Here is a 110,896-nt window from a genome sequence, read left to right on the forward strand (position 1 = left end):
GGTTTTATATGGAAACCCATTCCTGTCACTAAAATAAAAAAAATCCAGCATGTATTTTTTTCCTTATTATTATGTAAATTGCATTATTATGCATTATTATGCAAATCTCAATTTTTTCAGATATTAAGTCCTTAGTTTTAATACTATTTAAAACTAGTATTAGTATTAGTATTAGTACTAAGTCATTATTTTAAGATGCCATCTCATAATTTTGAGTTACTAAATCATTAAGTCCTTATTTTGAGATGATATTTCATTATTTTGAAATGATATCTGCATATTTTTAGATACTATGTCATAATTTTGAAAGGCAATCTCATTCATTTAAGATATTACGTCCTTATTTTGCTTACTGTTATTATTTTGATAAACGAAGTCCTTATTTTGAGAGGATATCTCATTATTTTAAGAATTTTAAAAAATCTCAAAATTCTGTTTTAATATCTCAAAATCTTATCTCATCTTAGTATCTGAAAATAACGGGATAGTGTCTCAAACGAATGCATTAGTATCTCAAACTAACAACTTACTATCTCAAAATTACATCTTAGTATCTCAAAATCATGACTTAACATCTCAACATAACATTTTAGTATATCAAACTATTGAGATAGCATATAAAATAACAGCAGAATATCTCAGAATAATGTTTATCTGAAGAAATAATGACAGCGTCTTAAAAAATGTCTTACTATCGCAAAATATTGACTTAGTGTCTCAAAATAATGATTACTAACTCACAATTACGACTTCGTATTTTAAAATAAGGACTTAGTATCTCAAAATAATGACTTAGCATCTTAAAATACCATCTTAGTATTTTAAAAGAACGACTTAGTATCTCAAAATAACGGCTTAGTATGCTCATAATAAAGGCTTAGTATCTTAAAGTAATGTTTTACTATCTCAAAATAATTACTAACTATGTCAAAATAATGACTGAGCATCTCAAAATAATGAGAAGGGCCATTCCACCGAATAGGTGCCATTTCAGTCCCCAGGAAATTACATGTATAAATTTGCACACAAATTAACTGAAACATCTGGAACTTTCTATAAGTCACATCTACAACAGGAAGTTACATCAGCTGGTTCTTCTGAAGATCATGAGAAGACCAAAATGATGCTCATTTGTGTTTCTGTATATTTAATCTTAATGTAACTATGACTGAGGAGGTCCATCTCAACGCTCATTCCTGTTACCAAAATTATTTCTTAAATCTTATTTGTTTTTTTTTTTTTTGTTTTTTAAATACAAATTTTGGGGAAATCACTAGAAAGTGCTTAGTTTCCTCATGCTATTAGCATAGCCGCCATTGAGCCATTTTTCATGTTTTTGCTAATTCTATGCCAAAAACTCATTCCTGTTACATTAATTCCTGTGACTCAAAACATAAAAAGTAACAGAAATGAGTGCCAGTAACAGAAATGAGTTCCAGTAACAGGAATCAGTGCCATTTACAGGAATGTTTTTTGTCATAAATATCAATTATTTAAACATGCAGTCAACCATTTCTTTAAAATAAAAACTTTCTTGAGAGAAAATCAAAGGAATTAGTGGAACGTCTTTTAAACATGCTCATCACATGAGTTTTGTAACTATCTTCAGCTTAGAAATCTTGCAAAAAAAATAAGTAAAGTGGCCTGAGATTGACAAGTACATGTTATTAGATTTAGATTAAAAAACAAACAAAAAAAACACATTTAATTTTGAAGAGTGATAACGAGCAAATGGAACCCATTCAGTGGAATGGCCCAGAAGAATTTTATTTAATAATAAGAAAATTATTATTATGTGTTTAGTTGGTGAAAATGGTCTAATAATAAGAGAATATTATTATGTGTTTGGTTAGTGGGAATGGACTAATAATAAGAGAGTATTATTATGTATTTAATTGTAGGCAATGGGCTAATAATAAGAGAATATTATTATGTGTTTAGTTGGTGGGAATGGGCTAATATGTATTTAGCTGGAAGGAATGTGCTTCTATAGTTAGCGGTTATAGTCAGTATGAATGAAGTGCAGTAAGCAGGTAAAGTGGACTGTACCATGCTGTGTTCCCCCCGGTTCCCCCTGTGCTGAGCTGCAGTGGTCTGTTCCTCCCCTGTTTAGCGGCTGGGTTTGGTTCAGTCTGAATCAGAGCATCATGGCGATTGATGGTGAGTAGGCCGGTATCTACTCCTCTCTCTCCGCGGCTCTCTGCGCTGCTCTAGCCCGGACTCCGCCTCAGGCAGCCGGGGAGAGCCGGCGGATCCGCCGCTGTGCGGGTCTGAGGGACCTGTTTAAAGTTGGGCTGGTTTTAAGCTGTAAATCACTGTTCTCGCGCTGTTTTATCTCAGGGTGTTATCAATATTATAGCAGTATAGTATCAGTCTTATTACCGGGGATTACCTGCTTCTCTACCTGACAGTTATTTCTCCACACTAACTGACATTTCACATTCTGACCGTTAGTAAACGTTAATATCCGTTACTGACCGTTATTGTCTGAGGGAGGACTGAGAGTGGAGGAGAGTCTGAATTAAACCCGGTTTCTCTCCAGGTTTAGGAGAGTCTGGAAACCCCACCTGTCATTCATTCAGATACTGAATTTCTCTCTGATCTTTAATCTGAATTTCTCTCTGATCTTTAATCTGAATTTCTCTCTGATCTTTAAACTGAATTTCTCTTAGATCTTTAAACTGAATTTCTCTTAGATCTTTAAACTGGATTTCTCTCTGATCTTTAAACTGAATTTTCTTTCAGATCTTTAAACTGAATTTCTCTCAGATCTTTAAACTGAATTTCTCTCAGATATTTAAACTAAATTTCTCTCTGTATTTTTCAACTGAGTTAATCTGTATGTTCTCTTTAGTGAGATTTTGTTATTTACAGTCCAGTTCACTTTGTCTAAGATGTAAAGTATACTTTTATTTATTGATCTCAGGTTGCATGAGGTGTTGAATTTCTGCCTGACATAAAACATATCTTTACTGTTTTTTTTTTCTAAACTAAATACCTCAAATTTAGGAAGGCATTAAACTATGTTGATTCTGTTGATTTGTTGCAGACTTAAAGTGGATTGAATTTCTGTGACATTTGTTGCACATTAAGGTGAATTTTTGTAGAGTTGACTTTCAAAGTAAATGCAAAGTTGAACCAGCACAATATATAATGGGATTTCTGCTACATCTAAAGTGGAGTTGAATTTCTGCCACTTAAGTAGAGTTAAAGTTCTGTGACATTTCTTGCAGGGTTACATTTCTGTCAAAGATAGAAGTATTGATACATAGAATTCATGTGACATGTATTGCATTGTTGAATTTCTGCCACAGTTACTGCAAAGTTGAACTTTTATGTGTAGTGTAATTTTTAAAGTGACGTTCAAAGTGGAGTTGAATTTCTAACATTTATTTACATTGGATGTCTAGTTGAGTTTCCAACATTTTAACCAAGGTATAGTGATGCAGGTAAAGTAGAGCTGAATTTCTGACAGTTTTTGCAGAGGTAAATTTCTTTAATAGTAAAAGAAGTTACCACATTTATTTCATAGTATAATTTCTGTCACATTCATTTCAGAGTTGGATTTCTGTTGCAGATAGAGTGGAGTTTAATTTCAGTTACATTTATTACAGAGTTAAATGTCCGTTACATTTAATGTTAAGTTGAATTTTTAACATTTACAACAAAGAGATACAGTATTGCAGGTACTGTAAAGTTGAATTTGTGACATTCATTGTAGAGTTTAATTGTTGTCACAGTTAAAGTGGAGAATTTCTGTTTTGTTTACTGTGGAGTTGAATTTCTAACATTTATTGCTGAGTTGTTTACAGTTAAAGTGGAGTAATTTATTTCACAGTTGTTGCAGACTTAAGTTTCTGTTACATTTACTGCAGGGTAAAATTCAGCCACAAATAAAGTGGAGTTAAATCTCTGTCCCATGTAGTGTAGAGTCCCAATTCTATCAGGCCTTTAAATGGAGTTGAAGTTATTTATTGTTTAAATTAGACAGAGGTTTATTTTTGTCATAGTTAAAGTGGAGTTGAATTTCGGACATTTTAAGTGCAGAGGTGGATGACTGTCTATACTGGAGATGGATGCTCACAACAATTTCTCTTGAGATGTATTTCTGCACAGATTATTTTCTTTTATTTAAATGTGAGGTGAATTTCTCTGATTTAAAGTGTTTTGGATAGTTAGTACATTTCTGACACCTTTAATGCTTGGATAAGTTTCTCTCTTATATAAAGCAGAGTTAAATTAAATTTTCATTTGGAGCAGAGTGGTGATTCAGATTGGGACCAGAGATGTGTTTATCTCAGCTTTAGATCCGGAGTAAAATCTCTCTCTGTGGCAATTTAGCAGAATTACATCAGATTTAGAGTTGAGTATCTTTCTGATGTAGAGTTGGTATCTCTCAGACTCGGGCATGTTTTTCAGTGTATCATCCTTTCATTCCTGAACTGACCTACCGCACTTAAATTCCTTTTTTTTTTTTATCTGGTGCACCTTATGTATGAATTTTACCAGTCAGGTTGTAAGGAACAGTAAAGCCAATCTGCTGAAGTACAGCATTATAAGAGAGTTTTAGTAAAGTTTCTCCAGCACTGACTGCAGTTCTAATTCTTTCGTTGTTCAGAGGTGAGAAGTTTGCGCGTTTACTGCGTTAAAACAAGCTACATAGTACAAACCACTAGCTAATATCGCCCTGGCTTACCGGAACGCTCAGGGTTCCTTAGTTTTCCACTACTGAGTTTGAGTGTCATTTACTAGCGCTAACTGCCGCTGGCTAGCACTGCTAACTGCAGCTAGCATTCGCCCTTGAACAAAATACTGGAATTCTAAGCTTACTGTAAATAAACAGAAGTGCTTTACAGTTTTTAGAAGAAAAAATCTGTTTAGATTAACATCCAGCACTTGTTTGACTTTAAAAGAAAAGTTGTTTTATTTTTTTTTTAAGAATTACAGTTTTGTTTACTTAGGCACTTCCCCTAATGGCGAGACCTGCTGAATTAGAAGGGAAACATGGCGACACCCATGTTCACCTAGAGTAGGCATTTTTACTAGTGTCACTTAATGTGCCTTATAATCTATTGTGCCTTATGTATGAAAATAGACCAGAAAATAGACATTTATTCATGTCGCATTATAACCAGTGCACCATAGTCCAAAAAATACGGTACATTTCCTTCAGAACTGCAGTCCAGTCAGACCAGATTTACTCATTTAGGATTGAGGCTGCTTTATGACTGTGATGTATTGCTCTGAGATTTACAGCCCAGCTGAATTTCTCTCTCGAGGGCCATTTAATATAAACACTATAGGCTGCCTTTTAGAGCCCCCGGTCCCAAGGGTCCCTGCTCAGATGTTAATATACAGTACCAGTCAAAAGGTTGGATACACCTTCTGATTCAGTGTTTTTCTTTATTTCTTCATTTAATTTATTTTCTACATTGTAGATTAATATTAAAGACATGAAAACAATTAGGGGACACATTATTGTGAATTAAAGAAGCACACATCAGATCAGATACCAAAGCTGACTTGGCTGATTGGCTGATTGATTGATTGATTGGATCTGGCATCAGTGATTGATTTTGTTCACTTGTTTTTTCGACAGTCTGCCCTTTTATCCGCTAAGCTAGATTGTCAAGCTTGGCGTTAGCTTAATGAAAGTCGCGGGCGTTGCTGTTAGCCTGCGGGCTGCATGGCTGCTGCTCTCCCCCGCCTGTTTTACACCTGTTGCTCACCTGCCGTGGCGCCCCGGGCCGTGTTTAATTGATCGGTATTTAGGCTGTGTTCTCTAATAACCCGAGTGGGAGGTGTAAAAGCACTCTCTGGTGCGCGAGTGTGGGCGACAGGCAGGAAGAACAATTGGCGAGAGTCAGAAGCAATGAAATGTGCTGGTACTTGCCGCACGTCCGTCACTGCTGCTCGGCGTTACTGTGGCGGGTTGTCAGCGTTGGATAAAGCTCTCGCCGGGCACGGATTCCTCTTCAGCTCCCACACACTCGCCCACAGTCTGCCTACACTCACCACTGTAGACTGACACTCCAGCTGTTCGGAGGAGAGTCTCGCTGGATTACCAGCAGCTTTTTGTACTGTTTGATAGGCCTCGCCTGATTTATAATGTTATTGACTTGGACTCCACAATATTTAAAAACAATGACATTGCAATGATTTGTTGTCTTCTGATGTACAGCTCTGAAAAAAAAATTAAAAACCACTTAAAAAAGATGAGTTTCTTTGATTTTACCAAATTGAAAACCTCTACGATATAATCAAGAGGAAGATGGATGATCACAAGCCATCAAACCAAACTGAACTGCTTGAATATTTGCACCAGGAGTAAAGCAGTATAAAGTTATCCAAAAGCAGTGTGTAAGACTGGTGGAGGAGAACATGATGCCAAGATGCATGGAAACTGTTTTGAAATGTGGGAGAAATGTTGTCCGTAGTTTATAGAAGAAAACAACAATGTTACTCAAATATATACCAATAAATAGCAAAATCAGAGAAACTGATTCAGAAACTAAAATTTAAGTCATTTTATGATCTAACAGGGGGAACAGAAAGTGGTCAGACTCCATAAACATCTCTGGTGGGTTTTGGATCCGTGATTCTCTTTTTCTGTGCTCCCATTGGCTGTAGGTAGCCACTGCCCCTGACTCCCAGTCGCCGACTGAGTCAGATATTAAACATGTTGAGTATTTGCTGGGCCTCTGTGACGGCTCGGCGAGCATCTTTCTCTAGTTCACACTTTGCGAGTGGCGAGTGATCCTTGATTTCCCTCCGAGCAGAGTTTTTGTTGGTGATCAACGAAAAACTATTGGTGACTGAAAAAAAAAAAAAACTGGGCAAAAATCATGTAGTGTGAACCTGGCATCATATTTGTCTTGTGGACAGATTCTCCCATCTGAGTTGTGGATTTCTGCAGCTCCTCCAGAGTGACCATGGGCCACTCATGTTTTTTTTTTTTTTTTTTTTTTTTTTTGGACCAGTGCTCTCCTTGCTCGATCTGCCAGTTTGGCTGGACAGCCATGTCTTGTAGAATACTGTTTTTCATTTTTTTTGGGTGATTGATTGCGGAACAGTGCCTATTGGGATGCTCAAAGCTTGGGATGTATTGTTATAACCTATTCTGCTTTAAACTTCTCCACAACTTTATCTGTGACCTATCTGGTGAGTTCCTTGATCTTCATGATGCTGTGTGTTTGCTAGTGTTCTCTAACAAACCACTGAGGCCTTCACAGTAGAGGTGTGCCATATTGTATCGTACGCAATAATATCGTCAACATTTCTGAATATTGTGAACGATATTATACCCTGAAAATATCGTGCCATATCACCTACCCCTAATTATCACATCAGGGTACTACTTTTTTATGTTATTAGCACAAGAAAAAATAAACACTGTTCTCATTTCTCTTTATATTTTTATTGGAGACAGATTATATCTGTCTAGTATCATTAATTTTTATTTAATCCTGGATATATGGTGATATTTTGAAGTGCATTATTATTAGTATCATGGCTTCTGGATCATTGACTTCTGTTAAAAATCTGATAAAATTATTGTATATTTTTTTTATATCTCAGTTAGGGGTGATATATATATATATATCATATGCAATAACAAAATGCAATTTTCATTTTGTTGCACTAGTGTATTCTTGATTTATTTATTTTTTATTCAGTGTTTTGTCATATCGCCAAGAGTATCATTATCGTGAAAATACCATGAAATATTGTGATATTATTTTAGGGCCATATTGCCCACCCCTACTTCACAAAACAGGTGTATTTATACTGAGACTAAATTACACACGGCTGCTGAACTCTTAACCAATGAAGTGACATCTGAAGGCAATTGATTGCACTGGATTTTATTTAGGTCTTTCAGAGTAAAGGGGCCTGAATACTTTTATGAAAAATGTGCAAGAGGAATGAGGTACTTTCATACCATTTCATCAAATTGTCTGTAAGTCTTTTCCATCCAGCAGCAGCTGGTGGATGAGAATGAGTTTATGGGTGAAGAGAAAAGGTCGTTGACCTTCTGGAACGAGGCCTACAGGTCCTGATCATGTTTCGCTGCAACACCAAATCAGCTTAAGGCAATATGCTGCTGAATTGTTGCCAACATAAGAGGGGTTTTATCAGCTGTTTAATCTCCGGTTCCATCTCTCCTCCCACTCACACTCATAAAACAGCTGCATGAAATATTCATAAGCGCTCAGTCATGTTTTGCTTTGGATGGACCCAGAAAACTGGTCACGACAAAAGCTGAGAGCACTTCAACCACAGAGACCCACTTGTTTGTTTTTGTGTTGTTTGTTTTTGAGCAGAGGTTAAACCAGGTCAGCGGGAATGCTGAGTTGTTTTTTTTTTTTTTTTCTCTCCATCACTCCGGGGAAGAGCTGCTGCTTCATCCCACTGAACACCTCATCCTTTTCTCCTCGCTGTATCTGTTCACTGCTCAAATTTACAAATGAGCTTGGCTCGCTCAGCCAGCGAGGCGAGAGTAGAGTGGAGCGCTCTGTTTGGTTCAGCCGGAGCGTCGCGCTGTCAGCTCGGAATATTTTGTTGTAAAGAGTTTGCGGAATGCTATGTAGCTCTCGAACAGACGTCAGCCTTTATAAATGCTATAGAATACATTCTTTCAATAGTAAGTACTGTCATGATTGATAAAACAGATTAAAGTCTCTATTAAAGTGGACTTTTTTTCATAATTCTCCCCATAATTTCTAATTTCTCCCCAATTTACTAGGGGTGTCACGATTTCGATATTTTATCAAAATAGATCGAAATTATATCATGGTCTCGAGCCTCGAAGTAAAAAAAAAAAAAGGATCGCAAATGGCGCAGCACGGACATTGTGACTGCTCAAAGAGCAGCCCTTTCTCCAGAGAATGTGAACATTCTCATCTACTTAAAGAAAAACTTGAAAATATAAAAATAACAGTTGTTTTGTCTAGCCTCAAATATGTTAATAGTTTTAGTACATTTAAGGAGCATCTTTCTCTCAGATAAAGTTAATAACATATCTTTGTTAAAGAAAAAAACGTTTCATGTTTAACTGTTACAGTAGGATAGAGTTCAGTTTTTTTTTTTTTTTTTTTTTTTATAATTTTATTTCTAATTTTTCTCCCCAATTTACACGGCCAATTACCCAACCCACTCATTAGGACTCCCCCTATCACTAGTGATGCCCCAACACACCAGGAGGGTGAAGACTAACACATGCTTCCTCCGATACATGTGAAGCCAGCCACCGCTTCTTTTCGAGCTGCTGCTGATGCAGCATTGCCGAGCAGCCAGCGCGCTTGGAGGAAAGCACAGCGGCTCGGCTCCGGAACATCAGCTCACAGACGCCCTGTGCTGCAGACATCACCCTAGGAGTGATGTGGGGAGAGAGCGCCATCTACCCACCCGGAGGGAGCAGGGCCAATTTTGCTCCCTCTGACGCCGGCAGCTTGATGGCAAAGCTGCATGAGCTGGGGTTCGAACCTGCGACCTCCTGCTCATAGTGGCAGCGCCTTAGACCGCTGGACCACTCGGCGCCCCAGGATAGAGTTCAGTTTGTTAAGGCTCTAATTGTTCTATTATTTTGTACATGACTGTTCCTGTTTTTTCTTATTATTAATTTTAATAGTGCACACTGCTGCCACCAAAAAAAGCCACTAGATGGCATTACATATATATCTTAATTAATTAAATTATTTAAATTTGACCATTAGTGCCTAATGTGGTGTATTACAGATCACTTGTATCCCTTTGCATCACTTATATCAAGCCCACCTTTTGAAATAAGATATTGTAAATGTGATGTATCAAACTAATGACTGACCAAAGACTAATCTAAAACTGGCATAGGCCTCTCTGCTGTAAAAAAAAAAAAAAAAAAAAGAAAATCGAATCGAATTGAATTGTAACCCTAAAATCGGACAAAAAATCGAATCGAGGATTTAGAGAATCGTGACACCCCTACAATTTACACAGCCAATTACCCAACCCACTCATTAACACTCCCCCTATCACTAGTAATGCCCCAGACTAACACATGCTTCCTCCGATACATGTGAAGTCAGCCACCGCTTTTTTTCAAGCTGCTGCTGATGCAACATTGCCGAGCAGCCAGCACGCTCTGAGGAAAGCGCAGCGGCTCGGTTCTGATACATCAGCTCACAGACGCTCTGTGCTGTGGACATCACCCTAGGAGTGATGTGGGGAGAGAGCGCCATCAACCCACCCGGAGGGAGCAGGGCCAATTTTGCTCCCTCTGAGCACTGCAGTTCGAACCGGCGACCTCCCGCTTATAGTGGCAGCGCTTAAGAGCGCTGGACCACTCTGCGCCCACACCTCAAGTTTTTTTTTATTTTTTACACAAGTTAGAATATGTCTATGGGAGGGCTGCACAATGTATCGTTTAAACATCATCATCGCGATGTGTGTATGGGTAAGAGTCACATCGCAGGACATGCAATGTCACTTAAGGCAATTACATCAAACACGTCATGTTGCAATGGTTTGATTCTTGACACAAGAAGTAGATACACAGCACTGTCTCTGTGTCTGTGTGAGTGACGGGCTGCTGCTGCCTGAGAAGCACACGAGGGGGAGGATTGGGGTGCAGTAGTAAACACGAGGTAACTGTTTTGCAGTGCAGATATTTCCAGTTACAGCTGAATTCACGCTTTAAACCCAGAAAAACGCTCTTATTTACATAAAAAAAAAAAATTTAATGCCTGATTAAAGGTCTAATTACTGTTGTTGTGCTGTTTTCCTTGAGTTTTGAGTTGAGCTCGGCGCTGACTCGGCTCTTAATCGTTTCGGACACGAGACAGCACTCGGGTGGGGGCGGGGCTGGTGAAATCATGGTCCCGGCATTGTTTAATATTGCGATATATATCGCTGAAATATATTTGCAGTGTAATTTTTTCCAATATCGTGCAGGCCTATATCAAGGTGAAATTTGTGGTATCGTGACAGCCCTTTTTAGTATAGTGTGGCTCCTTTATTTTTCTCTGGCTTCCTCTCAAACTCTAGCACTCTCTCTCACTCTTTCTCAGTGCTGATTAGAGCTGTGTGAATCAGCTGAACTCCAGCCTGCTCTCGCGGAGGTGTGTGTGTGTGTGTGTGTGTGTGTTTTTGTGTGTGTGTGTGTGTGTTTTTGTGTATGTGTATTTGTGTGTGTGTGTGTGTGTCTCTGTGTTTGTGTGTTTGTGTGTGTTTTTGTGTGTGTTTTTGTGTGTGTGTGTGTGTGTGTGTGTGTGTGTGTGTTTGTGTGTGTGTGTGTGTGTGTGTGTGTGTGTGTGTGTGTGTGTGTGTGTGTGTGTGTGTGTTTCTGTGTGTGTGTGTGGCGAAGGAAATGAAGTCGGATTGAGTCCAGTATGATGTGTGGTGTGGGGAGAGTGCTGTATGTAATTGGCTGCAGTGAGAAGCTGATTGGCTGGCGTGTTAGTCTCGACTCGGGTGCTGAAATAGAAATGTGAAAAGTAATTCTACACATTATACCACCCTGCTGAGTCTCAGATACACGGCCTGCTGCTCAGATACCGCAAATCCCTGCAGGGTTTCCTGGGAAACTAGCTGTTCATCTACTATTTATGGTTTTATATGTTATCTGTGCTGAAACACTAATGTTTGTTGACTGCTCTATTTGTGCATGTATGGTCCCTTTGGTGCTTAAAAAAGCTGTATTATTAGTTAAGGCAATAGTATGTGCACACCTTCTCGTTTTTAAGTCTTCCAGAATATAAAGGAACACAAGGAATCATGTAGTAAACTTAAAAACTGTTAAACAAACCAAAATACTCTGTGACGCATTCACGAGCAGCTCATTTAAGGGAACAGGAATGTTATTTTAACTTTTAACTTTATTCTAAATTATTTTATTGTTAATGTAACCGCTGGATTTGCTCACTGCAGGGTGTTTATTTGTGTGTGTAAAATGTGACTTGCTCCTGCATGGCTAAGAAGTGATTGCTTGGCTGACTGTTGACTGTTGTCAGGGTTTTAATCAATCAGTAGTGCACCTGTATTTCCCACCGCAAAGATAGAAACACACCAGAAATTTGCCTTAATACACCTTTCTCCCAGACCAACTCGCCTATCCGTGTAGATTTATTCCTGAACTCTGACACTATTTTAACGACGCGAGCACAAGGTGTGAAAATTGACTGGTGACGGGGTGTAAGATCGCAACAAGCATCGCAATGTGCCTTTCGCAGGGTGTACAATAGGACCCCTCTCTGTCTTACCCCAACAGAGTGTAAAATTCTTTCCTCTATTAAAAGGCTTTTGCAAGCTACTTTTGTGTAGTGTATATTAGGGGTGGGCGATATGGCTCTAAAATAATATCACGATATTTCAGGGTATTTTCGCGATAACGATATACTTGGCGATACAGGAAAACAGAAAAATAACTAATTAATTTCAGGAATATAGCATAATAGTTTAACAGCATAATCATAATGTGGCAAAATAAATAATATAGCATAAACTAATATAATGCAGCAAAAAATATTGCAGAATATTTAGTGCATGCATATAAACTGCAAACTAAAACAGTTCTACAATAAATACGCTTAAAGCTTCACAGTAAATAACTACAAAAAAAGACTACTTTTAAGACAGAACATCTCTATCATGATATGGATTTTTAATATCACGATATTTCTGTATCACGATATATTGTATACAATATAATATTGCCCACCCCTAGTGTATATTTGCTTCTGCTGATCTGCCCCAGCGTTCAGTCCTACAATTCAGGCCAAAAATAAATGATGACTGAATAAGAGCATCGTAACAAAATAACTCCAGTCATTTGTTCCGCAGTGGTCAAACTTTCAGACGCTGAGGAGGAGAAGTCCTGCTAGGCCAAGGACACACTCTCAGACTCTCACAAGGGACCGGATCAGAATAAGAGCCGAGACGAGGAGGAGAACACTTAAAACAAAGTCCTGAAACTCTGAACAGCCTTCAACACCCTTCACTTCAGCAGGAACGCTGGAGGAAAAGATGCCTTTGGCCGATTTTACACAGCAGGACTGAACATCTGAAGGGTAGCCGTAGAGCTGGGCGATATGGCCCAAAAAATAAATCTTTGATTTAAAAAAAAAAAAAAATTAGATTTTCGATTTAAATCGATTTTTTTTTTTCCCTGCTAAAAATCCAAAATATAAAGAAATGGTTAAAAACTATTTTTTATTTATTTAGTTTTCACGTAAATATTCCCTTTGTGGTTAAAGTGCAACCAGAAACAAGCAAAAAAAAAAAAAAAAAATTGTAAACTGTAAGAACATCTAGTAACTTTTCGAAAGCTTTCTCCAACATAGTTTAGGTACTGACACAATGCACCCTCAAACTTAAAAAAAAACAAATAAATAAACACATCCTCAAAAAACAAATAGAAAGAAATAAAATGGTGCCCTTTTTGATAAAACTTACGAAATAGAAAACAAGTGTGCGCGGAAGAGAGGGGCGGGGCTAAGCTCAGTACAGGAGCCCACAGGGGAGCATCTGTGGTGAAAATTAAAACTCAGAGAAAATCGATTTTCATAAAAACACATCGTCCTTAACTGTAAATTCGAATTAATCGATAAAATCGATTAATCGCACAGCTCTAGGTAACCGTTCCAGTAGGCTAACAGCATGTTAGTAATGTTGACCAAAACTGATAGAGTTTAGATTGTCTACCAAACCTGAGGGCCGAGATTTCCCACCATTTTTCTTTTGGGAGCTGTTGGGTCAGGCTCAAGAAAATGATCTGTGACCGAGGCCTATGTTTTTCACGCTACTTTTTTTTGTATAAAGCATTATCACAATATTGCAATATAACAAAGCCTGCACAAGTTGTAATGTTATAATCACAAAGCACTGGCCTACACATTGCTCACACTTGTCCACATTACGCATTAGCTACACAACCTATTTTTTTTTTACGTTAAGGCCTTTGAATCATTGTATGCTTTGTGCGTGTTTTATCATTTATCATTTTATCATTTGGAGTTCCATCCTCCAGACGTTGGCGGATTGGTATTTTAATGGCGCAGTGCTTCTGCGCTTCTCAGCAGAGGAAACTGACCTTTTTTTCCACTGTGAAGGTGTGCATGCAGGTCATTTATGGGAACAGCAATGTTATTTCATTTTGGATTCTGTTCATTGTTCGGTTGACTGTTGTCTAGGTTGTTTTCAGTCAGTGGTGCACCTGTGTTGTCTGTTGCCAAGATAGCGATATGCCAGAAACTGAACACACTTGAACACACCTCACTTACAAACAACTCGGTCCTTTTGCGCAAATATATTCACAAGCACTGTTGCTGTTTAAACAATGCAAGTGGTTGGGGGGGCAGAGTGTAACATATCCATCGCCTTGCACAGGATATGAGATAGACCCCTTAATGATCTATTATTGTGGAAGATCCTCAGAGCTCCTATCACACAGAAATGTTTGCTACTTTTTTTTTTTTGTCTGTTTTGGAAGAACATTCAGTACCACCAAAAATAGTGTTTTTGATTTTACACTTTAAATAAAGGCCTGATCGTCTGACACACACACACACACACACACACACACACACACACACACACACACACACACACACACAAACCTGCATGTTAACATCCTTCTCCTTAGTAGCTTTAATCCTTATTTAAGCTCTTACATGGCCTCCATGAATAGCACAGGACCTGAATAGTCAGGACCTTAGACGGCTAACACACACACACACACACACACACACACACACACACACACACACACACACACACACTTCATGTTGCTGTATTTAACTCCGTGTACTGTTATTTTGTTTTAACCCCTTAAAATGCTTTGACCCATTTACAGGCTACAGGTGCAGGTGATACATTACTCTGCAGTAAAATAACTTATTTACATTCTGAAAATTTGAGGGTTTGTAATCTCCTACAGGACACTTACAGAAACTGCCTGTTTTCTCTCTACTCCACTTAATAATTCCAGGTCAGTAACAGGAATCAACCTGTCAAATTCTGCAGGTTTAAAAATAGACGTAAAACTAGACAAACATAACGAAACTAAAGGTTTGGAGGACATGAACTGTTTGATTTGTATTCAGGAAAATGTTTATTTTAAAATGAAGTTTAAAAAGAGTCAATTTTATGATTTTATTAATTAAATTTTGACATTAGCAGATTTATTTACATTTTTTGTAATATTTTTTTATTACAAATTCAATTATGATTTTCAGTAATGTTCCTTTTTAAACCTGAAAGCTTTTTATGTAATGCTTGAATGGAAAACCTCAGGATTTAGTGGTGTAAGAAAACTGACAAAAATTATGGCCTGTTATGGGGTTAACTATATTTTACTGTATATTCAATTCCAGCATGGTTTATAAGGTGCATTTTATGCGACACTAGTAAGGAACAGGGGTGTCGTCATGTTTTCCTTCTAAATTCAGCAGGTCTTTCCGCTGGGTGGCAAGACCTGTAAAGCTAAGCTAAGTAAACAAAAGTGTAATTCTTAAAAAAAAAAAAAAACATTTTCTTCTAAAGTCAAACAGTACTGGTTGTGAATCTACCCAGATTTCTCTCCTATAAACTGTTTATTTGGGTGAGTAAAGTGCTTCTATTTATTTACAATATATTTAGATTTACAGATTTCCACTAAAGCTGGACCATTAGCATTAGTGGCAGCGTTAGCGGCAGTTCGTCCCACGTAGCTTGTTTTAAACATGGTAAACTCACAGGCTACAGTCTGATATACTCTCCTCTGAACAGCAAATGAGCTAGCTCTGTGGTTAGCAGCTAATGCTAATGCTGGTCCAGGAGTGCTAGTATGGGTTAGCAGCAGGGTACAGGCTGATAATACTCCCCTATGAATGGTGAAAGAGCTAGCGCTGAGGTGCGGTTAGCAGCTAATGCTAATACTGCTTGGGAACTAAACTGAAACTCTTATCTAAAGCTTTTACTGCTCCTTACAATCTGACTGGTAAAATTCATACATAAGTTTTACTGGAATAAAAAGATGCAGTGACAGTTTTTGGGAGAATTAAAGGATTTTAAGTGCGCCTTATAGTGCAAAAAATACGGTAGTTTGTTATAGTGTATAGTAGGGGTGTGACGAGACTTTAATATCACGAGACGAGTCGAGACACGACACTGGGTTCACGAGAACGAGTCGAGATTTAAAAATAAAATTTTAAAGGAAACCTCAAAAATGAAAAATGGCTTGAAAACTAGAGTTTTATTCGACAAAATCATAAAACGCACAATTAACAGATGGGTTTCTCTCAAATATTGATTTTATAATAAATAGAAATAAGAATAAGAATAAAAAATAAAACTAAAACTTTTCTAGGTCTTATATAGTGCAAACAATAAGTGCAAACCACAACCAGTCATATTAAGACTATGGTTTGTGTTTTTTTTCTCCTAAATCTCTTAATTTAACTCCGTAATTTAACTCTGCATAACCATAACCAGTCATATTAAGACTATACTTGAAGTGCAAACAGAGACAGAACATTTTTTAAAAGACAGTAACTTACAGATGTAAGGGATTAGTACAACTGCCTATGAAACAGTCACGTGTAGGATTTACTTACAGTATTTACATATGGTTTGTTTCTTGTTGGTCACTGGGGCGCTGCACTAAAGGGGGCGCCAAATGAAAGCCCCAAATATTTTTTTTCTCAGAAGAAACAGCCAATCAGCTTGCTGGTTTTGCGAAGCGCGGTGGGCTAGTAATGACAGAACGTATCGGCTCCACCCCCTCCCGCATACACCACAAACAGAACGTAGTTGCACTCCTGCTGTGTTGCCAGATCCCGCTTAAAAAGTCCACACTAAACTATTTTTTCCCCCCCGCGAGACAGGTTAAAGCTTGACGAGAAATATTGTCACGTTTAATTTCGCGAGATCTCGTGCCACGAGATCTCATCTGTTGTATTCTTTTCTTGGTGCTTACTTCTGTCTTCTTAACCACACATTTAGATTTCTCTAAATGGGTCAGTGAAGCAGTGAAGAGAACACTAGATCTTCTTGACGTCTGCTGACGTCTGCTGTTCAACAACGTACCAGTTCTTGTAGATGTAGATTGCAGAAGAAAGGAGTCTCAGAGATCGTTATTGCAGGAAGATTGTAGCTTTATTCGGATAGTTGTTTAAAGCATGGACACTGAGACAAGCATGGTCCAGCCTTAGTACAGCCTTACGGCTGTCCAGCAGCTCTCCCAGCCAGCTCACCTCTATACCACCAACGCCGTCTCTCTCTCTAACTCATTCACACACATTGGCTAAATAGTGTTTAGACATGGGGGAGGTGTACCAGAAACAAAGGACCTTCAACCATCAGTCCCAAAAACAGATGTCTTGCTCTGTTAAGGAGTTTTGACCTTTGCCCCATGCTCCTAACCATAGGTTATTATTACCCAGCTTGACACCTGGCACCGCTATGTCTGGTCTAAAGATTGCTTACAGGGTAAACTGACATGCTTACACTGGTAAACTAACACAAGAACTAATTAACAATGATTAAAAAATTATATTCATTACATCACATCACACCCCTAAGTGTATAGTCAAAATAGGCTGGGGATCATCTGCTATAGGATGAATGGTATTGGCTGTTATTCATGTTCCTGTATTAAACTCCAGCGGCTGTGTGAAGTGAGAGCTGTGCTGGAGTTTTGTCCGGCTCCTGGGTGTCTCTCATGCTCTCTCTCTTTCTCTTTCTCTCTGGAGCTCTGTGGAGCTGGCGAGGGGTAGCACTGGTGTGTGGTAATTGGTGTCCCGTGTGGTCTGGTCTGTCAGGTGGAAACTGAGCTGCACCCTTTTAAACTGGGTTGAAATGCAGTAAACAAGATGCACTTCAGTTGACCAGCGTTTCTTCTTAAAGCGACAGTTCAGATCCCAGCTTTACTGCAGCCAATCAGTTGAGACATCATACACTAAGTCCAGTTTTATATTAAAATCATAGTTTGAAATAGGGCTGAAATTATACTGGGGAAAAAATATATTGCAATATTTTGTTGTGCAATATATATTCCAATATTAAGCAACACAGGAATATACACCTTTTTTTTCTAGAAGTCAGTGATCCAACATGTTTTAACATTTAAGAATGCAATCTTTGTATGAATGTGTATAAAGTAACCACTATAATCTATGTAATTTGGTAGATACTTTTATGTAAAATATGAACAGTTTTATGTTTTTTTTTTATTATGGAACTCTCCAATGGAGACAGTCTCTTTCTTTTTATTGGATCATTAACACTGACTTTAATTGAAGCAAGTGAGATCTGCAGTTCTTTTAAATGTTCTGGGTTCTGTTGTGACCTCCTGGATGAGTTGTCCATGCCCTCTTTTGAAGTAATTTTGGTCGACGGTCACTCCTGTGAAGGTTCACTAGTGTTCCATGTTTTCTCCTTTTTTTTTTTTTTTTTTCTAAATGTCTTTTTATTTTTGCTTAACGACATTAACTTCTATACTGTTACCTAAATCTTTTTAACCCCCACAATCATCCCCATTATATCCTAATTAATCTGTTCTACTAGTCTGTTTCACTAGTCTTAATTATTAATATGCAGTATCGTACTAATATGCCAGCATACATGATATCACTTTGCTGTGTGCGTGCGTGTTTATGTGTGTGTGTGGAAGAGTGAATCTGAGACTTCAGTAAGTAGAATCTCCCTTAGAGGACTAAACTGTTAATTGTGGTGTCATGTGTCGCACTGTTAATGATATGGCCGAAAGAGAGACTGACAGACAGACGACTGAAAGCTCCAGAGAGTCTCTCTGTCTCTCTCTCTGTCTGCTCGTCTCTGTCTGGATGTCAATCTAGGCCACAGTCAGTTTTTCTTTTTTCAGGCTTTTCTTAAACGTTTCTCAGCCTGTGCTCATCATCCCAGAAGAAAGAAAATTCAAATAGAAGATCTCCTTCATTTCTCTGTAGTTTCTTCTAGACAAGTATAAAATCAGATGGAAAGGCAAAGAAGACTTTAGCATACGTCTCCTGCTGCTCAAATGTGTCTCCTGAGATAAAGAGCTCAGTAATCTCACACCTGTCTCCTCCTGAGGTTTAGTATAGATCTCAATAACGTCTCACATTGTGCCCAGATTTGCTACAATAACACAATCCATTTACTAAAGACAGGAGTCTCAATATCAGCTCAACTATTTCTCATCCAGAAGACTTTTAGTTTGTCTGGATACTATATATTGAATTAAATATTTAATTTAGCTTTTTTTAATCAGGCGTGCGATTCAATTTACATTGTGCATTTACATTATTTCTGCAGTATGATTTTAATAATAAAATAAAAGGTGAAACTGATTGGATTGTATTAATATTTAAATACAGATTAAATATGGATACTCCCTACATTTTTTTTTCTATCTCTCTATCTCTCTCTCACTCACACACAGCAGCGTTTTTCCATTTTTTTTCTATTTAAACTGATATTTAGACTTTTATTATTATTATTATTATTATTATTATTATTATTTTAAATTATTTATTTCTAATTTTCTTATATTTATTTTCCCCAATTTACATGACTCAACCATCAAGTCAACCATTGCCTTATTTAAATTGCTGCTGATGCAGCACTGCCAAAATGCCAGCATGCTTGTAGGAAAGCGCTGCGACTCGGTTCTGATACATCAGCTCACAGATGCCTTGTGCTGATCTACATCACCCTAGGAGTGATGAGGGAAAAAAACGCCATCTACCCACCCAGAGAAAGCAAGGCCAATTGTGCTCTCTGGAGGCTCCAGCAGCCGCTGGCAAGCTACATGACCTGGATTCGAACCAGCGATCTCCCGACCATAGTGGCAGCGCTTTAGGTCGCTGGACCACTCAAGGCGCTTTTCCACCGGCATGGTGCCGGTGCTGGTGCCAGGTTCCCGAACGTTTCTTTGCGTTTCCACCGCAAAATCACAGGTTCTCGGCCAGAAAAGCTGGTTCCGTTCTGACCTCACAATCTTGCTGGTCTGGAACCAGTGAACCTGTGACGTGAGCGGCCAAAGGGCAGGGTTGTTCACAAACCTCACCTTCATTCACAGCTAAGAGCAGCAGAAGCAGCTAAATTAATGAAAATTAATCAACAGTGATCCACCGATGATAGCAGCAAAAGTTTCAAGTTGGTGGAAAAGAGGTATAAGTGCCCCGATTTGATTCTACTTGGACATAGTTCACATTTCTGGTGGTCCACTATGATCGGGAGATCGTTGGTTCGAGTCCTGGTCATGTAGCTTGCCATCAGCTACCAGAGGCCTGGTAGAGCACAATTTGCCTTGCTCTCACTGGTACCTCTTTTCCACCAAAAAAGGGCTGGTGCTGGAGCCGGTTCGGTGCCCTGGGTGGGTAGAAGGCACTCTCTCCCCACATCACTTCAAAGGGTGATGTCGATCAGCATGAGACATCTGTGAGCTGAGGTATCGGAACCGAGTTGCTGCTCCTTCCTCCGAATCACGCGCTGTGATTTGAATAGGCATTGCTGCATCAGCAGCAGTTCGAAAAGAGGTGGTGGCTGACTTCACATGTATAGGAGGAGGCATGGGCTAGTCTTCACCCTCCTTGTGTTGTGGCATCACTAGTGGGAGAAAATGGGATACAAAAATTTAAATGATTAAATTGTGATAGTCTTACATTAATCCTTATATTTTATGTAAGTTAAGAAAAAAAAAATACAATCCTCTACAGAACATAATACTGTGATACTCCAATATATCGATATTTTATCACACCCCTCTACAGAATCAGCTCCTGTTTGCCGCTGGCTCAGAGCTGCTGCAGTATCACCTGTTCATAATTGGAGCAGGCTGTAATTTGTTTTGAGCGCTGATGGCTGTAATTCTGTGGGACAGGCCGCTGGGCGCTATCTCTCCAGATTAACTAATGATTCTTTAATGAGACCACTATGAGCGGAGTGTGGCCTGCTTAATATTGAATTACTCTTCATCTGTCATCTCTCATTCGTTTCCTCTGTTCCTGCTCTTGTTATTTCTCCTGTACCATCACACATACATCAAATCTGTCCTCTAACATAATTATCCTGCCTGTCAAGTATAATATTTCACTCTTTTATTATAATTTTTATATAAATTGTGCTTTTAATCGCAAAGTAGTATTTTAAACTAAAGCCTATCTGTAATATTCTGGTGACTGCAGAGCATAAGACAAGCCAGTATGTGAGCTTTCTAAGCACACATAGTCTTTATTAATTATACAATTATTATTATTATTATTATTATTATTATTATTATTATTATTAACAGTTTATTGCATCTTGACAGAGAAGCAGAAAGTCTATAGTTGCACAGTATACATAACATCTCAGGAAATATCACGGTTATCACAGTAAAACTGAACAGAAACCGTGATTTACGTTATGTAACTAAAGCATGTTAATTTGCATATTTGCAACAAAAATGGAGGAAGTGTTCAGTGTCCTCCATTAAAAATGTTCTGTTAAATGGACCAGTCAGTTTTTGGGCCTTATTTCGATTGCCATATAGATGCCAGATAGACTTGGTACATAGAGTCTATGTTCACATTACCCTGGCTTCCCGGAGCACTCAGGGGGTTCCTCGGTGTAGTTCATTCGGAAGGCATTTACTAACGCTAACCGCACTTAGCCACTAATGCTAATGCTGCTGCACCAAGCCTTAGTGGAAATACTTAGTAAAGTTACTGTAAGCTAAACCTGCTGAATTAGACAGAAAACATGGCAACACCCCTGTTTCTTACTAGTGTCACATAATGTGCCTTATAATCTGGTGCGCCTTAAAGTGCGTAAAATACAGTAATATGTCCCCTTTAAGAGAGTTTGAGTCTCTGAGACTGAAAGACTGTGTGTTGTTCTGAGTTGTTGAGCTGAATAGAAGGTCAGGAGCTCCACAGGTGACCCGAGGTGTCTGAAGTGCAGCATCAAGTCCATTCAGGCATTCATTCCATTTAGAGTCTGCAAATATATGAGCGAGAGACTCACAGGCCCAAGGCCACCGCTCTCTCAGTGGGTTTACTTTATTTCCGGCTATTTCACCATCATTCATGATCGCACACTCCCTCCCTCTCTCATTCAACCTTCTGTGGAGGTAGAGAGAATTTCCCAAAACTGGGACGAATCTATAAATATTCTGTCTGATTGAGCGAGAGGGAACAGAATGGTGCATCTGCCCCGGAAAGCTCACCTTGACTTAGTTTACCAACACTCAGTGATTTTACATTCACAAATCCACCGTTAGCCTCAGGCTTGAACCTGAAGTTCATGGCTCATCAGTTTCTGGTACCTGGTAGGAATTTGCTGCATTTGCTATTTAGTTCTATTTAGAGCTGGGCGATTAATCGATTTTATCGATTAATCGATTTTATCGATTACTCGATTTTATCGATTAGTTCGAATTTACAGTTAAGGACTATGTGTTTTTATGAAAATTGATTTTCTCTGAGTTTTAATTTTCACCACAGACGCTCCCCTGAGCTTAGCCCCGCCCTTCTCTTCCGCGTGCAGCCCCACCCCTCTTTCTCTCCCTCCCTCCCGTATGAGGCTAACGCACCACTGGTGATGCTGGTCGAGGCTAGTACTTGATAGAAATGTTAATATCATAGTAGTAATGCTAAAAGCAAGGCCACAGACAATGTAAAGCAATGTCATCAGCCCAGTAGCCTTACTAATGGTGCGGTAGTAATGATGCTGGGCAAGGCTGGTGGCCTATAGAGGTTAAAGGTTTATGCCTTTTAAAGTAAAACAAAATTTTAAAAATTGATCTTAGATGTATTTGAGTCAGTTGATAAGAATTGAAAGGGATCTTCACACAAGTGTTTCTATCAGTGGATGGTACAGTGATATCTGAGAAGGTAAACAGAGAGCTGGAGGACCCGGACACGCCCCTTGTGATCCTTGTGAGCCCTAGTGAATGGATGGATCTCTGTCATCTGCTGACTTGCCACAGACAGCAGGTACAGATCCCTCCCTCAGACAAAGTCTGCTGGCTAATCCTGATGTGTACTGTCCCAGATTCTTAAGCAAAATGACAGAAATGCCATTTTTTTTAACTGTTTTAATGGGTGGAGCTCTGGGGGATGACAGATGAGGGGTGGTGCGAGAGTGGTTCTATGCACCAGTAATCCATCCAAACGACTAATAGAAGCATATGATTCCTGCCACTGAACTCTTTCAGCTGATTCACAGAAAACTGATGGATTTGTTTACTTATAGTGTTTATCGGGCAGTCGAGACCCCAAGTGAAAATACAAAAGCAATAAAAAAAAAAAATATTTAGTGTATCAACCTTCAAAACCTGCACTATTGGGATTGCTAAATCGTCTATACCTTATAGTATTTTTATAGTACTGTGTCGCACACAGTTGGGACACAGCCTAACACACATTATAATGTAGTCTGTAGTAGTCACATGACCCTAGAGGCCTTAATTACCCAGATCAGGTGTGTGAGATTAGGCAGGGAGGTAAACTCTGCAAGGTGTTAGATCTCCAGGATCAGGAATAAGCACTCTGAACTACACACCACAACATACCTTCACATTGAGTCTGTAAATGGGGCTTAAGCTTTAATAAATGTCCTTATTGTCTGCTTTTGCTCCTTTTTCCTTCATTTCCTTTTTTCTTTTATTTTCTCTATCACGTATGCTACCCTTCCAGATCTGTTCTAGAATATACTAGCTACCCTCTACAGATTTCTTTTGTTTTTTGCTTTTTTGTCATACTGATATTTTTCTGATTATGAAAGAGACTTTAACATCAGACAAACATAACCTGAGTAAATACAGTATAAATATAAACATTTTAAATGAAAATTTTTAGTTTTTTTAAAATATTAAACTTATCCAAACCAATCTAGCCCTGTGTGAAAAAATGATTTGCCCCCTAAATCTAATAACTTGGTTGTGCCACCCTTGGCTGCAACAACTGCAATCAAGCTTTACAGATAACTGGCAACAAGTCTTTGTGATGGAATTTTGGTCCACTCTTCTTTGCAGAATTGCAAAAGCTGTTTTAAGATCATCCACAGCATCTCAATCAGACTTTCACTAGGCCACTCCAAAACCTTCATTTAGTTTTTTCAAAGGCCACTCAGAGGTGGACTGGTTTGTGTGCTTTGGGTCATTGTCCTGCTGCAGAACCCAAGTACGCATAAGCTTGAGGTCATGAACAGATAGCCAAACATTCTCCTTCAGGATTGTCTGATAAACGGCAGAATTTTTGTTTCATCTGTTACAGCAACTTATCCAGGCCCTAAAGCAGCAAAGCAGCTCCAGACTATCACACTACCACCACCATGTTTTACGTTCAGTATGAGACTCTTTTCTGACATTATATGTTAGTTTTCCTTCTTATTATGGAATCATTAACACTGACCTTAACTGAGACTTAACTAAGTGAGACCTGTAGTTCTTTAAATGTTGCTCTGGGTTCTATAGTGACCTCCTGGATGAGTTGTCCATGCCCTTTTCGGGTAATTTTGGTCAGCCGGCCGCTCCTGAAAAAGTCTGCTAGTGTTCTGTGTTTTTTCCATTTGTGAGTAATAGTGAATCACTTTGGTCAGTCCCAAAACCTTCGAAATGACTGATAGATGATCAATGAATTTATTTTTGAATTTCTTCGGATTGGGACATAATGTGTTACTTTTTGGGATGTTTTAGCTGCTTCATGTTCTGGCAGTGCTCAGGCCTGGTTGCGGTTAGTAGTGAAATTACTACAAATCGATAATGCACATCTCTGAATGGGGAAATGGCGGTTAGTGGCTAATGCTACTCCAGCCCTGATGCTGGAGAAGTAAACTAAAACCCCTGAATAACACTGCAAGTTGCTTTACTGCCCCTTACAACCTGACTGGTAAAATTCATACATAAGGCACACTGACAATTTTTGGGAAAATTAAAGGATTTTAAGTCCGTCTTATAGTGGAAACAATATGGTAAGTATGACAAAAATGCAAAAACAAAAGAAATCTGTAAGCCATAATGATTGAAATTAGCTTGTCGTTAGCTAATTGTTTCTAGTTTTTAAGCATTTAAGCTTATTTAAGCTTATTTTAAGCTCATTTGTGATAGTCAGCATTTCTTTAATCGATGTTAAGTAGTGGAGTTATATCAGGCTGATGTTCCTCATTGTGTATGTGAGATGAGTCTCTTCTTCAGACGGATTGAGAAAAAGCCAGAAAGAGGAGAAGTGCGGCTGAAGGCCAAACAAGACATTGTGTTGATCTTCTGAGGGCTGGAGAGTCTGCTTCCTCTCCACGCTGATCTTCCTCTCTGCTCTTCTGATTCTAAAGCTTGTGTACAAGCCACAGATGAAAGCTGGACTGAGGAGCGTTTTTGTACACTTCTTTGTTACTAAACAACCAGAAACACTCTCTGTGAGTCAGTAGCAGCTGTGCTCTCTGAGGGAATTATTCCGGTTTATTCCGTCAGTAGCTGAAGAAGAAGCAGCAGCTGTTGAAGTGTTCTGGTGTTCTTGAATCCTGTGTTTTATTGACAGACCTTCAAAAACACTAGAAATTTCCTTTTTACGAATTAATGTGATTTTATTTTAGAACCTGACTGAAATACTAACAGCTGCTTGAACCCAAAGTCCATAATCCACACTCACAGAACACAATTTGAAACATCTATATATATCCCAGCAGACAAAGCAACAAAGCACTATACATTTACGTCAGTAGTGCTGTTCTAATCATGACTTTACATTAGTGCAGTTATAATCATAAATTTACCTCAGTAGTGCTCTTCTAATGGTGAAATTTCTTCAGTAGTGCAATTCTTAATGAGTTTACCTCAGCAGTGCTCTACCAATTGTGAAATTACCTCAGTAGTGCTATTCAGATAATGATTTCTTCAAATTTCTTCAGTAGTGCTATTCTAATTATTAGTTTACCTTAGTAGTGCTCTTTCAATTGTGAAATTACCTCAGTAGTGCTATTCAGATCTTCGTAGTGCTCTTCTAATCAGCGTAGCAACTGTACAAGAGAGAAAAAAACCTTCTAAACTTTCAATGGAAATCAGTGTAAAGAGGTTTGTCAGGCCATTTTTAGGTATTCTATTGGTAAGTTCATCAAGTGTAAGGAACAGTTTGTCTGTTCAAATGGTGTAATAAACTAAAAATCGACAAAAATGGAGATATTTGTTTTTCATTGGACAGCAACTTCATGAGATTACGTCAGTTGTGCTATTCTGACCGAGTTTACCTCAGTAGTGCTGTTTCCATTGTAAATTTACCACAGGACGACTATTCTAATCATCAGTTTATATCAGTAGTACTATTCTAATGACATTTACCTCAGTAGGGCTCTTCTGATAATCAGTTTACTTCTGTAGCGCTCTTCTAATTATGAATTTACCCCAGCAGTGCTCTTCTAATTGTGAATTTACCTCAGCAGTGCTATACCAACAGTGAATTCACCTTAGTAGTGCTATTCTGATCATGAGTTGACCTCTGTAGTGCTCCTCTAATCAGGAATTTACCTCAGCCGTGCTAATCTTATTGTGAATTTACCTCAGTAGGGCTATGCTAATCTTCAATTTACCTCATAAGTGCCATTTTACTTGCACGTTTAGCTAGCTAGCTCCCTGCCAGTAGCGGTGTAATTATAAATGTACTTTAGCAGTGCAGTGTAAGTCATAAATTTACTTTTCATTTAATCAGGCAGTGTATTCAGTTTACATTTCAGTCACTGGACTCTGGTTGGAATTATTTAGGCTCGTAACGTATTTATACATCTCACAGTAATCCAGGACTACAGAGGGCAGGGCTGCAGCTGATTTGAGGTATTTGAATCTGCAGCATTAAAATTCTGGTTGCATCCATCCAGGGCTGTCAAGGACCCTATTAGTGGGATTTGTGATGCTGCAGGCTGAGACAGAAGAGAGACTGAAGAGGTTTTATACTCGTTTCATTGAGAAGCTTCTTGACTCTGATTCAAACAGCAGTGTTTACCTCGAGTGTCCTACAGAGATGCGCACTGAAGGGTAAAGATATTGACTTCTGTAGTCCGGGCAGTTGATTTTAAGTCACTAGTTATTGGTTTAACCTTGATGCTAATTTGCATATACATTATATTTCCAAATGTTTGTGGACACCCCTTCAAATTAATGCATTGTGCTTATAGAAATTGCACCCATTGATTGCTGACACAGATTAGAGGTGTGAATCACAGGGGTCTTACGATACAATATTATTTTTATACATTGCCCGCGATAAGGGTGAAATTACGATACTGTGATTCTGTGATACTTAATATTAGGGGTGTTCCATATCGTATCGCATGGGATTATATCGCCAACATTTTTAATATATCGTGATCGATATTATACCTTGAAATATCGTGCCATATCACCCACCCCAATTTATCACATCAGGGTGCAACTTTTTTGCTGTTTTTAACAAAAGAAAAATTCACACTGTTCTCATTTCCCATTATATATCTACTAGAGACAGATTATATATGTCCAATATCATTTATTTTACTTTAATTCTGATATATGAAGATATTTGTAGTGCATTATTAGTATCATGACGTTCTGGATTCTTGACTTCTGTTACATATCTGATATTCTGATATTTTTTTAATATCTTAGTAAGGGTTGTGCCATATCATATCTTTTGTTGCAGTAGTGTATTCTTGAAATATATTTTTTTAATTAAGTGATTTGTTACATATTGCCAAGAGTATGGTTATCGTGAAAATGCAAAGAAATATTGTGATATTATTTTAGGGCCATATCGCCCACCCCTACTTAATATATCGCACGACAATCCTCTACTATGCTTCCCTTTTTCTGTGTTACTAAAGAGGAAAAAATACTCATAATTTCACAGAATTTCACAACCAGTATTCTTCACTTTACTGCATTTTACCCTATTCATTTGATCACTCGTTTCGCTAGCTTAAATTATATTTAATTAACAAATGTTACTATTCTAGTGTTGTATTTGTTGGCAGAAAAAAGCCAGTTTATGAAGTGGTATTAAACTGATACCACAGGCGATTATTAAGATTGAATTTTGTGTCAGTAGAGCGTAAAACTTAACTTAAAGGTTTTAAAATTAGAATAATTCTATTGGTTATACAAAACTAGTTCAGGAAGTTCTATACATAAAAATCACTCTCATAATGAGATCTCACCAACTCCATTTTTGCCAGTTTTGGTTCCTTTCAGAATAAGCCGTTTAAGAGCTCTGTCACTTTTATGCAAATAAGCTGTTGCTGACAGCGCCATGTATACGCTGAGTGTTTACTGCATGTTAGCAATGTTAGCTTGTGCAGATCCCTCCCTCAGACGAAGTCTGCCTGGCTAATCCTGTTGTGTACTGTCTGAGCTTTTCAACTGAATGATCAGTTTTTCAACTGACCTAATGAGTTCTAGGGGAGGTTGACGCATGTTGTGACATTCTTATTGTGACATCACAATACAGGAGCATCCAAACGGTTCATAGAAGCATATGATTTCTGACATCAAACTCTTGTCAGTTGATTCACAGAAAAACGGATGGATGGCATTTTTGTAATTGGAGTGTTTCTATAGGGCCAGTTGAGACTCAAGTGGAAATGAATAAAATAAAGAAAAAAGTGACTTTTGCATAATGTATGTTGCCTTTAACATTTGTCGGCTCTTTTCGCTGGCTCCCTTTCTCACTCCTTGCCCAATCTGTACACAGCAGCACTCGTTCACACATCACTACTGAGGGCTGTATTTATCTGTATGGTCTTACTACATCGTAAGTCCATACAGATACATACATATCTGTAAAAAATTAATAGACCACTTCAGTTTTTCTGATTTTGCTATTTATAGGTTTATGTTTGAGTAAAATGAACATAGGTGTTTTATTCTATAAACTACAGACAACATTTCTCCCAAATTGCAAACTAAAATTTTGTCATTTAGAGCATTTACTTGCTGAAAATGAGAAATGGCTGAAATAACAAAACAGATGCAGAGCTTTCAGACCTCAAATAATGCAAAGAAAACAAGTTCATATTCATAAAGTTTTAAGAGTTCAGAAATCAATATTTGGTGGAATAACCCTGTTTTTTAATCACAGCTTCATTCATCTTGGCATCATGTTCTCCTCCACCAGTCTTATACACTGCTTTTGGTTAACTTTATGCCTTCACTCCTGGTGCAAAAAATTCAAGCAGTTCAGTTTGGTGGTTTGATGGCTTGTGATCATCCATCTTCCTCTTGATTTATATTCCAGAGTTTTTTTAATTTGGTGAAATCAGAGAAACTCATCATTTGAAGTGGTCTCTTATTTTTTTGTTTGTTCCAGATCTGTTAATAGAGTGAATATGTTCCAGAGTAAATGCTGTGGCTCCAGTGGTGCTGTGATTTATGATGACCCGGGACAAATCGGCCTGGTTTCTGACCGCTGATACAGAAAGCTCTTCAGCAGACTGTGAGGAACTGAGTGACCCTGAGTTTAGTGTTTCTATGTGCTGTGTTTTAAGAGCACGTAGACTGCATTAAGAATGTATAAGCTGAGTTACTGACAGGTCCCATCACACTGGGAAAGTGACCTTACTCACAATCAACCTCTGCACAGTTGTGTAGAATTACTTTGGCTTTAAAAAAGATGCTGCTGCTCAACGTCAGGTACTGTGCTAAACGTGCCTTGCTACTGTTGCTACGACGCGAGGTAACACTACAAACCTTTTTCAGCATTTAAAAAAACACCACAAAGCCTCGTGTGGTATTTGCAAGGCTAAAATGCCAACGACCAGTGCTGCATCTTCAAATACAGAAAATAACGAGTTGGTTAAAGCAGATTCTCTTTATGTTTTTTGCACTTTAATTTTTCATGATGTTACTAGCTGGAGAGCAGTAAGTTAAATTTTGTATATCTATTGTTTTTTCTAATAAAAAAAATGGTGAAAAGGAAAAGCTATTTATCTATTTATTTTTCTATAAAAAAAACAAATGGTGAAAAGGAAAAGCATAGATTTTTTTTGCTTTATTGTTATCTGTGCTTTAAATAAATCTGACATTGTTTGTTTATTATTAAACAGATTGATTTATTGCTTCTGTTGTTGAAAAATACTTGAGAAGACAAAAAAAATCGCATTTTAAATCGCAATCGCAATTTATAGATAAAAAATTGCAATTAGATTATTTTCCAAAATCGTTCAGCCCTAGTATTTATTAGAATTAAGTACGGTCCAGTTAGAGAAATTTTGTCAGGCCAAGGTCCAGACCGTCTTCATTTTTAACTTGTGTTATGATTCAGTATTATATCCTGTATACTGAAGAAGCCTAGTAGTCCTGTCATTGTTTTCTGTCATCAACAACTGAAGAACTAAACAAATTACAAATACTATTCAGTATAGTTCAACAATATGTATTGTTTTAAATAGGACTGTCTCATTAATTACATTATCGACTTACAGGGGTTGGGCAATGAAACTGAAACACCTGTCATTTTAGTGTGGGAGGTTTCATGTCTAAATTAGACCAGCCTGGTGGCCAATCTTCATTAATTTCACATTAATAGCACCAGTAAGAGCAGTAAGAGTGTGAAGGTTCTCAGTTAGCAGGGTAAGAGCACAGTTTTGCTCAAAATATTGCAATGCACACAACATTACGGGTGAAAAACCAGAGTTCAAAAGAGGACAAATTGTTGGTGCACGTCTTGCTGGAGCATCTGTGACCAAGACAGCAAGTCTTTGTGATGATGTATCAAGAGCCACGGTATCCAGGGTGATGTCAGCATTAACCACCAAGAAGGACCAACCACATCCAACAGGATTAACTGTGGACGCTGTAAGAGGAAGCTGTCTGAAAGGGATGTTCGGGTGCTCAACCGGATTGTATCCAAAAAAATAGAAATCCAGCAGCTCCTCCAAACCTATGGGGAAAAGTTAGCAATTGTAGGAAAATCATATATCATATAATTTCATACAGCATATACTCAGAAAGAACGCAATACGTTTAATAGGCCTTTCAAATATGGTCTTCGTAAATTATACATGAGCATGTAAATTTCTCCCCGTTCGTTCTTAATGGGCAAAAAAGGACATTTAATAAAGTTTTTACGAAAACCGTGCGTCCAATCAAAAGCTGTATACAAGCACGTATCACACCATCAGATCACACAATGTGGAGTTGGAACGTAATAAAATCTCAAAAACTGCGGGACAAGAATCGTGGCGAATCGAAAGAAAGTGCAAATAATTATATTAATGCAGAATAACTGTATAACAGCTTCGCAGTGCACCACAACTCCAAAACCATAACTGTTAGGTACTTTATACATTTATTATAAATTAAACAATATCTTTTTAATCTTGATATTGAAGGCCTGCATTGTGAGGTCTTCAAAGTCAGTGAAGGTGTTTCTCCTCAGTCACGTGGAAGAGTCAGGTGTGTGTTTCCTGTTGTGTATGGTAGGGCTATCTTTTGATCTTGGTGGTGATCTTCAGGAGATGATCATGGCCTGCTCTTAGCCGGTACATAATGGAAACCTTGATCTGCTGCTTGTTAATGCATGAGGGTGTGTTACACTTTTGGAGATGTTTTGAGCTGCAGCCGGGGTTCTGAACATGCTCGCGGAAGGGTAAACCAAAACCTTGGCGTCTGACTTGGTGTGTGTGTATGCGAGTGTGTGTCTGTGTGTGTGTGTGTGTGTGTGTGTGTGTGTGTGTGTGTGTGTGTGTGTGTGTGTGTGTGTGTGTGTGTGTGTGTGTGTGTATGCGAGTGTGTGTTGTGACCTTTGTGTGAACACGCTGTCTGTTTGACTGTTTTCATTAATTATCTGGAAGCACGCTGTCTTGATTTTCAGTTGGGGTTGAGTTAGATGACAGAGGACACCTGAAGATTAGTAGGAGCTCTGATCGGTTGGGATTAGATAATTGGAGGAACTTTGTAATAATCAGGACAGTAATTAACGGTGGATTTTAATCTGCAGGTTTGGACTGATTTAAAGTATTTAAAAAGATTTTAAAGTCCAGTGCAATTGCTATATTTGCACATTTGAACGTTTGAAAATACTGAACACTATTTTGTTTAATTCATGTTTGTAAAGTGTGTAAAGTCCCTCACATGTGACACGAGTAGCACAACTGAGGTAAATTTGTGATTTAGAGTGTTTTTGCTGAGATATATTCATGGTTAAAATATCACTGCTGAGGTTAATCCATGATTAGAATTGCATTACTAAAGTAAGTTCTTGATTTGGAGTAGCACTGCTGAAGTAGATTCAATATTAGAATAGCACTGCTGAAATAAATTCAAGATTTTAGTGTCATTGCTGATGTAATTTCATGATTAGAACAACACTACTAAAGTAAATTCTAGATTAGAATAAACCTGCTGAGGTAAGTTCATGATTAGAATACCACTACTAAAGTAAAAATCAAGATTAGAGTGTCACTGCTGAGGTAAAGCCATGATTAGAATACCACTGCTGAAGTAAATTCTAAATCAGAATAAAACTGCTGAGGTAAATTCAAGAATAGAATACCAATGCTGAAGTAAATTTAAGATTATAGTGTCACTGCTGAGTGCAAATTCATGATTAGCATAGCATAACTGAAGTAAATTCAATACACAAAGTATATTGCTGAGGTAAATTCAAAATTGGAATAGGACTGCTTAGGTAAATTCATGATTAGAATAGCACCACTGAAGTAAATTCTAGATTAGGATAAAACTGCTGCGGTATCAGTATACAATTCAATATCAAGATTATAGTGTCACTGCTGTGGTAATTTCGTAATTAGAAAAGCCTTACAGATGTACAGTTGTGGTCAAAAGTTTACATACACTTGTAAAAAAACATAATGTTATGGCTGTCTTGAGTTTTCAATAAGTTCTACAACTCTTATTTTTCTGTGATAGAGTGATCGGAACACATACATGTTTGTCACAAAAAACAGTCATAAAATTTGGTTCTTTCATAAATTTATTATGGGTCTGCTGAAAATGTCACCAAATCTGCTGGGTCAAAAATATACATACAGCAACAAAATTTGTCAATTTTGGTGATGTAGCGAGTTGTGTCAATCAAATTAGCTTCATGTCATGGCCTCTTCACTTCTTGTAAGTGATTCTGATTGACTACAGCTGTTGACTTCTCATGAGCCCATTTAAATAGGGCTCATTTGACCCAGTGATTAGACTCAGCTACAAAAGCTACAATGGGAAAGTCAAAGGAACTCAGTGTGGATCTGAAAAAGTGAATTATTGACTTGAACAAGTCAGGGAAGTCACTTGGAGCCATTTCAAAGCAGCTACAGGTCCCAAGAGCAACTGTGCAGACAATTATACGCAAGTATAAAGTGCATGGAACAGTTGTGTCACTGCCACGATCAGGAAGAAAACGCAAGCTATCACATGCTGCCGAGAGGAGATTGGTCAGGATGGTCAAGAGTCAACCAAGAATCACCAAGAAGCAGGTCTGCAAGGATTTGGAAGCTGATGGAACACAGGTGTCAGTCTCCACAGTCAAGCGTGTTTTACATCGCCATGGACTGAGAGGCTGCCGTGCAAGAAAGAAGCCCTTGCTCCAGAAAAGGCACCTTAAGACTCGGCTGAAGTTTGCTGCTGATCACATGGACAAAGATAAAACCTTCTGGAGGAAAGTTCTCTGGTCAGACGAAACAAAAATTGAGCTGTTTGGCCACAACACCCAGCAATATGTTTGGAGGAGAAAAGGTGAGGCCTTTAATCCCAGGAACACCATGCCTACTGTCAAGCATGGTGGTGGTAGTATTATGCTCTGGGGATGTTTTGCTGCCAGTGGAACTGGTTCTTTGCAGAAAGTAAATGGGATAATGAAGAAGGAGGATTACCTCCAAATTCTGCAGGAAAACTTAAAACCATCAGCCCGAAGGTTGGGTCTTGGGCGCAGTTGGGTGTTCCAACAAGACAATGACCCAAAACACACATCAAAAGTGGTAAAGGAATGGCTAAACCAGGCTAGAATTAAGGTTTTAGAATGGCCTTCCCAAAGTCCTGACTTAAACCCCATTGAGAACATGTGGACAGTGCTAAAGAAACGGGTTCATGCAAGAAAACCATCACATTTAGCTGAACTGCACCAATTCTGTCAAGAAGAGTGGTCAAACATTCGACCTGAAGCTTGCCAGGAGCTTGTGGATGGCTACCAAAAGCGCCTAGTTGCCGTGAAAATGGCCAAGGGACATGTAACCAAATACTAATGTTGCTGTATGTATATTTTTGACCCAGCAGATTTGGTGACATTTTCAGCAGACCCATAATAAATTTATGAAAGAACCAAATTTTATGACTGTTTTTTGTGACAAACATGTATGTGTTCCGATCACTCTATCACAGAAAAATAAGAGTTGTAGAACTTATTGAAAACTCAAGACAGCCATAACATTATGTTTTTTTACAAGTGTATGTAAACTTTTGACCACAACTGTAGGTTCAACATTAGAAAAGCACTGCTGAAGTCAAATTAAGATTATAGTGTCACTGCTTAGGTACATTCATGATTAGAATAGCACTACTGAAGTAATTCCATTATAGTGTTACTGCTGGGACAATTTTTGATGATTAGAATAGCATTCCTAAAGTACATTCAGTCTGAGAACAGCACTGCTGAAATAAACTTATATGATTATAGTGTCATTGCTGAGGTGAATTCATGACTAAAGTAGCACTGCTGAAGTATATTTCTGATTACAATAAAACTGCTGAGGCAAATGTATTGTTATTTGTCTGCTTGCATATTAAACATTTTGAGCTTCAATTAAAAATCATTAATTGAATGGTTTTGCAATTGGCTTTTCTTTTAAAAGCAAGATAAACCTTCAATTTCAACAGAAAAAATGTATTTTGGGTCATTTTTTTTTTAGCAACTAAATACAATAGCAGCCACTTGGTAAAGACAGTTTCACCTTAGTGATCGTGTATTGGAATCCTGCAACCAGATAATATCTACATTGGACAGCTGTGTGTCGACACTAAAGCCTTTGTGCAGGACTTTACAGACAGCTGAGGTTTCAGCGCTGATCTGAGTGCGTCACTAATAACCCTGATAAAAGCGCCTCCTGATTTTATCAGCTCTGAGATCTGTGACATGTAGAGGGGTCAGCGTGATGGATTTGCGTCTATACCTAGTAAACAAAAACCATGTAACCCAATCAGGTGTAGTCTCTCGTATATCAATCCACGTCCACAGGGAGGCCTATATTTCATTGCATGCAAACACACACACACCCACACACACTTAAACACTAAATGTGTGACTAGAGTGTCTCTGCTGAGATAAATTCATGATTAGAATAGTATTACTGAAGTAAATGTATAATTTGGAATAGGACTGCTGAGATAAATTCATGATTAGAATAGTATTACTGAAGTAAATTTATAATTTGAAATAGCACAGCTGAAGTAGATTCAGGATTAGGATAGCACTGCTAAAATTAAAGATTTTAGTGTCATTGCTGAGGTAATTTCATGATTAGAATAACACTACTGAATTAAATTCTAGATTAGAATAAAACTGCTGAGGTGAATTCATGATTAATCTTGACGTTACTTCAGTAGTGCTATTCTAGAGTGTCACTGCTGAGGTAAATTCATTATTAGAATAGCATTACTGAAGTAATTTAATACTAGAATGGCACTGCTGAAGCAAATTCAAGAATATAGTGTCACTGCCTAGGTAAATTCATGATTAGAATAGCATTACTGAAGTAATTCAATATTAGAATAGCACTGCTGAAGCAAATTCAAGATTATAGTGTCACTGCTGAGTTAAATTCATGATTAGAATAATCGTTGCTGAGGTAACTTCATGATTAGAATAAGACTACTAAAGTAAATTCTAGATTAGAATTTAACTGCTGAGGTAAATTCATGATTAATCTTGACTTTACTTCAATAGTGCTATTCTAGAGTGTCACTGCTGAGGTAAATTCATGATTAGAATAGCATTACTGAGGTAAATTCATGATTAGAATAGCACTGCTGAAGCAAATTCAAGAATATAGTGTCACTACTGAGGTAAATTCATGATTAGAATAGTGTTACTGAAGTAATTCAATATTAGAATAGCACTGCTGAAGAAAATTCAAGATTATAGTGTCACTGCTGAGGTAAATTCATGATTAGAATGGATTAGAATGGCCTATATTTCATTGCATGCACACACACACACACACCCACACTCAAACACATGATGCAGATATGCCACCAGCACCTCCAGGTCTTCAGTTTGGGCTGTGGTTTGATGAGAGTGACTGGAGCTGGCCGGAGGTCAGCGACTGAGCTTCTGTCTCGCTGTAGAAGTGATTATCTGACAGACAGCTAATAGACTCGCTACCAAACACAATTTCACGCCTCATCAGCTGTCATTAGGTCAGTATTAGGGGGGCTCTGAGAATTGCAGTAAAAATCACAGGCTGAAAGATGGAGCTCAGGGCATGGGATGGGGGCACTGGCATAATCATCATTAACAGCAGCATCATTACCATCGGGGCTCTTCAGGTAAGCCCACAGTGAGGGAGGAGCTGTCAAAGGAGCATCACAAAGAGACGTATGACATCAGAATACGGAGAAAACAAAGTTTTGTCAATGCTAACATGTTAAACCTGTCATTTCGGTAGAGTTATATACATACATGCTGCACGTAAAACAAGGAGGTAGAAGACTAGCACATGCCTCCTTTGACACATGTGAAGTCAGCCACAGCCTCTTTTTAAACTGCTGCTAATGCAGCATTGCTGAGTAGCATCACAGCGCATTTGGAGGAAAGCGCAGCAACTCTGTTCCGATACATCAGCTCACAGACGCCTTGTGCTGATCGACATCACCCTAGGAGTAATAATGGAAAAAAAGCTCCAAGCAAGGCCAATTTTGCTCTCTCTGAGCTCTGGCTGCTGATGGCAAGCTGCATGAGTGGGATTCAAACCAATTCGAAACCATCTCCCAATCATAGTGGCAGCGCTTTAGACCGCTGGACCACTCTGCTACCCCCATTCTCTGCATTAGCCAATAAACGAAAACAAACAGAAAAAACTAGCGAATCAGGAAAAGCCCCCGAACTGATGTCAACATGAAAATTAGGATTCATGGCCTCGCCCACATTGGCTTGCGATCGCCCACTGCAGATCCATGGATGGAGTGTTGCGTCACAATGCTGTTAGCCAATCAGAGCAGAGACGTTTGCATATCATGAATATTCATGAGTAAGAGCCAAAATTCTGTTGGTCTTTCCCGTCCGCTCCTCCACTGAACTAAAGCAAACTTAAACAAGAGCTCAAAAAACTGGTGATGTATGGGTTTAGAGGCGGGGCAGGAGGGAGAGCTGATTGGGGGAGGTGCAGCAGCAGTGTGCCTCTGATAGCAGTGAGACGCAGATGGTTGGACGTCAGCAGGTGGGCGGTATTATCTATATATATCTATAGCACAGTTGAACCAGTGAGGGCACTGCAGAGGCAGAAATTAATAAAAAAAAAAATAAATAAAATACAATGATTTTTTAAAGGTTAGGAAATGGTTATAAAAAATTAAACAGGAATGGTATGATTCCTTACTTCGCTGGGTACACATTTAGTGCTTCTTTAACAAGAACTTTTTTCTTAACTAAAATTAATATTGTGACGTAGTTTACAGAGCCTACTGACATATAATCGTTTTTTTATTTTATTTTAAAGCTGAAGCTGTCTGACTGCCATTGAACTTGTAGTGGTTAAAGGCTGGTGCTCTATGCACACATCATGCATTTAGTTTAGAACATAGACTGTGTATAGCTGGACAGAGCATCGTCTCTCAAAAGTGAAGCCACCACAGGTCAGGCGCCCCCTGCTGTTCGGTTTCAGAAAGCTGTGTAACCCCACCCATCCCCATAGGTTTCAATGGCAAAACAGACAACTTTCAATCATGTTTTTTTTACAATATACTGTAATTATACCTTCATTATTTAAATGCAGCAGCTAGTGTAACCTCTGCTTATATAGTTTTTATTTCCCCACAGAGTTAGTTTTTATAACGTTATTCAGCTCTATTAAAAAATGTGTGGTTATTGTAAAAGGGCTGGGTTACCAATGACTGTATGGGTGGGACCATAGACTGTGTATAGCTCTGTGGAGGCAGCCCTCAGGGGCGGGGTTATTTAAATGAGTAGGCCATCTCTTCACAGTCTTTCTCCCTCCTCTGGCCTCTACTGCGCAGACTTGGGTTTCAGAATCGCCAACATGGCGGAAGATTTTGGCTTCATTTTCATTGAATGAATCGGAACAGTGACACGGCGTCCATCTGGTTTAGAACATTCTTAGGTCAGAGCTGGCTTATTGCTAATGTTGCTAATGCTAAGCTAGCAGTTAAAAAAAAGAAAAAAAAAAACACTCAAGCAAGAAGCTTTTTGCACTGTTAGAACCAAAATGAAGAGCAATGTTTTTGGTTTTTGGTTGCCCCTAGCCTCATTTTGACAATAAGAAAGACTTCTTCTGACTGATGGATCTTTATTCTTCTAGAGAGCTTCATGCTTCAGTAGAAACGCAATCTGAGGGCACTAACACAACACCTGCTTCCTCACTGATGGATCTTTTTGATGTGTGATCTGTCATGAAGGTGCAGCGAGCTGGAACAGTGTTTTTGTCCTTCACGTGCGACCTTCCAAACATCTGACCACGCGTTCCAGTGTTTGTTAGCGTCTGCATTCACTGCATTCATGATCAGTGTGAATTCATTTCCATTGAACGAGTCCACGACAAAGCATTTCATTAACACCCTGATATTATCTCTGTCTCTATCTGTGTACAGTGTTGCTTCACTTCCCCCACATCCCCATGCCTGCGTGTGCGTGTGTGTTCTCATTAAATGTCACATTGCTTTGTTCGCAGGTGGCGAGCGCAGCTGTGGAGTACATGAACTCATCTGCATCAGAAAAGGTAAGTGACCAGCGCACAAAACAAATGACTGGCACTCGACCCGTGCCGCAGCTCTGACCCCTAGGGTTTGGCGTTGGCTGCGGGCCTGAGATCTGGGTCAGGTTGCTTTTTGTGTGACTGTTGGGAGAAAGATCTGAAGAGGTATTTTACAACACGGTTTGCATCAGTACAACAATCAGTCATTACGTTACGTACTTAAGAACTCATCCTATATCGCCAAAAGTATTTGCTTGTCAGCTTTTGCACATCTGACATTGGCCTATGAAGTGAATTTTGTGCCAAACGTTTTCCGTAAAACAAGGGCTGTGAATCTTTGGTAATCCCACAATTCGATTCACAATCGATTATTGGGGTCATGATTCGATTTTTTTTTCAGATTCTTTCAAATCGGTTGGATTTCTTTTTCTTCATCCTCCATACTTTACCGTTGCAACAACAAACACCATAACACCACACTACACACCTCTCTGTAGCCTAATAGAGAGAGGCAGCAAGAGCAAAAACGTTCCCTGTCCTGTTGCTGCTGTCTCGTTACACTCAGCTACTGCTGCGCGGAGCTCTGCGGTACGGTTAAAAAGCTCCACGTAACAGAAGCCGTACCCGCAAAAACAAAGGATTTTTTAAAAATGAGAATCGATTCTGAATCGTTCCATGTTAGAAACATGGTTCGAGCTGGAACCGATTTTTTCTGCACCCCTACATAAAACATTTAAATCTGCAATCAAAATGTTATGAATCCAAAGGAAAAATTATTTGTTGCGAATTCAAAAAAGAAAAAATATATATGTTACGTTAATAGTTTTGGTACCTTAAGGAGCATCTTTCTCTCAGATAAAGTTAATAATATATCTTCATTAAAGAAAAAAACTTGTCATTCTCAGGGACCGAGTCTTATTTTTCATGTTTAACTGTTATAGTAGGATATAGTTCAGTTTGTTAAGGCTCTAATTGTTCTATTATTTTTTTATTTTTTTATTTTTTTTTGTTTTATTGTTTATTTTATGTTGCATATTGCAGTTTAAATAGTGCACACTGCTGCTTCCAAAAAAGCCACTAGATGGCATTACATATATATCTTAATTAAATTATTTAAATTTGACCATTAGTGCCTCTAGTGGCACTTATCTAGATCACTTGTATCACTTTGCATCACTTATATCAAGGCCACCTTTTGAAATAAGATATTGTAAATTTGATTAATCAAATCAATGACTGACCATAGACTAACCTAAAACTGGCATAGGCCTCTCTGCTGTAAAAAAAAAAAAAAAAAGCGAAAAGAAAATCAAGAATCGAATTGAATCGTGACCCTAAAATCGGACATAAAATCGAATCGAGGATTTAGAGAATCGTGACACCCCTAATACCCATCATATTAATTGATAGAGCTGTGCCATCAATCTGAAATCAAAAATCGGCTATTAATCAATCTTTTAAATTGGCTGCAGTGACGCAACTGTTTGACAACCGCTGCTTTTAGACTAACTTACATTCTGAATTCTTTGTAATTTATAGGTAAATAAAACTACTTCAAACTACAAGAAGTTGGGTTAGTTTTCTAAGAGATATACAGTATGAACAGCATATGTTATCACAGATTAGGCCCACCCAAGATGGCGGCGCGTTAACACGCAGCGGCCGCTCCGGGTCCGTTAAATGGTGCTTTTGTGTTGCTATTTGTCGTTTTTTCCTTTTATTTCCTGCAAATATGTGCATCGGAACCCCCGTGCACATGTTCTACCACCGCCAGACCCTGCTACAGTGGAGAAATCAGCCAGAAAACACGCTACCGGACGAGGTTCTGCAGACGCTACTTGAGCTTAGTCTGCTAAGAGACCCAGGCCGCCAGCCCGCGGTGTTTCCTGACGCCGGAGCCCAGCGGAAGTGCCATCGCAAGCGGTGCGAGCGTAAGCGGAAGCGCGGAAAGAGAGCCGGGATCCGCGCAAGGCTAAAGGCTAGTCCTAGCCGGCCGGCTATACCATCGCTCTTTCTGGCAAACGTCTGTTCCCTTGGCAATAAACTGGACTACATCCGACTCCAGCGAACAACCCAGCGTGAGTTCAGAGACTGCTGTGCTTTGGTTTTTGTGGAATCGTGGCTGAACGACAACATTCCGGACAGCGCCATTCAGCTAGCCGGGCTAACCACGTTCAGAGCGGATAGGAGCGCGGCTCTATCCGGGAAGACCCGCGGTGGAGGCGTGTGTGTTTACATCAACACGGAATGGTGTAACAATGCTGTGACTGTCGCCAAACACTGCTCTCCGCTGGTGGAGTTCCTGATAGTCAAGTGCAGACCTTTTTATTTAGTACGGGAGTTCTCCGCCGTGCTAATAGCTGCTGTCTACATCCCACCCAGCGCTAGCATTGGTGCTAATGCTAAAGAGGCTCTGTGTGAACTCTATCGGTCTATCAGCGATCTGCAGAACAAACACCCAGACGGACTGTTTATTATCACCGGAGATTTCAACCACGCAAGTGCTCCCTAAATTCCATCAACATGTGGACTTTGCAACGAGAGGAGCGAGCGCGCTGGATCTTGTTTACACAAACATCCCCAGCGTGTACCGGGCGGAGCCCCGCCCCCACCTCGCTTTCTCGGACCACATGTGTGTTTGGCTGACTCCAACATACACACCACTCATCAGACGCTCCAGACCAGTTCAGAAGCAGGTGAAAACCTGGCCGGCAGGCTCCATCTCTGCCCTTCAGGACTGTTTTGAGTGCACTGCATGGGACATGTTTAGGGAGGCTGCTACTGAAGGCGATTCTGTTGATTTGGAGGAGTATGCAGCATCAGTCACTGGCTACATCAGCAAGTGTATTGATGATGTCACTGTCTCCAAGACCATCACTACACGCCCAAACCAGAAGCCTTGAATGACTGCTAAGGTACGTGCGCTGCTGAGGACCCGCGACTCCGCCTTCAGAGTGGGTGACAAGGTGGCCCTGAGGAAAGCGAGAGCCGACCTGTCAAGAGCCATCAGAGAGGCAAAGCGCACACACGCCCAGAGAATCCACAGCCACTTCAAGGACACGGGTGACACACGGCGTATGTGGCAGGGCATCCAGGCAATCACCAACTACAGGACAATGCCACCGTCCTGTGAACGTGATGCCTCCCTCCCTGATGCCCTGAACAACTTTTATGCACGGTTTGAGGCACAGAACAACACGATGGTGAGAAAGACCATGCCCAAGCCGGACGAGCAGGTGTTGTGCCTGACTGCAGTGGATGTGAGGAACACTCTGCGCAGAGTCAACCCACGAAAAGCTGCAGGACCAGACAACATCCCCGGCAGAGTGCTCTGGGAGTGCGCAGACCAGCTGACAGATGTTCTCACGGACATCTTCAACATCTCCCTGTGCAGCGCCACTGTCCCAACGTGCCTCAAGTCCACCACCATCGTTCCCGTGCCGAAGAAGTCCACAGTGTCCTGCCTCAATGACTACCGTCCCGTTGCACTTACACCCATCATCATGAAGTGCTTCGAGAGGCTAGTCATGAGGAACATCAAGACACGACTGCCCTCTTCACTGGACCCCCTGCAGTTTGCGTATCGTCCCAATCGCTCCACGGACGATGCCATCACCACCACCCTTCATCTCTCCCTCACCCACCTGGAGAAGAAGGACACTTACATCAGAATGATTTTTATAGACTTCAGTTCAGCATTCAACACCATCATCCCACAGAACCTCATCAGGAAGCTAAGCTCGCTCGGCCTCAACACCCCCCTCTGCAACTGGATCCTGGACTTTCTGACGGGGAGACCCCAGTCAGTCCGGTTCGGGGGCAGCACCTCCAGCTCCATCACACTGAACACTGGGGCCCCCCAGGGCAGTGTCCTGAGTCCTCTGCTGTTCACCCTGCTGACTCATGACTGTGCTGCAAAACACAGTTCTAACAGCTTTATCAAGTTCGCCGATGATACAACCGTGCTGGGTCTCATCACCAAAGGCGACGAGTCAGCATACAGAGAGGAGGTGCAGCGGCTGACAGACTGGTGTACAGTCAACAACCTTCACCTGAAAGACAAAGGAAATGGTTGTTGACTTCAGGAGAGCACAACACACCCACTCTCCACTCAACATCGACGGGTCCTCTGTGGAGATTGTTAAGAGCACCAAGTTCCTTGGTGTCCACTTAGCAGATAACCTCACCTGGACCCTGAACACCAGCTCTACAGCCAAGAAAGCCCAGCAGCGTCTCTACTTCCTCCGGAAGCTGAGAAAGGCCCGTCTCCCTCCACCCATCCTCACACTCTTCCATAGAGGGACCATTGAGAGCATCCTGAGCAGCTGCATCATTGCCTGGTTTGGGACCTGCACCGTCTCTGACCGCAAGACCCTCCAGCGTATTGTGAGGACAGCTGAGAGGATCATTGGCGTCTCTCTCCCCTCCATCACGGACATCTACACCACCCGCAGCATCCGCAAAGCAACCAGCATTGTGAATGACCCCACCCATCCCTCACACGAACTGTTCTCCCTCCTGCCTTCGGGAAGAAGGTACCGCAGCATCCGGTCCAGCACGACCAGATTCTGCAACAGCTTCTACCCCCAAGCCATCAGACTCCTCAACTGCAGAGACTGAACTGATGTTTTTTCTGTACATGCACACACACTCTTACCCCACTTACCCCAGAAAATGAAAAGCACTAAAAACCCTACTACCTCACTGGACTCTATTGCACACTGTGTAATAGAGGTAATTACTACCTCACTGGTCTTTTTTGCACACTTTTTGCACACTGCATAATTTGCACACTGTCTTGTTATTTATTATTCTTTGTCTGTATTGTGTTGTATTGTCTGTCTGCACTTTTGTACTGTTGCACTATTGTTCTGTCTACACTGTGTTTATGTGCACCATGGTCCCTGGAGGAACGTTGTTTCGTTTCACTGTGTACTCTGTATGTAGCTGAAATGACAATAAAAACCACTTTGACTTTGAGATAATTTTCTTGATACAATCACAATATCACAGTATTGTGGTGGTATCATCATCATCATTACCGTGGGCAACATATCGTGATAATACCACATTGTGAAATTCCCTGTGATTCCTATCTCCATCACTAGGAACTCCCACATCCACGTTAGAGTTAGGGAGTGTCTATAAACGTTTAGACGTGAAGTTTTGTGAAATACCTCAGAAGCAGATCTATTTCTGCAGTTTCTGGTTGCTCCTGTTTTTATCGATCACCAGTGTCTTGTACTTCTGAAGTGTTCATTGTCTGTCTTGCCACCCCTGCATTCCTGTTTCATTGTCCTATTTCTCTCCCGCTTGTTTCTGTGTGTGTGTGTTTGTGTGTGATCTCTATCAGAAAGGCATTTACACACTGTTATCTGTTGTGATTTTCTCTCTGGTTGTGGGGTTCTTGTTGAGCTGTTTATAGATGTTCAGTCTGGAGCTGATATGTACCCACTTAAAATCCAACCTAACAAGGATGTGTTTCTTTTTTTTGTGTTAAATGAATTCTGTTAAATTTTTAAGGTCTGAATATTGTCTATATTGTTGTTCTGACAGACTGTAATACACCCAGCAATTATAGGGGGCGCTCTATTATGCTCTATAATGTTCATATCATCCACACATTAATTTTGACAAACTATAATGCACTATATAATGCTACATAATGCTCTATAATGTTTATATCATCCACACACTCATTCTGACAAACTGTAATGCACTACAGAAAGTATAGGGGGTGCTCTATAATGCTCTGTAATGTTAATTTGAGCCGCAAGCCCATTTAACAAATTGTAATGCACTACAGGAAGCATGGAGGGTGCTCTATAATGCTCTATAATGTTAATATGATCAACACACTCATTCTGACAAACTGTAATACATTACAGAAAGCATAGGGGGTGATCTCTAATGCTCTATACTGTTATTATGACCCACACATTTATTCTGACAAACTGTAATACACTACAGGAAGCATGTGGGGTGCTCTATAATCCTCAGTAATGTTAGTATGAGTCACAAAACCCATTCGACAAACTGTAATGCACTACAGGAAACATAGGGGGTGCTCTTTAATGCTCTATAATGTTAACATAATCCATGCACTCATTCTGAAAAACTGTAGTACACTACAAGTAGAGGGTGCTCTATAATGCTCTATAAGATTTACACACTCATTCTGACAAACTGTAATGCACTATAGGAAGCATAGGGGGTGCTCTATAATGCTCAATAATGTTTATATCATCCACACACTCATTCTGAGTGATCAATAATGCTTTATAATATTAATAGGATCCACACACTCATTCTGACAAACTGTAATACACTACAGAAAGCACTGGGGTGCTGTATAATGCTTTATAATGTTGATAAGATTGACACACTTATTCTGAGGGACTGTTATGCACTACAGGTAGCATAGGGGGTGCTCTATAATGCTCTATAATGTTAATATGAGCTGCAAACCCATTTGACAAATTGTAATGTACTACAGCAAGCATAGTGGGCGCTCTATAATGCTCTATAATGTTTATATCATCCACACATTCATTCTGACAAACTGTAATACACTACGAGAAGCGTAGGAGGCACTCTATAATGCTCTATAATGTTAATATGAGCTGCAAACCCATTTGACAAATTGTAATGTACTACAGCAAGCACAGTGGGCACTCTATAATGCCCTATAATGTTTATATCATCCACACATTCATTCTGATAAACTGTAATACACTACAGGAAGCGTAGGAGGCACTCTATAATGCTCTGTAATGTGTATATCATCAACACATTCATTCTGACAAACTGTAATACACTACGGGAAGCGTAGGAGGCACTCTATAATGCTCTGTAATGTGTATATCATCAACACATTCATTCTGACAAACTGTAATACACTACGGGAAGCGTAGGAGGCACTCTATAATGCTCTGTAATGTGTATATCATCAACACATTCATTCTAACAAACAGTAATACACTATAGCAAGCATAGGGGGTGCTATGTAATGCTCTATAATGTTAATATGATTCACACACTCATTCTGACGAAGTGTAATGCACTCTAGAAAGCATAGGGGGCACTCTATAATGCTTTGTAATGCAAATATAAACCATGTTCTCATGCATCAAGCATTTTTGCTGCTCTATACAGCTATGTAAAGCCTACACTACACTACACTACAGGAAGCACTGGGGGCCAATTTTAAGCTTTGCGTATTGCACACACGTACATACTGCAACACAAATCTAGCCATTTTATTTTCAATTAAAGCTCTCCAGTGAACCTGACAGAATTTTTATCAGTTTAGTGGGTATATACACACATACAGCACACACACCCTCACACACACTCTTTCTCTCTCTGGCTCGTAGCGATTGCAGTAAGAGCTTGGCCTTGAGGGCCGTATGAAAAATGTAATGATTCAGGTCAGCAGTGGAGGATCTCCCCATCTGCCACTGCTACACTTCACTCTCCACAGGCTTATATTTAAAGAAGATGAAGTAAATGAGACTGTGCTTTCCTCACCATTTCACACCTTATACACCTTCATACCTGACCCTGACTGTTGCAGTGGACTGAATTGGGGGAAGTCTCTGCTGTTGTGGGTCATTTTTATTTATTATATAAAACACAGGATTCTACATACTGTTTGTATTTACAGCTGACTGCTCCTTCTGTTGAAGTACCCTTTTAAAAATACAGATTTAGGTTTCTGATAGTGAAAATGTAAAGTACTGTATTTTTCAGACTTTTAGGCGCACTTAAAAATCTTTTAATTTTCCCAAAAATCAACAGTGTGCCTTATAATAGATAGATAGATAGATAGATAGATAGATAGATAGATAGATAGATAGATAGATACTTTATTGATCCCCGGGGGGAAATTCTTGGCATCCAGCAGCAGGTTACACAATACACAAAGTTAAAAAAGATAAAATATAAAATATAATAATCTGGTGCACCTTATGTATGAATTCTAGCAGTCAGGTAGTAAGGAGTAGTAAAGCCACTCCTATGAAGTACAGCACTATAAGGGTGAGTTTTCAGTGAAGTTTCTCCAGCACTAAGGCTGGATGCAGCAGCATTAGCATGAGACGCTAGCCACAGCACTAGCTCTTTCGCCGTTCAGAGGCGAGTATATTGCACTGTAGTCTGTGTGTTTGCCGTGTTAAAACATGCTACATGGGACAAACCTCTAGCTGATAGCACCCTGGGTTACCGGAACACTTATTGTTCCTCAGTTTAGTGCTATCAGAGGCATTTATATCTCGTTTGTGCTGTGGTTAGCGGCTAATGCTTATGCTGCTGCACCCAGCCTTAGTGCTGGAGGAACTTCATTGAAAACTCACCCTTGGACAGAATATTGAAAATCTAAGCTTACTGAGAGAAAACTGTGTAGATTAACATCCAGCGTTTGACTTCAAAAGAAAATGTTTTTTTTTTTTAAGAATTACAGTTTTGTTTACTTAGGTGCTTCCCTCAGCTTCCCCATTAGAGGAAAACATGGAGACAACCTTTCTCACTTCGATGTAGGCATCCTTACTAGTGTCACTTAATGCACCTTATAATCCTGAGCACCTTAAAGTCCAAAAAATATGGTAGATATTGTATACCCAATATGTCCAAATGTTTGTGTCCCCATAGGGGTATTAAGCCCCTTGGATTTGACCACTGGAATGATGGTGCTCTATACTATACCTTTGGAATGAGTTGTGGAGAAAGCTTTTGTCAATGAATTCAATCAAATCCTCACAGCAGTGTTAAGAATTAACTCCATTAAAAGTGGAATAAACTCTTTAAAAATCCTCTGACCTTAGTAGAAACAATGAGTCCTAGCAGATGTCATAATTCTTGTGTTCATATGGTGTGTTTAAAATTCACTGTATTAGCTGCAGATGATGGCTCTGTTCTGTGTGTGCTCATGTCTTTTCCCCTGAGGCGCACTCTGTCCACAGTCAGTCACACAGACTTGCTGACAGGAAGCTTCTCACTGGAGTTAATGTCAGTTTCTGTTGACTGAGAACAGCAGGAGAGTGTCGAGGGAGAGTGGATGGGAGGCAGGGAGGCAGGGTAAAGTGGAGAGAGAGAGAGAGATAGAGGAAGAGAAAGAGAGAAGAAGTCTTGGCTCTTGTATTCTTATTTTTTATCGTTATCATTATTTTACAATAAATACTTTAAGAGAGCTGCAAAAACACCGTAAATAACAGCAAACTCAAAGTGCATTACCTGCATGCAGCAACAGAGGGAGCACTTTAGACTACAGACTTCATTCACATGACATAACTAGGCTACAGTTCCAAATCAGCCTACAGTTCCAGCATCGGCCAACGGTTCCAGTATTGGCCCATTTTCCAGTATCAGGCTACTATTTCAGCATCGGCCCACATTTCCAGCATCGGCCCAGGTTTCCAGTATCAGGCTACAGTTCCAGTATTTGCCCACAGTTACAGCATTTGCCCACAGTTCCCAGCATCGGCCTACAGTTTGATCATCGGCCACATCACATTGATCATTTCCACATCAGCCCACAGTTCCAGTATTGGGCTACAGTTCCAGCATCAGCCCACATTTACAGTATCAGGCTACAGTCCCCGCATCGGCCCACAAAGTCCCCGCATCGGCCCACAAAGTCCCCGCATCGGCCCACAAAGTCCCCGCATCGGCCCACAAAGTCACCGCATCGGCCCACAAAGTCCCCGCATCGGCCCACAAAGTCCACGCATCAACCCACAGAACCCGAACCAACCCACAGTTCCCCGCGTCAACCCAAGCCATTACGTGGCGGGCCACAGAAAATAATCTGTTTTTGGAAAATGAAGTAGGTATACCCAGGAAGAAACAAAAAAAAACACACCCCTCCTCACGTGGGGGGTCATGGTCCAATACACTACCGCTGCCCTGATTAGTGAATTGGGACGCAACTGGGGGAAAAAAAAGGCCCTTATAAGGAGATAGGGAGCCCAGCGCGACAGAGAGAAAGGGGAGGATTGTAAACCAAAGTTCGCCAGAGAAGCATTTAAATTTTTTTATTTTTTTAATTATTGTTTTTTGCTGTACAACATTGATTATCTTGTGGGTTTCTAAAGTTCTAGCTTTGTCCCCCAATTAACAGCATTTGCCCCCAGTTCCTGCAGTTTAGGCTTTCATTGAAGCAGTCCATATATGGAAGTGTGCGTGTGTGTGTGTGTGTGTGGTCAGTATGAGTGGGTGTTTTTTAAATGTTGGCCCTGGAGAGCTCTTGTGTTCTGTCGTTACGTGGGTGTGTACAGTACTGTTGGTGTGTGTGTGGGGGAGTGCAGCGTATTTGCGCTTTCAGGCCAGTCTGAGTATTCTGACATGACTGTGCTGGTTTCCATGACAACAGCATCACCAAGGAACAGCATCCGGGAGTGAAATGCTGGGTCATATTTTTACTTAACAACACAAACATCCAGTGGTTCATTCTCTTTTATAGCACACGGCAGAGGACCACTTTCCTTCCTTTGTCATTTTTCAAATACCATTCTGACTTATTTGTACCAAACAACGTAAAGTAAATTTGAATTAAAGCCAAGTTATGTAGGATTTTAGCTTAAAATCAGAAGCTTCTACCGGAATCATGTTGATACTAAGGTAGACTAAGGTAGAGTAAGGCCGGCAGAGCGGGCAGACTAAGGTAGAGTAAGGCCGGCAGAGCGGGCAGACTAAGGTAGAGTAAGGCCGGCAGAGCGGGCAGACTAAGGTAGAGTAAGGCCGGCAGAGCGGGCAGACTAAGGTAGAGTAAGGCCGGCAGAGCGGGCAGACTAAGGTAGAGTAAGGCCGGCAGAGCGGGCAGACTAAGGTAGAGTAAGGCCGGCAGAGCGGGCAGACTAAGGTAGAGTAAGGCCGGCAGAGCGGGCAGACTAAGGTAGAGTAAGGCCGGCAGAGCGGGCAGACTAAGGTAGAGTAAGGCCGGCAAAGCGAGGCAGACTATGGTAGAGTAAGGCCGGCAAAGCGAGGCAGACTAAGGTAGAGTAACATAAAGTGAGGCAGAATTTAGTAGAGCAAGGTGGCTTTGAGGTAGAGCGTGACAGACTAAGAAAGAGAGAGGCAGGTAGAATCAGGCAGGGCAGGGTTAGCATGAGGTGGAAGGAGGTAGAGTGAGGTAAAGTGAGGTAGAATGCATAGGGTATAGTGTTAGGGTATAGTTGGTCTGTGGCAAGGTGTAGGGAGGTAGAGTGAGGTGGATTGAGGTAGAGCAAGACAGAACGAGACAGGCAGAGTGAAATAGAACAAGGTAGAGTCAGGCAGGTAGAGTGAGATGGAAGGAGGTAGAGCAAGGTAGTAGATGAGCAAGGTAAGAGTGAGGTGAAAAGAGAGAGTGAGGTGGAGGGAGGTAGAGCACTTTTGAGGAAGGCAGGGGGATGTAGAGTAGGGTAGATTGAGGTAGAGTGCATAGAGTTAGGGTAGAGTTGGGGTATGGCGAGGAGGAGGGAGAAGGAGTGAGGTGGATGGAAGTAGAGCATGACAGATTAAAGTAGAGTGAGGCAGGCAGAAAGAGTTAGAGCAAGGCAGAGAGAGGTAGAGAGGGTTAAAGTAAGGTAAAGCGGGGTAGAATGCATAGTGATAGGGTAGAGTTGGGGTATGGCGAGGTGGAGGGAGGTAGAGTAAGTTTGAGGAAGACAGAGGGAGGTAGAGTAGGGTAGATTGAGGTGCAGTGCATAGAGTTAGGGTAGAGTTGGGGTATGGCGAGGTGGAGGGAGGTAGAGTAAGTTTGAGGAAGACAGAGGGAGGTAGAGTAGGGTAGATTGAGGTAGAGTGCATAGAGTTAGGGTAGAGTTGGGGTATGGCGAGGTGGAGGAAGAAGGAGTGAGGTGGATGGAGGTAGAGCAAGACAGACCAAGGTAGATTGAGGCAGGCCGAGTGAGGCAGAGTAAGGTAGAGTGAGTTAGAATAACATAGAGTGAAGTGAAGCAAGACTGAAGAAAGTAAGACAGAGTGAGGTGGAAGAAGGTACAGTGAGACAGATCAAGACAGAGTGAGGTAGAGTGAGGTAGAATAACATAGAATGAGGAAAGTAAGACAGAATGAGGTGGATGAAGGTAGAGTGAGGCAGAGAGAGGTAGAAACCAATTGCAGAAGAACCTCTAGAAGCATAAACTAGCATGAGAACTTAATTTATAGTTTTATATTAATTTTGTCTAATAGATAAAATGGAGTATTGTAAATACAGTATTGTTACTGTAATTTTACTCTACCACCCCAGTCCTCGTGCTTTTCTCTCTTCAGATGCTGCTTCTTTATTTTTGGTTTATTTCTCTGAGCTGTGGCTCTGCAGGGAGGAGCAGTGGGTTATTTTGGGATATCTGTGCTGAGCTGCTGTGCAGGTGGACAGGCCTGCAGGTGGAGGGTGGTGAGTGGTGAGGTCAGATGTTTCAGATGGACTCTCTGATCATGTGAGCAAATGTGCGACAAACAAAATCTAATAAATCTGTCTTCCAGCATTTTGTTCTTACTCCTATTTGTTTCTGCACCCCACTATTCATTGAGCTCCAATGGCTACCAGTTGCTGCTTGTATTAAATTTGAAGCTCTTACAATCACCTACAAGATGATGACCAAGCAGCTCCTTCCTACCTGCACTGATCACTCGTAAAGGTCTGTGTTACCCTCCGGCCGCTGCGCTCCCCCAGTGAACGTCTCCTAGCCTTACCAAACAAACATTCACACAGACCAATCCAGACTGTTCTCATACAGAGTTCCCCAATGGTGGAACAAACTACCTTCCACTACCAGATCAGGAGAATCTCTCACTATCTTTAATAAACTCCTGAAGACAGAGCTCTTCAAAGAGCACTTACTCTCCTAACACCTCTAACTAACTACCTTCTACTACCAGATCAGGAGCATTGCTCACTATCTTTAATAAACGCCTGAAGACAGAGCTCTTCAAAGAGCACTTACTCTCCTAACACCTCTAACTAACTACCTTCTACTACCAGATCAGGAGAATCTCTCACTATCTTTAAGAAACTCCTGAAGACAGAGCTCTTCAAAGAGCACCTACTCTCCTAACACCTCTAACTAACTACCTTCTACTACAAGATCAGGAGCGTCTCTCACTATCTTTAATAAGCTCCTGAAGAAAGAGCTCTTCAAAGAGCACTTACTCTCCTAACACCTCTAACTAACTACCTTCTACTACCAGATCAGGAGAATCTCTCACTATCTTTAATAAGCTCCTGAAGAAAGAGCTCTTCAAAGAGCACTTACTCTCCTAACACCTCTAACAAACTAACAACTTCTAACCTCATTTCCTTCTTCTTCTCCTTCACTCCTCTATTCCACTATTTTCCCTTGGCCTCCTTTAGGCTCTGCCAAAAAAAAAAGTCTTGAACTACTATGTCCTCTATTACTAAATGCACATCATTATTTGTAAGTCGCTTTGGATAAAATCATCCACTAAATATAATGTATGGTCATGTAATGTAACTCTTTCTTGACTTTTCTTCTTTATACACTTTTTATTCTGTATCGACTGAATGGATGAGTGCATAAAAAAAGTGTGTAAACAAAAAAGAATTTGATGTTAAACCATAAACATCACGTCAACTTGCTAAATACAAAAGGAAAAATCTAGCACCATTTTAATTTATATTTAGAATAATTAAAGTCAGATTATATTTATTTTCTCCAATCTTTGATACATATCATGCCATGTTAAATCAGTGAGATCTGGAGAAATCTGGTAAATATTATTTTTTAGTATCTGAAATGTATCGCCCAATCACAAGACATCAGTTTTTGTCCAGTATAGTGCAGCCCTAATTCTGACATCCCCTAATACCACAATGCAGCAAAAAGCGCAGAATAAAATTTAGCGCTGCTCCCGGAGGACCCCAGGACAGTTTTCACATTTCCACTGCTATAAATGAAGTTTCTTTCATTCTTTCTTTTATTTCAGTACTTGTTTTTTTTTTTTCTCATTGTTTTTATACAGCTGTCCAGCACAGATTTCTCTCTCTCTCTCTCTCTCTCTCTCTCTCTCTCTCTCTCTCTCTCTCTCTCTCTCTCTCTCTCTCTCTCTCTCTCTCTCTCTCTCTCTCTCTCTCTCTCTCTCTCTCTATCTCTGTACTGTTAGACCAGGTGTGCCAGTTTCTGTGGTCTTTCCTCGTTGACCCATTTTCATGTCCTGACTCAGGCGAGGGTGTTCTTTGTCTGACCCAAATTTACTTTCATGTGACGCACTTCTACAGAGCCACAGGTGAGCCGGGTCCGCGGGTCAGCTATTTATTTATTTATTTATTTTCTTAGCTCTGGGCCATGAGGTAATCAACAGTAACATGTAATCAGCAATCAGATGAGCTATTAAATATGTGACATGCAAAGTTAATTCAGCCAACTGTATTATTATATGTTATATGTACCGAAGAGTGTATTAAAGAATGTATTGAATAGTGTGCAGATGAGTGTATTGATTAGCTTAGTATATGTAAGATTGTACGGATGTGGGTATGGATAAGGGTACGGGCGAGTGTACTTTTAAATGTACTGGTGAACGCACTGGTGAGCGTACTAAAGAGTGTTCTGATTAGTGTATTAAAGAGTGTACGGATGAGCATATGATTGAGTGTATTGGTGAGTGTACTGGCAAACGCATACTGTGTGTGCGTGTACTGGTGAACATATTGGCAAGCGTATTGGTGGGCGTACTGGTGAGTGTACTGGCCAGCATACTGGTGGGCGTATTGGTGAGGGTACCGGAGAGCGTATTAGTGAGTTTATTGGCGAGCGTACTGGTGAGCGTAATGGTAAGTGTATTGGTGGGCGTATTGGTGAGTGTATTGGTGAGGGTACCGGCGAGCGTATTGGTGAGTTTATTGGCGGGCGTACTGGCGAGCGTAATGGTAAGTGTATTGGTGGGCGTATTGGTGAGTGTATTGGTGAGGGTACCGGCGAGCGTATTGGTGAGTTTATTGGCGGGCGTACTGGCGAGCGTAATGGTAAGTGTATTGGTGAGCGTATTGGTGAACGCACTCGTGAGCATACTGTAGAGTGTACTGATTACTGTATTAAAGAGTGTATGGATGAGCATATGATTGAGGGTATTGGCGGGCTTACTGGCAAGCGCATTGCGAGTGTATTGGTGAGTTTATTGGCGAGCATATTGATGAGTTTATTAGTATGCGGATTGGTGAGTTTGTCGGTGAGTGTATTGGTAAGCATATTGGCGAGCGTAATGGTAAGTGTATTGGTGAGCGTATTGGTGAACGCACTCGTGAGCGTACTGTAGAGTGTACTGATTACTGTATTAAATTGGTGAGTTTATTGGCAAGCATATTGATGAGTTTATTAGTATGCGTATTGGTGAGTTTGTCGGTGAGTGTATTGGTAAGCATATTGGCGGGCGTACTGGCGAGCGTATTGCGAGTGTATTGGTGAGTTTATTGGTGGGTGAACTGGCGAGCGTATTAGTGAGTTTATTGGTGGGCGAACTGGCGAGCGTATTGGTGAGTTTATTGGCGAGCATATTGATGAGTTTATTGGTATGCGGATTGGTGAGTTTGTCGGTGAGTGTATTGGTAAGTATATTGGCGGGCGTACTGGCGAGCGTATTGGTAAGTTTGTCAGTAAGTTTATCAGTGAGTGTATTGCTGAGTGTTTTTGAGCATATTGATGACTGTTCTGATTGGTCAGTGTGCTGTGTATTTGAGGGATGATAGGGCTGTGACATGCGCTGCTCTGTATTATAACTCCACTGTTAGACTGTTCTGGATTCAGGAGAAGAGAGACAGTCACACACTGGGAGGTGGAGGAGAGGAGAGACAGATGGAGCTCAGGAAGGAAATTATCATGTCATTGATCAGACTCTCTCTGGCAACAACAACACACACAAATCAATTACTGCTCCACAAATAGCACAGAACGGGGAGTGAGGGGGGGCAGAAGGGGTTTTCATTTATTATATTTGTGTGTGTGTGTGTGTGTGTGTTGTATTAGATATCTGCCTGTCAGATCTGCCTGTCCAGATATACCGTGTTCTGTCAGCTGTATTGAGGTGAGCAATAAAATATAGTTGTTATTATGATATTTAGGTTTGATATTGTACTACGCTTTTCACGTGAGTGTAGGTCATGTTGTTTTGTGTGTTTATTTTATTTCATTTTAGGGACATCGGGGGGCTTTGGCTAAAGCTCACACCCACTGGATATTATATACAGATATACATGATAATTGGATTGATTTTATTGCTATTGGGCTAATGGAAATTAACATAATAATTGGTTATTGATTTTATTAATAATTGAACTGATTGAAAAGGACAGATTGATTGATGATTGATAATTGGACTGATTGGTTTTGGTAGATTCTGGTTTAAAAAGGTATTAAGTGATAAGTAAATTGATTGAAAACAACTAATTTGATTAAAACCTTATTAAAAGGTGTTGAATGATAACTGTACTGATTAAAATGGACTGATTTGATTCATAATTTGTTGATAATTGGACTGATTCGATTAATAGTCGGTTGGTAATAAGACTTATTTGATTGAAAATTGATTATTGGAGTGTTTGAATAGGACCGGTTGATTGATGGTTAATAATTGGAGTGAAAAAAGAACAGATTGATTAATAGTGGATAATGGGACTGAATGGATCAGGTAGATTTTGGTTTATCCTGGCCAATTATTATTATTTTTTGTGTTCACTTATTAAAGAATGGTTGTGCTGTGTATTGTGTGCTGAATAATTTTTATCCGCGTTTAATAATCAGATTTATTTGAAGATCAGCCGTGAGTCACAGGAGTCTTCCACACGCCTGAGTAAAGACAGTCCAGTAGAGGAGGAGATGCTCCCACATCTCCCACAGCTCGGGAAATGTCAGCTGTGTGTGTCCTGCTGTTTGTGGGAGGGTGTCGTGTCTGAGGCGGGGTCAGGGGGGTGGGATTAAAGCGCCACTGAAAGTTCAGTACTGTAATTCTGCTGCTCAGCAAACAGTTCATATCCCCAACTGTGTGAACTGTGTGAGGACTCGGCCTTCAGACTTCAGTCTCACAGTCTTTAAACAATAATTTATTTATTTATTTATTTTTAGCTCTAGTTTTTACCCTGAACTAAATATTCTGTCTATTTGTCTCTATCTTGTCATTTATCTGTCTGTCTGGCTATCTGCTCATCTTCGTCACGCTCTCTCACTCGTGTCGTTGGTTTAATAGCTTAGCTCCGAGCGGAAATGGGTTTAACCTTTGACCTTGTTGGTCTGAGGCTGTGACGGCAGAGAGAGACAGGGAGGATGATGGGATTGCCTCTTAATAATTCACACACTCCAACAAGATGCATGTCCAGCTCTGTTATGGGTTTAACCGAGTGCTAGAGACACACACCATCTGTCTGTCTACATTTGCGTGTGTATTGCGCTCTCTCTTTCTCTCTCTCTCTCTCTCTTTTTCTCTCTCTCTCTCTCTCTCTCTCTCTCTCTCTCTCTCTCTCTCTTTCACTCTCTCTCTGGGTTAGCTAGACATTACATAGCATTAAAGAGCACCCCCTATGTTTCCTGTAGCGTGTTACAATCTATCAGAATGAGTGAGTCAATTATATTACCATTAGAGGACACTAGAGAGGTTACTACAGTCTGTAAGAATGAATGTGTTGATCATATTAACATTATAAGGCATTATAGAGCACCCTCTATGCTTCTTGTAGTTTATAACAGTCTGTCAGAATCAGTATGTGGATCCTATGAACGTTATAGAGCATTATTGAGCACCCCCTGTGATTTCTGTAGTGTGTTACAGTCTATCAGAATGAGTAAATGGATCTTATTAACATTATAAAGCATTATACAGCTCCCCCTACACTTCCTGTAGTGTATTGCAGTCTGTCAGAATCTTATGAACATGACTGTGCATTAAAGATCATCCCCTATGCTTCCTGTAGTGTATTACAGTCTTTTGGAATGAGTATGTGGATCTTATGAACATTATAGAGCATTATAGAGCACCCTCTATGCTTTCTATAGTGTATTACACTCTGTCAGAATGAGTGTGTGAAACTTATTGACATTACTGTGTGTTATAGAGCACCTTCTATGCTTCATGTAGTGTATTACAGTATGTCAAAATTAGTTTGTGGATGTTATAACCATTATACAGCATTATATAGCACCCCTACACTTCCTATAGTGTATTACAGTCTGTCAGAATGAGTGTGTGGATCTTATAAATATTATAAAGCATTTTAAAGCACCCTCTATGCTTTATGTATTGTATTATAGTCTGTCAAAATAAGTGTGTGGATCTTATGAACATTATAGAGAATTTATATAGCATCCCTACACTTCATGTAGTTTACTACAGTCTGTCAGGATTAGTATGTGGAGCTTATAAACATTGCAGTGCATTATAGAGCATCCCCTACACTTTCAGTAGTGTATTATAGTTTTTCAGATATAGTAGGTTGACCATATTAACATTATAGAGCAGCCCCTGTTATTTCTTTAGTGTAGTACAGTCTGTCAGAATGAGTATGTGGATCTTATGAACATTATAAAGCATTATATAGTGCCCCCTATGATTCCTGCAGCGTATTACAGTCTGTCAGAGTGAGTGTGTGGATCTTATAAATATTATAAAGCATTTTAAAGCACCCTCTATGCTTTATGTATTGTATTATAGTCTGTCAAAATAAGTATGTGGATCTTATAAACATTGCAGTGCATTATAGAGCATCCCCTACACTCTCAGTAGTGTATTACAGTTTGTCAGATATAGTATGTAGACCATATTAACATTATAGAGCAGCCCCTGTTATTTCTTTAGTGTATTACAGTCTGTAATGAATGTCTGTCAGAATGAGTATGTGGATCTTATGAACATTATAGAGCATTATAAAGCGCCCTCTGTGATTTCTGTAGTATATTACAGTCTGTCAGAATGCGCCTGTGGATCTTATGAGCATTTACTGTGCATTATAGAGCTCCCCCTATACTTCATATAGTATATTACAATCTGTCAGAATTAGTGTGTGGATCTTCCTGCAATGTATTACAGTCTGTAATAATGTGTGTAGATCTTATGAACATTATAGTGTATTATATAGTGCCCCCTATTCTTTACGTAGTGTATTATGGTCTGTCAAAAAGAGTGTGTTGATCTTATGAACATTATAGAGCATTATAGAGCTCCCCCTATGCTTCATGTAGTATATTACAGCCTGTCAGATGAATGTGAATGAGTGGATCGTATTACCTTCATGATGCATTATAGAGCATCACAGTTTCTTACTGATTGATGAATGACTGTGTTATTCTTCAGCGTCTGTTGTTCGTTGTGTTTATTAGAAGGGAAGTGTGTCTCAGTCTGATGTGGAGTTCGTTCCGTCAGGCATGGCGAATATGATTCAGTTACTGAGATACGGTTTGGCTCGCTCTGTCCAGCTCTGATTCCAGAGACCAGAAAATTTAATTTGCCCTTTCTTATCTCAATGTTGCTGTCATTGTAGCTGTTATAGATTGTCCTGGCATGCATTGCTGAACTATATTGAATTATTCGATCTCTCTCTCTCTCTCTCTCTCTCTCTCTCCAGTTTCTCCTGAAGCTCTGGGGTTCCTCTCTGCTGTCGGGGTTTTTGCCTTTCTTATGATCCTCATTTTCCTGTACCTCAATAACAAGCTATCACTCGAGAACGCTGCTCCACGACCACACGACCACTACAGGAAGAGCAAGGAACTGCCAGGTGAGGGAGTACGAGTCTACAAACCACCTACCTTTCTTCTTACAGCATCCAAATACTTTACTGACCCCACCTGTCCTGTCATCTTTCCTTAAGCCTGTTTACACCTGGTATTAACTTTTAACCAGATCCTGTTCACACTTATCATTAAAGGGGACATATTATTATATTTCTTTTTACACTAATTAGAAAACACAAACAAGCTAGTTCATGCTTATCTGCGATAGAAGCACTAGACTCATTATTTGAAAGTAGTTGTCACGGACAGTAGTTATAGATTCTTCTCTCAGACAAAGTCTGCTTGCTAATTCTGCTTTGTACTGTCCAAAATTCTCAACCAAAATGAGAGAAATGGCAGACCTTTAACTAATCTAATGGGTGGGGCTCTGGTGTGGGTTGAAGAGTTAGGGGTGATGCAAGGGTGGTTTTATACATGCCCATGTTTTGTATATAACCCATAGACCTGTTCTAACTTGTGCAAAAAAAAAGGTCAAATATGTCCCTTAAAAAAAAAAAAACATAGTTCTATACAAACTGACTTCAGTACACACAAGAATCCACACTCATTTATTTTCATTTTTTACTGATTAAGAGAGACTTTCTGTTCAATATTTGCTGTTTCAAACCTCCCCATGTCTTCCCAGCAGAGACACTTGCTCTGAATAACTGATGTACATCACTCACTGCCCTCAGTACAGCAGATTACTGCTCAAGTTTTCCAATAAATAAATAAATAAAAGAATAAATAAGTGCATTTCAGTTCATAGAACTGTCAATTAGAGCTAGACAGCAATTAAATAACATTATTGTATAGTATAGTATAGTATCGTACAGCATCACTATGCTTATTACTATCTTACACCCAGTCCACAGCCACATTTTTTTTACGCCTTGCACCTACATCGTTTAAATATCAATGGTGTGTTTAGGTACATTTCTGGTCTATTGCTATCTTGGCAGCGGAACACACAGGTGCACCACTGACTGTTTAAAACCCTGACTACAGTCAACAGTAAGATGTTCATTGCTATCTTGGCAACACAGTCGTGCTGCACGTGCACAATGCATGTCGACCCCCACTCATTACGCACACAAAAGAACACACAGCAGTGCACAAACCCAACTTTTATTTAATTTAATGCCAGTGAAACATATCTATTAATATTTAAAAAACCCACCAGAGACCCCAACAATCTCTGCAACCTTTTTCCACGCTGTGTTACACTGATCAGTGTTCCTTTAAATCGGCAGAGATTTAACTTAAAGGACAGGGAAGCCTGAAACTTCTCTGGAATGCTTCTCTGAAATGCTAGAAAGCGGAACGAAAATGTCTTCATACACTGCACTGAGGACGCGTATGGGGCAAACACTTGCTCTCTGATTGGATAGACACATCACATTGGATGGTTTCATTTGCATAAATTTTACTTCGGCTCAACTTTTCATCGCATCACATCGCATCCCCCTGACTCGACGCATCAGACCTGACGCTTCCCATTGAAAATGAATGGGACGCATCGCTGTGCGTTGTTGCGACTCATCAGTGTAAATGCAGCGTAAGTCAAGCTACATGGTGCGTGGTTCGCCTATAGATCACTAAAATAGCACTTAGAAATACATTTTTTCGGTACCACTTTAAAATAAGACTACCTTTTATAAATGGATATGGTTATTAATTAGGTTGTAAATGCCTTAAATATCATTAATAATCAGTTATAACCCATACGTAGAAATGTACGTAGACCTGTTGTTTGCCAAATAGTGAACCCACAGCCATCTATATTGCTGCCCTTTCTACGTATGTGTTGTAACCATAGACTGTGTATAGCTGGAGAGAGCATCGCCTCTCAAAAGTGAAGCCACCACAGGTCGGGCGCCCCCTGCTGTTCGGTTTCAGAAAGCTGTGTAACCCCACCAATCCCCATAGGTTTCAATGGCAAAACAGACAAATTTCAATCACGTTTTTTTCTAATATACTGTAATTCTACCTCCATTATTTAAATGCAGCAGCTAGTGTAACCTCTGCTTATATTGTAAATTTTTATATCCCCACAGAATTTGTTTTTTTTTTAAACGTTATTCAGCTCTATTCAAAAAAGGTGTGGTTATTGTAAAAGGGCTGGTTATGGGCGGGACCAATAACAGACCGTCAGCTCCACTCTACTTCGCTCTGCAGCCTGTGACTGTGAGGCAGCCCTCAGGGGCGGAGTTATTTAAATGAGTAGGCTACTCTCCACAGTCTTTCTCCCTCCTCTGGTCTCTACTGCGCAGACTCGGGTTTCAGGATCGCCAACATGGCGGAAGATTTTGGCTTCATTTTCATTGAATGAATGGGAAAGGCGACACGGCGTCCATCTTTTTTTACAGTCTCTGGTTATAACTGATTATTAATGATTTTTAAGGCATTTACAACTTAATTAGTAACCATTTAATAAACTAATTGTAGACCATTTATAAACCCTTTATAAAGGTAGTCTTATTTTAAAGTGGTACCATTTTTTACATACAGTTTCCAGATGAATTGCACGCATTAACATGTACGTTTTGAATTATATTTCTAATTTTTAGAAAACTTTATTTTAGTATAAAGAATATCATTTTTAGCCATACTGTCAGTTCTATTAAACTTTACTGAAAACTCAAGACCACACACACACAAACACACACACACACACACACACACACACACACACAGAAATAGTAGAGCTCCTCGGGGTAGTGCCTACACACACTTGTACAGAGACTCATTTACATCATTACATCTGGGTAGCACAGTGTGTGGGTGCAGTCATTTGGGCCAGTTAGCGGCTCTTGTGGAACAGACAGTGCGGGACAGGACAGGGCGGGGGCAAACCTATCTAGTTCAGCCAATTAACCTGTCAATCACAGGGCCTCTCGGGGTTGTTTAGTGGGAACTGATACCTCCATCCAGTGCAAACACCAAGTTTGAATGGAGGCGCATCATATAACACTCCAGCGTGAAATCTGAAATGCATCTTTCTCTCTCACACACACACACAACTACACACACAAGTACACACACACACTCACACAGAGAGTGGTCCCCACACACATACTGTTTCACACCGCCTGGCCCACATTCACTTAGAAACACCTACATAAACCCTGCAGACAGGTCGCAGCAGCTCTTCACTGCCCACACACACACCGTTACATAACTATACATAGCATAAGCATTAGCATTGCATAACGCTAACTTCATTTCCATGCGTCCAATCATCATTTAAACATGGCCAGTAATCTTAATAAGGTGAAACTCAAGGTGAAACACAGCTGCTAGACAGTTTGTGTCCTACTTTACCCAAACATGCATATTTGAACCCAGGCCAGAGTGACTGGGTGATGTAATCACTGTATGTCCACTGGTTGCCGCTTGTATAATCTTCATTGACCGAATGAACTGGCTCTAGAGTAACTGTGGGCAAAAAGTTCACCATGCCCACTGCCAAACATGGGCTAAACTGGTTTACAGCCCTCCAGGGCTTTGGAGCATTGGTTAATTTTGGGAGAGCATTGCTATCTTGGCAATACAGTCCCCCAACTTTTGCATTAACAGAATATAATCAGAATGAACAGAGCACAAAATAATTAGTGGTGTCAGCTAATTAGGAAAACAATATTCTGTGATAATCTGTGATTAATCGCACTTGTTCTTCTTATATTTATATTAGCAGTGTCAATGAAAATACTAGTATATACGCTTGTATGTTAGAGGGAAGGTAAAAGCAAAGTGGGATGCTGGTATAAAGAATGCATGATATTGCGAAATCACACTTTGCAATAAAACAAATGTGGGCAAGTGGCAAAAAGTTATCCAAAAGCAGTGTGTAAGACTGGTGAAGGAGAAAATGCCAAGATGCATGAAAACTATGATTGAAAACCAGGGTTATTCCACCAAATATAGATTTTTGACCCCTAAAATTTTGTGAATATGAACTTGTTTTCTTTGCATTATTTGAGGTCCAAAAGCTCTGCATCTTTTTTTTTGTTGTTGTTATTTCAGCCATTTCTCATTTTCTGCCAATAAATGCTTTAAATGACAATATTTTTATTTGGAATTTGAGAGAAATGTTGTCTGTAGTTTATATAATAAAAGAACAATCTTCATTTTACTCAAATGTATACCTATAAATAGCAAAGTGAGCAAGGGTGTCACCATGTTTCTCTTCTATCGGGGAAGCTGGGGGAAGCACCTAAATAAACTAAACTGTAATTCTTTAAAGGTCACCTTCCGCGAAAATCCGATTTTTCTTGTTTTTTGTGGAATACAGTAGGTCTCTCCGAGTTGAATGTGTACACCTGCACATTAAACTGTTTTGCAGCCCCCATTGTCTGCAGGAGCTAAGCAAAGAAATCCCCCCTCCCCCCCTCCGAAAAACGGGTGAATTTTGAATTATCTTTCTGCCTACGTAGGCAGAAACTCACAGACCAGCCCACCTTGGCTCGAGAAACTCCCAGAGGCGGAGCTGAAGCGACGCAACATCACCGCTCATCAGTTAGGAGGTGGGAGGCAGTGAGCGGCAGAGCGGTGGAGGGGCGTCCAGTGCTCCTAGCCAATCAGAGGAGAGATATTTGCATGCTGTTTGCATGTATGAATATTCATGAGCAAAGCTGGAATCCGGTCATTTTGGACACACCCCTAAAACAGTCCATTAAAAAAGAGCTATACAGAGACACCTGAGCACTTTTTTTTTTACAAAAACGGCTCACATGTCATTCATTCATACTAGAGACCACAACTAGACATTTTAAAATGAAAGAAAAAACGACGGAAGGTGACCTTTAAAAAAACAAAAAAAAAACATTTTCTTTCAAAGTCAGCGCTGGATATTAATCTACACATTAATTTCTCTCCTAAAAACTTTTATTTTATTTATTTTGAAGTAAAGTGCTTCTGTTTATTTACAGTAAGCTTAGGTTTCCCATATTTTGTCTAAGGGTGAGTTCAGTGTAGTTTCTCCAGCATTAAGGCTGGGAGGAGCAGCATTAACATTAGCTAAATGTATTGCTAAAAAAAAAAGATATTGCTAAACTGAGGAACCCTGCGTGTTTCGGTAACCGAGCTTTACTACTCTTATTAGGCGCTCTAAAGTATTTGGGGAAAATTAAGGAATTTTAAGTGCGCTTCATAGTCCAAAAAAAAAAATGAAAAATATGGTAAATAAAGTGAAATATAAATTGTTGCTTTAAATTGCAACAAAGATGTAAAGGTGAATTAACAGCAAGAGAGTTAAATCACATTCCTTAAAACCTTGTGAATAAACTCTGAAATACTACTCTACCCCTCTAAATACTCTACTCTACCTCTAGATATATCAGATTTCTGAACTTCAGATTTGCTGTAAACCGTATTTTTCACACTGTAAGGTAAATATATAACTTGAAATGGAGTAGCAATAGCATTACCGCCACTTACCGCTTTTTCTCTGTTCAGAGGTGAGTATTATCAGCTTGTAGCCTGCTGCTAACCCCAGCTAGCACTGCTGGAGTAGCATTAGCATTAGTCGCTAATCGTGCTAGCTCTTTCGTCGTCTAGAGGGGAGTATATTGGACTGTAGCCTGCGGATTTACCGTGTTAAAACAAGCTACATGGGACAAGCACTTTACTTACCTAAAAATAAATAAATTAGGAGAGAAATCTGTGTAGATTAACATCCACTTAGCCTAGCTTAACTTTGTTAGCACCCATCTCCCACCACCCAGCAGTATGACCTGCTGAATTAGAAAATCCTTATAGTGTTTATTAAAATGCGCCTTATAATCCAGTGAACTTTATGTATGAAAATAGACCAGAAAATAGACGTTCATTGATAGTGAGCCTTATAATCTGGTGTACCTTATAGTGTGAAAAATACGTTAGTCTTGGACATGTTCTGTAGAGAAATCCAGAGCTCTAGAAGGTGAATGGCGGTGCTTTATAATGAACTCTGGCTCGGGTGAGGAGCGCGGTCTATTCACGGATTTGTGGCTGATGAGATCAAGCGGTCACGCTGCTGATATTGCTGTGATTACTCTCTGTATGGTTTGAGGCTTAAATCTGATTTACTTTTCAGCTTCAGCTGATTGGATTTGCGCTTCAGGACAAGCTGAGGCATTTGCTTAAACACAGCTGTGTCGGTACACGTGTGGTTGGTGAGATTAGCACCTGCACCTGCTAAATACTGCGTCTTTCGTACACATCTGTGCTTCATCTTTGTATCACCATTACAAACATTGATGATTGTCTCCTTATGGACAGGCTGTATATTTTAGACATTTATTACATTTATTAGACCAAATACTGTGCTATATCTCCTGAAAAATATTATAACATGAAAAAATCCCGGAAAGGATAATAATAGGAGCTAGATATATAGAAACATGCAAAATGAATGTGCTAATTCTCTTATATAATCGTGGGTGTGTTTTGGGCATAGCGTGAAATAAACCAATCAGTGTGTCCATTGTCATTCCCTTTAAGAGGCAGGTGAGCTCTGACTTTGGCGCGTTCATATCTTAACAGCGTGGTGCTTTTGTGTGTCTCAGCAGAGGATACTGACCTATTTAAGGTCATTTAAGCTCATTTAAGGGAACAGCAGTGTTATTTTATTCTTTATTCTGTACATTGTTGAGTTTAAGTCAGGTTTGTGCTTTGTGTGTGTGTGTGTGTGTGTGTGTGTGTGTGTGTGTGTTAAATGAGCGAGGGTGTACGAGCGCTGGGAGCACCTATAGGTATGGACTGTGGATGACTGACTGTTGTCTAGGTTTATTTTAGTCAGTGGAGTACCAGTGGATCCACCGCCAAAATATCAACACTTCAGATATTTACCTGAACTTTCAGAACACCATGCATATCAGGGAAGATTTGTTCCTAAACGTTGACGCTATTTTAACAGCGCAGATCACAAGGCGTGAAAATAGAAAAGAGACAATAAACATGAACGTGAGGCAATTTTCTGTTTTCTAGAATGGCTGGAAATCTGATGTGCTAAAATGCTAGCTGTAAAAACATACTATAGAATCTACGCAGTAAATTTGAAGCAACAATTTGTATTTACTTTATTTTGATAGACATCACCCTATATTGTGAGCTATATGTATATGGGACACATTTAAATGCCAGTTACTTTGTTACAGTCACACATTGCAGTAAAGACAATTGTAACTAGGGGTGGGCAATATTATATCGTATATAATATATCGTGACACAGAAATATCATGATATTAAAAATCCATATCGTGAAAATAGGGCTGTTCTGTCTTAAAAGTAGCCCATTATTTACTGTGAAGCTTTAGGTGTATTTATTGTATAATTGTTTTAGTTTGCAGTTTATATGCATGAACTAAATATTCTGCAATATTTTTTGCTGCATTATATTATTTTATGCTATATTATTTATTTTGCCACGTTATGATTATACTGTTATACTATTATACTACATTCCTGAAATTAATGAACTATTTTTCTGTTTTCCTATTTTGCCAAGTATATCGTCATCGCAAAAATACCCTGAAATATCATGATATTATTTTAGAGCCATATTGCCCACCCCTAATTGTAACTTGCTCTAATAACCTACAATACTGTGGCCAGGCTAAACTCAAAGAGCTGAACTTCTAACTTCTAAAGATCTAAGACTTTCCTATGTTTCTTTTTTCTCTTAAATTTTGTTTACAGTTGGGTCTAAATCTGTGCTTGTGAGTTTCTTCTTTGCTGAGATAAACCATCCATCAGTCACAGGAGTGGCATATCAACATGCTGATTAGACACAGTCATCATTATACAGGTGTATATTTATATATATTATAAAATATTACTGAATGCCCAAGAGAAGGTAGCCCTTGTAGGCAAGAATACCCACTGTTATTAATATACATTTAAAATGAAAAAATTCTCTTAAAGAACAAGTGATGAACACTTGTTTTAAAACAAAAATAACACAAGACTGCTTTTCACACTACCACTGTCCCTCACTAAGCAACTGATTCCCTGGAATCAATTGCTATTTGCAGTTAGTAACTGTAATTAGGATACTTATATGGGTGGCACGGTGGCTTAGTGGTTAGCACGTTCGCCTCCCAGCACTGGGGTCTTGGGTTCAAGTCCCTATCTGGGTGGAGTTTCCATGTTCTCCCCGTGTCTGCGTGGGTTTCCTCCGGGGACTCCGGTGTCCTCCCACAGTCCAAAAACATGGAGATCAGGTAAAATTGGATACTCTAAATTGTCCAGAGAAATTGATTACTCTACATTGATCTGGTGTGTATGTGTAAGTGTGTGGTATGTATGTAGGTTTGTGTGTGTGTAAGTGTGTGTGTAAATGTATGTATGAGTGTGCCCAGATATGGATTGGCACTCTGTCCTGGGTAATTGCTGTAGTGCCCTATGCAGTCCTCCAGGTTGACGGTGGTTTCCGGTTGAGAGTACACTGTGCGCTATTGGCTGCTGCTTCTCACCGGTGTGTGGATGAGTGTTAATGTGTAATGTGCTTGTGTGTAAAACGTGTTCATTGTAAAGCATCCTTTAGTTTCTAGAAAGGCGCTATATAAGTTGAAATTCATTCATTTACAGCAATATTTTGCATTTAATTAACACGGTACTTTACTGTTAGTTTATATACATTGTAACAAGTTAATGTAAATCCTATCATCTATACGCTTGTAATATTAATGGCTTTGTGTTAGCAGGTCATAAACTGCTATTTTATTTATTTATTAATGAAGCATTGGCTTTGTGTGGTTTGTATTATGTAACAGAGTGTGTTGTGTCTTTTATTTGTAATACCTAATGCTTAGTGACTCTTCACTCTCGACGGGAAACCCTAATTAAATGAAGCTTCCGGATCCGTCCTGTGCAGCGCCTTGCCAATAAAGGAAGTCCCAGACGCTACTCGAGCTTTTCATCCTGCCAAAAGAGAATCCTGCTGTCCCTTTGCCCTTTGGCTCTGGACAACATCCAGTCCTGCATGCTGCCAAAGTAACAGGACTACCCAGGGGGACAAGCCATTTCCTGTGGTTAGCATGGACCTTTACAAGACAATGAGTGCCTGATGATCGTATCTGTTGCAGCCTGAAATATCTCACGCTGTTTATCGCTGATAAAGGACTGAAATGAGGCTGGGATTTCTGATTCTGAATGATGCATCAACTGGAGACCTCAGAATTCTTCTGTGAAGGTTCTTGCCGTCATTGGTGAGATTGTAACCAAACACTTACAGAGGATATGTATCCCCTGTGTCCAAACTATTGGTACCTTCTGAACTAGGAGCTTGCATTATTACTATAAACTAATGTACGATAAGTGAAGTAACTGCTAGATTCCAATGAGAAGGTTTTAGGAAGGAATAGACCAACATAACTAGAAAGTCATACAATTTGTAATGTAACACAACAAAAGTAACTAGCTCATCGTACAGAAAATGGCATTTTTCCGAAGCTTCCAGACCAGCATTCCTTCCATGTCCTACCTCTTAAGCTCTGTGTCCGAAACAATGGACGATATCGCGTCCGCTTTGGGTGACGTCACGTTTACAGTCAGTGGAGAGATCGCTGAGCATGTCAACACCATCATCCACAAAGTTCAGGCTGAGGAAATGGAGAGACTCCGCAAGAAAGAGGCAGCAGAAAAGGAGGCAGCAGCCCTGGAGAGGGAGACCCACCTCAGAAACGCTGAATTACAGCCCCAGGCTTCGATCAACCAAGCACAGGATCCAAACGCCAACCTGGGTACTTCTGAAATAGAGCCCCAGACTTTATCCAACTTACCAAAGAATTCATTGATTTGTCAGGATGAGGCTGAAATCCAGACTCCAGACCAAGATTTGACTGGTCAACCCCTAGAAGTAGAAGCCCAAGCAGAAAACTGGAATCTGGAAACTGCCAAAATCCAGCCAGAGGCTTTGATTTCTCAACACAGAAGCATAGAAATCTCAAAGGACGAGGCTGAAATTTCTGCTCAAGGTTTGTCTAGTAAACCTATATATGTTGAAGCAGAGACCTGGATGGAAACCGCTGAAATCCAGCCAAAGTCTTCATTTTCACAATACAGAAACTTGGAGATCTCACTCGACGAGACTCAAATTCCTCCTCAAGCATCGTCTGGTCAACCCCTACAAGCAGAAACAGAAACCTGGTTGGAAACTGATGAAACCCAGCCAGAGCTTTTGTCTGCTCAATGCCAAAACATGGAAACCCTTCTGGACGTAGCCGAAACCCAGCCTCAGGCTTTGTCAAGCCAACCAAGAGATTCAGAAACCTTCTTAAGCAAGTTTGAAACCCAGCCCTGGGCTCCTTCCAGTCCAGCTGAGGACTTTGTACCATACCTGTACAAGCCAGTACCAAAGCCTCAGGTTTCTCCAAGCCTCTCCCAGGACCCTGAGGCCTACACCACAGACTATTTTACAGGTTCTGCTCCTTCTACAGAAACCTTTTCTACTGGCAGTGACCTCTCCCAACCGGCTGACACCACTCTGAGGCGGAACCAACAGCACAGCAAATCGATTCTGAAACCAAGAGGTCAGAACGGATCCACTAAAGTAAAACCCAGAGATTCGCAGAAGAGCCAGAGGAGTGTTCTTGAGAGGGTGAAGTGCTCCATCTCTTTTGCTGGAAGGTTCTCTGAGAGGAGAAGTAAGCGAGAGAGAAACAGAAGGAGCGGTAAAGGTGAGGCGATGAAAGCGTTGAAGTTTTCCATCTGATTTCCTTCTGCACTAATGGATAAATGGGTGGTCTTTCTTCCAGTGTGGCTCGAACCTTGGGCTGCAACTTTGTGTGGTTTTCCTTAATTGAAGCTTCTTGGGCTCTTGAGGTTTCCATCATCTTACCTGTCAGCTGTTTTTGAAGGTTCTTGAAGGTTCTACTTTATCTTGGTAATCTTTTGAAATGTGGTGCAGTCAACTTTGTTCTTAACTCTACTGGATGACTCTTCTTTTTCTTGTTTAAAAAACGACTTTGTAAGGTTTTTGGGTTCTTCAACTTGCTGACTTGCATGGTCCTGCAACCACCACCCTACTCGTGCATGTTTTTCCATTATGCATGCATCCCTCACTCCTCCCTGCTGTAGTCTCATTAGCATGCTAGAACACGCAACAACTTGAATATGATAGTCATTTATTTTGATGATGAGAAATATCATATTCTGAGCTCAGTATTATGAACCAAATTTAGGGCTTAGTTTATCGTCACACTTTTGTTTAACTTGGTGTGAAGCAGTGGATAACACCACCACCTGCCAGTGAGCTAACCACCACATTGTGTGGGAGACTAGGTCACTGAACGCTGTGCTACACCAATATGAGTTCTTGGGCTAGACTCCTAACACTTCATTGGCTTACTTCTGTAATTTGTATAACTTTGGAAGGGGCTCTGAATAGGAACATCAGCTAAATGCTATGAATGTAAAATGTAAAAGTAAAACTTTTTTTACTGAACTGTTCCTTCAATCACTTAAACCCTAAAATGGAAACAGTACTTTATTGAAAAATTAATTTTAAAAATTCTATGTAAAGCTACAGTACTACAGTAATCCTGGCAGCAGATTGTCCAGTTTATCATAATTTTCACAGTTCCTTACCATTCATTAAAAAGAAAAAGTAGTAGTTTTATTTAGTACTGTAAATTGGATCCATCTATTCTCTTAGAATTTTAATGACCAAACATTAACAGATGATTTCCTCATGGCACTGTTCTGCGTACTGTATTTTTCGCACACTTAAAATCCTTAATTTTTTCAAAAAAATCATCAAGGCGCCTTAAGTAAGAATTGTATCAATCAGGTATTAAGGAGCAGTAAAGCCACTCTGCTGAAGTAGAGCAAGAGTAAGAGTTATGCAAGAGTATCAGTTTAGTTTTCCAGCAGCATTGGCTTTATCTGCTAACCTTGCTGAGCGTTAGCTCTTTGCCAATTATCAGACTGTAACCTGCATGTTTACCGTGTTAAAACAAGCTACATGATACGAACCTTTATAAGGGCCGTTAGCTAATATCAATGGGGCTTACTGGAACACTAAGGGTTTCTCAGTGTAGCGCTGTCAGGCGGCATTAGCCACTAATGCTAATTCTCCAGCTTTAGTGGAAATCTGTACATCTAAGCTTACTGTAAATAAACGAAAGAGCTTTTCTCACACAAAATAAACAGCTTTTAAGAGAGAAATGCTGTAGATTAATATCCAGCACTCGTTTGAGTTGTCTGACTCATCTTGTTTACATAGCCTAGCTTAGCTTTACAGGTCTCGAACCTGCTGAAGGAAAACATGGCGACACCACTGTTCCTACTACTAGATCCTAGTTACTTATGTTGCCTAAAATGCGCCTTATAATCCTGTGCGCCATTTGTATAAAAATAGACCAGAAAATAGACGTTTATTGATAGTGCGCCTTATAATCCAGTGCGCCTTATAGTGCAAAATATATGGTAAGTAGCAGCAGAGAAAGGGGTAACGTGCTCTTACAGGCTTCAACACTGAAGGTGAGGCCAGGCAGTCAACCGTTAAATAAGATATACACCTGATAGTAGATCTACTAATAGAGAAGGCACCCCAGAGGAAATGACTACACATAGAAGGTGAGCGTCAGTGACCGGAAGACACCCCCAATATGCAAATATACATATAATGCCAGAAGCCAATGATAAATGTGTTTTACTCATTAAGGCTATGTGCCCAAACATAAATTTTAGTAATTCAGTAAAGGGCTTTTTTTTGTAAGAGAGGGGCATCTGATATCATCAATTTACAGTAATACTATGAATAAAGCATTGATAATCATAGTATTACTGTATTTATCAAAAAACAGTATTTTATTTTATTTATATATATTTTTTTTTCAGTATATTTTTGCAGTGCAGGGTTACATAGTAGGACATGTTACATATTATGTAAATCTCATTAGTAATGAAATGTGGGCCTCCATACAGAGGTTAACGAGGAGCTAAGAGACCTGGATGCTGTTGTGATGCTTCTGTGACATGATCACTGATCTCTGCTTCCCTCTAGTGTCCACTGCAGAGTCTTACATTGCTTATTTCTCTCTGTGTCTCTCTCTCTCTCTCTCCCTCTCTCTCTCTCTCTCTCTCTCTCTCTCTCAGATAAAGGTTATGGGGAGACTGATTTTCAGGCTTCTTCATCAGACAGTGATGATGAGGTGATGGGTCAGTATCAGGAGGCTGTGACCCGCTCACAGGGTCTCCGCGGTGGCTGCACAGGGGCCAGCATCCGCCACCACAAGGGCTACGGCTGGGACACTCGGCAGAAATACTGCCCCCTGGCGGCGGAGTACGACGGCTACAGCAGTGAGGCCTCAGCAGAAGATGGTGAGTAGATGCATCACAGTTGTGGAATGTTTTTCTTTTTATTTTATTTATTTATACACAAACCAGCTTTTCCATGTAAGTTAAAAGCCATATTTTATTAGTTTTTTTTTGAGGAAGTACACATACATATGCTTTTACCAACATAGAAAAATAAGGTACATTGGCAAAAATCAGCCATTCCTGCTACGAAAAATACATGTCTTAAACCATATGGTACATATATAAAGCTCTGACAAAAAAATCTGAATCATTTTCTCTGATTTTGCTATTTATAGGTATATGTTTGAATAAAATGAACATTATTGTTTTATTCTATAAACTACAGAAAAACATTTCTACCAAATTACAAAAAAAAAATATTGCAATTTATTTGCAGAAAATGAGAAATGGCTGAAATAAAAAAAGATGCAGAGCTTTCAGACCTCAAATAATGCAAAGAAAGTTTTAAGAGTTTAGAAATCAATATTTGGATGAGTAACCCTGTTTTTTAATCGCAGTTTTATGCATCTTGGCTTGTTCTCCTCCACCAGTCTTACACACTGCTTTTGGATAACTTTATGCCTGCACTCCTGGTGCAAAAATTCAAGCAGTTCAGTTTGGTTTGATGGCTTGTGATCATCCATCTCCCTATTGGTTATATTCCAGAGGTTTTGAATTTGGTAAAATTGAATAAACTCATAATTTTTAAGTGGTCTCTTATTTTTTTCCGGAGCTGTATACATTTTTCTGCCCCAGAATTGATATACAGCACAGTGCAGAGGTTTTAAGTACCTAAGCACTTTATTGGGGAGCTGTCAACTTGCGGTTTCTGAGGCTGGTAACTCTGATTAACATATCCTGTGCAACAGAGGAAACTCTTGCTCTTCCTTTCCTGAGGCAGTCCTGATAAGAGCCAGTTTCATCTAACGTTTTTGATGATCTTTGCGACTGACGTTGAGGATACTTTCAAAATTATAGATTTTTGATTAAATGACCTTCATTTTTTACAGTCATCCATATTTTTAATTAGTTGAGTATTTCTTGCTTCTCATTATATGTATTAGAACATTACTCAAATAGAGCTGTTCACTGTATACCTGTAACTCTACCTCTTCACAACTTTATAACTGATGCTCTCAAACACTTTATTAAGAGACAAGAAATTCAAGTAATTTAACTATTGACTCTTGAAGTTCAGCACAGCTGTTAACTGAAAGCCTGACTTTACCTCATAAAACTGACTGAGAAAATCCTGCGAAAGATGTGCAAAGCTGTTGTCTAAGCAAGAGGTGCTACTTTGAAGAATCAAAAATATAAAACATATAAATAATATATATTAATTAATCCTGTATGTTCTTAATCATAGTTTGGAAGACTTAGTATTAATCTTAAATGTAGAAAACTTCGAAATCATGGGAAAAAAACTAAATGTGTGTGTACAGTAATATCTGCAATACCTCTGTTCACCACCAGATAGAGCAAAAATCTCTTTAAAATAAATCTGCTCCTCAAAGCAGCTCATCTGTCTTCATGTTTCTCTTTTCACTTCTTGGCAAATAACCCGGCACTTCAGAGAGAGAGAGAGGAAGAGAAAGAGAGATTGTGTGTGTGTGTGTGTGTGTGTGTGTGAGACAGATTCCACTGTAACATGTTTTTAATAAAAGAGCTCATGTGTGGTTGATCTTCAGCAGGCTGATGTCAGGGTGCACTGAGTTTAGTTCATGGTCAAATAGCAGATATCTGACAGAACCACACACACTTTATGGAGCACATTTCCACACACTGTCTCTCATTGTGGGAAAGACTGTAAACACACACCCACACACACACACACACACACTAGTGTAGAACAAACAGCATTTCCAATGCATCTCTACGCTGGCTGAGCGTGTGAAAAAACTGGTGCAATAAACATCTCCCCCACCAATCAGAAGAGTCAGTAGCCAGTATGTCAGTGATTTAGCACTTAGTAGCCACAGTGTTGGTTAATCAGCACTCAATAACCATAGTGCTGGCCAATCAGGAATCAGTAGCCAGGATAGTGTCCAGTTGCCTCCTGGTAGACACGGTGTTGGCCAATCAGGAATCAGTATCCAAAATGCTTAGTAGCCACAGTGTTGGTTAATCAGCACTCAATAACCATAGTGCTGGCCAATCAGGAATCAGTATCCAAAATGCTAGCCAGTGAGGACTCAGTAGCCACAATAATGGTCAATTAGTACTCAGTAGCCTCAATGATAGCCAATCAGGAGTAAGTACCCACGATACCAGCCATTCAGCACTGGGTAGCCACAATGAAGAATGCCAACCAATCACAATATGTTGCCCAGGATAACTATATCACAATACTGTGATTCTGTAATATTTTATATATATATATATATATATATATATATATATATATATATATATATATATATATATATGCTATATATGCTAAAACGCAATAAAACGTTAGAGATGGTGAAATCAGAGAAACTGATTCAGCATATATATTGTGTATATAGGAAAACTATATTATATATTTCGTTATCGATATTTTGTCCCAACCCTAGTAAACATCAGCTTCACATACCAAAATGACGATTAAAATTTTTTCTTTGATTTTTCCTGCTGTGTGTGCGTGTTCTCTCTTTGCCTCTGGCTATCTGTATAATAGATGAGTAGCCTTCTGTACACACGTAAACACACACACACACACACACACACACACACACACACACACACTTTCAAAGATGTAGAGTGCAGTAGGTTAATGGTTAGTAGCAGAAATGAAGCCAGATGATGAGGCGTGTTCAGACACACACACACACACACCCACACACACTATCTTGCCCCCTGTGCAAGTTGTATTGTAATTGTAATATATCTATACCGATGGGCGTGGTGGTCTGGAAGTGAGGTGTGTTCAGCTAAATTTCTGGTGTATTGCTATCTCGGCAACAGAAAACACAGGTGCACCACTGACTGAAAACAACGTAGACAGACATCAACAGTAAAATGTTTATTGCTATCTTGGCAACACAGGTGTGCCATGTGCACCCAATGCATTTAATCCCCATTTGTTATGCACACAAGAACATGCAGCAGTGCACAAACCCAGCTTTGTCCAGGTAGCTGTACCATTAAAATAGCAATCTGCCAAAGTCAGAGCTCACCTGGCTCTTAAAGGGAATGGGAGGTGACGCGCTGATTGGTTTTTTTCATGTTACGCCCAAAAAACGCCCATGATTAATTACAAGAATTAGCACAAGCTTTAATGACGCACAAGGTGTACTTTTCCCGTTGTTATGATAGCAACTACACACTGACACACCCTAAATCAAGCTGCACGGTGCACAGTTGACTGCTCTTACACGCACTACCCACACAGACAAACAGTGTGTGTGTGTACGCACAAACAAGCGTTTGTAAGTGTGTGTGTGTGTGTGTGTAAGACCTCTGAGGAGCTCAAGCTGTTGCTGATGCCAATTCTCTTTGTTGCCATGGCGATCTTACACCTCTTACACATAAATGAGTTGTGCTCTTTTTGCTCTCTGTCTCTCTCTCACACATCATTCTCACTCTTCAGTTATATGTTTGAAGACCCCCCCATCACACACACACACACACACACACACACACACTTTTTAATGACAGATTTCATTCTGAAAGACTCTCATCTGACAGGTGTGTGTTGCGTGGGCCCTCGGGCGATAAGTGTTGTTGACAGCTCTAGAACACACACACAAACAAACACACAGACACACACACACATTCTGTTTAATGATCTGATCCATGCATAGCATGCTAAACAACCTAGTATTTATTAAAGATGGGACGCATCCGAACCAGTATCCAATCCGAATCTTTCCCAGAAACGCCTCACTTGCGCACATTGACACGTGTATAAACATAATAGTAAACAACATTATATTTAAGAGACGACTCGTAGCTTTATAAAGAGAAATGGATGTGTTAGCAGCTCATATGTGGAGCATCTTTTGCTGGAGTGGAGAGTAAACAGCTGCTCTGCAGTTCATTTTCAGTTTGAGGAGGTGAAAAAAGGCCAGGTGGTTTGCTTTTGCTGTTTTTGCAGCTACAGCTGCACAGCTGCACCAAGAGATGTGTGGGTACTTGAGAGAAGCACGTAGGGCATGCGTAAAAGCAAAAAGGCATGAATTCTGATTTGATCGTTCACTTTAATATCGCATGTCCATGGATTCAATATGTATCTGATTTAAGACCACATGTGAAAGTGATAAAAAAAAAAAAAAGATTTGGCACGTTCACACAACCATGAAAAAAATCAGATCTGAGCCACATTGAGCAAAAAAATCAGATTTGAGTCACTTCAGCCTGGTAATGTAAACATAGCTCACATGAAGGAGGACCAGAGGTTAGAAAGCTACAGCAACTTAACCTTGTAACTGAGTAAACGTTTGGCCTTGCTTTCTCTGGGTGGGTAGGTGGCACTCTCTCCCCACATCACTCCTAGGGTGATGTCGATCAGCACAAGGTGTCTGTGAGCTGATGTATCAGAACCGGGTCGCTGCGCTTTCCTCCAAGCATGCTGTGATGCTACCTGCTTTGTGTTGTGGCATTAATAGTGATAATAGGGGATATACAGCTGAGGTAGCAAGTGAATGGGTGGGAAAACTGGCCTAGCTAAATTAGAAAAAAGTTTGAAATATATTATATAAAATAAATTAAAATTATAATAATTATTTTGTTAAATTAGTAAAAAGAAAAAAAACTAAATAGCTCTTGGAATTTGTATCAGTATTGATCATTACTGAACTAATTGTCAGATCAACCCCATCAGTAGTATTTGTTCAGTTTTGTAAAGTCGCAAATATATTCAGCCTACATCACTTTAGCTCCGCCTCCACTCAGGCTTAGTACACGTCAGCCATTTAGAACAGATCTTATTTGCATAATTAGGTGTTTGGAATGCAAGGTAACACAGTGCCTATAGCAGGGGTGTCCAAACTACGGCCCGCAGGCCATTTGCGGCCCGTTTCCTTTTTTGAAGCGGCCCGCGGAGTATTTTAGAAATGGAATGAAAGTTGGTCCGCTGTTAAGCAGGTTTTTATAATGTGAGATTCAAAGTTTGAACGCTAGGTGTCAGAAACGGGCCAAAGAGTCTAAAAGCGGAGAGAGTGCGCGTTTCTAACGCAGAAAAACAGGGCTAAAGAGTCTAAAAGCAGAGAGGGTGTGCATTTCTAGCGCAGAAAAACGGGGCAAAAGAGTCTAAAAGCAGAGAGGGTGCGCATTTCTAGCGCAGAAAAACGGGCCAAAGAGTCTAAAAGCGGAGAGAGTGTGCAGTTTTAGCGCAGGTGCTGCAGGTGGAGATGTTCTCTGGTCGACTGGTTCTCCACCCTCTGCGGCTCTGACCTATTTTTGACCCGGCAGTTCAGTGAGAGGGTTTGGCTGGAGGACATGTTGGATATGTTCTTCTCTTTGCTTTTGAAAGAAAGCAACAGCCCCAATTAGAGGGAGAGAGAAGAGAGTCTTCACTCGATCGCCCCCGCCTCACTCTAACAGCCCCGGGTTGAAAATGGAGGCAGATCTTTGATCAAAGGCGAGTCTCAACAGCAAGCAAGGCGAAGGGCGGTGTGAGTCTGTCCCAATTGGGACCGTTTACCCAGAACCAGTTCGGTTTGTGCTTCAGGCCCCAGCTTCTCATTTGAGGACGTCCCACTGGGCTTCATCTTTACTATATCAAACGATGCTTTTAAATACTGACAGATCTTGTGGTATAAGCAGTTCAACAAAAAATGGCACCTACCTTTAGATGCTTATTGCGGTTTAAAGGGGTACTGAACCCCCTGATTTTTGCTGAATCCACTGAATCTCAGCTCAAATTTGAAAAAGGCTAAAAAATGGGAGGGGTATAGTTTGGGACAAACACTGGCTGATGTATGGGTTTAGAGGCAGGGCAGGAGGGAGAGCTGATTGGCTGAGCTGCAGTAGCAGCAGCAGTGTTCCAGACCAGAGTACACAGACACATCATTCACACCTATAGCACAGTTGAACCTGTGCACTGGGCGCTACAGAGGCAGAATTTACCACAATAAAAGCGTTTTTTAAAGGTCAAATTCACTTTTTCTTGTTCTTTGTGAAATATTACAGGTCTTTTTGAGTTGTATATGATGCTGCACATGAAGTTGTTTCTCAACGTCCACGGGCTGCAGTAGCTAGTAAAAAAAAAAGCCTCAGAAATTCGAATTGTTCAGAGCGTTGTTAGGGTGTCTACATCAAACAGTGACTACAGGCGATGCTGAACCCGGGCTGCAGCATTAGGAGCTATAGCTAAGGAGAAGCTAACAGCTCTGTCTACTCTGTTTACAGAGCTAGTTAGCATTAGCTATCTTTTATAAGCAACTCTACATTACTTACAAAACTCTTTCTAACTAGGGAAGCACAATTTGACAAAGCAGTTCAACTCGAAAGAACACCGGTCAAAGAAGATGTTTACAAAATGCAACTCTGAAAGCATTTTGTCCCTTGAGTTTTAGAGCTGTGAAATTGACTGGGGGGGGGATGAATATTCATGAGCAAGAGCCAAAATCAGTCCATACATCTAGACATTATAAAATGGATTAAAAAACTATGAAATGAGACCTTTTGAGGAGCAGAAATGGCGTATTTTAGTACTTCAAAGGAACACATTTCAGCTATTAATGAAAAAGATGGTTTAGGGTTTTATTGATGGTTTAAGATTTAGTGGCTCTTTAAAAGCATTGCTTTTTATTTGAGTAAATCTCAATCTCAATCTTAACTGGTCATCAAAAGCTGGTCATACTAGTTGACTAGTTTGGTCAGGCTGGTCATACTGGTGGACCTACAGAACCACACTGTGATGTGATGATACTATTGAACCAGTGTGGTCATGTTGATCAACCAATGTAATCAATTGGTCATGATGGTCAACTCTTAATAAATGTATCCTGCTGGTGAAACATTGGGTTGTACTGGCTGACTTGCTTGGTCTTGCTGGTCATGCTGGACATGCTCTACACTAGATGGTCATATTGAAGCACCATCAGAATCAGGCTGGGCAAACAGTGTGATGATCAGAGGTGTCAAGTAACAAGTACAAGTACAAATGCTGGTCAACAAACTTGCGGGTAGACTTATAGGGTATCCAGAATTTTTTGGGGGCATTAGTTTGATGGTTTGTTTGTTTGTTTTTCCTTAGCATAAGTTGAAAAGGTTACAATTATCTCAGCTGGTAGAGAGAGTGTTGAGGGTGATGATCACTCTACCATTTCAGGACCACCTTTGCGACACCAGTGTTTAGTGAGCTAAAAGAGGAGAAGATCATTCCTTCACAGTTTGTGCTTTGGTTCTCTGAAAGCAAAGTGGGCGCAGTGGCTGTGTGGTTAGATGGTTAGCCGTGACGTGGGCGCCGTTAATTTTATTAGCCTGTATAAAATCAGAGCCAGAACCAAGAAAGAGATAGAGAGAGCGAGAGAAGACAAAAGAAGAACGAGCATAAGAGTGTGGCGGAGGGGGGACGACTACACAGAAGTAATGGAGACCAGATGACATTTAATGTATGAGGTCACTAAACATGCCTTCATCCTGATCCGCAGCTCTGGGTTACCATGGCAACAGCCTATTTCCCCCTCTGTGTCGGGAGTGTTTTAAAAGCCGTTCCAGTCCACGGGAACGTTACCCCGTCGTCCGGAGTGTGCGAAACTGCGGGTTTGGGCCGCATGATGTCACTTTTCAAGACCACCCAGAGATTGTGTTACTTCATAATTTCCAGGTTATGTAATGCGCTGTCTGGGAGGCTCGTTGCTTTTATGAACAGACACTGGTGTTTTTTCCGTAAGGCTGCTTCTGGGAAAGGTTTTTCCAGGTTTTTCCAGGTTTTTCCTCATGGCTTTGGACAAATCATTCAGTAGGGATGGTAGAGTAAGCAGAAGGAAATACAGAGGCATACTCCCGAGATGCTTCTTCGGCGTAGACATGTTTGGAATTCATTTCACACCGAGATTAAAGCCCTACTCATTCACTCGCAGACCTTCGGGAGCAGAGATGTGCATAGACTGTAAAAAATAGACTTTTCATATTCCACTCCTTAGAGCAAGGAGCTGGTATCTGAGGTTCTTTAGCACTTCTCTGTAGACCCTCTTTAAAAGATGACAACACTAACATTAACCCTGGAAAACCTGGAAAACCTTATTCTGATAGATGGATATTGGATTTCTATGCTCTTCAGGTTTTTGGTGCAATTCCTACTATACTATTGATGTACAGTAGCTGATTGGTGCACCTTCTCTCCAGTCTCAAATCCAGTCACTGATCTCTGCAGCTCCTTCAAAGTGATTGTTGGCCTCGTTGATGGAGGACATGCCCCTTGTTCTGTCAGTTTTTCTACATTATGTTGTCTTTGCTTTATCTAAGGTTCTGTAGAGCCTCTCTGTAGAGCCTCTTTAAAAGATCACAACACAAACATTAGTCTTGGGAAACCTTGATCTTATAGATGGTTAATGGGTTTCCATGCTCTTTGGGTTTTTGGTGCATTCCTACTATACTACTGATACAGTAGCTGACCTTCTCTCCAGTCTAAACTCCATTCACTGATCTCTGCAGCTCCTTCAAAGTGATTGTTGGCCTTGTTGTGAGAGAACATGCCCCATGTTCTCTTAGTTTTAACAAGATTCCCAGTCTAAGACAAACATCTCTGCCATATGATACTGCCACCACCATGCTTCATGGTTTGTTTGGATGGTGTGTGCTGTGGAAGACACAATGCACCTTCACTCCAGTCTCAGCCACTGAACTCTGCAGCTCATTCAAAGTAATTGTTAGTCTCATTGTAGCTTCCCTCACAAGTTTCACTGTTCTGATGTTGGGTTTTAAGGAGGAACAGCCTTATCTAGGTGGTGTATGTCAACAATTATCGCTTTTCCACCAATTTGGAACTAAAATTTGGTAGAAATCTACTAAAAAAAGTAGATTTCAGAACCAGGAACATTTGTTCACAGCGGGAAACAGAAACAGAAATGACATATGATATGATGTTTTGATGATTCCACTAAAACTGGTGGATAAACGGGCTGGTTTGCTGAACAGAACTGGTTCAAGAACCAGAGTTTTTTTGGTGGAAAATTGCTAAATAACAACCTGATCTTGACTGGTAACTTGAACTCTAACGCACATCCTATATATTAATTCTAAAACTAGAGTTTCCACAAGGTATTGAGGTATCCAAATTGATTTGAAAGAGCTGTGCAACATTTAATAATTAGTTTTATCAATAAAAACTTTATAAAAAGCTATAATTTCTCTCTCTTTCTATCTATTTCTGTGTGTAGTGAACTGTATCCAGAGAATGAGGAGGACTCCTCCTCTAGATGAGCTTCAGCCGCCACCATATCAGGACGAGGACGGCTCGCCCCGGATGTCCTGCACCCCCTCCGATCTCGGAGATGCGAAGTGTGACCTGTCTCATGGCAGTAACAGTCCACTGCACAGCTACACGGCCAAGTGTCCCAGCGAAGGCAGTGCTGGCCACGACACCGAGAGCTTTCTCAACAAGGGCTACGAGGAGGACGTCCCCAGCGACAGCACGGCCGTTCTCAGCCCAGAGGTGGGTTTTGTTTTCTCGCTACGTCGGACTCGATGGAGGCTAGCATGGTCTTGCTGCTATTTCAGCACTACTGAACATGAGGCCAGTTCTATTATGTTGTTAACAGACACCCACACAGCGCTGATATGAAGTAGTAGTGGAGGAGGAGGATGGTTGTCGGTTCTACCCACCTACAGCTCTGGAAAAAATTAAGAGACCACTTCAATTTCTGAATGGGTTTCTCTAATTTTGCTATTTATAGGTATATATTTAAGTAAAATAAACATTTTTGTTTTATTCTTTAAACTACTGACATTTCCCCCAAATTCCAAGTTAAAATATTGTCGTTTAGAGCATTTATTTGCAGAAAATGAGAAATAGTCAAAATAATAAAAACAGTACAGTGCTTTCAAACCTTAAATAATGCAGAGAAATCAAGTTCATATTGATAAAGTTTAAAGAGTTCAGAAATAATCAGTATTTGGAATCAATGGAATAACCCTGGTTTTTAATCACAGTTTTCATGCGTCTTGGCATCATGTTCTCCTCCACCAGTCTTACACACTGCTTTTGGATATCTTTATGCCTTTATTCCTGGTGCAAAAATTCAAGCAGTTCAGCTTGAGGTTTGATGGCTTGTGATCATCCATCTTCCTCTTGATTATATTCCAGAGGTTTTCAATTTGGTAAAATGAAAGAAACTCATCAGTTTTGAGTGGTCTTTTATTTTTTTCCAGAGCTGTATTTTAGCTCACTTTGGCTCCTGGCCACTGTCGGTTGGCTGTGGCATCACTGATAAAGACTGGCTAACACTTTACTTAGATGGTCTGTTATTAATGCTTCATAGACGCTTATTTAAATGTATTCCGAATGATTTTCTATTGAATGCAACCCTACATACAACACTATCCCCATACCCTAACCTTAACCTCTGAACTTTTAAAAGCTAGGTTTAGGGTTAGATTTAAGTTCATTTTTAAGTTAATTTTATGGTTTTGGCTAGGTTTTGTGGTTGATTCACGGGTAATGTTGAGGTTAGTTTGAGCTGGGAGTTCAGTTAACCTCTTAAGCTCCAAGCCTATTTTTACCATTTTCCGCCTGAAATTACATACTCACATTTTAAGGCTTATCACTCCAATATTAAATTATTTAGAGTCAATTCTATGAATTAATATTACTTAGAAGCCTTTACACAATTCATTTAAGGCATTTTAATTATTCAATTGAACATGTAATGGCCAAAATATGGTAAAAACCAGGAAAATGTTTAGGCGCTTTTCAGATTTTCTATTATTTTTTTAATGCATTTTTCAACTCTGAACACGCGCTGCAACGCGCTCTTTCAGCTCTAAATCAGTGACCGTACATCCTACACTAAAACGAATCCGGAGAGCCAGACGGTTCGAATGGTGTATAACATGCATTCTATCAAATATGGACGTCCGATAAACGGAAATATGAAAATTATGATTTAATATTTTCATAACCAAGGCATATTTCGCCCTAAATGTTTATTTTCTGAAAGGAGATACAGCTAAATAGGCTAAAATGGTATATTGGGTGTCTATATTGAACCTATAACTATTCATAAACACAGCCAGATATTAAATATCATATTTTTCTGGCCCGCCGGCGGGCCAGGGCGTGTTAAGAGGATAAATAGATGTTTTATAGATATTTAATTGTTTGTTAGTTAATTGCTTGGTGAGCATCTATGATGCAGCTACAATGCACCATCCAAGTAAAGTGACATCACAGACAGTTGACTCGAGAGCTTAGTGTGTGTTAAAAAGAGGGATATTACTGTTTTTATATGTTTTTATCTCTGCTTCTCTTTCTTTTTCCCTCCTTTTTTGCAGAATCTCTCGGCTCGTGGCTCGGCTGCTCACCTCCCGAAGGGTTATGAACCAGAGCCTTTAGCGCAGTTTGGGACGCTGGACGTCGTCTTCGATTACGACTCCTGCGATCAGCGTCTGGCCGTTACCGTGACAGCAGTGACCGACATTCCTCCACTGAAGCGCACGGGAAACGTCTCCTGGCAGGTAGAGCTGTTAACCAATAAGCCTATCATTGGCCTTCACACTGCTGTGAAGATTCACAAAAGACAGTATGATAGACAGTATGAAAGATAATATGCTGATGTGGGGTCTGTGTGGGTTTCAGAAGGTTTTGTCCACAGGTTCCATGCTGCTCCCACACATAGATGTCCGTGATGGGGCCCATGTAAGATTAAAGGAGAAAGCTGGTGTAAAATGGTGTAAAACATGATAACGAGTACAAACCTTCGTCAAATAGCCCCCATCTGTTTTTCCTCAGCATTCTGAAATACTAAGCTTTTAGCTGTTGCTCCCAACAGGCTTATAATGCTTGCCATAGGGGCATAGAGTTGCTCATGCAAAAAAAACTCTACTTTTTAACCGTTTAACAAGCTCAAAATAGCTCCACACTGCAGTGGTAGAACTCCAAGGGCCCTGACATGTAAAATAAGGCACTGAGAATTTTTTTAAGTGCACAGATAGTTCATTAAAAATACTGTTGAAAGATGCAGAGCTTTCAGACCTCAAATAATGCAAAGTAAACAAGTTCATATTCATAATGTTTTAGAGTTCAGAAATCAATATTTGGTGTTTTTTAATCACAGTTTCCATGCATCTTGGCATCATGTTCTCCTCCACTAGTCTCACACACTGCTTTTGGATAACTTTATGCTGCTTTACTCCTGGTGCAAAAATTCAAGCAGTTCAGTTTGGTTTGATGGCTTGTAATTATCCATCTTCCTCTTGATTATATTCCAGAGGTTTTCAATTTGGTAAAAACAAAGAAATTCATCATTTTTAAGTGCTCTCTTATTTTTATTTTTTGTATGGAGCTGTATTTCTATAAAAATTCATGCATTTCCACTACCTAAAGTAATGGTGTGAATAAACTGTTTTTATAAATAAACTACCCATGCACTTTCAAAGTTCTCAGAGCCTCATTTTAAATGTCAGGGCCATCAGATTTCTACCAATGAAGTGTAGAGCTACTTCGCGCTTGTTATTGGTGTAAAAATATCCATTTCTTAGCATGGAAAAAGCTATGCCCCTATCACTAGCATTGTAAGCCTGTTGGGAGCATCGACTAAAAGTGCTGTATTTTGGAATGCTGAGGCGAATAGAGGTGGCTATTTGACAAAAGTTTGTACTCGTTATCATGTTTCACTACAACCAAAGTCCATTTCAAACCGGATTTCTCCTTTAAGGTGGGCTGTAATGATGGGGCACATTTGGAAAGCCCAGCTTTCCCAGTAACAAAACAAGTACAAACCAATACAAATCTAGAACCAACCCATGTGAGCCCCTAATGAACATGTTAGTATGTCAGAACCTGTGGGTCAGATCCCGAGTTGTCAGTTAAGATACAGTACAGGCCAAAAGTTTGGACACCTTCTCTTTTTCAATGCGTTTTCTTTATTTTCATGACTTTTTACATTGTAGATTCTCACTGAAGGCATCAAAACTATGAATGAACACATGTGGAGTTTTATATACTTAACAAAAAAAGGTAAAATAACAAAAATATATATTCTAGTTTCTTCAAAATATCCACCCTTTGCTCGGATTACTGCTTTTGCACACTCTTGGCATTATTCTCTCAGTGAGCCTTAAGAGGGGGTCACCTGAAATGGTTTTCCAACAGACTTAAAGGAAGGAGTTCCCAGAGGTGTTTATTAGCACTTGTTGCCCCTTTGCCTTCTTCACTCTGTGCTCCAGCTCACCCCAAACCATCTGGATTGGGTTCAGGTCCGGTGACTGTGGAGGACAGCTCATTTTTTGTTAAGTACATAAAACTCCACATGTGTTCATTCATAGTTTTGATTCCTTCAGTGAGAAAACACATTGAATGAGAAGGTGTGTCCAGACTTTTGGACTGTACTGTACAATACAAGGTTTTATCCCTCTGACAGGTGCATTTAGTACTGCTGCCCACCAAAAAGCAGCGTGCCAAGACCAGCATCGCCAGAGGACCCTGCCCCATCTTCACCGAGACCTTCCGCTTCAGCCACATCGAGTCGGAGATGATCAGCAACTACGCCATCCGCTTCCGCCTCTACAGCGTCCGCCGCATGAAGAAGGAGAAGATCCTGGGAGAGAAGGTGTTCTACCTCACCAAACTCAACCTGCAGGGCAAGATGTCTGTGCCCGTCATTCTGGACCCCTGCTGCAGTATAACCGTGAGTCACATATGAGTTGGAAGAGAGAAATGATTATGATTTTGGGTTCACATCTGTAAATTAGCTGATTTAGACAATGCATATAGTATATGGAGGTTTGCCTCATTAGTTTCCTTCTGTAGAGATATGAGGCTACATTAAATAACATATATATACAGTTGTGGTCAAAAGTTTACATACACTTGTAAAAAACATAATGTTATGGCTGTCTTGAGTTTTCAATAAGTTCTACAACTCTTATTTTTCTGTGATAGAGTGATCGGAACACATACATGTTTGTCACAAAAAACAGTCATAAAATTTGGTTCTTTCATAAATTTATTATGGGTCTGCTGAAAATGTCACCAAATCTGCTGGGTCAAAAATATACATACAGCAACAAAATTTGTCAATTTTGGTGATGTAGCGAGTTGTGTCAATCAAATTAGCTTCATGTCATGGCCTCTTCACTTCTTGTAAGTGATTCTGATTGACTACAGCTGTTGACTTCTCATGAGCCCATTTAAATAGGGCTCATTTGACCCAGTGATTAGACTCAGCTACAAAAGCTACAATGGGAAAGTCAAAGGAACTCAGTGTGGATCTGAAAAAGCGAATTATTGACTTGAACAAGTCAGGGAAGTCACTTGGAGCCATTTCAAAGCAGCTACAGGTCCCAAGAGCAACTGTGCAGACAATTATACGCAAGTATAAAGTGCATGGAACAGTTGTGTCACTGCCACGATCAGGAAGAAAACGCAAGCTATCACATGCTGCCGAGAGGAGATTGGTCAGGATGGTCAAGAGTCAACCAAGAATCACCAAGAAGCAGGTCTGCAAGGATTTGGAAGCTGATGGAACACAGGTGTCAGTCTCCACAGTCAAGCGTGTTTTACATCGCCATGGACTGAGAGGCTGCCGTGCAAGAAAGAAGCCCTTGCTCCAGAAAAGGCACCTTAAGACTCGGCTGAAGTTTGCTGCTGATCACATGGACAAAGATAAAACCTTCTGGAGGAAAGTTCTCTGGTCAGACGAAACAAAAATTGAGCTGTTTGGCCACAACACCCAGCAATATGTTTGGAGGAGAAAAGGTGAGGCCTTTAATCCCAGGAACACCATGCCTACTGTCAAGCATGGTGGTGGTAGTATTATGCTCTGGGGATGTTTTGCTGCCAGTGGAACTGGTTCTTTGCAGAAACTAAATGGGATAATGAAGAAGGAGGATTACCTCCAAATTCTGCAGGAAAACTTAAAACCATCAGCCCGAAGGTTGGGTCTTGGACGCAGTTGGGTGTTCCAACAAGACAATGACCCAAAACACACATCAAAAGTGGTAAAGGAATGGCTAAACCAGGCTAGAATTAAGGTTTTAGAATGGCCTTCCAAAAGTCCTGACTTAAACCCCATTGAGAACATGTGGACAGTGCTAAAGAAACGGGTTCATGCAAGAAAACCATCACATTTAGCTGAACTGCACCAATTCTGTCAAGAAGAGTGGTCAAACATTCGACCTGAAGCTTGCCAGGAGCTTGTGGATGGCTACCAAAAGCGCCTAGTTGCCGTGAAAATGGCCAAGGGACATGTAACCAAATACTAATGTTGCTGTATGTATATTTTTGACCCAGCAGATTTTTCAGCAGACCCATAATAAATTTATGAAAGAACCAAATTTTATGACTGTTTTTTGTGACAAACATGTATGTGTTCCGATCACTCTATCACAGAAAAATAAGAGTTGTAGAACTTATTGAAAACTCAAGACAGCCATAACATTATGTTTTTTTACAAGTGTATGTAAACTTTTGACCACAACTGTATATATATACTGGAAGGTTGTACAAACACTTTTTTCCCCACAGTAAAATTTAGTGGTGGTTCTATCATCATGCTGTGGGGCTGTGTGATCAGTGCAGGTACTGGGAATCTTGTTAAAGTTGAGGGTTGAATGGATTTCAGTCAATATCAGCAGATTCTTGAAAACAATGTTGAAGAATTGGTGAGTAAGTTGAAGAAAATATTGATGTAATTTTTCTGTTGAGGTGCCCAAATTTATGCACCTGCCTAATTTAGATTTAAAGAAGTATTGCACACTTTCTGTAAATCCTATAAACTTCATTTCACTTCTCAAATATCACCGTGTTCATCTGCTATTAGGGCTGGGGCGACGCGTCGACATAATCGACGTCATCGATTACAAAAATACATCGATTTGCATAACGTGCGTCGGCGCGTCGTAAACATGGCGGCGCCTGTGGAGAGCATTAGAGGTTAGATCGGGCCCAAAAATTCCAACTGGCTGTTTTCGGGCTGTTTTAATGAGCGAAATATGATCAGAATTATGTTAATTAACACGGTAACATAGAAGCATAGAACTATTATTTAATTAAAATGATTTTTAAGAACAGCTAAACACAGTTCTGCAAGTCAAACGCGGAGGAGTTCACGTGCGAGAGAGAGAGAGAGACACACACAGAGAGAGAGACACAGAGAGAGAGAGAGAGAGAGAGAGAGAGAGAGAGAGAGAGAGAGAGCTACTCACAGGTGAAGGTTCTCTTTGATCTCCTCGTGCTCATATTCTAGTCCCATTCATAATTCTGCAGCTCCCTCAGTGTTTTCTGCCGTATTTTGCGGCTAGCGCGAGCGCTTACAACTGACACCGCGGACCGCGAGGTGCCGCCGCGTTTGTGCCGAATCCGACTCTCTGCTGAATCTGACTCCCGCTTCGCGGACAGAATCGGCACAACACCCCCGCTGTAGAACTGCGGTAGTGAAAACAGCGCTTATAAATAAATTAGTTTAGTTTCACTTTCAGTTTTCGTTATTTTTTTTTAAATAAAAATATAATTAAAAAACAGACGCCTACATCTCGGACTATTTTCTGGAGCCCGGGTCGGATTTAAGGGCGGGCCTCGGGTCATGTCGGGTTCGGGCAGAGAATCTAAGCTCTAGAGAGCTTGGACTCCGGAGAGCAATCTCCAGCTACAAAAAAACGCCAGCGGGCATCTAAAGTTTGGGAGCATTTCACGCAAAAGGGCAACAATGTGGTCCTCTGCCATACGTGCAAAAGGAGCACTTGAAGCGCAAACATCCAGGAGCACTATGTCAACAGGGTCACACAGTAAGTTACCGTTTACATCAGGGTCTCCGCGGGTGTCCTTAAAAAGACTTAAGACTGTCTACCAAAGGTTTTAAACCTGCCACAGGCAGAAATTATACATTTTTGGTTTATATTTGTGCATGGCATTTCGCAGTTTCCAGAAACAGTAGCATTATTCATAAGTTCAGGTGTTTAGCTAAGCTAGCTGCCTTAAGTTATTTTAGCTAGCGCCGTCGGCGCTGCGGTGTCACACCGTTTTCTGTCACCGTCGGAATTTTGTGACCAGTGCTCACGGTTATGAGCGTTCATTGGCAAAACGGAAGCTTTCTATACCTACACCTTACCCTCAGCCCTAAACTGAACCGTTTTGGCCAGTCGGGGTAAACATTAGAAACGAACACGTTTCGAATCGGCCAGTGCACCGGTCTGCTGAGAACTACTTGCCAGTGGTCACAAAATCTAGCGGTCACAGAAAACAGTGCAACACACGGTTGTGGTGTATGGGAGCTTATCCATTTTTAGCGTTATAGATCTAAACAACGTGCTGTACATGTAAGTGATTATAAGTGTGGGGTTTGGTTTAGTAGGCTTGTGTTGTTGTTGTTGTTGTTGTTGTTGTTATTATATATAAATATAGTAATTTATCGTTTGCTTTAAAACGTAAAATAATTATTTAAATATGTTTCTCAATGAATAGATTAGTCGACTAATCGAAAAAAATAATCGTTAGAATAATCGTTTAAAAAATAATCGTTAGGGACAGCCCTATCTGCTATATGATATATTTAACTGAAATTGCTGATCCAAACAACCAATGATTTATAAATAGGGGTGGGTATTGTCATTGATTTCCCAGTTTAATTCAATTCCAATTCACAAGGTCCCGATTCGATTCAAAAATGTAAAATGTTGTAATTATACGAGGAACACTTCCACTTAAACTTCCATTATTAAAATATTAGTGTTTAAATGATATAGACTTAAAACAACAGTTATATTATTTTATAATATATTTTATTGTAGTTAATTGTGACACCGTGCTTCACATCTCTATACACAAACAAGTTTGAAATGAAACACTTTACTCAAATGTTTATGCGTGGGTAAAACAGAACGTGATCCAGAACATTAATGAGGCTTCAGCCATCATTTTTAACAGCGCTGTAAGAAAATACATATATACTGACATTTTAGTTACATAAAACAAAAACATAATATGCTTCATAAATGTCTTATTTATTTGCAAATAAAAGTGTACAATTTTCAGATTCACTATTTCAGATGTGATACTATAATAAAAACAGTGATAATAAAAAAAAACAACAAGAAAAATGAATAATGAAAAGAGAGAAAACTTAACTTTTAATTAAATTCAAAGGAAAAAACAGCTGGTCTGAGCGGAGCTCTTCTCGTCCCGGTAATCGTGTTCCCTTGGGGACAAAATAGTCTGAATTAGTAACAGCGCTTCATAAAGAACACGATAATAATTCCACTATTTAAACATTAAATCACTATGTTAGTTTTTTTCCGTCTAACAGTTAAACATTTTAAACTGTACGGTAGAGAGAGAGGGAGTGAGAGAGAGTGTGTGCGTGTTCTGGTGTATGAGCTACTCACAGGTAAAGGTTCTCACATACTGTATCTCCTGTTTCTCTTTTATCTCCTCGTGCTCATATTCTAGTCCCATACATAATTCTGCAGCTCCCTCAGTGTTTTCTGTCGTATTTTGCGGCTAGCGCAAGTGCTTACAACTAACACCGCGGACCACGAGGTGCTGCCGCGCTGCCGCTGTTGTGCCGAATCCGACTCCCTGCTGAATCTGACTCCTGCTTTGCGGACAGAATCGGCACAACACCCCCCGCTGTACAACTGCAGGAGTGAAAACAGCGCTTATAAATAAATTCGTTTTTTCACTTTCAGTTTTCATTATGCGGTTCGTTTTCGTTAACAATAATAATTGGTTACTTAGCAACATTGTGATTATCACACCAGAGCTTTATTTAAAAATAAAAATATAATTAAAAAACAGATGCCTACATCTCAGACTATGTTCAGGTCGGGTTCGGGCAGAGAATCTAAGCTCTACTGTACGGCCGGTTAGCTTAGCGCACCAGACGCCCTTGGTAGTTGAAAATCCAGCAAAAGGGGCTTTAGCTTCCCCGGAGAATCGGCTAATCTGATATGGTAACGGTGGATTCATCTGGTCAGGACTTACTTTAAATAAAGTACAGGTGAAAATAACACTGGAAAACCACTTAAAACAGTGTTAAATATACTAGTTTGAGCAGTGAGTAAAAAAAAAAACAGAAGAAAAGTACTTTTCTATTTTTACATAAACTCCTCCACAGTGATGACTCCTGGTTGCTGTAATTCAGCTCACCCCAGCCAGAGAGCGGCGCTCGCGAGCATGGTCTCACGAGAAAAAACGTGAGGCGTTAAAACTGTACACATATACGGGGAAAATGAGCTAATACTAAAGATCAATTCAGGTTTATGTGAATCGATATCGAATCATTCAAATGAATATTGATTTAAATAAAAAAAAAACTATTTTTTAAACACACCACAATTTATAAAGGACCACTGTATGTATGTCATATGATGTATTATACCAGATTCATAGGAAGCCTTGCCAAATGTTTTATTCAAAGTAATCCTGGAGCATTTCTATTGGTCAATTTATCAAAAAAAATTGAAACAATGGAAAAAAAATACTGTGATATTAACATTAACTGTTGATGTAACAAATCAACCATGCTTCCATATCTGTCTGTGTGTGTGTGTGTGTGTGTGTGTCTCTGTGTGTTACAGGGCAGCGAGTCCCAGGCGAGCATATCTGACGCATCGTGTACCGACACGGCCTCAACGTTCCAGTCTGCAGCTCAAGGTTCAGCTCCTGAGATCCTGCTGGGCCTCGTGTACAACGCCACCACCGGCCGCCTCTCCGTCGAGGTCATCAAAGGAAGCCACTTTAAGAACCTCGCCGCCAACAAACCACCCAGTAAATACTCCCACAACTTTACAACTGACTCCTGTCAGCCTGTTTAGCTGCATTCAGATCAGTTTATAATACTGGACTAGGTGCAGCTCTAACTGTAGGAAATTATCTCAGGATGTTTGATCATGTGTGAAGTTTACCAGTTTATGATCGCTTACAATTTGAAGCATCTAGATGAGCTCTGGGTCTAAAGACTATTTTCTCTTTGTGGAAATGTGAGTGAATATACTTCCAGGTCAGGATATATCTTAGCAACAGAGGGAACTTATGCTCTTCCTTTCTTGAAGGAGTACTGATTAGTGCCAGTTTCATCATACGTGTAGTCGCAAAGATCATCGAAACATTGAGGATACTTTCAAAGTTCTTGAAATGAAGGGTCTTTTTGAAGACTCATATTAATGCAGGTGTTTCTGCACAGTAGAACAGTGCACCACCACTCCAGAGTCTGAGCAATCTTACTAAAGATCTTTTTGCAGCTCTTTTGCGTTCAAAGAGGGTTTTGGTTTGTATTTCTAGTAATACTCCTCTAAAAAATCCTTGGGCTTCCAGAGCTCAACTTGACCTCCACTATTCCTGTTAACTGGCATTTCTCAATTAGCCTCCATCATGAGTTGAGGAAACAACCACCTTAAAAGGCTTTGCTATCATTTTTAATAGCACAAAGCTCTTGCTTTGTGAGCCTCAGTTATTGGGATGTTCAGAGTGTTTAGAGGAGCTGCTTAGATGAATCCATGGCTGATAATTACTTTTTTTCTACATTATAAATCAATACTGATGTGATCTGGACTATGAAGGAAAACATTGGGAATCATGTAGTAACTTAAACGTGTTAAACAAACCAAAATACTCTGTGAAACATTTAGTTGCTCTTATTTGGGGAGCTGTTAACTTACAGTTTCTGAGGCTGGTAACTCTAATGAACTTATCCTGTACAACAGAGAAAACTCTTGCTCTTCCTTTCCTAGGGCAGTCCTGATGAGAGCCAGTTTCATCACAGTGTTTTAGATGGTCTTTTTAAATATCCGCACTTGAAGATATTTTCAAAGTTCTTGACATGTTCGGATTGACTGATCTTTTTTTCTTTACTTAGTTGAGTAGATTCTGCCATAATAAAGATTAGAACATTATTCAAATAGAGCTATTCACTGTGTACCTGTAACTCTACCTCTTCACAGCTTTACAACTGATGCTCTCAAACATATTAAGAAGCAAGACATTCAAGTAATTAACTCTTGAAAAGTTCAGCACAGCTGTTAACTGAAGGCCACTCTAGGTGACTCTACCTCATAAAACTTATTGAGAAAATCCGGCCAAGATGTGCAATCTATTTTGGTTTGTTTAACACTTTTTTTTTTTGTTTAGTAATATTTTTTGTCTTTTTATTTCATAGTTTGAATGACTCTAGAATTTACAATCTACAATTCAGAACATTTTGAAATAATGAAAAAAAAACTTTTGTTACTGGATAATGATTTATATAATATAATAGAAAGTATATTTACTGTTTTGGGGATCAGTTAAACTTCTAGTTACTTTAGGGATTCTAAGCATTGCATTTCCCCACAGAGAAAACTGACTTGGACCTGGAGCTCATGTTATTTAGGCTGAGTTAAGTTGTTCATGTCATTAATTAAAGGTACATTAGGCATGGTATGAGTGTGGTGTTAATGTCTGCTTCAGGAGAAGTGAGGAGCTACTGCACTACCTCTGAACCTCACTGCAGTATACAGTTCAGATCTTCCTCATGTTCTTCTCTTAATTTCAGCATTTATTTTTCTCCAGACCTACTTTCTGTTTACCCATCTTCTCCACACACTGCTCGTACTGTATCTCTCTCTCTCTCTCTCTCTCTCTCTCTCTCTCTCTCTCTCGAGACCTTGTTTACTACAGTATGACCTCAAACTGCCTCATCAAGCCATGCTTCAGTGGTAGAGCACTGCATACAGGCTTCACAGGCCTTCACAGTGGGATCATAACAGAGCGTACATGCCTTCATCTGGCCTCCTGTAGGGAACGTGACGTTTAAAGGGCCCATATCACAGATAACTCTTTATAGTCTTTACAGTGCTTTTTGAGGCACTCAGTGAAAGCAGCCAATCAGAACCAAGCTCATTTGCATATCCCGATCTGAAAGACCCAGTCTGATCTTGTTAGTGTAATTGTGTGCAATACAGGGCAGAGGAGGACATGGCCCGAGCTGAAGGCATGATGTTCTGCAGGGTGAAGGTTCTGCGGTTCTGTGATGCGGTTCTCTGTAGAAACTCTAACCTGATGTGATGTCATTTAACCTTTAACCTGCTGACCTGCTCTCTCTCTCTCCTATTGTTTTCATTTCTCATCCCTCTCCCTCTCTCTCACACTCCCCATCTCCCCCGCTCTTTTTCTCTTTTCTCTTTCTTTCTGTATCCCCCTCCTTTCTCTCATTTATCTCATTCCTCTCTCAATTCGCTCTCTATCTGTCTGTTTTCTCCGTTGCATTGTTTTTTTCTCTTCCCCCTCTCTCTCTCTCTCTTCAATTCTCTTTCTTTTCACCCTTACGCTACTGTATCCATTTCCATCTTATTTCTCTTTATCTCTTCCTTTCTCTTATTTCTGTATCCTCTCTTCGTTTTTTGTCCTTCTCAACCTCCCTCTTCTCTTTTGCGTTGTCTTTATCTTCTCTTCTCCCTCTCTCCTTTTCTCCAATTCTCTTTCTCAATTTATTCTCATTTTTTTCTTTTTTGCACATCTGTATCTCTTATTTTGTCTCACTCTCCATCTCTCTCTCTTCCTCTTTGTCTCACTCTATTTCCTCATTTCTTTTTCTCTTTGTCTCTTTATTTTTGTATCCTCTCTTCCTCTCTCTGTCCCTCTTTATCTCGTTTTCTCTCTCGCATTGTCTTTCTTCTCTTCCCCTATCTCTCTATTTCGTCTCTTACACCTATGTATCCTTATTTTTCTCTTATTTTCACTCTCAATCTCTTTCTTATGCTCACTCTTTTTTCTCTCTTTCCCCTCTCTCTCTTTCTCCCTCACATTGTCTCTTTCTACTCTTCCCCCCTCTCTCTGTCTGCAATTCTTTCTCTCTTTTTGCACCCCTGCATCCCTCTTTTTCTCTTGCTCTCCATCTCTGTCCCTTCCTCTTTGTCTCATTCTTTTTTTCTCTCTTCTTCCTCTGCATCCCTCTCTATCTTATTTCTTATGTCTCCCTCTCAAACTCCATCTCTTTTTGTACTCTTGATCTTGGCCTTCTCTGTCCTCTCTTTATCTCTTTTTCTCTCTCTCCTCTTGTTCTGTCTTCACACTAATTTTTCTTCTATCGTTAAAACTATTTCTCCTATTGGCTCTCCTCCTCTGTACTCTCTCTCTTCTATTTTTCCTTTCCCCTGTATCTCTCCATCTCTTCATCTACCCCACTTTTTCCTTCCTTTCACCTCTGCCTCTCTCTACATCTCTACCTCTCCATCTCTCTCTCCCTCCCTCCCTCCCGTGTGTCAGATGGATTGTTCTGTTGTCTAAAGCACTTGATAGGTGGGCAGGTTTATATAATCAGAGGTGAGTTCTCGGCTCGTGTTCTCCGGCTCTGGCTGTTGGACGTTAGTTCTTTAGTTCTTTAGTTCTGCACGTGGTTTTGGTAGTTCCACGGTTCTGTTTTTGTGTTTTTTTTTTTTTATTTGAGTTGTTTCTCTGTATACTGGTGACTGTAGTGCAGTACGTATGTCTCTGTATGAACGAGGACTCGTTTGTCATCTATGAGAGTCCGTCCTTATCGGCTGTTCAATCAGACAACACCAAATTACTTTGATTGACTGTGATACATTTATAACCATTACACAATACTCAATACACACAATCATAACCACCACATAAGTTCTCAATTCTCAAAGCAACAATAATAATCTACATTCCTGCCAGAATAATTGTTTGTAATGTTTTTAATTGCATTACAATTAAATTGTTTATTGATTGCTGGGTTTATGTATCATCACTCTTACACCCGGCCTACAGTGTGTTAAAATCCACTTACAATCCAAACTAACCTTTCCTCCATGTCTCTGTTTACATTACACACAGTTCATATCAATAAAGAGACAATGTTCATGTTTTAATATGCCATCTAAACCTCCCACACACCATTAGCTCAACCCTTCACTGATTCTACCGCTTTATTATGTCTATGAACTTCTAAGGCTGAAGATGTAACTTCAGCTCAAATTTGAATCTCCTGAACTCAAAAACATCCCTCAGGCCTGACTCTTATAGATGACAAACAGTCTGTAGGTGCTCGTTGTGTCTGCATGCTCTCTCTTTTAAGTCTGAGCAAACATCTAAAGCTCAGGATGTCTTCAAGTACAGGACAAGGTCCAGTGAACAACAGTAAAATATTTAATGTGCTACTCAAACACACTTTAGTCAAACTTTATTTTCTCTCTTCACATCTCTAATGACTCATCCTGTCATCCAATCTGCATGCTGCAGTCTGAAAAATAAAAATATCACGTTTTTTATTGCAAAGCTCTAAAAACAGAGGTCACAAATCTACTCAGCCCTCCTGATACACCTATTTAACTTTCTCCCCAATTTAGCCCCCCATTTCCAAGAGCTCCTGCTATCACACAGTGTTACCAGTGCTGGGAAGGTTATGGTGGGTGGAGTACTGGGGTCCTTATGAGATGTGGTGTAGTAATGAGATGTTGAGAAGATGGTAGCAGTGTAAAAGGGCATTACAGAGGCATTAAACCCCCTGATTTTTGCCGACTCCACCCTCTGGATGGACTGGGTGATGTATGGGTTTAGAGGCACAGCAGGGAGGAGAGCTGATTGGCTGAGCTGCAGCAGCAGCAGTGTGCCTCTGATAGCAGTGAGACGCAGATGATTGGATGTCAGCAGGGGGGCGGGATTGTTGATTGACTCATCTGCATATTGGGATGTGTCGGTGCTCCAAAGTACACGGACACATTTTTCACACCTATAGCACAGTTGAACCTGAGAGGATTAAAGTTTAGGAAATGTTTATAAACATTTTCAGAAGGATTGGTGTATTTCATAGCTTCAGAGAAGCACATGTCAGCTGTTAATTGGGGTAATTGGGGTGGAGTAACAGAATGTTAAGAAGATGTGATGAGTAACAGTTCATTGTAAAGATGGGTGCAGAGCAATAGGGCATTGAGTAATTTCGGTGGAGTATTGAGGCATTAAGGAGGATTGGGTGGAGTACCAGTGTGTTAAGGAAATGGGAACAGAGTAATCAGCTCCAGAGGAGTTTGAGGCATTGAGAAGTTCTGGGTGGATAAATGGAGTATTGATGAGATGGGAGCAGAGCAATAGGGTGCTAAGAAGATGTGGGTGGAGTAACGGGGTATTGAGATCAGTTGAAGTAGAGGAGCATTCAGGAGATGAAGCGAAGTAACAGATTGATGAGGAAATAAGATGAAACACTTGGTCATTGAGATGAAGTTACAGGGTGTTGAGGAGATTGGGGCAAAGGTACAGGGTGTTGAGAAGATTAGGATGAAGTTACAGGGTGTTGAGGAGATTAAGAAGAAGTTACAGGGTGTTGAGGAGAGTGGGATGAAGTTACAGGGTGTTGAGGAGATTGGGATGAAGTTACAGGGTGTTGAGGAGAGTGGGATGAAGTTACAGGGTGTTGAGGAGATTAAGAAGAAGTTACAGGGTGTTGAGGAGAGTGGGATGAAGTTACAGGGTGTTGAGGAGATTGGGATGAAGTTACAGGGTGTTGAGGAGAGTGGGATGAAGTTACAGGGTGTTGAGGAGATTGGGATGAAGTTACAGGGTGTTGAGGAGATTGGGATGAAGTTACAGGGTGTTGAGGAGATTAGGATGAAGTTACAGGGTGTTGAGGAGATTAAGAAGAAGTTACAGGGTGTTGAGGAGATTAAGATGAAGTTACAGGGTGTTGAGGAGAGTGGGATGAAGTTACAGGGTGTTGAGGAGAGTGGGATGAGGGTACAGTGTTATATGTTGAAGTAACATTATGTTGAGGGGATTGAAGCAAAGTTACAGGGTGTTGAGTAGATTGAAGCAAAATTACTGGCCTTTGAGGAGATTGAAGTAAAGGTACAGGGCATTTAGGAGATTGATTCACAGGCTACACACGAGTGCCGGGTTTCTGGGTTTAGGTGTTGCTGTTGCGTAATTGGAGTACTTAGGATAAAATTAGATGCATGAACAATTTTGTTCGACTGCCTCAATCTCAAAAGCAGCATTATTTCCTCCAACATGTAGTTACACTGTAGAGGACGCTCTCTCCGCTGCCTTATCCAGATTTGAACAATGCCTTATTCAATGAAACCAATCACGCGTACTTAATCGCCATTCAGTCAATCCAGCTCTCATTTATGCCCCTCAGCAGGAGGCCCATTACTGCAATGCGTAACCACTTAAGGTGTCGCAGAAAGCACTTTTTCTGACTTGTGGATCAAAATCAGGGCTGCTTCAGCGGGGTCTTTATTTCTAAGACTGGGAGGGGGGGTGTCTTTTCTTCTTTTTCTTTATTCAAACTCAGAGAGAGAGAGAAAGGCTCGAATGGAACAGCCTGGAACACTCAAGATGCTCAAATGCACTGAAATGTCACAAAAAAGCGAGAGCGTAGGTGAACGTGAAGAAGGAGGAGCCTCATTCAGTGTTTACAGACAGTAAGAAAGGGCTGAACAGTCGCAGAACTCTCGCACAGATCAGCGCCCCTTGACTCTCGCACTGCATTCCCTTAACAGGCAGCTGAAAGGCATCACTTAAGCGAATGGGTTTAATAAAGGAGTAATCAGGAGCCTTTCAGTGCAGCAGAATGGTGCATGATTCACCCTTTCTCTCAGCACACTGTCCTGCAACCCACCATACCCCTCCATGTCTCTGCACACTATCCCAACCCCCCGCTGTCTATCAGCACACTATCCCGCGTCCCACCGTACCACGCACCAATTTTTCAGTTCTCTGTCCTGTCCCCCAGTCTCTCAGTACAATGTCCCGCAACCCACCATACGACCCACCAATACCCCTCATCTTTCGGTTCTCTGTCACTCCTCGCTGGTTCCGACCCTCTCAGCACTCTGTCCCGACTCCTCCATATCTTAGCCCTCTGTTCTGACCCCCTTTCTCTCAGAGCTCTGTCCTGAATCCCCTCGTCTCTCAGCGCTCTGTCCTGACTCCCCCTGTCTCTGAGCTCTGTCCTGTCTCCCCAGTCTCTCAGAGCTCTGTCTGGACCTTCTCAGCACTCTGTCCCACTCCCCCATCTCTCAGCTCCCTGTTCCGACCACCGTCTCTCAGCACTCTGTCTCAACCTGCCATCTTTCAAATTTCTGTCCCGACTCCCCTGTCCCTCAGCACTCTGTCCTGCCCCCCAAGTCTCTTTGCCCTCTGTCCTCAGCCCCATCTCTCAGCACTGTGTCTTGACCCGTTATATCTCAACTTTCTGTCTCGACTCCCCTATCCCTCAGCACTCTGCCTACCAAATCTCTTAGCTCTCTGTCCCGACTCCCCGTCTCTCAGCTCCCTGTCCCGACACCCTCCTTGTCAGCTTCCTGTCTCGAGTCCCTTAGTCTCTCAGTGCACTGTCCCGCAATTAAATGTAAAACAATTATTTGAAAATTTAAACATTCATATTTCAGAAAAAATAGAAAATATTTCACTTTTTTTTTTTTTATAAACTTTGCACTAACAGCCCCGCCTCTTCTCTCTCCTCCTCCCCTTTGCTGTAGACACGTACGTCAAGCTGACCCTCCTGAACTCCATGGGTCAGGAAATGTCCAAGTGCAAGACGTCCATCTGCCGCGGGCAGCCCAACCCCACCTACAAGGAGACGTTTGTGTTCCAGGTGGCGCTGTTCCAGCTCTCGGACGTCACCCTAATCCTCTCTGTTTACAACAAGCGGAGCATGAAGCGCAAGGAGATGATTGGCTGGATCTCTCTGGGCCTGAACAGCTCTGGGGAGGAAGAGCTAACGCACTGGACTCAGATGAAGGAGTCGAAGGGACAGCAGGTGTGTCGGTGGCACAGCCTCCTCGAGTCCTAGAGCCGCAACTAGGTGGCGGAGAAAGACCACGACCACGATGGAGTATAGGGAGGGGTAGAAGAAAAACGACACAAGCCACGCCCACTCCTGACCCACAGCTCGCCCGAGCTGGCCCTCACTGCAGTGCATTAGGGGAAGCGTGAGCGCTGTTAATAAGGGGACGAAACCATCCTTAGCCCTGGGACTCAGACACACCCCTTCAGTGCGTTCAGGGAAGTGGCTCTAGGGTGCGGGACTTTTTGCCTTTTAATGCAGAGACCACGTAGAAGAGATGTTTGTAATTTGTATGTTTGTTCATATATTTATTTATTTATTTACTTATTTATTTACTCTCTTATCTCTTAATTTAAGTTGTTTCTCTTGTGTAGCTTTAAAAACACCTAAATTAACCTTGCTGACGTGTGGAGTGAGAGGATTGGTGATGGTGTTCACGCGCCGGAGGTCCGTGACAGTAGCCATGGTCAGTGTTAATCTGAACAACTTTAAGGGCTTTTTAATTTTTGCATAACCAAATATCTGCTTCCTTATCTGAGTTCCACCTTAAATGGTGTTGCAGTTGCATTCTAAATATGTTGCGTTATGTTACCTTCAGCATTTATCAGTTAAAATCAGAAAGAAGCTGCTGAATAAGGAACCAGCTCATTCACTACTACACCTAACTTAAAAATGCTTACCAGCCACTACATTAAAACCGCTGCCAATTTTAAGTAAATAACATTGATTATATAGTCCCAATACCCAATGCCGTAGCAAAGGGTGGATATGTATTTAGCAGCGAGTGGGCATTCGGTTCTTGAAGTTAATGTGCCCTGTCTTACACCCTGCGCAAGGCATGTTGCGATGCTAATTGCTATCTTACACCTCATGAACAGTCTATTTTCATGCCTTCTGCCTGCACCGTTTAAAAAGCAATAGAGCTTACGATTATATCTATGGGATGGGTGTAGTTGTCTGTAAGTAAGGTGTGTTCAGGTAAATTTCTGGCGTATTGCTATCTTTACAACAGAAAACACAGGTGCACCACTGACTAAAATTAACATAGACAACAGTGAATTATCAGATGTTAATTGCTATCTTGGCAACACAGGTGCACCTACTTGTTACGCATACTTTTACCAACAATGCATCATGTACATCAACAATAAATGTACTAAATAATAATAATACTAAATTAAATAACATTGCTGTGCATCGTCACAGTGTGAACGCTCAGGTCAGTTTCCTCTGATGAAAAGTGCAGAAGTGCTGTGTGTTAAAATACCAGTCTGCCAAAGTCAGAGCACATCTGGCTAAAGACAATGGCAAGTGGCACGATGATTGGGTCATTACGAAAAAACACATTCAGGATTAATTAAGAAAATTAGTACACACCTTTCACGCATTTCCACGAATTGCACAAGGTGTACTTTTCCTGCTGTTATGATAGTAACGTACCTTAGGGCCTTGTTGCTCATGGAGGTCCTATCTCAAATATTAAACAACGAAAGGTGTTGTAGAGACCATTTCTCAATTGATTAGAGTTCTTTTTATCTACCCAATATTAGGCCAGTGGTTTTGATGTTATGGTGCTGATCTCTGTACTTTTCAGTCATTTAATCAGCTATTAAATTTCCAATTTCCATCGATTTTTTTAACCAAAAAATAGACAATCAAAAAGTTGTGAAAAGATTAAAACTGGCCATGGTGTTGTTCAGATCATATACAAACAACAGAGATAAACAGTGAGGATGAGCTTTCGTCTGCTATCATATTTGTCAGCTTGTCTCAGCTCTACAGGCATTAACAGTGGCGTTTCCTTCTTGAACCTGTAACCAATCAGCAAGTTAAAATACGCATATGAGCCAATCAGCAGTCACTTCGGTTATACACTCAGCAGCAAAAAAAAATTGTTGCACTGAGAAATCTATAGATTTTTACAACAATGAGTGACGAGAGGATTCATATTTCTCTCAGTGGTAGCAAGATATCCAGGTCCATCATACTACCACCACCATGCTTTACAGCTGGCGTGAGTTCCCTTTTAGATTCTTCCATCCAAAATGCCTCATTCCAGATCTGAAGATGAAGACAAGCATTACATTTACTTCTTTGTTAGCATTAACATTAACGTCTTTACCTTGATGTTGGGATCCAGCCATGGATCCCATGCTTGTCCACTGTTTATCTGATAGTCATAAAGATCTTAACCGAGACAACCAAGGTCTAAAGTTGTATAAGTGTCATTCTGGAGGATGTTTACATGATCTTTTTTGAGCGTTTGGAAGGACTCCTAGGAAGATTAACTACTGTTCCGAACCGTTTCTCCATTTTCACAGTATGGCTCTGATTCAAGTTCAAAGCCATAAAGCCGTAGACACAGTCTAAGGCCTGTAATCTAGTCTAGACTGATAGGCGTCCACAATAAAAGCAGTAAAATGCTTTCTAAGCACAAGCCTGTTAATACTGATCCAGATTAATAGTAGGTGTAATGCTGGGTCAGTGTGCATCTGCCTCGTTTAGTGCAGCGTGTCCTCATGCAGCAGAAATGTTCCTGCCCTGGCTCCAGTTTCTGTAAACCATTGTTTGCAGAGAGATGGTTTTGCTCTACCGTTTAATGAAGATTTATTGCTTTGAGACGTTTCGTGGAAAGTCTGCTGTATTCAAAGGCTCCTCGCTTCAGTTTCTTTATTCTTTAATTTATGGACGCTGCTGTGCTCTCTGGGATGCTTTGTGGTTTTTGCGGATGATAAACACATCTCCTGCAAATGTGGATCGTTGGCGTTTCCCCTCTGGCCTCGTCCACATGTATCCGGACATTTCAGAAAGCACATGTTTTCCCCCTGTGTAGTTTAACTCCTTTGTGAACCTCTTAGAGTGTTTTTACACCTGTAGTCTTTAGGTTTCTATGTTCCGAATCAGTTGATGAGTTTGTTTATTTGGAGCGTTTTCTCCCTCTGTTTGGTTTAGTTTGGTTTCACACAGGCATAAACCTAAACACACCAAAGAAAATGCGAAAATAAACCACACGACCACATTGTCTCCTCTGATTGGTCAGAGCTGCAAGAAAGTAAATATAGTGAGAAAATTCAGTGTATATCTGTGCATGTGTATCGGTACAGTTTGAAGCTGCTTTAACACTGAATGCTAAAAGTGTGCCACAGCACTTTCAAACCCTGTTTTCAATAGGACGTGCAGTGCAGATGTACACGTAGTAAACATAGAGTCGCACAACTGTAAGAAGTGAACGCAGCACACACTGCGCACGTAAACAGCATGGAGCAGCAGGGACAGCGTTCATCTCATCACTCGTGGTACTTAGAATTATCTGGCTAATAGTGGTGCAGGAAAAAATCGTTTCAAGCTCGAATCGCGATTGTAACATTGAACAATTCAGAATCAATTCTCATTTTCAAAAAAATATTTTTTTTGGGTGAAGCTACTGTCGCGCAGAGCTTTTTAACTGTCCTGCGAAGCTCAACTACTGTCTGGCAGAACTCTTTAACTGTCCTGCGGAGCTCTTCAACTGTTAAAAAGCTCCGCAGGACAGTATGAGCTCCGCGCGACAGTAGGTGAGCTCCGCGGTACAGTTAAAAAGCCACGCGGGACAGTTAAAAAGCTCCGCGCAACAGTAGGTGAGCTCCACGGTACAGTTAAAGAGCTCCACGCGACAGTAGGTGAACTCCGCAAGACCGTATGAGCTCGGCAGTACAGTTAAAAAGCTCTGAACGACAGTAGGTGAGCTCCGCGGTTCAGTTAAAGAGCTTCGCGGTACAGTTAAAAAGCGCCGCGCAACAGTATGAGCTCCGTGGTACAGTTAAAAAGCTCCGAACGACAGTAGGTGAGCGCCGTGGTACAGTTTAAAAGCTCCGCGCGACAGTAGGTGAGCTCCGCGCGACAGTGCTCTTACTGCCTCTCTCTATAAGACTACAGAGGGGTGTGTAGTGTTGTGTTATGGTGTTTGTTGTTGCGCCGCTAAAGTATGGAGGATGAAGAAAAAGAAATCCAACCGTTTTGAAAGAATCTGAAAAAAATAAAAAGCAGTATATTTAACAGCTAGGTCAGATTGAGACCACCCCCTCTTGCTGGTTTTGGTCCTGTTGTTTTGATCTGCACCCGAGTGTGATTACTGTTTTCACATCTACTCAAGGAAACCGCACTAATGTTACATAAAAAAAACAGAGTCTTTTTTAAACGGACCGATGGTGCTGGTGTAAAAACGCCCTTAATAACATAAAAAGAACAAGAATACTCAAAACTAAATGTTAGAAAGTCAAATTATCTTTAATAATATTTTAATGACAAAGAAATTGTGCTACATTTAGTACATTTAGTGTAGCACCAGTACTAAACTAAAGAATCAAACTATGTACACCACTACTACTTATTTTGGGTTCAAGGAGGAAAACAACTCAATGCCAATGCTCAATTTTAACAACACTGCTCTTTAGGAGCTAATAGAAATAGATAAACGTCTTGGTTTGATCTTGATTGGTTGTTTTTTTGTTTTTTTTTTATGTCCCAGTTCTCAGTGTGGCCAGCTTCCCAACCTGTTCTTCTGATTTACTGTTGTTTTGTTTTCTGGGTCGATGGTGAAGATCTCCCTTATTGATTGTTCTGTACTGTTTAAGAGTTTTCCTATCTATTTTTGTACGCTATTTAAAAAAAAAAGACGTGTTTCTTGACGATGTTATGAAGCTCTGTGAGCAAAAATGAGTTGTAGACATTGTTTCTACCTTTTTGAGTTTGTTTTCGGGTTAGCCTGTTCAGTCGTTCGTCACAGTGCTGATTTTATTGTTCTAAATGCTACAGAAAGACAGAAGACACCCTGGTTCCCTGTGTTTCTGTCCCGTTCCTGTGCTGTGAGTAAACAGAGAGATAGAAACGTGAGGTGGAGGGGAAGCGCAGGACTGCTGAGGTCAGCACGGCTGAGGAAGATTAATGAAGTGGCGCGTTTTTCTGGAATTGTATAATTTTTCTTTTCTTTCTTTTTTTTGTTTTTTAAGAAACGTGGCTTTGAGGGCCTTTCAGTAAAACAAGCACATTTTTCTGCACATGCCAGAGAAACACACCTTGTGAAAGAGACTCAGGCTAAGGAAAGGATGCAAGACATCCCCACATACACATACACATACACACTCTTGTGTACACACAGATACACACACATACACCAACATTATTCAGGTCAAGTCTCTTTAGGCAGTGTCAACTCAAAATCTAGATATTTCCACTCGCACATTCCCCAAATCCCTCCTCAAAATCTTGACAATGTTCACTGTAGTAACTTTGATTACACAATGACATAAATAATTACATTTATTGTTAATAATACAAATTCATATTATTCAGTTTATATAATCAACTGAGTAATTGATTCAATATTAATAGAAGTCTAAAAAGAAAAAAGGAAACTCATATTTGCACCCTTGAAACTTAAGACTTGACTTTGACTCGCAACTTAGAAATCCAAGACTCGATTCGATTTAGACACCCCCCCCACCCTCCTCGACAATCAAAACTTGACTCATGCTTGTGCCCCAAAATTCAAGAATGGATTTTGACTTCTAAAAATTTTTGACTTCCAGAAATTCAAGACCTGACTCAATTACGATTTGCACCCTAGAAATGTAAGACTTAACTTAAGACTTGACTTAAGACTCAAGATTCAACTTGGACTTTAAACCTTACAGACTCAAGACAGGACCTGAACTTGCACCCTGAAAATTTAGGATCTGTTTTAGACTCATACCCCATTGACTTGAGATTTCAGAATCTCAAGACTCAACTTTGGCTTACACTCCAGAGACTCTATACTTTATTCTGAATTAGTAAAGACTCAATTCAGACTTCCACACCAGAGACTCAAGACTCAACTCAGAGCCACACTTAGAAACCCAAGATTTGGCTTGGACTTATATCCTAGAGACTCAAGACTCTCACAGCCCAGAGACTCAAGACTTTATCCTGCACCCTAAAACTAAGGACTTGACTTACAATTTGCATCCAGAGACTACAGACTTAACTCTGACTCACACCCCAGAGTCACAGAGCTAACTTTGACTCACTTTTTACTATATTTTGCACCCCAAATACTCAATACTCAACTTGAACTCCGCCCCCAGAGACTCTAGATTTAACTCAAGACTCTAGAGCGTCTTGACTTCACCCTGACTCGCACCCCAGAGAATCAGTCAAGACTTGTATCTGACCAGAGACTCAAGACTTGACTTGGATTTACACCCTATCCCAGCCCATAGCTTTCACTCTGACCCCAGATATTTATCCTCAACTCATTCAAGATTCAAATTTGACTTGTTCAGAGATACAAGACTAAACTTAGACTTGAAACCCAGAGAATCAAGACTAGACTCGGACTTGCACTCTACAAACTCTTGTCTTGGACAAATACCCAAAAGGCTTGAGACCTAACTTGGACTCGTACCCCAGGAAAATAGTCAAGACTTGATTTGGATTTGCACACCAGAGAATCCAGACTTGACTTGGGTGTACATTCCACTCACTGCCCATAACCTTCACACCCAGATATTTATTCTCGATACATTCAAGATTTGATTTGGACTTGTACCCCAGAAAAATCAAGACTCAACTCACACTTGCTTACTAAAATGAAATATTTGACTTTGGACTTTGGATTTGGACGCCAGAGATTTAAAACTCATGGCACAAGCTTGCACCCCAGAGACTCATGAGAAGACTTTGACTCACACTTCAGAGACTTAAGAATTAATTCTGTCTTTCGCCCCAGAGACACAAGACTTAAGTTAGACTTGAACCCCAGAGAATCAAGAGTAGACTTGCACTCTTCAAACTTAAGTCTTAAACTAATACCCCAAAGGCTTCAGACCTAACTTGGACTCATACCCCAGAAAAACAGTTAAGACTTGATTTGGATTCGCTCTCAATTTGGGTTCACACTTGATTTGGATTCGCACAAGTCTGGAATCCAGACTTGACTCTAAAAACCTAAAGACTTAACATGGATTTTCACACTAGAGACTCAAGACGCAACTCAAAGTCAAACCCCAGATTTGCGAGATTCAGTTTGGACATCTACTGCAAGAAATCAAGACTTGACTTGGACTTGCAACCCAGGAGTATTTACACAAATTCCTTTTATATATATAAAAAAAAAATTCTTATCTTTCCGCTAAATCACACTGTATACAACAGTAGATTTCCATTCAATACAAACACAAATACAAATATACACTAGACACTGATGTGGTTGAAAGATTGAAAGTGTACAGCCTGTACTTTTTATACAGTTTCTCCTCTTGTATCAATGAAATCACAATCACTGAAATCTTGTTTACACTGCACTGCTAAAACAGCACTGTCTGTTCTTATTAGACTAGTAAGACTAGTAAGAACATTGTTCTTACTAGTCTTACAGTCCCTCAAGGCCTCTGTATACTTTTTTTAAAGGGGTTCAGGGTCAAAAAACACGTTTTTGAACGTACAACCTCATACACTATGTCAGAGGTCAGCAATTATGTTTGGCCACAAAAAAATCTGCTTTGGAAAATAAAGTGTAAGTAATGTGATGAAGTGCTACAGACTAGTAGCTCTCCAGCCCAGAGGGTTGTTGAACCCAAATGCAGAACAGTTGAATTCAAAGCAGGTAAACCCAAGAAGAAAGAAAAAATAAATGAATACACACACCGCTCCTCACGCAGGGTTGATCCCGTGTCGTCAGGGTCGCACCCAATACACTACCGCTGCCCCGGCTAGTGAATTGAGACAGGGCTGGGAAAAAAACAACGCCCTTATAAGGAGATAGGGAGCCCAAGAGTGGACAGAAAAATGAGAACAGGCAGAAACTAAAGTCACTACAAGCAACAAAGTGACAGGGGAGGAATGTAAACAAAAGCTCGCCAGAGAAGCATTTTATTTATTTAATTTTTTTTTTCATTATCGTTCATTATAGTTAAAACAACCTCACGCGCCAGATTTCTCGCCTACTGCCGGCCTCTGCACTACGTGGTTACATGAGCCCTCCGATACTGTAGGTGGTGCTGTGACAGTATAAGGTTATATACTTTGTTCCGTAGAGTATATGATACGATATTATCACGATACATTGCCCACGATAACAATGATATCCCAATTATGCTACTATAATTGTGATTGTGCAATACTTGATATATCACAAGACAATTTTCTACGATACTTCACAGCATCTGTGCAACTGAAGAGGATAAAATACTATCTAATATCTAAATACCAGGAATTATGGATTTATTTGAATTGGTTTCACAGAATTTAACAGCCAGTATTCTATACCGCAGATTTCCCTATTTATTTGATTATAGCGCCACCATGTGGAGTAGTGGAGTAGCAAACTTAGTAAGTTAAATTGGGGGAGAATCTTAAAGAGAATAAAAAATATCCATATTTGGCACCACCTAATGATAACTAAATGAACTAAGCTAAAACAATCAGTACAATATATTACAACCTCAATATATCGTCACAGCCCTATTGCTTACCCTGTGCTGTGCAATGCTATAATAAAGCCTTGATGTCTTGGGTTGTTCGATTTTAAAGAGTCAAAGAAGAACATCATATACAGAGGTCTCCACTCATCTATTCCAGAGGAGAAGAGTTAATTCTGATCTCTTGAAGGTTTACTCCAACCAGCATTGTCTGATCGACCTCCTTCGTTCACTTAGTAACGAAAAACACCAGCATAGAGACACAGAAAATCTTTTAACCTTTAGCGCGCAGCCGCTAGCACAAAAGACACACCAGTCGAGGTCTGTCCAGAAGCTTTCAGGACCAGATTCCTCCTGTTTTAAACTTTTTCCACTTTCCCAAGGTGTGTTTACCAGTCTTTTCTATGTGCGTTGTGTACGCGGTTCAAGCTCCTTCACTAGTTCTTAGTTTTTTTATCTTTCTTTTGGTCCTTTTTAAATGAATGGCCTGAACCCACCGCTTCAGTCGGTGCCTTACTTTTCTTCAGAGGTGTTTTTTCAGACGTTGCTGCAGCAATGTTGTCCTGCTGTATGTACGCATACTTCTCAACATGAGCTGTAAATCTGATTTGTAAATGATGTACACAGTGATTTATGGACAAACGAGATTTGTATGTGACTGTTTCAAAGAGACACACTTCTGCTGTTCATCTTTGCCTCTGTGTGTTTTTTTTTTTACTCTCGATAAATAGAAATCAGACATCTCTAAAGCCTTAAAAACAAGGGGTGTTAGAAAATATCAGTATTTTATCATATTTTGTTTGGCAATTTTCAAATACAAAGTATCGATTTTAAAGTATTAGCTAACATGTCAAGATTGGTGTCAGAAGTGGGTCACAGTGTTTAAACCCCACCCACTAGTTATCATTAGATCCCACTGTTCCGATTGGATAAAAACTAAGCTTTTCTTTATGCAGATTTTATACATATAGTAGTTTTTATAGTATGTGTGTATATATATATATATATATATTTATTATTATTATTTATTTTATTTAAAAGAGCAGTCCGTAAGTTTTTTTCTTTTATGTCCTTAAGTTATGTTTTTTTTTCCTATTAAAAGTAGTAGTGTTCCATATAGTAGTGTAGCACAATAATAAATGGCATCAATGTGCTTCTTCTACTATTACTGCAAAGCTACATTTAATTATTTTAAAAACAGGATGTCTGTACTCTTTAGTAAGCTTGGTGTAATTACACTTGCACGTTCTCATAAAAAAAACATACTGAATTTAACTTTAAAATCATAAACAGTCCTTATACGGTATAACCTTACTAAGAGCATATGACAATATATTGGAATGTATGTATTGTATCAGCCAATACAGTTCAAGCCAATACACAGCCCTACCCCAAAACTTCATATTCTAATTGAACACTTCTACAAGTCACACTTTTTTCAGATTTTATATGATTAAAGTTTTGAAAAGCATGTTTTTACTGGTTTTGTTCCATTTACCAATTGTGTGCTACTTTGTGTTGGTTTATCACTTAAAATCTCAATAAAATACATTTAATTTTTGGTTGTAAGGTGACAAAATGTCACTTTTGTTGAGATACTTTTGCAAGCCACTGTATACCACAGACACCACCTTCAAAAGACTTGTAGAAGGAGCTGTTTTGGTAGCATGAGTATAACCCGCAAAATGGGCTCATCAGTTCAACAGTATATAATAATCCATAATCCACAGTATTGTTCCATTCTTCTGTTCTATCACAGTGGTCAGGACACCTGAGCCAGGTGCAGGACTGTGTCTTTAGCTCAGCAGATTCACACCTCACTGCATTTTCTTAGTTAGCAGATCTTCATTTCCCTGATTGTGGAGTTTTTAGAGCTTCTATAAAACAACACTGCAGGATTTTATTTTAGCAGCTGTGGAAGGATCATGTTTATTCTGTTATTAATATTGTTGTGAACGAGAAACCTACAGACTATAGATAGGAACTGTGTTGTCTTTAGGGATAAATCCAGGTTCTGTTGAGGATCTTACAACAACTGTTTTATTTGGGAGGTAAATCCTGCCAAAAAAAAAAAAAACTTTAAAAAAAACACAATTTGTTCCTAAACAATGTAAAAATATTATTACAAACACTTACATTTAAACCAAATTTTATTTCATTTAGTTTTCCACTTGAGCACAGGCCATAAGGTTTGTCACAAATGTGAGTACACCCCTCACATTTCTGCAGATATTGAAGTATATCTTTTCATGGTTCAGCACTGACACAATGACACTTTGACACACTGAAAAGTAGTCTGTGTGCAGCAGCTTATAAAACATTGCAAATTAATTCTTCCCTCAAAAAACTCAGTATACAGCCAATAATGTCTAAACCACTGGCAACAAAAGTGTACAGAGTACACCCCTAAGACACTACACCCCTAAATGTCCAAATTGAGCACTGTTTGTCATTTTCCCTCCAAAATGTCATGTGACACGTTAGGTGTGCAAAGGGAGCAGGTGTGTTCAATTTTGTAGTACAGCTCTCACACTCTCTCATACTGGTCACTGAAAATTCCAACATGGCACCTCATGGCAAAGAACTCTCTGAGGATCTTAAAAGACAAACTGTTGCACTACATGAAGATGGCCAAGGCTTTTAGAAAATTGCCAACACCCTGAAACCCTGTGGAGTGCAAAGTTTTAAGTTTTAAATTAAGAGAATTATGACCAGCCTTTCACGTGTTTTGAGCCTCGCAAGGTGTACTTTCCCCGTCGTTACGATAGCAAAGACACACTGACTCACCCTAAAT

The 110,896-nt window shown here is 40.2% G+C and overlaps 2 protein-coding genes across 3 annotated transcripts; both read left to right on the forward strand.

Moving 5' to 3' along the window:
- The first annotated feature begins 38,092 nt into the window (after positions 1–38,092).
- syt14a (synaptotagmin XIVa) lies at positions 38,093–104,700 on the forward strand. 2 transcript variants are annotated; one of them, XM_049481538.1, is made up of 9 exons: positions 38,093–38,856; positions 58,379–58,528; positions 71,607–71,831; positions 81,122–81,396; positions 83,235–83,417; positions 85,322–85,588; positions 91,476–91,665; positions 95,140–95,196; positions 99,357–104,700. In XM_049481538.1, exons 1-9 carry the CDS (start codon positions 38,637–38,639, stop codon positions 99,668–99,670), a joined length of 1,881 nt encoding a protein of 626 aa, XP_049337495.1. In that variant the 5' UTR covers positions 38,093–38,636; the 3' UTR covers positions 99,671–104,700. The 2 variants fall into 2 exon arrangements, with proteins under 2 accessions (XP_049337495.1, XP_022540788.1); XM_022685067.2 differs by lacking the exon at positions 95,140–95,196 and having other exon boundaries at positions 38,094–38,856.
- On the forward strand, positions 66,363–70,900 carry LOC111196040 (uncharacterized). The gene has a single exon (XM_022685068.2). The coding sequence runs from the start codon at positions 67,942–67,944 to the stop codon at positions 69,217–69,219; it is 1,278 nt and encodes a 425-aa protein (XP_022540789.2). The 5' UTR covers positions 66,363–67,941; the 3' UTR covers positions 69,220–70,900.
- Positions 104,701–110,896: the final 6,196 nt, after the last annotated feature.

This window comes from Astyanax mexicanus, chromosome 7 (genome assembly GCF_023375975.1).
Source record: "Astyanax mexicanus isolate ESR-SI-001 chromosome 7, AstMex3_surface, whole genome shotgun sequence".
Classification (NCBI taxonomy): Eukaryota; Metazoa; Chordata; class Actinopteri; order Characiformes; family Acestrorhamphidae; genus Astyanax; species Astyanax mexicanus.

Coding starts and splice junctions, on each gene's coding strand:
- syt14a (XM_049481538.1), top strand. CDS start 38,637: ATGATCAGTGTGAATTCATTTCCATTGAACGAGTCCACGACAAAGCAT. Junction 81,397..83,234: donor CGGCCGTTCTCAGCCCAGAG/GTGGGTTTTGTT, acceptor CCTTTTTTGCAG/AATCTCTCGGCTCGTGGCTC. Junction 83,418..85,321: donor CGGGAAACGTCTCCTGGCAG/GTAGAGCTGTTA, acceptor TCCCTCTGACAG/GTGCATTTAGTACTGCTGCC.
- LOC111196040 (XM_022685068.2), top strand. CDS start 67,942: ATGGCATTTTTCCGAAGCTTCCAGACCAGCATTCCTTCCATGTCCTAC.